Source organism: Mobula hypostoma, chromosome 4 (genome assembly GCF_963921235.1).
Source record: "Mobula hypostoma chromosome 4, sMobHyp1.1, whole genome shotgun sequence".
NCBI lineage: Eukaryota > Metazoa > Chordata > Chondrichthyes > Myliobatiformes > Myliobatidae > Mobula > Mobula hypostoma.
Genome location: NC_086100.1, coordinates 173,207,749 through 173,351,927, shown reverse-complemented (window position 1 = coordinate 173,351,927; position 144,179 = coordinate 173,207,749). Strand labels below are relative to the sequence as shown.

General features: G+C 42.9%; 1 long non-coding RNA gene across 1 annotated transcript; it reads right to left on the bottom strand.

Annotated features, from left to right (window-relative positions):
* Positions 1–27,207: 27,207 nt before the first annotated feature.
* LOC134344978 (uncharacterized) lies at positions 27,208–83,670 on the bottom strand. Its single transcript, XR_010017577.1, has 4 exons — positions 83,479–83,670; positions 31,297–31,401; positions 30,037–30,336; positions 27,208–27,669 (listed from the first exon to the last, which is right to left on the bottom strand). It is a non-coding gene; the product is annotated as an uncharacterized LOC134344978 (long non-coding RNA).
* Between the last annotated feature and the right edge of the window lie 60,509 nt (positions 83,671–144,179).

Here is a 144,179-nt window from a genome sequence, read left to right as displayed (position 1 = left end):
ATTTGGTTCAAACACTAGTACCAATACTAAAAAGCATTACCTTTCAGATTGTCACCATTTCAGGCCTTACAGAATTATGGAAAGATCACAGCTAAGAAGGTTTTAAGTACTTGACTGTATAGCTCAATACAGGGATGTTAAATAAGTTTGAAACCAAATGGTGACTAGGGAAAAAGAAAACACTGTTGCTTTAACAACCTGATGCTAACCTCTCAAGGTTCAGAGAGGTATTTGCAATCATGGCTTCAGGGCCGATAGCGTGAGTCTAGTTGTGAATTAGACAGTGAAATGAATGCCAATATTTCCATTGACTCATATACCACTAAGGGATTGCAGTTGGATAATGTATCACGAAAGCAACTGTACTATAGCATGACCCTGCAAAAAAAAGACATCATCCACAAATAGATATCGTCTAAAATGTCAAAGGTCTGTCCAATTAAACAAAGATTTTAAGGTGGACTTCATTGTGGAGTGTATTTGTTCTTACTATTTCCTGGGGTAAATCATGCTGTTGGCTTTGGCTGAAGAGGAACTTATTATTCATATAAACAGACATTTCAAAGTTAAACTCTGCTGCATATTACACAAGAATAACAATGTCTATTTATGCAGAGCCTTAATCATAAGAAAAATGAGCCAAACTGAGTCACAGTGGTGTTATCATGAAGGGATGTGGTCAGAACTGGAATTGGGAGCAGGGGTACAGTACTGTTAGGCACATAGACTGCATATGGCTAGGGTGCCTAAGACCCTGTAGAAGCATGCAAAAGTCTCAGGGACCCTAGCTATATATACGCACCGCAGACTTTTGCAGAGCACTGTAGGTGTATGGATGAAGCCAAAGACCAAGAGTGGGGCTGTGTAGGCAGCCAAACTCGAGAGATGGACTCTGAAGCATAGCTGAGGGCATGAGTGGAAAGGAGGTGTGAGGGGTGAAAAGTGAGGAGAGAATCAGTAGCGTGTGTGTGTGTGTGTGTGTGTGTGTGTGTGTGTGTGTGTGTGTACTTTATACTTATGCTAAATGACATCACCAGGGCTGAGCATTTATTATTTCTACCTGGACAGAGCCACTTCAAGTTTCCCTTTGTATGTAGATGAGTGGTAAAATCCAGAGACAATGATTGAGTACATGGGAAAATTAAGAAAAAGCAATGGATTAGTGTGAATGGGTGTCAGATGGTCACCACAGACTCAATGGTATATTTTCATATGAATCGATGACTCTAATTCTTCTGTATAAATGAATCTCTCACATACACTCCACAGGGCAGATAGAAATGTCATGTAACAATCTGAGAGGCTCAACGAAGTCAGTACTGGTAGCAGGGCAGTCTTTTCACTGGTTGTGGACTCTGGAATTTAGCTACACATTTCATAGAAACATAGAAAACCTACAGCACAATACAGGCCCTTCAGCCCACAAGCTATGCCGAACATGTCCTTACCTGAGAAATTACCTAGGGTTACCCATAGCCCTTTATTTTCTGAGCTCCATATACCTGTCCAGGAGTCGCTTAAAAGACCCTATCATATCCACTTCCACTACCGTCACCGGCAGCCTATTCCACGCATTCACCACTCCCTACATAAAAAATTTACCCCTGACATCTCCTCTGTACCTACTACCAAACACCTTAAAACTGTGCCCTCTCATGCTAGCCATTTCAGCCCTGGGAAAAAGCCTCTGACTATCCACACAATCAATGCTCCTCATCATCTTATACACCTCTCTCAGGTTATCTCTCATCCTCCGTTGCTCCAAGGAAAAAAGGCCGAGTTCACTCAACCTATTCTCATAAGGCATGCTCCCCAATCCAGGCAACATCCTTGTAAATCTCCTCTTCACCCTCTCTATGGTTTCCACATCCTTCCTATAGTGAGGCAACCAGAACTGAGCACAGTACTCCAAGTGTGGTCTGACCAGGGTCCTTTATAGCTGCAACATTACCTCTCAGCTCCTAAACTCAATTGATGAAGGCCAATGCACCGTATGCTTTCTTAACCACAGAATCAACCTGCACAGCAGCTTTGAGTGTCCTATGGACTCAGACCCCAAGATCCCTCTGATCCTCCACACTTCCAAGAGTCTTACCATTAGTACTATATTCTGTCATCATATTTGACCTACCAAAATGAACCACCTCACACTTATCTAGGTTGAACTATATCTGCAACTTCTCAGCCCAGTTTTGCATGCTATCAATGTCCCACTGTAACCTCTGACAGCCCTCCATGCTATCCATAACACCTCCAACCTTTGTGCCATCAGCAAATTTACTAACCCATCCCTCCACTTCTTCATCCAGGTCATTTTAAAAATCACAAAAAGTAGGGATCCCAGAACAGATCACTGAGGCACACCACAGGTGACTGACCTCCATGCAGAATATGACCCGTCTACAACCACCCTTTGCCTTTTGTGGGCAAGCCAGTTCTGGATTCACAAAGCAATGTCCCCTTGGATCCCATGCCTCCTTACTTTCTCAATAAGCCTTGCATGGGGTACCTTATCAAATGCCTTGCTGTAATCCATATACACTACATCTACTGCTCTACCAGCATTAATGTGATTAGTCGCATCCTCAAAAAATTTAATCAGACTCGTAAGGCATGACCTGCCTTTCACAAAGTCATGCTGACTATTCCTAATCATATTATGCCTCTACAGATGTTCATAATTCCTGCATCTCAGGATCTTCTCCATCAACTTACCAACCACTGAAGTAAGAGTCACTGGTCTATAATTTCCTGGGCTATCTCTACACACTTTCTTGAATAATGGAACAACATCCGCAACCCTCCAATCCTCCAGAACCTCTCCCGTCCCCATTGATGATGCAAAGATCATCACCAGAGGCTCAGCAATCTCCTCCCTCATCTCCCACAGTAGACTGGGGTACATCTCGTCTGGTCCCAGTGACTTATCCAACTTGATGCTTCCCAAAAGCTCCAGTACGTCCTCTTTCTTAATATCTATATGCTCAATCGTTTCAGTCCACTGTAAGTCATCCCAACAATTGCCAAGATCCTTTTCCCTAGTGAATACTGAGGCAAAGTACACATTAAGTACCTCTGCTATCTCCTCCGGTTCCATACGCACTTTTCCACTGTCACACTTGATTAGTCCTATTCTCTCACGTCTTATCTTCTTGCTCTTCACATACTTGTAGAACGCCTTGGGGTTTTCTCTTCATCCTGTCCTCCAAGGCCTTCTCCTGGCCCTGTCTGGCTCTCCTAATTTCTTTCTTGAGCTCCTTCCTGCTCGCCTTATAATCTCTGAGCTCGCTATCACTACCTAGCTTTTTAAACCTTTCGTAAGCTCTTCTTTTCCTCTTGACTAGATTTACAACAACCTTTGTCCACCACGGTTCCTGTACCCTGCCATCCTTTCCCTGTCTCATTGGAACGTATCTATGCAGAGATCCGCGCAAATATCCCCTGAACACTTGCCACGTTTCTTCTGTAAAGGAGATAGGTTGGAACTGGGCCTTTAGTCATTGAGCTGCAAAAGGTGAATTCACTTCCTCTATCATGCATGGCTACAACGTGTCCCCTCTATAAAATCCACTGTCATTACACAAGTAGGATGCTCTGTCAACATCTTCAAGATGGCACGATACCGTGGCTGTTAGCTCAATCGCTTTCCGGAGCCAGCTGTCACAGATCAGGATTCAATTCCTTCTGCTGTCTGTAAAGAGTTTGTATGTTCTCCCCATGGCTGCATGGGTTTCCTTTGAGTGCTCCAGTTACCTCCCACATTCCAAGGATGTACAGGTTAACATTAGTGAGTTGTAAGCCATGTTATGTTGGCACTGAAAGCGTGGCAACACTTGTAGGATGCCCCCTCGCTGATTTGATTTGATGCAAACAATGCATTTCACTATATGTATCAATGTACGTATGACAAATAAAGATAATCTTAAAAGACTCATAACTTCTAGTCCATGGAAGATTCCATTTTGAAGTCACATATCAGGCTAACCTGAAGCGACCTTGGGACTTGTTCACTGTCTTTGGATCCACGAGGCATTCTCAGCTCTGGATTCTGCCTGTTGCTACCCATAAAGAGATTCGGAGTCTAAAAATAGTTCTTTGATGCCTGGTCCTTTAAACAGCAGCAAGCGTTGCAACCCTGCAGAGGACTCTCATTTGCACTTGAAAATAGATGTAGATAGGAGGTGTTCTTACGATAGGCCACTTATTTTCATTTTCGAAATTAGTATAGCCCCATCAGTGCCCATGATGTTTACTAGGCCTAACCTAATTCAAGCAAAGATTACCCGTTATGACAAACAAGGGGCCATGAGGGCTGTCAGCTCTTCTGTGAAGCCCATTCTGTGTTCTTGTCTCCTGCAACACTATACAACCGCTACACTTGAGTTAAAGAAAGTAAAGATAGCTTTACAGTACCATAAACAACAAAGTTACGGACTGCAGATGCTGGAATCTGGAACAACGCACAAAGTGCTAGAGGAACTCAACAGGTTGGGCAGCACCTATGGACGGAAAACAACAGTTGATATTTTGGGTCGAAACCCCTTCATCTGAACATATGAAGGTTTCAGCAATAAAAGGTCAGTGCGGATAAAGGGTTTCAACCCAAAATGTCAACTGTCCATTTCTTTCCACAGATGTTGCCTAAGCTGCCAAGTTCCTCCAGCAGGTTATGGACTGAAGAGGGCAAGGTAGGTTTTGTCTCAGTGTAAACCAAGAGCTGTCAAGGAGCTTATGGGCCTAATAGCTTTTTTTTTCACTGTGATGCCTTTTTCTTTGCTTCAATGAAAACTTGAATCTGTATTGATTTTTCAAACGATTCAGCTTGTCCTAAAGTAGCTTTGAGTCAATGGAAAACTTCTGCAGAGTTGTCTCCATATTAGCTATGTTAGAGACAGCTTCAGGCTACAAATAGTAGATTGCTGATTAGGCATTAAACTCAACAAGAACAAAAATGGCATAATCAGCACCAAGAGCTATTAACATGCTACTAATCACATTTGTAAAGGGCCAAGCGTTAAAACAATGTCAAAGGAGTGCTAATAAATTATTTCCTGGCAAGATACTAGCAAGTTATACTTTCAAATAAAAATTGAAGACACTATGGAAACACTCAGCAGGACAGGCAGCATCTGCTGAAAGAGGAACAGAGTTAAAAGTGTCGAGTTAAGTCATCTGAGTTTATTGTCATGTGAGTAAGTATGGTGAGGTACAAGTACAATGACAAACTTGCTCACAGCAGCATCACAGCCGTAGGCTTCAATGAAGAAAAAAAAGACTTTGCAAAACAAGGCACGAGAGCAAAAAACAACAATAATCAGAGAGAATTTCACAGTAATGTTGCTCTCTGCACAGATATTGTCCAAATTACTGAGAGCTTCAATCATTTTCTGTTTTTTTCCTTCAGGTTTCTGCAGGTTTTGAGTTTCACCTATTGGCATTTTACCCTTGGGTTCTTACCCTTTTCTGCCAATGCCAATAGCAGCCAAAAGTGATTGTCAGTAGCACTGTGGTAACTTACCCACAATACCTCACACCTCCTCATGCGTGAGCACTTATAGAGAGTAGGAGTGACTGGCTCTTTTCCAGGGTTGCAAATGTTTACTATTGGGATTGCCACAGGGGCCAGTGTTTGAGTCCCAGCTATTCGCAATGACTTGGATGAGATCACCGAATGTTATAAATCGATGGCTGTTAATGACTTGAAATTAGGTGGGATTGTGATTCATCTGAGGCCTCCATCAGTCAGAATTGACCATGAATATTGCGTCCTAGCTGTCTAGATATGCAAGTCAGTGCTGGAGAATATGGAGAGCAAGCTGTTGCCCATGTAGCAAGCTCCCCCTCTCCACTCATCTGATGAACCCAAAGGAATGGCAGAGATTGATACAGTTTGGCACCAGCACCATTGCAGAAGTTGCCAGTCAGTGTTGAACTGTTCCTACACTCTGGAGGGGAACCAGAATATAGGAACAGATGTAGGGAAGAAGGAAGAAAAAGAAAATAGTAAAGTTGATTGCACCGTTAGTGATAAGCAGAGAGTAAGAGGTGGAAAATTTCTTAAATGTATTTATTTTAATGCTTGGAGCATTATAATAAAGGTGGATAAGCTTAAAACATGGATTGATACCTGGAAGTATGATGTGGTAGCTATTAGTGAAACGTGGTTACAGGAGGGGTGTGATTGGCAACTAAATATTCCTGGATTTAATTGCTTCAGGTGTGATAGAATCGGAGGGACAAAAGGGGGAGGTGTTGCATTGTTTGTCAGAGAAAATATTACAGCGGTGCTCTGGCAGGATAGATTAGAGGGCTCGTCTAGGGAGGCTACTTGGGTGGAATTGAGGAATGGGAAAGGTGTAGTAACACTTATGGGGGTGTATTATAGACCACCAAATGGGGAGCGAGAATTGGAGGAGCAAATTTGTAAGGAGATAGCAGATATTTGTAGTAAGCACAAGGTTGCGATTGTGGGAGATTTTAATTTTCCACGCATAGAATGGGAAGCCCATACCGTAAAAGGGCTGGATGGTTTGGAGTTTATAAAATGTGTGCAGGATAGTTTTTTGCAGCAATACATAGAGGTACCAACTAGAGAAGGGACAGTGTTGGATCTCCGTTAGGGAATGAGATAGGTCAGGTGACGGAGGTTTGAGTTGGGGAGCACTTCGGGTCCAGTGATCACAATGCTATTAGTTTCAATATAATTATGGAGAAGGATAGGTCTGGACCCAGGGTTGATATTTTTGGTTGGAGAAAGGCTAACTTTGAAGAGATGCGAAAGGATTTAGAAGGAGTGGATAGGGACAATTTGTTTTACGGGAAGAATGTAACAGAGAAATGGAGATCATTTAAAGGTGAAATTTTCAGAGTACAGAATCTTTATATTCCTGTTAGGTTGAAAGGAAAGGTTAAAAGTTTGAGAGAGCCGTGGTTTTCAAGGGATATTGGAAACTTGGTTCGGAAAAAGAGAGATATCTACAATAAATATAGGCAGCATGGAGTAAATGAGGTGCTCGAGGAATATAAAGAATGTAAAAAGAATCTTAAGAAAGAAATTAGAAAAGCTAAAAGAAGATATGAGATTGCTTTGGCAAGTAAGATGAAAATAAATCCCAAGGTTTTCTACCATTATATTAATAGCAAAAGGATAGTGAGGGATAAAATTGGTCTCTTAGAGAATCAGAGTGGACAGCTATGTGTGGAGCCAAAAGAGATGGGGGAGATTCTGAACAATTTCTTTTCTTCAGTATTCACTAAGGAGAAGGATATTGAATTGTGGAAGGTAAAGGAAACAAGGAGGGTAGTTATGGAAAGTATAAAGAGGAAATACTGGCGCTTTTAAGGAATATAAAAGTGGATAAGTCTCCAGATCCAGACAAGATATTCCCTAGGACCTTGAGGGAAGTTAGTGTGGAAATAGCAGGGGCTGTGACAGAAATATTTCAAATGTCATTAGAAACAGGGATGGTGCCAGAGGATTGGTGTATTGCTCATGTGGTTCCATTGTTTAAAAAGGGTTCTAAGAGTAAACCTAGTAATTATCAGCCTGTGAGTTTGACGTCAGTGGTGGGTAAATTGATGGGAAGTATTCTTAGAAATGGTATATATAATTGTCTGGATAGACAGGGTCTGATTAGGAACAGTCAACATGGATTTGTGCGTGGAAGGTCATGTTTGACAAATCTTATTGAAGTTTTTGATGAGGTTACCAGGAAAGTTGACGAGGGTAAAGCGGTGGATGTTGTCCATATGGACTTCAGTAAGGCCTTTGACAAGGTTCCATATTGAAGGTTAGTTAGGAAGGTTCAATCATTAGGCATTAATATTGAAGTAGTAAAATGGATTCAGCAGTGGCTGAATGAGAGACACCAGAGAGTAGTGGTGGATTAACTGTGTGTCAGATTGGAGGACAGTGTGTAGCAGTGTGCCTCAGGGATCTGTACTGGGTCCAATGTTGTTTGTCATATATATTAATAATCTGGATGATGGGGTAGTAAATTGGATTAGTAAGTATGCAGATGATACTAAGATAGGTGGCATTGTGGATAATGAAGTAGGTTTTCAAAGCTTGCAGAGAGATTTAGGCCAGTTAGAAGAACAGGTTGAAAGATGGTAGATGGAGTTTAATGCTGAAAAATGTGAGGTGCTACATTTTGGTAGGACTAATCAAAATAGGACATACATGGTAGGGCATTGAAGAATGCAGTAGAACAGAGAGATCTGGGAATAATGGTGCATAGTTCCCTGAAGGTGGAATCTCATGTGGATAGGGTGGTGAAGAAAGCTTTTGGTATGCTGGCCTTTATTAATCAGAGCATTGAGTATAGGAGTTGGGATGTAATGTTGAAATTGTATAAGGCATTGGTAAGGCCAAATTTGGAGTATTGTGTACCGTTCTGGTCACCGAATTATAGGATAGATGTTAATAAAATTGAGAGAGTACAGAGGAGATTTACTAAAATGTTGCCTGGGTTTCATCTCTTAAGTTACAGAGAAAGGTTGAACAAGTTAGGTCTTTATTCTTTGGAGGGTAGAAGGTCAAAGGGGGACTTGATAGAGGTGTTTAAAATTATGAGGAGGATTGATAGAGTTGAGATGGATAGGCTTTTTCCATTGAGAATGGGGGAGATTCAAACAAGAGGACATCAGTTGAGAGTTAAAGAGCAAAAGTTTAGGGTAACATGAGGGGGAACTTCTTTACTCAGAGAGTGGTAGCTGTGTGGAACGAGCTTCCAGCAGAAGTGGTTGAGGCAGGTTCAATGTTGTCGTTCAAAGTTAAATTGGATAGCTATATGGACAGGAAAGGAATGGAGGGTTATGGGCCGAGTGCAGGTCGGTGGGACTAGGTGAGAGTAAGAGTTCGGCATGGACTAGAAGGGCCAAGATGGCCTGTTTCCGTGCTGTAATTGTTATATGGTTATATAGCTCCATGTAGGACTGCCTTAGGGACTCTAGCTTTGGATTTTTCTCTCGGGGTTTATTCCCGAAGCCTTCCCCATGGGAACAGAGGTTTGAGATCAGAGTTCTCCTTCTCCTAGATGAGCTGCTAACTGTGGTTGACGAGCCCCATCTGCCGGAGGCATCTGATTTTAAGGTGCCATTAATCCACCATTGCCCCTTCTCCTGTAAGCAGAAACAGTTCCGGTAGGCTTAGTAGCTAAGCCACAAATGAAGGCCAGGAGCTGGACTTGGTTGTCACAAGCTATTTGAGGCGCGCACCATTGGGATTATTTAATAGGTTTCTTTTATTGCTCTTTTCTGTGCCTTGTGGCGCATCAGGGCAGCAACCTTGCCGGTTTTTTTTTTGCATTTTGTCTGTTGTTTGCAAGAACGAGTTGCTAGCTCAATGCTCAACTGAGCATGGATGGAAAGCGTGTAAGGAGCCAGCTGGTTCAAAGCCGGGACCATTCACCTCAAAGTCCGGTGAGGATGCCACCACACTACGGGCCATAGGCAGTGGGAGCTTATTCCCATCAGCACTTCTGGCAATAACAATTTAAAGAACCATTCATAAGGAGGTCGCAAAGAGGCACCAAGGCAGGTGCAGCACATGGTTAAAAAGCAAACGGGATATTGGAACAACATAAGAAGTACTGGAGGAACTCAATGGGTCAGGCAACACCGATGGAGCAAAATGGACAGTTAACGTTTCAGACCAAGATCTTTCGTCTGGACTGGAAAGAGAGGGGGGAGGACATTTTGCTGCTCTGTTTTGCTGTTCCACTGTAAAGTCTATTCAAGATATGCCTCCACTGAAGAAGTTTTGCTCCTCTCTTCAGGGGGAGTTCTATAAGACTCACTCTAACTGCTCCCCCTCAATGACCTCTGCTGCTATTCTGATCTTTAACCTCTCCTGTGTCTCCAGATTTAGTTTATTTTATTTAGAGATACAGCACGGAATAGGCCCTTCCGGCCCTTCAAGCCACACCACCCAGCAACCTCCAGCAGCCCCAATTTTAAACCTAACTTAATCATGGGACAACTTACAATGACCAATGAACCTACCCAGTATGTCTTTGGACTGTGGGAGGAAAGCAGAGGAGCTGGAGAAAACCTATGCATTCACAGGGAAGGCGTACAGAGACGCCTTGCAGAGGATGCTGGGATTGAACTCTGAACTCCAGTGCCCTGAGCTACAGTGGCATTGCATGAACCACTACGCTACCCTGGTGCCCCAAATGGGTTATAGGCCTTCCTTACAACGGGAAGTGAGTACAGGAGCAATAAAGTCTTGCTACGATTATTTAGGCTGTTCACAAGACCATGCTAAGGTATAGAATATGGTTTAGGACTATATATAAGGATCCATCTGTCATGGAGGGAGTTCCACAAGGTTTCACCACACTAATTCCACAGGAAAAAGTCATCACCCTGACACAGTGGTGTCAAGAAAATAACATCTCCCTCAGTGTCGCAAAAACAAAGGAGCTGGTTGTAGACTAAAGGAGGAATGGAGCAGGCTAACCCCTATTGACATCAATGAATCTGGGGTTGAGAGGGTAAACAGCTTTAAGTTCCTCAGCATACACATCACCCAGGATCTCACGTGGTCTGTACATACCAGCTGTGTGGTGAAAAAAGCACAACAGCACCTCTTTCACCTCAGACGGTTGAAGAAGTTTGGTATGAGTCACCAGATCCTAAGGACTTTCTACAGGGGCACAACTGAGAGCATCCTGACTGGCTGTATCACTGCCTAGTATGGGAACTGTACTTCCTTCAATCGCAGGACTCTGCAGAGAGTGGTGTGGACACCCCAGCACATCTGTAGATGTGAACTTCCCACTATTTAGGACAGGTGTGTAAAAAGGGCCTGAAGGATCATTGGGGACCCAAGTCACCCCAAACACAAACTGTTCCAGTTGCTACCATCCAGGAAACAATACCGCAGCATAAAAGCCAGGACCAACGGGCTCCGGGAAAACTTCTTTCACCAAGCCATCAGACTGATTAATTCGCGCGAATACAATTGTATTTCTATGCTATATTGACTGTTGTGTTGTACATACTATTTATTACAAATTATTATAAATTGCACATTGCACATTTAGACGGAGACGTAACGTAGAGATTTTTACTCCCCGTGTATGTGAAGGATGTTAGAAATAAAGTCAATTCATTCAATTCATTCATTAGACTGTCTGGGTCTGAGTTTAGAAGAATGAAAAGAGATCTCACTGAAACATACAAAATGCTGACAAACTGACTGCAGGGAACTTGACTGGGGTGGGTAGACGAGTGGGCGGTGTTGGTGGTGTAAGGGTGCTCTAAAACAAAGGGTCACCATCTCAGTATATAGGGTTATGACACTTTGGGCTCGGATGAAGAGAAATCTTTCATCCAGAGGGTGGGAAACCTGAGGACTTGTCTACCACTGATGGCAGTGAAGAACAAGACATTTGGTATATTCATGAAGGAAGGAGACAGATCTCCAGACACTAAAAGCATCAAAGGACATTGGGAGTGAGTGGGAATATGGTATTAAAATAAAGGATCAGTCATGATCATATTGAATGGCAGAGCAAGTTCAAGGGCCAAAAGACCTATTCCAGCTCTAATTATGCTGTGCTTTTATGAGTCTCGTTATGCCTGTCACCACAGAGGTGGGAGTACAGGTGTCAATTCTGTCCCCAGGCTCAAGGCTTTTGATGCTACTAGTCATCTGTAGTCTGTGTCACTAAATGTGTTATATGCTAGCATTAGTGATCTCTGCTCTGTGAAATTCACTCCATTAATATCAGCACACTGATGCTACTAAACATGTATATCTAATTCTATCAAACAGGGACAAATTCCAAAGCAATGCATTTGCCAATATGGGCCCTTGTTAGAGATCAGGATTGGAACTTCTGCTCAAAAGCATTGAGGAAGGTGGTTCCGCTCCCCGCCTGTCATACAGTAATTCAACACAGACAAAGGGTTGACCTTGGGATCTTCAGCTCTGCACTGATCAGTCCTAAGCTGCAAATGCCTTCATCTGAAGTTGGATATGTATGTCATATATGGGAAACTTTTTCACATGGTTATCATGGTTATCATACAAGTCTGTTCAATGAGTTACAATCTACCATGGAGAAGTGATTTGCTACAGCCTGCAGCCACTTCACAGAATTCCCCACAAGGGCTTTTGTGCGGAGAACAAGAGACAGATGAGGAGGTCACAAAACAAAGCTGCAGCACAAAGCTAAAGGGGATTGGAAGGTATCATCAACTCTTAAAAACAAAGCAGCTCACAGTCACCAGAGCCCCCAGACAGTGACACTGTCCAAAACACACTCCTACGCAGCTTTTGTTTTGTTCCATCAGGGAGATTTCCCATGCAGATTTTGCCATTCAAGTGTTTGCACTGTGTCACCACTCTATTTTCTCATTAACACAGTTGCTGCAGTCGGCAAGTTCATGACTTCAATAAAATGCCAGGAAGGTGGGGGGGGGGGCAGAATTAAATCTGTGACACTGAAACATGACAGTATACCCAGTTTGTCTTAAAATGCGAAGACTGGCATTTTACCAGGAAATCTGATACCCTGCATTTATTTGCTAGAAATTAGGCAGAATCACATTCATGGTTAAATGAAAGACAAAGTGGTTGACCTTTGATGTGGGTGGATGCAGCTGTTTCTCTGGTGTTCATACTCATAGTAAACATTTGTCCGTTACCATGCACTCCCCTGAACCTTGAGATACAACCCTGGGTGAACCATAATTAGATATTTGAAATCAGCACCATTTCAGGCAAATGCATAATGCCATGCTGACTTCAAACTGGAAGTCTCCAAATGTTTGCATTTTGGGTGTAAGTCTATCACCTTGAAAGGGAGATCTGGAAATTGCTCAGATCATTACTGGTGTTTAAATATTATTGCAGTTAACCTAATGGTAAGTTCAAAAGTTGCACAAAGAACAAAATAGTGGCCAGCTGGATGCAGGAAGCAAGGCAGTGTGCATTGGAGATAATCAGCAGGTTGGAAACCATTTTAGAAGCAAGAAAAAGATTTGATTTTTCTGGTCAGTGGCCCTCCATTACTATCATGTGAATGAATTCTGATTCCAATCTCTTAACTTAACTTATGTGGTGTCCAAGTGCTGATTTTCTGCAGGACACTCTGTTGGTGATGCCACTCGGCACAAGAGGCCTTTGAAAATAAATCAGTTTTTCAATGCATTACCTCATTCTGCGAGCTATATCTGCCAGTGTCCATAATTTTAGTTCAATAAGGGGGCAGGAGTTGATAGTTGTAGTGGAACAGTATTAATAATTGATACTAGTTCCAGAAGTCACAGAAAACTACTCCAAACCTTAAATAAAGTGGCCAATTATGTTTTGACATTTTTGCAAATTTTGTCCCACTCTTTTGTCTCAAAAGTCACGCTCAGGTCTTTTTCCCATGCTCTTTTAAGACCCAACAGAACTTTGTCCCCGGAGATTTGTGTTAAAGCTGAATAATAAGTTGAAGCTTCGGGACCTTTACCATATGCAGCGAGTACAGTAGATAATATCGTAGTAACTTGTGGAGGTTGCTGTGTAGAACCAAAAGTTGTATGTAGCAAATGACGCAGTTGAAGATATCTCCAAAATAGTGACCTAGAAATATCATACTGTTGGATGAATTGATTAAAAGATTTTAAACTATCACCATTATAAAGGTCTCCCAATTTAATTATGCCTTTCCCTTGCCATTCCCTCTAGAAGAAAGGGGACATCAATACACGACTTTGGATTCATCCAGATACTCGAGGCTTCATTCAAATATGGATAAATTTAAACAATCTGGCTAGCTTATTCCAGAACAAATGCATATGTGATATAATTGGGTGAGACCTTGCCTCAGGAGGTAACTTGATAGACAAACATTGTAATGGAGGGTTGGGAGGAAGAGCAGAACATTCAATACAATACCAAGGAGGCACTCTCTCCGGAGGGAGAGACCAATGTGCTGAATGCTTAAGAGTAAAGACATAGTAATAATATATTACTCAAGGGTTCAGGGTTAAAAATTTTTCTAGAAATAAATTTTGAAAAAAAATAAAGATAAAGTGGCTAATACGTCTCCAATCAGAAAACATGTTTGCAAGGCATAAATAGGCAAGAAGGAGCTTTCAGCTTCAGGTGTTGGCACAAACCCAGAAAATGGTGCTATGTTTGGAGAAACCCGCCAGATGGATCAAGCCAGTCATCATCACAAAGGAAAGTGTACTCAACTGAAGCGGACAGAGGGAAACTGGGTGAGACTTCATGATCATTCCACGTCACTCATCAGACTGCATGACACTCCAAGGGATAACAGAAGTTATGGCACTGTTGAGCCCTTTGATCCTATGCCAGCAAAAACCCAAAGTTATTTGCACTCTAAATTGGAGTGAAAAATCACAAGCCTATAAAACGAACCAAATTCACAAGCACACAAAAGGTGCTAGAAATTCTGAACAGCACAGAACTCTGTGAGTCAGGCAGCATCTATAGAGGGAAATAAACAGTCGCTGTTTCAGGCCGAGACTCTTAAGCAGCAAATCAGCAACACAAGAGATTCTCCAGATAGCTGAGATGTCGCCTGTTTATTCCCACCACCCCCCCCCCGCCCCACACCATTGACATTGCCTGGCTTGCTGAGTTCCTCCTGCATTTTGCGTGTGTTGCTCAACTTAACGAGCAAGTACCATTTAAAATGATCATATCAGTAATGTTGTTCATACTGCTCGCAAACAATGGATGCATGGCTGCTCACCGGTGACTCATCTTAGAATGCAGTGGTGTGAAAACAATCCTGGAGGCATCATCACTTCACGTTACCCTGGATAGTTTGGCACCACCCCGTATCCTGCTCACAGTTGCTCATTTTAAGATTATTTCCAGAATATTGTGCCATTCCAAACAATGACTGACGTCAATGAGGAAACTTTGTTCCTCAGATAAAGATATAGCATAGATTCACACAGTCATTCATCAAAATTGTTTCTTCCGGTTTGAAACAAAATCTCAGAGGTATGAAGAGGCTATCATTTTTTGAACAGTAATATGAAGTCAACCTGACTGACCTGGTGGAAATATTGTGACAGTGCTCTGCAACTACAAACATTTGAGAAGGTTAAGTGCATCCCAACAGGCTTGAAAGAAGAGGAAGGTTTCAAAGACTTATCAAGGCTGTTTTCATCTAGGGTTTTCCTCTCTCCAGTTTCCCATTCTGCTCTGACCCTCTGCCTTTTAGTACATTAAACTCAGATTTTATCATGAGGTTGAATTTCTAAAAAAATATGCACTTACTGGAAGTCCAAAGATTTAGAAAAATTAAACAGAAAATACTGGAAATACTCATCAGGTTAGGCTACATTTGTGGAAAGAGAAAGTGAATCAAGAGTTCACGTCAAAGACCTGTCACCAGATCTAAGAAAGAGAGAAAAGAAGTTCACAGTTCAAAGTACATTTATTATCAAAATATGTATATATTATACAATCTTGAGATTTGTCCTCTTAAAGGCAGCCACAAAACCCTAAAGAACCCATTAAAAAAGACCATCAAACACCCAATGTGCAGAAAGAATAAAAGAAAATTCATGCAAATGGTAAAAGCAAGCAAATAGCATTCAGAACTCAAGTCCATGAGGGACAAACCATCCGCAGATCCACTTTTCAGTGCGGAGCCTAAGTCACAGGGCAGCAAGCTGAACCGGCCCATTTCCTCGCCTCAGGCCCCGACACCCTGCCCTTTTCAATCTGGCCTGACAATAGGAGATGGAGGTGGAGACCATTACTTACTTATAGAGTGAGACCATTCAAGATTCAGGCAACAGGAGGTAAGTTGAAAGGAGAGGTACTTCACACAGAGAGTGGGGGGTGTCTGGAAGAGCTGCCAGGGTGGTGATGGAGTAAACTCTATAGATAATTTCAGGAAGCTCTCAGATAGTTACATGGATGTGCAGAAAACAGTGGGATGTAGAAATTGTCTAGACAGAAGTGAATAATTTAGTTAGGTAACATACATCAAAGTTGCTGGTGAACGCAGCAGGCCAAGCAGCATCTATAGGAAGAGGTGCAGTCGACGTTTCAGGCCGAGACCCTTCGTCAGGACTAACTGAAGGAAGAGTGAGTAAGGGATTTGAAAGCTGGAGGGGGAGAGGGAGATGCAAAATGATAGGAGAAGACAGGAGGGGGAGGGATAGAGCTGAGAGCTGGACAGGTGATAGGCAAAAGGGGATACGAGAGGATCATGGGACAGGAGGTCCGGGAAGAAAGACAAGGGGGGGGGTGACCCAGAGGATGGGCAAGAGGTATATTCAGAGGGACAGAGGGAGAAAAAGGAGAGTGAGAGAAAGAATGTGTGCATAAAAATGAGTAACAGATGGGGTACGAGGGGGAGGTGGGGCCTTAGCGGAAGTTAGAGAAGTCGATGTTCATGCCATCAGGTTGGAGGCTACCCATACGGAATATAAGGTGTTGTTCCTCCAACCTGAGTGTGGCTTCATCTTTACAGTAGAGGAGGCCGTGGATAGACATGTCAGAATGGGAATGGGATGTGGAATTAAAATGTGTGGCCACTGGGAGATCCTGCTTTCTCTGGCGGACAGAGCATAGATGTTCAGCAAAGCGGTCTCCCAGTCTGCGTCGGGTCTCACCAATATATAAAAGGCCACATCGGGAGCACCGGACGCAGTATATCACCCCAGTCGACTCACAGGTGAAGTGATGCCTCACCTGGAAGGACTGTTTGGGGCCCTGAATGGTGGTAAGGGAGGAAGTGTAAGGGCATGTGTAGCACTTGTTCCGCTTACACGGATAAGTGCCAGGAGGGAGATCAGTGGGGAGGGATGGGGGGGACAAATGGACAAGGGAGTTGTGTAGGGAGCGATTCCTGCGGAATGCAGAGAGAGGGGCGCAGGGAAAGATGTGCTTAGTGGTGGGAATTACTAGTTTAATTAGGTCGGCAAAACTTCATGGGCTAAAAGTCCTGTTCCTGCACCATGTTCTATGCCCATTTGTCTATATCTTTTCTCTATGTCCTCAGTCTCTAACTGCTCCAATTCAATAATAACCAGATAACCTTGACTACAGCATATACCCATCATCTCTCAGTTTTATCCATGGAACAGTAAGGACAGTGACAACTAAGGTATTTGTACCTTTCAACATATCTAAAACTTACCTACATACTTCCATCGAAAGCCATGGTAGCGTAGTGATTGGCACGGCGCTATTACAGCTCGGGGCATTCGGGAGTTCAGAGTTCAACTCCAGTGCCGCTCTATAAGGATTCTCAGTACCCCCTCCCTGTGGAATGCAGGGGACTTATCCAGGTCCTCCAGTTTCCTCCCACAGTCGAAAGACATACTGGGTAGGTTAATTGTAAATTGTCCTGCGACTAGGTTAGGGTTCATCGGGTTTTCTTGGCGGGGGGGAGACGGTTGATAGGGCTGCACGGCTCGAAGGGCCAGAAGGGCCTACTACTGCGTTGTATCGCTAAGTAAATAGATATAAAGCCTAAATCCTCTGAGAGGCCCCCAGAAGTGGTCTGGATTGAAAGCCTTCCTGCACAAGCATTGTGCTGCATTGTGTTACAACGTTGACCTGTGAGAACAGTGGGAAACTGCAGCTCAGGACTGCAGGGATGAGAAATATGAAGACAGTGATGGACACAAACTGAAGTGATTAGAGGGGTGGGGATTGGTGATCAATGCAATTCGGGGCAGAATAAATCTAAAGATTTATTACTCTAAGTAACATCATTTTTGGAGAGCTCTTTGATTCATCCAATGCTGAACTTCAGCAAGCTTCTCTTCCTTTACCTTATCATTGGTCACTATTCCCTCCAGCCTTTGGGACGTCAGTTCTGAAGCTCCCTCTCCACCTTTCCCAGCTACTCTACTCCTTTTACATGCATGTCTCATTAAATCTACCTCTTCAACCACAATTCTGCATTCTTTGGGGCTGTTTTGTTTTTTCACCAGCAGAGTATCAGGCTGTTTCAGTATCTGGTAGTGTTGTGATAGTTTCCAGTCTAAAGGAGTGGCATAACTGAATATTTCTGTTGCTCGTACCATTTGACTGATAATACTTGCATCCCTCTCTCTAACCCAAATCATATGTCCATCTACACAGTGCCGTCAGTCCAGTAAGCTGAAGAAGCCACATCTCTACCTATCTTCAAAATCTGTCACTGATAACATTAAAATAATTAGTTAAAACATTTAATATTATACTGACACTTTTATACCTGTGGATATTTTTTCTCAATACCATGCAGGATTTCTTCTGCTTGCTTCCAATGCAATTCTATGGATTTGAAATAACATTCAAATGTTCCAAGACCACTTTTTAGCCCAGATCCCTTCCTCTTAGATTGTAAGATCATACGACATTAGAGAAGAATTAGGCCATTTGGCCCATCAAGTGCGTTCTACATTTCCATCATGGCTGATTGATTATCCCTCACAAACTTATTTATATATTTATTTATTGAGATATAGCACAGAATAGGCCCTTCCAGCCCTTCACTAACCCGATTTAATCCTGGCCTAATCATAGGGCAATTTACATTGACCAATTAATCTACAAACCAATAAGTCTTTGGACTGTGGGAGGAAACTGGAGCACCCGGAGGAAACCCACACGGTCACGGAAAGAATGTCACAAACTCCTTACAGGCAGAAGCAGGAATTGAACCTGGGTCGCCTATGTTGTAATGCACTGTGCTGACCACCCCCCTCCTGCCTTCTATCTATAACCTTTGACACTCCAACTAAGCAAGAACATATCAACCTCCACTTTAAGTATAACAAATAATTTGGCATCCACAGTTGCCTGTGGCAATGAACTTCACACCACCCTCTGGTAAAGAAATTCCTCTTCCTCTGTGTTCTAAAAGGACATCCCTCTATTCTGAGGATGTGGCCTCTGGTCCTAGGCTCCCCCACTGTAGGAGACGTGTTCTATTAGGGCTGGGCATTGTCTGAGGTGCTCCAAGACCAGAAAGTAAGTAGATATACAAGCATTCATGTATGATTGCTGTAAATCACACATTTCCAAGCTGTAGGAGCGGGGGACGGGCCACACCTGCGTCAAGTACAGCAGCTCTGAGAGCACCGCACACCTGATGACCAGGTTCTTGCCCGTTATCGATAGGGAGCACCCTCCCCACAGTCCCAGTTTCTGTTTCACCTTGACAGTCCGCTCCTGCCAGTTCTTGTTGGAGTAGTGGACCGCACGACCCAATTTACATTGGTGGTGCGCAAGTGGAACAGGTCAAAAGCTTTAAGTTCCTCAGGGGCAATATCACAAATGACCTGAGTTGGTCCAACCAAGCAGAGTGCACTGCCAAGAAGGCCCACCAGCGCCTTTACTTCCTGAGAAAACTAAAGAAATTTGGCCTGTCCCCTAAAACCCTCACTAATTTTTATAGATGCACCGTAGAAAGCATTCTTCTAGGGTGCATCACAACCTGGTATGGAAGTTGTCCTGTCCAAGACCGGAAGAAGCTGCAGAAGATCGTGAACATGGTGCAGCACATCACACAAACCAATCTTCCGTCCATGGACTCACTTTACACCGCACGATGTCGGAGCAGTGCTGCCAGGATAATCAAGGACACGGCCCACTCAGCCAACAGACTTTTTGTCCCTCTTCCCTCTGAGAGAAGACTCAGGAGTTTGAAGACTCATACAGCCAGATTTGGGAAGATATTTGGGAAGATTTATAATTTAATTTTTTAATATTTACTAATTTTAACTATTTTAAATATTTTTAATATTTAATATCTGTAATCCAGGGAGCGAGAAGCGCAGAATCAAATATCGCTGTGATGATTGTACGTTCTAATATCAATTATTTGGTGACAATAAAGTATAAAGTATAAATGCAGGTCAGAGCAAGAGAGCCTGGGTCTGGCTGCAAACCTTTCAAAGCAAACTAGCCCAAACTGAAACTAGGGCACCTGATACCTCCAGTATACTTAGCAATCCGGTTTCACAACTGCTCTGCATGTAAAGTGATAATCAGGCAAGATAAATTACCCACTGATCTAAAAGATAGGATCCCTGGCCCTGCATACCATGCTAACAGGGCCTGCACATACCCACACACCTCAGAGATTGCTGTATCATCGTGGGATTTTGTGGTTTGGAGTGACCTATTTAAGCCTTTTTCAAAATTAATCACTTGAAGGCAAAAAGCTGACTATTACAGAACAAGAATCATATGAAACTGAGGTATTGAACCTGATTGGCAAAGGCACATACCTGCTGAACAGCAGGAACTGAAACATCAGCACATGAAAGTGTCGAGGGACTGATCAATTCTTCTACAAGACCGCTTGACTTACAGATTTACATCCACTGCTCTGAGTTACTGGGTCAATGCAGGAGGTCATTTTCTGGCGGTTAAGCAAAGTCAGAATAAACTCAGAGTCAGTATTTTAATTGAGTGATTAGTATCAAATTACATTTTTATTGCTTAAGATGGAGTCTTTTTTAGTAATGACCAAAACTGCATAATGAAAGAAATAATGTTTTCATTTATATAGCAACTCCATCTCTTGAGGTATTTTACAACCAATCAAATTTTCCTCTACCAAAGGATGTATCTCTCTATTTTAAAGACTAATAACAACTAGTTATTGCTAGAGGGGAAGACATATTTCAGAGAATTGAGGGTTATAGGAGAGAAGTTGAGATTTGATGCAGAGCAACCATGATCATATGATCATATTTAATGGTAGGCCAGGCTTCAGTTTCCTGCTCTGATTTCCATTATGTACTTTATGAAGTTTAGTCACTACCGTAGATAGAAAATGTAGTTGGCAACGTGCACATGGAAGTCAGTGTAATAAAGGCGTGTGAGTCTGATCTGGTGATCAAATCACAAACAAGAGAAAATCTGCAGATGCTGGAAATCCAAGCAACATGCGCGCAAAATGCTGGAGGAAATCAGCAGGCCAGGCAGCATCACTGGAAAAAAAGTACAGTTGATGTTTCGGGCCTGATCTAGTGACTGCCTGAAAGACAGTTCCAAATTGCCTAGAAACCAGAGAGAATTTTCCTGCACTTGCTCATCCCATGGCACTTTTATGGCCACCTGAAAGAGCAGGTGGAGCCTTGTGCATTACCTGGAAGACCCACGTCAGACAGTTCAGCGCAGTCTCAGTTCTGCACTGAGGTATAAGTTTAGTTTCAGATAGACAAACTACTGGAGTGGGACTTGGAACCTTCAATCCTGGAGATGAGGATGTTACAAACTGAGACACCACTGAACTAACATTTAATGACAATTACAAAGGAGAAGACAGTGGGAAGAAATATGATCCAAATCAAAGCAAATAAGTAACACAGTTTAGAACTTGTTCAGCTCCTGTTAAATAGGCAGTGTCCAGTAAGTCAGGGAATGTTGCTCTCAAGGGAACACGGTTGCAAATTTCTGTTGTGGATGAAGCCTTTGACTTCATGTAATAGAATGTGTCTGACTTACTTAACACATTCAAGGTCATGCCATAATAGGGTGTGAGCAGAGGAAACAAACCCTTAGGTTTGAGTTGAAAATATCAAACGGAGCTCTCAGATGTTAAGTATAAATTCTTTATCTCGCAGTCTATCTTGTTGTTGCCCTTGCAATTTGCTTTCCCCCACATCACAGTTTCTCTGTAGCTGCTGTACTGTATTCTGCATTCTTTAACTCTCTCAGTGCAGTGGTTCCTCATTTCTTTTGCCGTTTTTGAGTGGTTTGACTGGAGTGATCGATGTGGACTGTAGTACTTTAGCAAAGAAAGCCCTGCAGCTGGGCTAGCGGCATGGCACTGTACTGAACTAAACTGAATACTCACAAGAGAAAACCTACAGATGCCAGAAATCCAAGCAATGCACTGATGAAGGATCTCAGCCTGAAACATCGACTGTTTGCACTTTTCCATAGATGCCGCCTGGCCTGCTGAGTTCCTCCAGCATTTTGTATGTAAACTAAATTCTACTGGACTCCTGGTTTGAAGTTTGATATTCTATGTGTTGTTCACTCATGTTTTACTGTTTTCACAATCTGTTCTTTTTTTTTCCACATGTTGAGTGTTTGATCTTTTCTTGAAGGGGTTCAGTTGTGTTTTGTTGGTTCTTGGCTGACTGCGGGAGGATGAAACTCAGAGCTGTATTCTGTACACAAACTTTGATAATAAATGTACTTTGAATCTTTGAATCTTTGTCCTTATGCATGGCATAATCTGCCTGCATGACATACAAACAAAAAAGTTCCTCAGTACACATGACAATAATAAACAAATAATAATAAAAGAGACGGAGCCTGTATGGTGGTCTATCACGGTGGCCAGAGGGTAGGCCTCTGCATTTGTGGTGTCTGTCTCTTTCGCTCTCTCTCTCTCTCTCTCAATGAGGTTGGAGGATGTTACCGAGGTTCTGTGTTATGGATTGGACTATGGACTGTGGACTTTTTCAATTTTATGATTTTTATATTCTGTGTCTTTGACCATTCTTTCTTGTTGTTCTTTTGTGCGAGGGGTGGGGTTTGGGGTCAATATTCCTGTGCATTTTGTTTGTTTTTTTGTGTGGGGGAGTGGAGTTTGGGGGTTGATGACTGTGTTGCCATTCTTTTTTTGTGTGGGGAGGGGCTTGAAATTTCTCTTTGAACATCTTCCATGGTTTTCATTGTTTCGTGGCTATCTGGAGAAGATGAATCTCAGAGCTGTATACTGCATACATAATGAACCTTTGAATCATTGAGTAAAACAGGAGTTGGAAACCAGAAAAGAGAGAGAACCTAAAGAGCCTCAGAGGGGAGAACATACCCAGCACCTCTCAAGCATTGCATCAAAGTATGGGAACAGGATTATAGCCGGCTGTCATGAGGATGTCAGTGTCACATCCAGTTCAGTAACACATTTATTATGGAAGAGCAAATCTTGATCAGGAGCTGCAGTGAAGGGTAAGTTTTTTAACTTAAAATGGAACTGACTGAGGTAAATCCTACCTATCAAAGCATTTCTTTAAAGGCCCCACATACAGTACACATGAATGAAAACCATTGCGGTGGCATACAGGTATGAGTTGCATACCTCTGTGTTCCTCTGTGCATTAGTTTGACAGTTATTTGAAGGTAAGTCCCAATTATGCCATGCAGTTGATTTGCCTTAAGAAACCTATTGTTGAATACACCAAAGATCATCTAGGCATTTGGGTTCTCCAACTGCAACTATGCAACTGATCAATTGATTGATGAGCCATATGGCGTAAGCCAGGTTGTATTGGAGTCCGAGGAGGGGTAGCATCTCTAGTGAAGGGGCTTGTTGTGGGGCAGCTCACTCACATTTGGTCCCCAGTTGACTCTCAGTTCTCACCTGTGATTACAAGTAGCTGTTTGCATGAGATAGCGGCCTTACCCTGGTACATTGCGGGCTAAACCGAGTGAGGGTAGCTAGCGGGCATCATACCCCAGAGAGGTGGAGACATGCCTGTCTAGCATGTGAAGTCAGCTACGGCAGACTGAGCGGATGAGATCCAATGGCTAGGGAGGCAATTCTGCAACATTTCATGGAGAGGGAACAGCATAACAAAGCACAGTAGAAGTCATGGTCATCCTCTACAACCAAGGAAGACCTCATTTGTGAAGACTATTCATACCACTGGAACCAGCCTTTCGAGGTTGAGAGAGTAAAACAGCTTTTCTATTTTGAAAGCTCTCCCGCACAGGTTTCTTCAAGTAGTTCTTACACAAACTGAAGAACTGAAGAATTGGAGATCATTGGATATGACAGACAATCACTAACAGTGTAAAAGCCATGCCAGCCAGGAGGCTCAAGTTCAATGTCATTCTGTGCTAAGTTTGGTAATTAAACTGGGTCTCATACTGAATTGAGACAATTTGACTTTATGACTCTGAGTCAGGAAGGGGAAATAAGCCAAGGATACCAAGCCTAATTACAATGCAATGATCTCCATTGGGAAGTGCATATTTAAGGATCCAATATCAACACAGGATACATTCTCTGACTGAATGCATTTGTCAGTTATACAAGATAGCAGAGGGAAGCTGGCATTTGCTAATCAGTAACCCAGGACAAATCAGTACTGAAAGAAGTGGATGAAAGTGAAAAAACAGAAGGTTAGAAGTGAGAGAAGAAATTTGAGCTGCAGCCTGAAGATAGAGAAAAGGCAAAGAATTCAGACACGCAGTGTCACACTGCTGTCTCACTCAGCAGTGAGTCGTGAGTACTGGTTCAACTCTAACATGAAGGATGAGCCCTTGTTTATCAACATTTGGGTGAAACTCATGCTTTTAACTGGATTTTCCTTTCTTCCTGTTCAAATTTTAGCCCTCTCTCCGCTGAAAACACAACGTTGAACAGGAAGAATGTAAAAAATATTCTTGCTAAACATTGTCAGTGAAGCATTGAGATAAGTTACATTGAATGGAACTATTCATTTTGCTAACATTTAATTTGTTTCACTCAATATGGACAGGTATGTTTAGTGTCAACCAATACCTCTGGTGGGAAGTAACATCCTTAACGCTACAGTTCTAACACAAACCATGCAGAAACTATCTGGAAACCTGCTATAAATATATTCAGAAAAATTACACATTGCTTTCAGGAGAGGATGGGAAATAACTGGGGGTGCGATCCCTATTTTGTATACAGTATTATACATATTTAAATTTTAAAATGGTATTTCCAACTCAGAATTTGTTTCCAGTGAGATTATTTATTAATGTATGCATTTTTGAACCAGCTCCTGACATGAGAAGCCTTAAAGTTAGGAGATTTTTTTTCAATGAAAGAGGGCAAAGATCTTGAAATCTTTGAACTCTGAGCTGGAATTACCTGCTGTGTCTTGGGGAAAAAAAAGCAGATGGCAAAATTGCTGGATCCAACACTCAATCGCCATTGCGTGACCCTAAGATGCATTTATTCCATCTGTCTAGGCTGGACCTGAACCCTGAACCTGGAGGTTAAAGGAGACTGCACCGGCATAAAGACGCACATTGGTTCCATTAGACCTTCCTGACAAAAAAGTCATAAATATCGGCAACGCACAGATCAGATTGAGCCCTGTTGTTTCCTAGACTCTGATGGATTTGTGGGAATTTTTTTTTTGCCATTGCAATAATTAGTCAATTGGTAACTTAACAGCATTATTCTCTGGGAAATGGTGCTATGTGGAGAGGAGAAAACATTAACTTTGCCTCCTACCCAAGGCAGGAGAATTTTGCCCAAATTTTGGGGGCAATATTAAGCATCAAACAATGTTCATCAGAACCTCAGTTGTAGCCAGCCTGTCAAACAGGTCAGAGGCTAAATTTATCCAATGATATTTAGACTAAATTTAGAAGATAATTCCTTTCATGCAATCAGTGTTGTGCCCTCAGCATTAACAGTCATAGAGTAATGAAGCGTAGAAATAGGCCCTTCTGCCTAACAAATCCATGCTGACCAAGTAGCCTATCTAAGTAACTAGTTCTATTTCCTTGTATTTGATCTACATCCATCTAAACCTTTTTTATCGTATTTTCCGAATATGTTTAAACATAGCAATTGTATGTTCATCCACTGCTTCCTCTTGCAGCTTGTTCTATCTGCTCACTATGCTCCGTGTGAAAAAAATTGCCGATAAGTCTTCATCCGCCTAAATCTATGCCCTCTAGTTTAAACTCACCTATCTTGGGACCATTCAACTTTCCTATGCTGCTCGTGATGTTGTATACCTCTTTAAGATCAACCCTCAGCCACCTGAGCATCAGGAAAAACAGCCCCACCTGTCCAGTCTTTCCTTTTAACTCAAACCATCTGGCCCCAACAACATCCTTGAGGATCTTTTCTGCATTTTTTCCAGCTTAGTGACATCCTTTTTACAGATATGCAATTGGAATTATGCGCAGTATTCCAAGTGTGGTCTCACCGTCAACTTGTACAACTGTAACACGATGTCACACAACTCCTACAATCAGTTCCCCATCCAATGAAGGCAAGCATACCATACACTTTTTTCACCACGCTGTCTACCATTGTCACTACCTTCAGGGAACTACATACATGTACTCACAGGATGTTCTGTTCTACAACATTATCCGGGACCCTAGTGCTTGCCTGGTCTAACTTAACTTCCCAAGGTGTAACAATTTGCACTTGTCCAAGTTAAATTTCATCTGCCATTTTCTCAGTTTCTCAGTTATCTAGATCATGTGATAATCTTAAACAAGCTTCTTTACTGTCCACTATTCCACAAATTTTTGTGTCACCCTGGAGGAAGGAATAAGCTGGCTTCACAGCCTGTGTTGACCAGATCTTCATGCTGTTTAACATCACAGAGCAGAGCACAGAGTGAAAAAGTCAACTGTATGTAAATTTTGGTGAACGCAGCAGGCCAGGCAGCATCTCTAGGAAGAAGTACAGTCGATGTTTCAGACCAGCAACTTTGATGTGTGTTGCTTGAATTTCCAGCATCTGCAGAATTTCTGTTGTATGTAAATTTTGTGGATTTTGTAAAGGCTTTTGATTGCATCCACAGGGACAGCCTCTGGCAAATTCTCAGATCACATGGGATCCCTTCCAAAATTGTCCAGCGTATCCAGAGCTTCCATGCTAACTTCACCTGCACAGTTGTGGACTGCAGTTTGAGCTTTGAAGTCAAGACAGGAGTCAAGCAAGGCTGTGTGATGTGGGCAATGTTGCTTAACCTGGTGATTGACTGGGCTTTGGGACAAAAGGCAAAAGATAAGCGGAGAGGTATTAGTTGGACTCATTCTCTTCTCTAGAAGACTTTGACTTTGTGGATGATCTTGCATTATTGTCACATACACATCAGCATATGTAGAGCCTGTGTACCTTTGGTGGAAAGGTTGGGTTCAGAGTCACCCAGAGGAAGACTGAAACCATGACCCTCTGTGTAGAATCTCTACTTCCCATCAAGACAAATGGAGTTGACTTACCCAGCCCAGCACCAACAGATTCACCTACCGGGGCAACAGCATTCGGCAGAGTGGTGGGACCAAGTATGACATGCAGTGCAAACTCATCAAGTCTAGAAACACCTTCAGATGAATGAACAACATATTCAAAGGTTTCAAAGGTACATTTAATGTCAGAGAAATGTATAAAATATGCATCCTGAAATTCCCTTTCTTCACAACTATCCACGAAAGCAGAGGACTTCTCCAAAGAATGAATGACAGTTAAATGTCAGAACCCCAAAGTCCCCCCCAGCTCCCCCCCATGCATGCTCAGCAGCAAAGCAACAATCCGCCCTCCGCCACCAGCAAAAAATAGCATCAGCGCCCCCTCCCATCAAACACTCAAGCGTGCAGCAAAGCATCAATAATGACACAGACTTGCAGTACCCCAAAGTCTACTTGTTCCCCTGGTAGTCAAGCTACCACGGGCTCTCTCTCTCTCCCTAATAAGGGAAAAAGAGATGTCTCCATTTCACAGTGAGAGGGGAGACATAACAAACAGCTCACAGATTTACAATGTTAAGAGTCTGTTGCGTCGCCTTTTCTGAACTCAGGTCTCTGGGCACACAGCCAGAGACCTTCCGTCTCCCATGACACACCAATTTCCTGCAGAGGCACTGACCTCGACAGCCACAAAATCTCGAAACTCCAAAGGCGAGCTAATCTTCTAGGCCGTGTCCTTAACAGCCAGTTGTGAGACCCCGCAAAGAACCGAAGTCAGCATCTTCAACAGAACCCTGAAAGGGAAAGATGGAGATATTAAAGATGGAAATAGAGCTGTTTCCGAAGATACAAGCAAAGGAGTTGCCGTTAGGCGCCATTATCTCTCCCAAGCTCTGCATATGGGGATTAACCAAGTACAGCATCCACATCAAGGTGAATCTGTATAGCATCACACAGCCTTGCCAAGAGAATCCACTCTCTTGTACAGATCAGGATGCTAGCACATGACAGAGAATGACCTTGCCAAGCTGCCATCATTCTACACCATGAGCCTCCGGAAGATCCTCCATATCTTCTGGCCAAGAAAGATCTTCAACCACGCCCTACTCCTACTCGTACAGTGTCACCAAGAGCACATGGCCGCAGACATCATGTAGAAATGTTCAAGATGGATTGGGCACAGGATGAGAAGAGAGGCCATCTCCACCATCAAGGCCACACTTCTTTGGACCCCTGAAGAGCAGAGGAAACATGGGAGACCAAAGACAACTTGGCACCATACTGTAGAGGCAGAAACGAGGATATTGAATCACACTTGGGGCACCATAGAGATGATGGCCAAGGACAAACAGAGATGGAGGACCTTCAGTGCTGCCCTAAATGCTAGCAATAGGTAGTAAGTAAGAATAAACTTACTGATCCTAACCCTTACTAACCCTAACCCTAACCCTACGTATCTTTTAAACACAATAATTAAACTCGCCTCTGTTGCTTCCTCTTGTAGCTCATTTCATACACCCATTATCCTCTGTGTGAGAAATTTTCCCCTCGGGTCCCCTTTAAAAAGTTCCCCTCTCACCTCCAGCTTATGCCCTCTAGCTTGACACTCCCCTGCCCTGGAAAAAGACTGTTACCATTCAACTTATACATCCCCTCATCCACATTATTAATATAAATGACAAACAACAGCAGACTCAGCACTGATCCCCAAGACATACCACTGTCATAGGTCTCCATTCTGAAAAAAAATTTCCTGGACAGCCATTCTCTGACTTCTACTACAAAATCAATTTTTTAAATCTAATTAGCTAGCTCACCCAGCTTCTAACCTTCTGGGACCAGCCTACCATATAAGGGTTTGACAGAGGCCTTGCAAAATTTCAGCCAGATTATGTCTACTGTACTGCCCCTATCAATCATCGGTTTAAAAACCTCAATCAAATTCATGAGACGTGATTTCCCATGCACAAAGCCAGTGCTGCATATTCCTGATCAATTCTTGCCTTTCCAAATGCAGATAGATCCTGATTCTCAGAATGTCCTCCCGTAATTTTATCATCACTGACATTAGACTCCCTGGCATGTCCTTGCAACACAACTTAAATAAAGGTACAAAATTAGCTGCCTGCCACTCTTCTGTACCTCAGTGTTGACTAAAAATATCTCTGACAAAGATCCAAATATGTTTTCCCTAGCTTCCCACAATGTCCTAATTATCTAGATCTTGTTATAATCTCAAGCAACCTTCATAACTGTCCACTATTGGCCAGGCCCTCTGATTTAAGACTGCCAGCCACTCTGTAATGCAATATATTTGAAAACAGCCTCAGCTCATCATCACAACCTATGGGCTCACTTTCAAGGACTCTACAACCCTCATGTTCTCAGCATCATTTACTTACTTTTTATATTCTTTACATGATTTGTCTTATTTTACACATCGGTTGTAAGTTAGCCTTTGTTATTTATAGCTTTGTATAAATTCTATTGTATTTCTTTATTTTCCTGTAAATGTCTGCAACAAAATGAATTTCAAGGTAGTATATGGTGACATATAGGTACACTGAAAATAAATTTTCTTTGAACTTTGAACTTTGTACTTTCTTCCCTGAATTCCCTGCCTAGCATCTGTTAATGTAGAAACATGACCAAGGTACAATGCCTATGTTAATGCTATCTTTGGACTATAACAGAACCTACAGATTTGGACCAATGTGAGCATAAACATGGTGGAATATCTTTGTCCAGGATCTGTTCCCGGAAAAAAAATATATTTTTTGTGGAAACAGTTGACATCCTCTCATTTAAATTTAGTTTCTAGGGTAAATTCTGCAGGAGCCTTTTAGCTGCATCCCAAATTTAGTTTATTGATCGGTTTCACCAATGAAATTTAGTTTGAGATATTTCCATACTGGTCTGGTTCAAAATCCAATTCTTGGGAGAGTGCTTTACTCTCGTACCCATGCAAGAATGTCACTGACATTTTGACCAGGGTTTGTCATTCATCAGTTAGGGAAGACAATCTCCATTCTACCTTATCCTTTGAACTGCGTCCACTTTACAACTTCAGAATGCATCTGTTCCTTTTGCATTTTATCCTAAGAATGTAGGAAGCACAATCAGCTAAGCATAAAGAAAGCAGAATGCGAGATGACACCGACCTTTCACCTCCAGATAGATCTGTGGCTCTTCTCTCTGTCGGACATGATGTAGCTTTGTGCGAGATTTAGTGCCGGTCCACCTTTGAACAAGTTGCCACGGCAACACAAAGGTTCCTTCCCTTCAGCTGATCACTTAGAAATTGCCACCAACAAACCATAGCTGATCAAAGTCAGCAGAAAGCTTATCTCTCTCGGAGCTCTGCAGATGAGACTGATAAGATGAGGCCAGACTTGTCCAAGAGACCTGGGCTTGAATTGTGCCACGGCACTGGAGAATTTAATCTCAAACAATTCAATAACCTGGATTGAAAAAAAAACTTGTATCAAGAAGGTTGACAGTGGTAACTGAGAAATTACCAGTTTGTAGTTAAAAACCTAAATGATACACCAATGCCTTTAAGGGTCAGAAATCTTTACCGTGTCTGTTACTGACCAGACCCATAGCAGTATGGTTGACGACTACTGTTTTCTGAAATATTCTTAGCAAACCATTCAATTCAGGAGCAAGTAGGATGCAAGATAATGACAGCAATATAGAATATTTAAAAATGAAATTAACTATTAATTTGAAATAAAAATTGAAAAATCTGAAAGCACTTGCCGGAGGTGCTGTGTGCCGAGAGCATTCAGCATTTTCTGCTTTTATTTCAGAATTCCAACATCTGCTGTTTCTTTGATTTTAGGATTAGTTTGCTAAACACTGGTAGATGTTTGAAACGCTTGGGGCGGCAGGGTAGCGAGGTGGTTAACGTAACGCTATACAGTGCCAACGACCCGGGTTCATTTCTCGATGCTGTCTGTAGGGAGTTTGTATGTTCTCCCTGTGACTGCATGAATTTCCTCCAGATGCTCCAGTTTCCTCCCACGTTCCAAAGTCAAACTAGTTAATTGGTCACGTGGCTGTAACTGGGCGGCACAGGCTTGCTGGTCCAGAAGACCCTGTAACTGTGTTGTATCTCTAAATCAGGGGTACCCATCCTTCTTAATGCCATGGCCTCTTACCATTACCCAAAGCGTCCATGGACCCCAAGTTGGGAACCCCTGCTCTAAATTAAATGACATTTGAACGTTTTTATGTTATTTTATTTGGAGAGTTTCCCTTCCTGGTTTTGACCAGGAGAGTGTTGCCTTCAGCAGAGCTTCTGCCTCGCTTGGCTTTGGGCATTGTCTGTGTGGCTTTGCATCCTGTGACTGCTTGAGTTTCCTCCGTGTGTCCCACTTTCCTCCCATGCCCTAAAGTCATGAAGTTTGGCAGGTTACCTGATCACTGTAAGTTGCACCTGGGTGGGAGGTGATTGGTGGAACTTAGGGACGGGCGGAGTGGAGACCAGGCTGATGCTGATACATCCTGAGAGCGACCATTTTCTTGGAGGCATTACAGGAAAATAAAGAAATACAACAGGATTTATGAAAAATTATAAATAACAAATACTGACAAACAACCAACGTCCAAAAAAAGACAAATTGAGTAAGTAATAAAAAAAGTAAATAAATAATACTGAGAACATGAGTTGTAGAGTCCTTGAAAATGAGTCGATAGGTTGTGGAATCAGTTCAGTGCTGAGGTGGGTGACATTATCCACACTGGTTCAGGAGTCTGATAGTTGTAAGGTAATGAATGTTGGGTAATAACATTAGCTCACTGGTGTGAGGTAATGGGAATGCGGGGAGAACAAAATAGAATCAATATATATATGATTAGTCTAAGTGAGTGCATGATAGGTTTCTGAAGGCTGTCAGATGTGTTTCTGCGCTGAAGGTCTTTATGACTCCAAAAGAGGAACTTGAAAGGAAAATGTTACAATTACCATCAATAGATTATTTGATTGCACTTGGCTGTATACTTTTTCAGAGTGCAAGTGATGTTCAAATGCATCATCATTTCGAGTAGCCATCATTCAACTTGCAGAGAGATGTCACAGAGGCATGGCTGCCACTGGCATTGCAACATTCCTGGTGAGACCTCTCTTAAAAAGTTACTAATCACATACCTTTCAGGTCAGTTGCATAAGGTCATATGTGTTTGTGGCTGGATGTGGGGGATGCCTTCAGAATTCAAAAGACTGCCTCCTAGAAGTGTGAAATAGGCGCAACTGAAGCCAATAGCTTCCACATAAGTTGAGCAATGAACCAGTAGGTGCTCTGATCTAAAGTCCACTCCTGATGTGGGAACTTACTGCCCTGCTTGGCCTGTTCATTGAATATTTATGAAGGCACTTTCTACAGGACTGACTGCAGATGAGTAAAGTAAGTTTGCAGGATGAAATTAAATCAATGCTTTCCATTCACATGCAGTCTTACTTAGGCCAAGATTTAAAGCGACAGGAATAGATGAGATAGTGCTCTTCAAAAGATCCTCTCTTCCGCTAAACATAAAATGCATGGGATTTTCTTTGATCTTGTCATTGACTGATATTTCATATTCCTTCCTTGCCTTTCATGATGTCTATACTCCTGAGGGGCTTCCCCAGTATTTAGCTGTCTGTAACTGCCGTATGACTAACTTTAATTACCTGCCTTTAATTTTTCTAACCTTTGGTATCCAACTTTATGCAGGGTTTCTTGGATTTGTTGTCCTTATCATTCACTGTTAAAGAAAAACCCAATGACTTGGCCTCCACAGCCATCTGTGGCAATGAATTCCACAGATTTACCTTCCTCTGACTGAAGGAATTCCTCATTTCTGTTCTAAAGGGACGACCTTCTATTCTGAGGTTGTCCCCTCTGATCCTACACTCCCCCACTACAGGAAACATCCACTCCATGTCCACTCCATCTGGGCCTTTCAATATTCAGTAGCTTTCAATGAGATCTTCTAAACTCAAGCAAGTACAGGCCCAGAGCCCTCAAGCATTTGATGCCTAAATTCATCAGGGTGAATAACTAAAGTAGCTGATTATTAGGGGAATGTAGAATGTGGCCATTTATTGCATTGCAAAAGAAAATGTTTATGGACAATTGCATAATTTTGAAAGGTGTTTAAAGAAGCTCTCCACAAAATCAATTATTTGTCCCAATGTACAATATCATTATTTATTTGCTATTGAGACTGACATATTGCAAAGTACCTCTTACAATGATTGCTACCCTCTTGAATACCTACTTAATGCCAAATGCCACTTTAATGGAATAGTTCCCAAAAGGCCATGGTGTCATAAAGTAACTTATCGGAGGAGCAGATCTATTTCAGAAGCAATGTATGGGGGTGGTTATGTAGCTTATTTTAAGTCAAATTCCAAATAAAATTGATTGCCTCCCACTCATTTACACCAAATCTAGCACAGCATGCTTTCACAAAGTCTGTCTCAAAATAGAAACATACTGCAACACAAGAGTGGAGTTAGGGAACATAACAGGTGGCTTGAGTTGAAGAGAGGACTCAGTAACAAACCGTTTACCAATGAAGGAGACAATAGGATGATGTCACATATTGTTATTATTATTGATTATTGGCTTATTATTGTCTCCTGTACCAAGATGCAATGAAGAGCTTGTCTTGCATATTGTTTTTACAGATCAAATCATCGCACCGTGCATTGAGCTAGAGTAAGGGAAAACGATAACAATGCAGAATAAAGTGTAAAAGTTACTGAAAAAGGTACAGGAAAATGATAAAGTGGAAGATCATAACAAGGTATATTATGAGGCTGAGAGTCACAGTCTAATAACAGTGGCATAAAAACAGATGGTACGTGCTTTCATGCTTTTTAACTTCTGCCCAATGGGAGAGGGAAGAAGACAGAAATACTGTATACGTCATGTAAAATGGGCATAACCAGTCTATGCTGCTGTTTATACTTTATTTCAGCCTCTCCCAAATTTTACGCTCAAACCCTTAATTCCCTCCTTGACTTCCATCCATCTCTTATGCTCCAGAATGTGTTGATACAATTTGGTTCAACCACTCCTAATCACGTTCTGGTAACATAAGAATAATTAGCCTTTTGGTAAATTAGTCTACTTTTTCACTCTCCATGAAGTTCAAAGTAAGTTTATTATCAAAGTACATATACATATGTCAACATATGCTTGCTTGAGATTCAATTTCTTGCAGGCATTCACAGTAGAACAAAAAATATAATAGAATCAATGAAGAACTACTCAAATGACTGACAAACAACCAATGCGCAAGAAGAAATCAAACTGTGTAGATAAATAAATAAATAAATAATACTGAAAGCATATGTTGAAGAGACCTTGAATATGAGTCCATAGGTTGTGGAATCAGTTCAGAGTGAGTGAAGTTATCCACTCTGGTTCAGAAGCCTGATGGTTGAAGAGTGATAACCTGGTGGTGTGGGATTTAAGACTCCTCTGTACCTCCGTCCTGATGGTGAGAAGAGTGTATGGCCTGGATGGTGGGGGTCCTTGATGATGGATGCTGCTTTCTTGTGGCTGCACTCCTTGTAGATGCCCTCAGTAGTGGGGAGGGCTTTGCCTGTGATGGACTGGGCTGAATCAGCCACTCCTTGTTGGTTTTTCCATTCCATTCCCATCAAATTTGCCAATCAATAGAAAAGCAAAAAAAAACCTGCAGATGTTGGAAATCTGAAATAAAGAAAATGCACCTGATGAAAGGTTTCAGCTGAAATGTTAGCTCTGTTTCTCTGGCTTGAGTGCTGTCTGTTTTTAGAACACAGAACAGTACAGCACGATACAGGCCTTATGTCCTACTGTGCTGTGCCAAACCTTTAAACTTTTCTTTCTATGTCTGCCTCAATTGGTCTCTTTGTAGAGTTCCATAGTCAATTATCCTTCGGTGAAGATAAAATTGTCTCTAAGACCAGCACTGACAATGGGTCTTTCACTTCTAACATTACCTCTGGTTATTTTTTACAGAAACTGCTTGGCCTGCTTTCTATTTTTATTTTAGATTTCCTATATTTGCAGTTTTGATGTGATTTTGTACCTCCGATGCAAGATAAATGTGCTGGGTTAGATAAAGATTGCATTGGAAATTGGTTAAGAGGTGAGATGCAATCTCAGTGGCTCTCCATGTAGCTTTAGACCACCTGGACAACACAAACACCTGTGCCAGGATGCTGTTCGTAAGGTATAAGAGCAGAAGTAGGCTATTCGGCCCATCCAAGTCTGCTCCGTCATTCAATCATGGGATGATCCAGTTCTTCCAGTCATCCCCACTTCCCTGTCTTTTCCCCATTCCCTTTGATGCCCTGGCTAATCAAGAACCTATTTATCTCTGCCTTAAATGCACCCAATGACTTGGCTACCACAGTTGCTCGTCGCAACAAATTCCACTGATTTACCACCCTCTGACTAAAGTAATTTCTCTGCATCTCTGTTCTAAATGGACGTCCTTCAATCCAGAAGTCATGCCCTATAGCATTGACTATAACTCAGCACTTAATACCATCATTCCCATAATCCTGATTGAGAAGCTGCAGAACCTGGGCCTCTGTACCTCCCTCTGTAATTAGATCCTCGACTTACTAACTGGAAGACCACAATCTATGCGGATTGGTGATAACACCTCCTCCTCACTGATGATCAACACTGGTGCACCTCAGGGGTGTGTGCTTAGCCCACTGCTCTATTCTGTCTATACCCATGACTGTGTAGCTAGGCATAGCTCGAATACCATCTATAAATTTGCTGACGATACAACTATTGTTGGTAGAATCTCAGGTGGTGACGAGACGGTGTACAGGGGTGAGATATGCCAACTAGTGGAATGGTGCCACAGCAACAACCTGGCACTCAACATCAGTAAGACAAAAGAGCTGATCGTGGACTTCCAGAAGGGTAAGACAAAGGAACACATACCAATCCTCTTAGAGGGATCAGAAGTGGAGAGAGTGAGCAGTTTCAAGTTCCTTTGAGATCTCTGAGGATCTAACCTGGTTCCAATATATTGATGCAGTTACAAAGAAGGCAAGACAGTGGCTATACTTTATTAGGAGTTTGAAGAGATTTGCTATGCCAACAAATACACTCAAAAACTTCTGTAGATGTTCCAAGGAGAGCATTCTGACAGGCTGCATCACTGTCTGGTATGGAGGGGCTACTGAACAGGACCAAAAGAAGCTGCAGAGAGTTGTAAATTTAGTCAGCTCCATCTTGGATACTAGCCTACAAAGTACCCAGGACATCTTCAAGGAGTGGTGTCTCAAAAAGGTAGCGTCCATTATTCAGGACTTCCAGCCCCAGGGCATGTCCTTTTCTCACTGTTACCATCAGGTAGGAGGTACAGAAGCCTGAAGGCACACACTCAGCGATTCAGGAACAGCTTCTTCCCCTCTGCCATCTGATTCCTAAATGGACATTGAACTCTTGGACACTACCTCACTTTTTCTTAATATATAGTATTTCTGTTTTTTGTACGATTTTTAATCTATTCAGTATACATATACTGTATAAAGTATACTGAATAAGATTTACTGATTCATTTATTATCATTATTATTCTATATTATGTATTGCATTGAACTGCTGCTACTAAGTTAACAAATTTCACGTCACATGCCGGTGATAATAAACCTGATTTTGATTCAATTCTGATCAATACAAACTGGGCATTGGGGCATTGGGACAACATGGATTTGGGGAAGGGGTAAGAGATTTCTAAGTCAAAGTCGAAGTAAATTTATTAACAATTGGTTCAGGAGCCTCATGGATGTACGGTGCTAACTGTTCCTGAACCTGGTGTGGGATTTAAGGTTTCTGAATCTCCTGTCCGAAGCAGGTAGCAGGCAAATTAAGGTGAATCTTTTTCACCCAGGGATTAGTGAATATCTGGAATAATGTGCCTGAGAGGGTGGTGGAAGCAGAGTCACCAATTGCATTTATGAAGTGCCTAGAGAAGTACTTGAATCACTTACCATAGATGGTTACAGGCCACGAACTGGAAAATAGGATTAAGTCCATAAGACCATAAGGCATAGGGGCAGAGTTAGGCCATCTGGCCCATCGTGTCTGCTCCGCCATTCAATCATGGCTGATCCCTTTTCTTTTAATCTCCTGCTCAACTCCAGTTCCCATAAGACCCATACCGGTCTTATTCTGCTATATTTCACTGTTTCTAACAATGGTAGTGCCATAATTGTGGTATTAAACGTGAATGGGAATACCCGCAGGTTTTGGAAGACTTCTGCGATAGCGAATGCCGTTCCAGGTGATAGCCCGATCAGGAATGTGGTGTTATTGCCTGGGAGCTTCCATACCTTCAAGAATTTGTTGGGTGCCATCGGAACTTTGATGGATGGCAGTGGACTTAAGGAGATCCTGGAGACGGTGTACGGTGAAAATGCCATTGTACACATGATGAGTGGAAAGGCAGTGCAACGAGTGTTTCCTGGGCACCTGCTGGTGGATCAGTGTCTTATACGTCAGATTGTTGCTAAAAACATGGAGGATGACCCTGGATTTCAAGACGAAGTGGAGGAACTTGAGAGACTGTGCCGCTGGCCATCCGAATTATCTGAAGTCAGTCCGTCTCTACCTCCAGAAGATGCATGCATTGGAGGATGACAACCCTGAGGTTCATCAGAAGTTCCAGTCTGGGTTCCATGTAATCAGACGCAGCAGCCAGTACTGGCCTTGGCTTTGATCTTGTGATAGAGCAGACACTAACACGCTCACTAAAAAGTCAAGGCGGCCTAACGTGAGGAAGTGGGATGTCAGAGCACCAGAGAGCAGTTTGGACTATGTCTTCCACTGTGTCATCCTCTTACAACTTTGCCATGCAAGAGCTGACCGCGAGTAGTTACACAACAGATGAACAACAGAAGGAGTTGTCCACCTCCAGAGTGAGTAGAGATGAGGCTGACCTTGAAAACGTCACAGCAAAATTGGACTGTTCCACGCCATTTTCAGATGATAAATCATTGCACAACATCATCACAGGGGTTTATGCAAATGAGGATGTCAATGTACATGACCTGTTCGCAATAGGAAATGACATAGTTAAGAAGATGGACAGACACTCTGTTTTCTCGTATTCGCACAAAAGGAGTTCGAAGGTCAAGACACTGACATCCAGCAGGGCAGTCAAAGTTGCTGAAGACTGTACCATAGATCCAGCGTTGTTATTCCAGAGGTTCCTAGTTGTGTCACAGACAGGTGATCTCCGGCTAGACGAAGTGATGAACTATGAACTCTGTCCATATCCGAAGTCTCTGTCTGAAGCAAAGAACATCTTGTGCCAGCTGGATAAGCCACAACTGGTAGAAACGATAAAGAACAATGTCACTTCCAAGTCGGACAATGCTGTCACACAGACGGTCTCAGTGACAGATCACTATGTTCTAGATGGGGGATCACTTCTGCACCGCTTAAAATGGACGGAGGGGTGCACCTACAGTTCAATTGCATATGACTACACCTCATTCACTGTCAAACACTATGCCAGAGCCACTGTAGTGTTTGATGGGGTTGGGCCAAGCATAAAGGACTGTACTCATCAGCGTCAAAGTAGAAATTTGAAAGCGAACAAGGTAAACATTACATTACAGGGGCGACAAAATTTGTTGGAAGAAAGGAGGACTTCTAGTCAAATGAGGCAAGGGAGGGAAGGGGAGGGAACGTCGACTCAGACCATGAGTGGCCTGCGTCGGGCATTTTCATGCCTGGCAAGGCGCCGATTGGAAGTCTGTGTGAGGTGCCACTCCTCACACAGACACTGGAGCAATGTGTGGGTAAGTGCCTTGTTCAAGGATACAAACACACTGCCACAGCTGAGGCTCGAACTAGCGACCTTCAGATCACTAGACGAACCTCTTAACCACTTGGCCACGTGCCCAACAAGCAGGTAATTATCCAGCTCATCATGGAACGTTTGCGACAGAGAGGCTGCGAAGTGATTCAAGCTGAAGGAGATGCCGACATTGAGATCGCAGAAGCAGCCATCACTATGTCTGCTTGCAAATCTACCACCCTCGTTGGAGAAGACACAGATCTCCTTGTACTCTTGCTCTACCATGTAGTGGTAACAAACTGCACTGAACTCTATTTCCGCTCAGAGAAGGCAAAATCAAATGCCTATAATATCAAGGTCCTTAAGCAGATACTTGGAGAAGCAGCTTGTAATGATCTACTGTTTCTCCACGCCTTTACCAGATGCAACTCAACGTCCAGAGAATTTGGGATCGGAAAGAAGTCAGGGTTCCAAAGAATCATCAAGAAACAATAAGGAATCAGAGACTGCTCGAAAGTGTTCTGTTCACCAAAGCAAAGTCAGGATGTTGTGGAAACCACTGGCTGTAGGATAATGGTGGCATTGTTCAATGAAAATCAGAACGACTCCCTGGCATCTATCAGATATAATATGCTCTGCAAGGAAGTTATGAGAGCTAAGACTTTCATCACGCCTGAAAGACTGCCACCAACCACTTCAGCCTGTAAGTTTCACCCCCGGCAGACTTACTACCAGGTTATGGAGTGGATGGGCTGTAGTGATGAAACGGAGCCGTCTGAGTGGGGATGGAGGGTAGAAGGGGAAAAACTCATTCCAGACAAAAGGCCTGCTCCGGAGGTACTTATTCAGATGATTCACTGCAACTGTTCAGGAGGGTGCAATACGCTAAAGTGTACCTGCAGAAAGCATGAGCTGGAATGAACCAGTGCATGTGGGCACTGCCAAGATGGCAACTGTGACAATATGACAAATGAGCCAGTGATAGAAGAGGATGATGAACAAGACTGCATCTGAGAAGCTATAAGGTAGCATATTATGTGTCATGACATCAGTCATACTAGAGTTGTCCCTTAATTACGTCATTGATGATGTCATGATGTCAGTACAAATGCAACTTTCATTCCAGGAACTACTGTTATTTGAAAAATATTAGTGAAAAGAGAATCCATTAAAACATCAGGTTTAAAAAACTTGCAATTTGATGGATATCAGTCAGATTTTTGACGTTTTTCTGCTGGCAGCCATCTTGTTTTTTGATGTCATTTTTGGAGACTTTCCCGTGCGTCAAAATTGTCCAACTTTTGATATGTTGTTCTCCACATCGAATAGTACAATAAACAAATATAAAATGTTTTTTGCAATTTTTTGGGGTTAGGTGGTATATTGACCCACCTATATGCTTTTATACATTATATATCTCAAGATTCGGGGGGGGTAGATTTAGGACGGAGATGAGGAGAAACTGCTTTTCCCAGAGAGTGGTGAATCTGTGGAATTCTTTGTCCAATGAAGCAGTAGATGCTACCTCAGTAGATATATTTAAAAAGAAGGTTGGGTAGACAATTGCATAGTAGGGGAATTAAGGGTTATGGGGAAAAAGCAGGTAGATGGAGATGAGTCCATGGCCAGATCAGCCATGCTCTCACCGAATGTTGGAGCAGGCTCGATTGGCCAGATGGCCTAGTTCGCTCCTATTTCTTATATTCTTCTGTTTAACAAGGAAGTTGGAGGCCATTCAGTCCAGTAGGCCTATACAAGCAGAAGTTTTGCTATACCCTTGAAACTTTTTCTTTTCACATAGTCCATCAACTCACTTGCTGATGCATTTTTTTTGTCATTGATCACTAACTGGATCCAGGATTTCAGGAGTAATTATGGGAAGAAACAGGAATGCATTGAATCCATCCTTGAGCATGTAATAGGTGCAAAATATTTCCAATACTTCAGTGAGACTGCCTGTACCCAATATGCTAAATTCATAAGGCCTTTCATTGACATTTCATTTCCAACTGGCATTATGCCCTATAGGTATGTAAATTAACAGCCTGACACCCATTGTGTGTCACATAATAAATTTGTAGGTGCTGAGCAGGGTTTAATGTGAGACTGTCTCATTCAGAATTCTTCAAAAAACATCCACCTGCCAATGAGAGATAGAGGACTTTAATTGTCCTGGTAGTCTAAGAGGCCATTCGTTTCACAAGTGTCCCCAACCCTAAACGGATTGTGTGTTCTCTAATTCCTCCACCTAGACTGGACTCTTCGCCCTGAGGATCATATTGATGGAAGGAGTTTCTATCGATGTTCAGACTATTTGAATCTCAGCTAGAAGATCATTCTTGAATAAAACTATTTCATGCCGTGGTATAACTGATGTCTGTGATACCTCTGACAGGCTGGGAGTGATATCCATTTTCAACCCATGACATATGGTGACCATATTAAGCAATGTTTTCTTCAACAAATGACAAAATAATTTAATGCAGAGGTTGTCCCAAAATTCTGCAAAATATTTTCAGAAATCCTGACATGAAAGATGTATGATTGTAAGTTAATAATTATGAGGTCATTGCGCAGTGGCACCGTTGTAAAGTTGCTGTCACACAGCAACCTGAGTTTAGTCTTGCTCTCCGTACTCTCTGTATAGAGCTTCCTATGTAACTGCCTGGGTTTCCTCTGGGAGCTTCATTTTTCTCTCACATCTCAAAGTCCATAAGACCACAAGATATAGGAACAGAATTAGGCCATTTGGCCCATCGAGCCTGTTCCACCGTTTCATCATGGCTGATCCATTTCCCTCTCAGCCCCAATATCCTGCCTTCACCTCATTACCTTTCATGCCCTGATTAATCAAGAATCTATCAATCTCTGCCTTAAATATATTCAATGACTTGGCCTTCACAGCTGCCTGTGGTTAAAGAAACTCCCCCTCATCTCTGTTCTAATTGGACGTCCCTCTGTTATGAGGTTGTGTCCTCTGGTCTTAGACTCCCCACCATGGGAAACATCTTCTCCACCTCCACAAGATATGAGGGTAGGTACATTAATTTGTCACTGTCAAATAGCCAGAAGGTGGCTGGCAGAATCCAGGGAAGTTGAGGGAAATGTGGGGAGAATAAAATGTAATTAATCCAAAAGGGTTGTCACAGACTTGATGGGCTGAAAGGCCTTTTTTTTCTATTTGCATGTTATCTCATTAATATGAATGATAGCCTGAGACCTGACCTGTTTCTAACATTTTTGGTGGCATGACAGAGTCCACTCCACAAATAATAAAAGGATAATTATCAGAGATGAGATGTAAGCTCGAGCATTGCAAAGTTATATTGCTATAAAAGATTCAATGAAATTAATCACACTTAAATTAATTGGGAAAGGTGACTACACATTAACAACTTTTAAGGCAGTTTAAGAGACCATGATTTATCGAGCATGAACTGAATGTAAGAATGTGAAAAGATGTAACTTTCTATTAAAGTCCCACAACAGGCTTTGCGGTTTTATGCTTCATGTAGTCCAGGTTCCTTCCTATATTTCTATATGGCTTTCACTCTGAAGAACTCTCTTCTTAGAAAAAGAGGAAATTTGGGCTAGTGGTCCCCTATATTGCGATGTGTAAGGATTTGCACAGTCCTTACCCTATCAGCACCCTTGCCATCATATACTGGAGACCTCATAGAAAACGCAGAAAAGGATTGCAGGCAGTTTGGTGCTACTTGTTCATTCTACGATTGCAGCATCCATCCAGGGTTAACTGAGTTCATCAGGGGGAAGCCAGAAAATTAAGTGATTGGCTCCACATCAAACTAGCCTGGAGCTCCTGTGAGGCAGGTGGACTGTGGACTGGAGCAGGTGCAGGTGCAGGCAGGTGTTCTGCAGGTGAACCTGAACTAGTAAACAATGGATACTGTGCCACAGAACATAGTACATAGAAGGATACCTCACAGTATAGTCTCTCCAGCCTGTGATGTTCTGCTGACTTTTAAGCTACTCTAAGATCAATCTAACTCTTTCTTTCTACATTCTATCACCTATGCGCCTAAGAATTTCCTAAACATCCCTAATGTTCCACGTACCCACCACTCGCTGTGTTGAAAAGAGCTTTTTTCTGACATCCCCTTCCATACTTTCCTCCAATCATCTTAAAATTATACAGGTTAGAATTGTCTACTAGGCCATCTTTTACACCTTTATCAAGTCACCTTCGCTCCAGAGAGAAAAGTCCCAGCTCAGTTCAATTACATCACAAATGTAGACCTGAAAAATGAGTGCATTGCAAGAAACATGAATTGGTGACAGGAAAATCTATGGAAAGGCTGCATCCAGTTGTGGCACGGTAGCATTGGGCTTAGTATAGTGTATGGGGTGTCAGGGAGGGGTAGCACCTCTGGTGGGGGAACATGTCGCATCCTTTTCAGGGCGGTTTGTCCACCTTTGGTCCCCACCTGTCACTCAGCTCTCACCTGTGGCTCCCTGTAGCTGTTTGTATGTGACAGCGGCCACACCCCAGGTAACGGCTTTGACAAGCCAGCTAAACCAGGTGAGGGTAGCTGACGGGACTCAAACCCTCAGTGAGATAGGGAGTTGTCTATCCCAGCATGTGAAGACAGACTCCGGCGGATTGAGTGGACGAGACCAATGGAAGGTCCAACGGTCAAGAAGGCGGTCTCTGCAAGTGTCGTGGAACGTGTAGAGCAGGACAAGACACAGAAGACGTCCTGGTCATCCACTGTGCCTAGTCCCATCTCTAGTTGTCTCTACTCTGTCTTGCCACTGGATCCAGATGGGAATTGGGAAGAGAGAGCAAGGCTGATGCTGCACAACTCCCCCTCACTTTAATCCAAATCACGCGCTAGTCCCGACACCATCATAATGGTGTGAGGTCCTCATCGACGTCAACGATGGATGAGCACAATAGTGCTTTACATCGTCAGCAACCTAGGTTCAATCCCCACCACTTTAAGGAGTTTGCACGTTCTCCCTGTGACCACGTGGGTTTCATGCAGGTCTCTGATTCCCACGCACCCCCCTGCCAAATTCCAAAGGCGTACTCTCAGGATTAGTAAACATTGGGCATGGTATGTTGCCACTGGAAACATGGCAACACTCGTGGGATGCCCCAGCATATCCCTGGATGGTGTTGGTCTTTGACACAAAGGACGCATTTCACCTCTATGTTTTGATGTACATGTGACAAATAAAGCTAATCTTTAAGGAGTCACAGGTACAGTAGATCTGCTGTACAGACTTTATAAAACAAAGTACTGAGTACAGGAAGCAGAATGTTATGTTGAAATTGTATAAGACGTTAGTGAGGCCTAATTTGGAGTATTGTGTGAAGTTCTGGTCATCTACCTACAGGAAAGATAATAATAAGATTAAAAGAGTGCAGAGAAAATTTACAAGGATGTTGCCGGGATGGGAGTACCTGAGTTATAGGGAAAGGTTGAACTGGTTAGGATTTTATTTCCTAGAGCGTAGGATAATAAGAGGGGATTTGACAGAGGTATACAAAATTGTGAGAGGTATAGACAGAGTAAATGCAAACAGGTTTTTTTCCACTGAGTTTGGGTGAGACTCGAACGAGAGGTCATGGGTTAAGGGTGAACAGTGAAAAGTTTAAAGGGAACATGAGGGGGAACTTCTAGACTCAGACTCAGATGGTGGTGCAAGTGTGGACTGAGCTGCAGTGGAAATGGTAGATATAGATTTAATTTCAATATTTAAGAGAGTTTGGGTAGGCACTTGATTGGGTGAGGTATGGAGGACTATGGTCCATGTGGAGGTCGATTGGACAAGGCAGAATAAGTTTGGCACAGATTAGATGGGCTGAAGAGCTTGTTTCTGTGCTGTAATGTTCTAAACTCTATGACTCCACGACTCCATTTTGTATGAACCTGGAGCATTCTGAAACCATCTTAACACAGGGCTTAGTGTAGCACCTGGAGCCTATTCTTCAGAGGCCATGTATGGCAGCCAGCTAAATGGCGCAGCATCTGATGAGTGCGGTCACAACTGTGCTGAATTACGAGCTCCCATTGCTCAGAGCTCGGAAGCTACAGTAGAACTGCAGACTGCTGCCATGCAAGATCTAGTTGCTGTCATCATGATAGTGAATTAGAGAGTGCAGCAACCAGCGGATTGTAACAAAGGGTAGACAAAGGTGTACCGGAAGCAGGAAGAAAATTAACACAGAAGGTGATAAGCTTGGAATCATCTTCTTATCAGCAGTTTGGATGTGAATTTAGTGTGTTTGAGAAGGTGACAGTGGCCCTTCAGGAATCTCCTCAATTCTTCTAGTAGGAGAGAGGTTGTGGATTTGTGAGGTGCTGGTCAGGTAACCTGTCTGAGTATTTGCAGGGCATTTTTCAGGTGTATTTCAGAGACGGAGAGAGCCAACGTTTAAGGTAGGAAATGGGGTTTCAGTCAAGCTCTTGATGATGCCAAGATTACCCACGGTAGCATTGCAGTTAGCACAATACAATTACAGCTCCGGGAGTTCTGGAGATCAGAGTTCAATTCTGGCGCCATCTATAAGGAGATTGTACATTCTCCCCATGAACAGTGGGGGTTTCCTCCAGGTGCTCCTCGCACATTGCAAGGACGTATGGGTTAGGTTTAGTGAGCTGTGGGCACGCTATGTCGGCGTTGAAAGGATGGCAGTGCTTGAGCATTGCTCAGCACGATCCTCATTGATTTGACTTGACGCAAATGACACATTTCACTGTATGTTTCGATGTACATGTGTCAGATAAAGCTAATTTTTAAATCTTTTCAGTTGCCCCTTGCAAGTTCTGCTCAGGTATAGTTTTTTGCTGAGAAACCTTCTCCCTACATCCTCTCTCAGTTTGTCGTACTCTCTGTGCCTTCTCATATTCCTTTAGACATGCTTAAGAAAGGCGGGAGCAACTGGTTTGTATTAAAGCACCGCAGTTAGCCAAAAATAATGCTTAGCATATGACTCCCTTCAAACTTTTGCAACCATAGAAATCTCCAAACGCTTGAAGAATTGTGGTAACAACCAAAAGAATTTCCTGCATCCATTTTGCAGGTGGTGATATGTACTGTTAGGCTTTGTGAGGATAAGAGACCAAATTAGCAGCAGTATTAATCTCCAAAATGGAGTCAAATAAGCATTGCCCATTGACTGAGGTGATGAGTTGCCTGCTTTACTGCGTCATTCTAACTAACAGAAATCTGTGGCAGTTCTCCCTCTAGATGTCTATGCATACGTGGAGGCCACTTTGAGGCCCAATGAATCTCATAAAGTCAAAAAAATATGCATTACGCGTTCAAATTTAACACGACTTAGGTGGTTTCTCTTCAGACACCACACTTACTGGACTAGACTCGGATGTGATAATGATAAGTTATCAGCTGCAAACTATATTGATCGGCCTATGTATCTTGTGATTTGAAAGGGCTGCTTTTCTTGTTTGTAGTTTCCTCCATTATATTCCACCAGTTTATTGTCAGCATGTCTGCTGAAATATTTGCAACAATCGTGGCCATGCTGTAATGAGTTTACTCCTTCCAGGAGGATTTTTTAAAAATATGCTAGACATAAGCCTCCTTGAGGCAAGCGAGCCAGCAAGGGAAAATAAATTATTTTCCAGACTGTCTTCTGCAAACTGGGTGACAAATAGCTCTGCGAGCCGGTCAGCTTCCAGCTAAGCTGATGTTACAGAATATTGCCAGAAGGGAATGGCCATCTCTTTCCTGTGAGAAGGGAACTATGATTCCATGGATATAATTTCTTCAGAACTCAAACTGGCATTGATTGCAGCCCACAAGAAAGTGAAAGCCAGCTGTTACAATATTTTCACCTTTCTGACAAGGGACAAAAAAAATTCAGAGAGGAAGCTAGAAATTAAAAAAAAGAAAGCGACAGCATCACGCTGGGAGAAGCAGCAGCTGGTGCATTGTGTGCGACTAAACTCTATTACCGCAGTGACAACACAATCATCTCGGCAGCAGTTTGCTGCGGGTGTGAATGGAACAAAGTACAAAAGCGCGATGGATGTCACGGCGATATCATCATTTCTGATTATGAGGCTGAATGAATATTGATAGGCCTGGCACCTAAGTAGCTGAGAGATCCTTTCAATTCGAGCCTCAGTACAAATGTACACCGCATTTAACAAACGAAATTCGAAGCAGTTAATCCAATAAGGAATAACACAATGCAATAAAAGGGCTAATTTGTGATATGAAACCCTGCACCATATATAGAATAATGGATACCTTGAAGGGAGATCTGCAGCTCTAACACAATCAGGAGGACCAGGTGATGTCATGCATTGTGAGAATAGGCCCCTAATCATTTAGGACCATTACTAGGCCCGCATGCAGACATTTTGTGACAGGGTTTTTGTCCCCTTTTCTCAGCATGAAGAAAATGGCACGCCAAGCTTGAGGACACATTCTAAAAATACTGGTATCACTTTTCTCTGTGCTTCCTTTTTACACCAACGCTGAAAAAGAGCAATCGTTGGCACACTTTTTGAGGTCAGAACTGCATTAGGCTGCAGGGCGCAAATGTGATGCAGGCAGAGCTATTGTTATCCAGTGGAAGAACAGTAAAACCTGACAGGTCTTTGAGATCTTAGCACCATTGTTAAACATTATTGAATTTACAGATCTTCAGTGGAATTTACAGATCTTCAATTTACAGACCTTCAATAATACTGGGATTTTTAGTCCCAGTATTAATGTAGAAAGTAATGTCTCCTGATGTGCCGTGTTAGTGCCAGAATGTGTGGACACACTTGTGGGCTGCCTTCCCCCCAGCACACCCTTGGGTGTGTTGATTGTTAATGCGAACGACGCATTTTAATGCACACGTGATAAATAACCTTCAATCTTGAATCTTGATGCAGACACAGTGAATTTACCAACAGTAACCACATCAGTGCATAGACCTAGAGCTGCCACAGCAAGTAGTCAGACACTTTCACACCCTCAACTCTGTGAACTATTGGTGACAATAATGTCCGCTTTTCTGTGAACCATCTCCAACTTGCTGGATCTTTGCAAGCTGCTATGCAGAAGCTCAGCCATCCGAAACACACAGCACAGCAGCAGCTGTTCAGAGTAAGAAGTAAAATATCACACTGGCATATTTTCTTCTACATGCATTTTCATAGATCTGGATGAGTTTTAGCTCTTAAAATCCAACGGTGCATTTTCAGCCTTTCGGCTCCTGTGATACTGGAATTAGCCATCAAACCAGCCTATCAGCTTCTGGGTTCCTGGGCTGCACTGCCAACCTGTTGGTCCCTTTTGCACACGGAACAGTGACGGATCATGTTCCTTTTACAAATTGAGGTGGCCTGCGTTCCATAATACAAACACAAACGTAAAACAGTCTTTGCTTTACACACGGCTTGGCGATGGACTGTGTTCTATCTACACACAGAACAGAGAAGAACCATAATCCCTTTAAATAATAGACTGAAGTTCTATTAACACACATGATGGATAGCATTATTCACACAGTTATGTGATGCATTGCATACTTTTTTCACATTAAGAAGAAACCATCATTGTGTTGTGTAAAAATACAGATGGACCTTATCAATAAGACCATAAGATCTAGGAGCAGAATTAGGCCATTTAGCCCATTGAGTCTGCTCTGCCATTTCATCATGGTTGATCATTTTCCTTCTCAGCCCCACGTGTGGCAACAAATTCCACAGATTCACTCTTCTACGGCTGAAGAAATTCCTCCTCATCTCTGTTCTAAAAGGAAGCATCTCTATTCTGAGGCTATGTCCTCTGGTCTTAGACTCCCCCACCATATGAAATATCTTCTTCACATCCACTCTATTGAAGCCTTCCAGCATTTGATAGGTTTCAATGAGGTCACCCTTCATTCTTCTGAATTCCAGTCAGTAGGGGCCTAGAGCCATCAGACACTGCTCTTATGACAAGCCTTTTTACACAGAGCACAGTTATGGACTCTTCATTTTACACAAAGCACAGGGATCAAATGTAAAACATCAGAAGTAAATAAAATGTATATTGAGCTCTCAAAAGAAACAAGAAAGGAAACAGTATATAGTTCTCAAATTCCCTTCAGCAAAGAACATGGTGCTGGAGTGCTGGGAGTCTGCCAATGTGCTAATGTTGTTTAAAAAAGGGAGACTGGGCAGATAGAGTAACTACAGGCCAGTGGACCTCAATTTATTGGGAACATTTTTTGAAGGACTCAATAAATCAGCAGTTAGGGAGGCAGAGGTTAATCAAGAACTATCACCTTAGATTTCTTCAGGGAAAATTGTGTCTGATGAAGATAACAGAGCTTTCTGAGGAAGCATCAGGGCGTAGCAGTGAGGATAGAACATTGAACACCATGTATTTAGATGTCAGACAAGTGTTTCACCACTTCTAAGATGGCAAATTAATCAAAAAAACATAAACCCATAGGACCTGAGGAAAAGTATCAGATTAAAAATTGGCCCAGTGATAGAACACCGAAGGTAACAACATCAAGAGTGAGGAAGTTGAGCTGTGCCACAGTTCTATGGAGCTTCAAAGCGATATAAATAGATTAAGCAAGTGGGCTAGGATCTAGCAAATAGGGTATATGGTGAAATTGTTCAATTTGGCAGGAAAGATCCAGAGGAAGGTTATTATATAAACAGTGAGAGATTGTAGTTCCCTAGTGTGGCCATATAGACCTTCTTAGATAATGGCACAATGTTAGTCATGCTCAGTTCCCTGTTAAGGTAGATACAAAAATCTCCGCCGGGGTCCCTACAATTTCTTCCCTTGATTCCCACAATGTTCTTGCATACACTTGGTCAGATCCTGGGGATTTATCCACCTTCATATGCCTCAAAACCACCAATGCCTCTTCGTTTTAAATGTTGTTATATTTCAGGACATCACAGTTCTCTTCCCTATCTTCCCCAAATTGCATAACCTTCTCCATGGTTAAATATAGACAAGTAGTATTCATTTAAGAACTACCCATCTCCTTTGCCTCCAGACTTCAGTAGCCATACTGACTCTTAAGGACACCTATTCTCTTTTTATGTTCTTATTAAGACCATGAGAGATAGGAGCAGAATTAGGCCATTTGGCCCATCGAGTCTGTGCTGCCATTTCATCATGGCTGATCCATTTTTCCTCTCACCCCTAATCTCCTGCCTTCTCCCCTTATCCCTTCATGCCTTGAGCAATCAAGATTCTATCAACCCCTGTCTTAAATAATATAATTTTAGAATTTGTTAAAATTCTCCTTTACCTTATCTGCCAAGGATATCTCAGGTCCCTTTTTAGCCCCCTGTTGTCCTTAAATGTACTTCTATATCCCTTAAGCTCCTCAAGGGATTCATTGGATTCTTGTTGTCTATACCTGTCGTTTGTTGCTATTTTGTTCGTGATCTGACTCTCAATACCTCTTGTCATCTAGCGTTCCTTTATCCAGCCAGGTTGGCCTTTCATTCTAACAGCAACATATTAGCCCAGAACTCTCACTATCTCATGTCTCAAAGTCTCCCAGTTGTCAGATGTCCCTTTACATGCTAGAGACATTTTCAAGTTCTTGTCTCATGTCATTAAAACTAGGCTAGGTGTCGGACAGTAACTTGAGGACCAGTTCAATCTTGTCCCATTACTGTTCTAAATCTAATACAATAATGGTCACTGGTCACGAACTGCTCCCCCACTGACATTTAGCTACTTGCCCTGCTTCATTTTCCAACAGAAGGTCATGTGTTGTCCCCTGTTGAATACCACCCTCATACTGCATTGGGAAACTTAGCTGGATGCACTTAACAAACTCTGTCCCACCTAATCCCTTATCGCTATGGTGGCCCCAATCAATATTAGGAAAGTGAAAATTACCTCCATTTACAACCCTATTTATTCCTTCAGCTATCCGTGATCTCCCTATATATTTGCCCCTCTAATTCCTGCTGACTACTAGGGAGCCTATAGTACAATCCCAAGAAAGTGATCACCCCTTCTTATTTCTATGTTCTAACTATACAGCCTCACTAGTGTCCTCCCTGAACTAGCCTCTCTAAGTACGTCCATGATGTTCTCCCTTATCAAAAGCATAACTCCATGTCTTACCTTCACCCGCATCACATCTGTATGCCACAACATCCAGCTGCCAGTACTGCCCATCCCTTAACCATGTTTCTGCAACAGCTATAATATCACAAACAGGTGCCTATCCACACCATGAGGTCACCTGTTTTATCTGTTAAGCTTCTTGCATTAAAGTAAATGCAGTTTAGCCTTTTTGACGTTCCTTGCTCCCTGTCAAACCCATCTGTCCTGCTGACTGGACTTCCTCACTCGAACTCCTCTCTTTGACTCAACTATCTCATCTGCTGCACCATGACTTTGCATCCTAGACCCCTGTCAGGCAAGTTTACAGCCTTCAGTGTAGTTCTTGCCCATCTCTCCACCAATATATTAGCCCTCCTCCAGTTCAGATGTTGCAGGAAAGCGTCTAGATTGATTTCTGGTAGTAATGAGCAAAATAGATTGATGCCTACTGGGGTTCAAGAAAGTGAGAGTCGATCTCATGAAATTATATTAAATTTTCAAGAGGCTTGATGTCAGTACTGCAAGGGCACTTTTTCTTGTGAGCCTGAGATTGGGAAGCGTTGTCCTAGAATAACAGAGCAGCCACTTCAGACAGATTGGGGAACTCTTCCTTGAGTGAGTTTTAAATTTTTAGAATGCTGTAATCTAGAGAGCTGCGTAGGCTGAGTGGTTGGATATATCTAGGGCTAAGATAGACAGACTTCTTGAAATTAGCAGAATTGGGATCATTGGAATTGGCCAAGAATTGGAGCCCTGGCCAATGTTTAGATCAGCTATGATCCTTTACACTGACAGCACTGGCTGAAGGAGTCACGAGACCAGCCACTAGTCCTTCTTATTACATTTGTCACATTGCAAGAAACTAAATTTCATCCTTTTTTTAACTTTCAGGAGGAGTTAACTCTGCTCAAAAAAGCACCGAAAGTTGCCTGTTCAGCACTTAATATATAATGAAATCACCAAGTTTATCCAGTACAAGAGAAAATTGGCAGATGCTGATAATCTAGGTAATGTACATAAAATACTGAAGGAATTCAGCAGGCTAGGCAGCATCAATGGAAAAGAGTACAGCTGACACTTCAGACTGAAACCTTTCTTGAATCCTGTTTCATGTCAGGCATTACTATCATAGAGTCATAGAGCACTACAGCACAGAAACAGACACTTTGGCCCATATAGACCATGCAGAACTATTACTATGCTATTTCCATTGACCTGCGCCTGGACCATAACCTTCCCTATCCCTCCCTCCCATACAAACTTCTCTTCAGTATTGAAACCCCATCCGCATCCAGCACCTTGTGCAATTGGATCACGGATTTCCTCATTTGCAGAATCCAATGAATTCGGATTGGCAAAAATGTCTCCTCCACAATCTCCATCAACACAAGTGCACCACAGGGTTATGTGCTTAGCCCCCTGCTCTACTCGCTTTTCACCTATGTGTGGCTAAGTACAGCTCCCACAGCATAAACAAGTCCTTTGATATTAACACACTTCTGTTGTGGGCTGTATCACAAGGGTGATGAGTCAGCACACAGGAGGGAGACTGAGCATTTGGCTGAGTGGTGTCATAACAACAGCCTCTCACTGTCAGCAAGACCAAAGGATTGAATGTAGACGTCAGGAGAGGGAAACCAGAGGTCCATGAGCCAGTAATCATTGGAGGATCAGAGGTGGAGGGGGTCAGTAACTTTAAATTCCTGGGTGTCACATTCTCACAGGACCTGTCCTGGGCACATCATATAAATGTAAATGCAATGAACACATCAACATGAAATGATGCCATAAAAAGCAGCATCCATCATCAAAGATCCTCACCACCCAAGCCATGCTCTTTTCTCACTGCTGCCATCAAGTAGAAGGTACAAGAGCCTTAGGACTCGCACCACCAGGTTCAAGAACAGTTCATACCCTCAACCATCAGGCTCTTGAACAAAGAAGGCTAATTACACTCATTGTATTTCTGGTGTTCCCACAATCAACGATCTCACTTTAAGGGCTATTTATCTTTTTTTTGATGAGTATGCCACAGGAAAAGAAATCTCAGGGTTGTAGGCGGTGACATGTATGTACACTGATAATAAATTTTACTTTGAACTTTGAACTTTCTGTTGGCAGCTCATTACACACTCTCACCTCTGAGTGAAGAAGCTCCCCCTTTTGTTCCCCTTAAACACCTTTCACCCTTAACCACGACGAGTCTCACTCACATCAGTGGCAAAAGCCTACTTGCATCTACCCTATCTATACCTCTCATAATTTTGTATACCTCTATCAAATCTTCCCTCATTCCCCTAGGCTCCAGGGAATAAAGTCCAAATCTATTCAACTTCCCTATGACTCAGGTTCTCAAGTCCCAGCAACATCCTTGTAAAATTTCTCTGTACTCTTTCAATCTTATTGACAGCTTTCATGTACATAGATGACCAGAACTGCACAATACTCCAAATTAGGCCTTATACAATTACAGCATAATATCCCAATTCAAAGTTCAAAGTAAATTTATAATAAAGTAGATATACATCACTATATACAACCCTGACATTCACTTTCTTGCTGCCAATCACAGGAAATATAAGAAACACAATATAGTCAATGAAAGACCACACTTCAGAGGGCGGACAACCAGCGTGAGAAAGAAAACTGTGCAAATACTAAAAGAAAGAGAAAAATGAAATAGCAATAATAATAATGAATAAGCAATAAATATTAAGAGTATAAAATGAAGAATCTTTGAAGGTGAGTCCATAGGTGGTGGGAACAATTCAGTGATGAGATGAGTGAAGGTATTCACTCTAGTTCAAGAGCCTAATGGTTGAGGGGTAATACATGTTCCTGGACCTGGAGGTCCGAGTCCTGGGGCTCAGTTTTCGTTTATTGTCATTTAGAAATGCGTGCATTAAAAAATGATACAACGTTCCTCTAGAATGATATCATAAGAAAACACAGGACAAACCAGGACTAAAACTGACAAAACCACATAATTATAACATATAGTTACATCATCGTCGTCGTGGCTATCCCTTGAGGTCGAGGATGATGGTCTTCGTTCTGAAGAAGTGGCCCACAGAGCGAAGACACCTGTGCGTGTATTTGTTTAACGTGTACTTGATGTTGCACTCCAAGAAGCACACGATACTTCACAAATCAACCAACTGATTCCAATGGCATGGAAACCATGACGATTGGAGCTAATGGATATCATCAGGCTCCTGATATAGTTACAACAGTGCAAAGCAATGCCATAATTTGATAAAGAGCAGATCATGGGCACAGTAAAAAATCCTCTCAAAGTCCCTATAGACTCATTATCCCACGCAGGCGGCAGAAGGGAGAAACTCTCCCCGCCATGAACCTCCAAGCGCCGCCAACTCGCCGATGCAGCACCATTGGAAGCACCCGACCACAGCAGACTCTGAGTCCGTCCAAAAACTTGAAGCCTCCGCCCAGCCCCTCCAATACAGCCTCTCCGAGCACCATCCTCTGCCAAGCGCTTCGACCCCGCCCCGGCCGCTGAGCAACAAGCAAAGCCGAGGACTCGGGGCATTCTCCTCTGGAGATTCTGGACCACACAGTAGCAGCAGCAGCGAAGTAGGCATTTCAGAAGTTTCACCAGATGTTCTTCCGTGCTCTCACGTCCGTCTCCATCAAATCAGGATTGTGCACAGCACCCTACTTGACAAATAACAGACATCACCACCGGAGTGGCCGCTGTGAGCTGCGTCGCGCCGCCATCTTCCATCTGTACCCTTTTCCTGATGGCAGCAAGAAGAGAGTATGGCCTGGATGGTGGAGGGCGCTGATGATGGATGCTGATTTCCTGCGACAGCACTCCGTGAAGATGTACTCAGTGGTGGAGAGGACTTTACCTGTGATGGACTGGGGAATACCCAATACTTTTTGCAAGATTTTTCATTCAAGGGCATTGGAGTTTCCATACCAGGCCATGATGCAACCAGTCAATATACTCTCCACCACAAATCCATAGAAGTTTGTCAAAGCTTTAGATGTCATGTTGAATCTTCGCAAACTCCTAAGGAAGTAGAGCCACTGCCGTGCTTTCTTCATAATTGCCCTTATGTGCTGGGCCCAGGACAGGTCCTCCAAAATGATGACACTGAGGAATTTAATGGTGCTGACCCTCTCCACCTCTGATCCCCAGATGAGGATGGGCTCATGGACCTCTGGTTTCCTCCTCCTGAAGTCAGTAATCATCTCCTTGGTCTCTCTGACCTTGAGTGAGAGGTTGTTTTTGTGGCACCATTCAATCAGATTTTCAGTCTCCCTGATTAGTCACCACAACAATGGTGTCATCAACAAACTTAAATATGGCATTGGACCTATGCTTAGCCTCACAGTCATAAGCATAAAGTGAGTAGAGCAGGGGGCTAAGCACGCTGCCTTGTTGTGCTTCTGTGCTGATGGAGATTGTGGAGGAGATGTTGTTGCCAATCCAAGGTGACTGGGGTCTGCAAGTGGGGAAATCAACAATCCAATTGCACAAGGAGGCATTGAAGCCTAGGACTTGAAGCATATTGATTAGTTTTGAGGAGATGATATTATTGAATGTCGAACTGTAGTCAACGAAGAACATTCCAATATATGAATCTTCACAGTCCAAGTGTTCTCCTTTGCTCAATACTTTGATTTAAGAAGGCCAATGTACCAAAAGCTCTCCTTGCAGCCCTATCTACTTGTAATGCTACTCTCAAAGTATTATGGACCTGTATTCCCAGGTCGCTCTGTTCTACTGCACTCCACAATCCCCTTTTAAATCCAAGGAGATCAGCAGTTTCTGAGATTCTCAAATCATTGTCTGGCACCAACAATCATTCCATTGTCGAAGTCATTTAGATCACATTCGTTCCCCATTCTAATGTTTGGTCTGAACAACAACTGAACCTCCTGAGCACGTCTAGGCAAGTTGTTAGACGGTGACACTTTCATATTGGTATAAAATACCCTGAGGAACAATGGCCATGGATTATTACTGGCCTCACAGTATTCTCCATCTGCCAAGCGCCCACATACAGGGCCCACTGGAAAATTAATCCATTCACCACAAAGCATAATATAAACTTGCCACAATAGTGCTATCAAGCATTTTCTTATTTAGCAACTTGGCAAGTAAATACCTATTTAATGAGGAAGAATGAAAGGGCAAGTTTCAAGACAAGATAAAAGTAGTTTAACAGGAAAGATGTTGGCTTTAACAATGTAACAGCAGTCACTGGAGAAAATGATATTCAGACATCAATCACTGACATCCACCTACACTGATAGCATTTCTGCAGTACCCTACCTGTTCTGTGTGCTTACAGATCAATCTCTGTCAATGTTTCACCATAGAAGTATATAGTTAGCAGGCAATAATGCACTGTATTTATGGTGTTTGGCAGTAAGATGATCAGATAGATTTCAGTATATTTGTATCACTAACATAGTACACCCAATGGCCTCTTCATTAATTACCTGTACACCTGCTCAATAATGCAAAAATCAGTCAACTCCATGCATAAAAGCACGTAGACATGGTCAGGAGGTTCAGTTATTGTTTAGACCAAACAACAGATTGGGGAAGAAGTGTGTTCTAAATGACCTTGACCGTGGAATGAATGTTGGTGTCAGATAAGGTGAGTTGAGTATCTCAGAGTCTGCTGGGATTTTTCACACACAACCATCTCCAGAGTTTACAGAGAATGGTGTGAAAAACCAAAAAAAAAAAGCATCCAGTGAGCAGCAGGTCTGTGGGCAAAACTGCCTTGTTAAAGAGAAAGGTCACAGGAGAATGACCAGACTGGTTCAAGCTGACAGGAAAACCCAAATAACTACATGTTACAACATTTGAAACTTGAAGAGGATGAGGTACAGCAGCAGAAGACCATGAACATATGAGAGGTACCTAACAAAGTGAGCACTGAGTGCATAATGCTTACAGCCCATAAATGGGCATTTAATCCTTGAATAAGGTGCAGGGTGACCTCTCCTCACTGCACATAAATGGCTCCTCTTAAGAGAGTTAGTAGCACCGATTTTCTGGTAGTGCACTTTAAAGGATTGTCTCATCTGGTACCTCAGCACTACCCCTTTGCTCAAAATAGCAGAGCAGCGTCTCAACTTCCTGAGGAGATTACGGCAAGAGAGATTCCCTCACCCCCTATTGTAATCAATTTTTACAGGAGCATCATCGAGAGTGTCCTGACCTGCAGCATCACCAGCTGGTACAGGAATTGCAAGGCATCTGACCACAAGGCCCTACAACGTAGTGTGAGGACTGCTGAGAGGATCATCAGGGTCTTTCTTCCACCCATCCGAGATATTTATCTGGAGCACTGAGTAGATAGGGCCATAGCATTGTCAATGATCCCTCCCATCGTCCAACTATCTTTATCACCTCTACCACAAGACACAAGGTACCATAGCATTAGGACAAGAATTGTTAGAATGGGAGATAGTTTCCTCACACAGACAGCAAGACTACTAAACTCCCTGCCACAGTATAGGAATCTCAACATACAGTCTCATCATGTATGAAGCACCAGCTGCGTTGTACAGGTTACTTTTTAACTTGTATTGTATATGCACCTTATTACTTGTTAACTTACTTGTGGTAATTTTACTTTATTTCTTATGTGTGTGAGCTATAAGTACCGTGCTGTGCACTTTAGTCTGGAGGAATATTGTTTCTTTTGCTGGGATACGTGTATACAGTTGAATGACAATAAACTGAACTTGAACTTGAATGGACGTGTGTGAACTGTTGTGCTCTTCACAACTCTCTTCTCATCCTCCTTTAAACTCTTCCAATATAATCCTCTCTACTCTTTAGCCTTGTGCAGTTATCAAGATTCTCCTTCAATGTTTTCTTGTCAGTCACCTCAACAATTCAAATATAAGACTGAGAAAACAAGTAGGGGCGGAAGTAGGCCACTCAGCCCTTTAAGTCTACCCTGTCATTCAATATAATCGTGGCTGACCTACGCTTGCCTCAACTCCTCTTCTACACCGATGATGATGATGATGATGATGACGTCGACTGAGACCTGAGAGGCCAGCGTCGGGCACTTTCATGGCACAGTTCGAAAGGCTGTGTGGGGTGCCACTCCTCGCACAGAAATTTTGCAGTATTATTTTACAAGGCCGAGTTGCGAGCTCGACATCAACCCAGCACAGATGGAGAGCGCGCACGGTAGCGGTCTGTCACTAGATCGAACTCGGGAACCTCCGTTCTCGAGCCCGGCGCTGATCTGACTGTGCCACCAGCCGACCAATTCTACACCAGTTCCCCATAACCGTCAATTCATCAAACTTGCAAATACTTATCTACTTCCATTTTAAATATACCTATTCATTTGGCCTCCACCATCTCCAGGGCAGAGAATTTGAGAGAATTATCGTCCTTTGAGGGAAGAAGTTTCTATGCACCTCAGTTTAAATGACTAGTCTCTTATTTTGTAGCTGTGTCTCCTTATGTATGACACTTCCACTAATGGCAACATCTCAACATCCAGCCAGTCAAACCCCCTCAAGTGTTTATGTTTTAGTAAGGTGACCTCTCTATTGTTCTAAACTCCAAGGAATACAAATCAAAACTCTCTCACCTACTTCATTCTGATTGTGAGAATTCATTATTGGATTATATTAGTAATTATCATATTCATCATATTTTGCCCATTTTCTACATGTGGATGGAAACGCTCATCAAATCCTTCCAGAATTTTAAACCCCTATCAGATCAACAATCAGCTTGATCTTTATAGTGGAAAAGAGGCCCAGATTATTCAATCCTTAGAACATAGAAAAGTACAGCATATGATAGGCCCTTCATTCCACAATATTGTGCCTTCTGAAAAGGCAAAAGCTCTCAGTTCTGGTACCGACTTAATGAACATTTCTCGCATCTGAAACATTTCAGTTGAAGACCAGAACTCTGCAGCAATGTCATAAGGAAAAATTGGAATTCCATACAGAAATGGTGTCACTTCTCAGAATTTTGATTCTTTCAGAATGAAAACCAGAATGTTTTTTCAGCATGTTTAAATAGTTCCTTTGTTGATGGGGTGGACAATCAGCAGGTTTATGCATGGTCTGTAACCTCTGCTAGGAGGTACACAAAGTAGGATATAGAAATGTCACCTTATTTCTTCATTGCCTAATGGTCTAATTCCTGTAACTTCCTTCCCAGCACATAGGCATGAGTACCTATTGAAGGACTGCAATGCTTCAATCACCCCCCTATAAAAGCAATTAAAAATGGAGAATGGATGTATCTGTAGTATCTAGGCCATCTTCAAGGAGTGATTCCTCAAAAAGGCAACATCTATCATTAAGGACCCACTATCAATCAGGATCTGCCCTCTTCTCATTGCTGCCATCAGGAAAGAGGTACAGAAGCCTGAAGACACACACTCAAAAGATTCAGGTACAGCGTCTTCCCCTCTGCCATCCAATTTCCGAATGGACATCAAACCCATGAATACTACCTCATTACTTCTTTTTCAAATTTCTATTTTTGCTCTACTTATTTTAATTGTTTAATATATATATTTATACTGTAATTCACAGTTTTTCCTCTATTATGATGTATTGCAATGTACTGCCGCCGTAAAGTTGACAAATTACACAGCGTGCCGGTGATATTCAACCTGATTCTGATTCTATGCATTCCACCTCATACATGAGCAAAATAAAATGAACTGGATAAAATAACGACAGCCCTGGAAAGAAATAACCCTTTCCTCTTAACACACGTCTCAAGGGTCAATTTTATTCACCATATAAATTTAAAAATATTATGAATTTGGAGCAACATTTTTCTTACGTCCAATTGATAGCTTAACAGAAGGTTTGAAGAAAAAGGTTTCACCCACATATAGTGATGTCCGAATGTTCAAAGCCTTTTAAAGTACCTGGATAAACCAGTGATATATAAGCCTATCCAACCTCTCTCAAGGAAGAGATCTCTTTGCATCCTCAGATCCATACTAAATGCTGTGCACTGGATCTTTCATTTTTATGACTTCTCTCTGCAACAACACTGATTCGTTTGATCTCAACACTGTCGTGTTCCACAATCCACTTTACTCTTCCCTGCATTGGGTACTGCAATAGAGGACTTTTCTCCTTCCTTTCGGATGTCAACTGCAAAATCTCTTGCACTCCAAAAAAAAGGAAGAAACGTCCTCTAACATTGGATCTCTTTCTCTTCCCACAGATGCAGCCTGATCTGCTGATAATTTCCAGTGCCTTTCATTTTTATTGCACCTTTAATGAGTTACTAGAGCTTGTTAGAGTTTAACAAGTGTAAAGCCTTTCACCAATGCAAAACCAGGTGACCCTCTGGAGTTCTCCTCTCCAGAAAGTTGTAGAGGCATTTAAAAAAGAAGTAGGTAAAATTTTAACTAGTTGTTGAACTGTGGGCCATACAGAATTGGCACAGAAGATCGCTTAAGAAATATAGAACATCAGCCATAGGAACATAGAAGACTTACAGCACAATACAAGCCCGTCAGCCCACAATGCTGTGCCAAACATGTACCTATTCTAGAAATTATCTAGGGTTACCCATGCAGCCCATGATCATATTGACTGGTGGGGCACTAGGTGGCCTCTTCTGGTTCCTTTTTCTATATGTTCTAATGTTGATTAGTGGCTTTGCATATAGGTTTTGGCCATTCCAAGCAAAATATATACTGAATAGACAAGTGACAGAAAGAATGGGACACAGCAGGAAGTACTTTACAGCAAGAAATATTAGTGTTCTCACACTTGCCCTCCAGGCTTCTGTACCTTCCTGATGCCTAGACTTTTACATCTGCAGTGACAGTAGAACATCAGCAATGATAAATCCAGCAAACTGCTCGCAGGGGATTCTGGTAAAAGCTACCAAAAATCATTTCAGAGGACCTGTCCTGGGCAATTATAAAGAAAGCACAACAGTGCCTCTACTTCCTTAGGAGTCTGTGAAGATTCGGCATGACATCTAAAACTCTGGCAAACCTCAGTAGATGTGTGGTGGAGAGTATATTAACTGGCTGCATCACAGCCTGGTATGGAAACAACAATGCCCTGAACAGAAAATCCTACAAAAATTGTGGTTCTGGTTTGGTCCATCACGGGTAAAGCTTCCCTCACCATTGAGCAAATCTACACGAATCGTTGTCACAGGAAAGCAGCATCCATCATCAGTGATCCCCACCACCCAGGTCAGGCTCTCTTCTCACTGCTGCCATCAGGAAGAAGGTACTGGAGCTTCAGGACTCTCACCATCAGGTTCAAAACAGTTATTACTCCTCAACCATCAGGCTCTTGAATCAAAGGAGATATCTTCACTCAACTTCACTTGTCCCATCATTGAAATGTTCCCATGATCAATGGACTCACTCTCAAGGATGCTTTATCTCATGTATCTGTTGTTTATTTATTTATTATTATTATTATTTCTTTTTTGTATTTGGACAGTTTGTTGTCTCTTAAATATTAGTTGAACTCTCAAGTTGGTGTAGTCTCTCACTGATTCTATTATGGATTTATTGAGCATGGCCAAAAGATAATAAATTTACTTTGAACTTTGAATTCAAGTCCTCTATTGATCTGAATGATTTAGGTCATGATAACTGATGGAACATTTGACACCTGAAAGTATCCAGTCAAGCAGTGTTGGGGTTTTGGGGTTCTAATGTTAAAGTACTTTTGTTGTTACCACAATGCCCCTGCAGGTCTATTGTGCAGACAGATGGAGGGACAAGTGAGAAGGCATGGAATGTTGGGTAAAATCCATTGTCCACACCACCACCTTCTTATCTTAATGTAGGCATTGGTTCTACAGTCTCTGGAGGTTTTTTGAGAAGATAAACATCTTTCGAGACAGCGAGTACCATGCGCCTGGGTGTCTCCCACTGGATAGATTATTCAGTCATTCTACCTACCACTGTATAAACAGTATGAAAGGCAAGCTTTTCACTCTATCTTGAAACATGTGACAATAAACCAATACATTACCTTACACCCACCAATTCCCTAATACCTTTTTTTTCTCAGATGCATAATTGTATTTTTATCACAGTTAACACGAGACCAATAAGCAATATGTTGTTGTTAGTCTAATATAATATTAGATCGTGAATGTGAAAATCTGATGCCCACACACTCTGTAAGGCATTTTTAAGCATTTGCAAGTGATTCCACTGCAAAGTTTGGATATGAACATGACCATTGAGGGTGAATATCCAGTTCTAATGCATGATCATTTGTACTTTCACTTCACCGCTGCCAACAGCTAGTGTATACCTGTAGCGTATCCTTAAGCAGTCTATTGGATTCAATGAACGGTACCTGATACCACAAAGGCAATGTCCCATCAGGAACTTCCCTCAGCAAATTCAGTAAACAAGGATGAATCTCTGAGGTACAAGTAACATTGAATGCAGTCACTAATGATGCTCAGTCTAGCTATATTTTAAAGTTGAGTTGCAGAGCATAAATTGAACATTACACCCACTCTGGGACCCATGGAAAAGAACATGAAGAGCATAAAAATTATTAGGCCAACAACTCTGTCTCAATTTTGACTGTTTGATACCAATGGCAATCCTTTTTGTATTGTTGTCAATTTTTGTGTCATTACATCTTGTGGCAGAAGGCATCTGTGTCATGTTTAGGGTGATAAATATGTGCAAGTTATTGGTCTAACATACAAGATTCTCTCAGTGACTTCCCTAAAGCTTGCAAGGAGAAAATTTAGATTAGATTTCTTTGTCACATGTATATTGAAACAAATAAAACAAAGAAATGCATTGTTTGTGTCAAGTCAATTCAGTGAGGATTGTGCTGGGGCCAGCCGGCAAGTGCTGGCACAGTTCTGGCACCAACATAGCAGTGCCCACAACTCATGAGCACTAACCGTAAACCTTTGGAATATGGGAGGAAATCGGAGCATCCGAAGGAAACCATTCCCAAACTCCTTGGGAATTGAACCCTGATCGGTGATCGCCGGCACTGTAAAGAGATAGTGCTAAACCTTACGCCACCCAAATGCTGTTAATTTGTAGACAGGATAGAATGACTATCGACCTGTAGCTCTGACATCAATTGCTATGAAGTGCTTCGAGCGATTGGTTATGGCACACATCAACCACAGTCTACCAGTCAACCTTGATGCTTTGCAATTCACTTACTGGAGCAACAGGTCAACAGCAGATGCCATCTCTCTGGCCCTATATTCCTCCTTACAACACCTGGAGAATAAAGATGCATACATAAGGCTCCTTTTCATTGACTACAGCTCTGCGTTTAATACCATCATTCCAAATAAACTGATTCCTAAGCTCCGGAACCTGGACCTTAGCACTCAGATCTGCAGCTGGGTCTTCAGCTTCCTCACAGACTGGACCCAGGCTGTAAAAATAGGGGACAAGCTCTCCTCTACAATCACTCTGAGAACCGGTGCCCCACAAGGCTATGTACTTAGCCCCCTGTTGTACTCACTGTACACCCATGATTGTGTAGCCAAGTTTCCATCAAATTCAATATATATAAGTTTGCTGATGACACCACAATTGTAGGCCGTATCTCGGGTAATGATGAGTTTGAATACAAAGAGGAAATTAAGAACCTGGTGGCATGGTGCGAAGACAGTAACCTATCCCTCAACGTCAGCAAGACGAAGAAATTGGTTATTGACTTCAGAAGGAATAGCAAACCGTACGACCTCATTTACATCGGTGGTGCGCAAGTGGAACAGGTCAAAAGCTTTAAGTTCCTCAGGGTCAATATCACAAATGACCTGACTTGGTCCAGCCAAGCAGAGTCCACTGCCAAGAAGGCCTACCAGCGCCTTTACCTCCTGAGAAAGCTAAAGAAATTTGGCCTGTCCCCTAAAACCCTCACTAATTTTTACACATGCACCATAGAAAGCATTCTTCTAGGGTGCATCACAACCTGGTATGGAAGTTGTCCTGTCCAAGACCGGAAGAAGCTACAGAAGATCGTGAACACAGCTCAGCACATCACACAAACCAATCTTCTGTCCTTGGACTCACATTACACCGCACGATGTCGGAGCAGTGATGCCAGGATAATCAAGGACACGACCCACCCAGCCAACACACTTTTCGTCCCTCTTCCCTCCGGGAGAAGACTCAGGAGCTTGAAGACTCATATGGCCAGAATTGGGAACAGCTTCTTTCCAACTGTGATAAGACTGCTGAACGGATCCTGACCCGGAACTGGGCCGTACCCTCCAAATATCCGGACCTGCCTCTCGGTTTTTTTTTGCACCACCTTACTTTCCCTTTTCTATTTATGATTTATAATTTAAATTTTTAATATTTACTATTGATTTGTACTCCAGGGAGCGCGAAGCGCAGAATCAAATATCACTGTGGTGATTGTACGTTCTAGTATCAATTGTTTGGCGACAATAAAGTATAAAGTAAAGTAAAGTAAACCACCAATATCAGAGTCAGGTTATTATCACTGGCATTTGCTGTGAAATTTGTGTACAGTGTAAGATACATAAATGACTATAAGTTACAAAGACAAATAAATAGTTCAAAGAATGAATAATGAGCAGTGTTCATCGATCATTCAGAAATCTAATGGTGGAGGGAAGAATCTGTTCCTAACCCACTGAGTGTGGGCCTTCATGCTCATGTACCTCCTCCCCAATGGTAGTAATGTGAAGAGGGCATGTCCCTAACGGGAGGGTTCTTAATGACGGATGCTGCCTTCTTCAGGCATACCAAATCCTCTCAAACTCCTAATGAATTAGAGCCATGTGTGCACCTTCTTCATGATTGCATCAATGAGCTGGTCCCACAATAGATCCTCAGAGATATTGGCATCCATAAACTTGATGCTGTTCACCCTTTCCACCACTGACCCCTAAATGAAGACTGGTGTGTTCTCCTGACTTCTCCTTCCTGAATATTACAGTCAATTCATTGGTTGTGCTGATGCTGAGTGCCAGGCTGTTGTTATGACACCACTTAACCAGCCAATCTATCTCACTTTTGTGTGCCTCCTCATCACCATCTAAGATTCTGCTAACAATGGTGACATGAGCAAATGTATAAGTTGTTGCTAATAAATGTGTCCATTTGAAACCCACAATTTTGAAGGCACTAGATGATCATTATAATCTGATTTGGCTGAAGACTAAATAAGGTAAATCAGTAAATTGGACTATTATTGTCACGGTGCTGAGACGCAGTGGATACCATTCATACAGATCAATTCAATAGTACAGTACATCAAGATAGTACAAAGTAAAACAGTAACAGAGTGCAGAATAATGTGTTAGAGTTACAGAGAAAATGAAGTTCAGGTAGACGATAAGTGCAAGTTCATAATGAGGTATGTGGTACATCTGGGTAGGATGCTCTCCGTGGTGAACCGATAAAAATTGGTGAGGATCAAAAGGGACCTGCCATATTTCTCTAGCCTCCTGAGGATGTAGAAGTGCTGGCAAGTTTTCTTGGCAGTGGCATCTATATGGTTAGACATGGACAGCTATTGGTGGTATTCACTCCAAGGAACTTAAAGCTCTCAACCCTTTTGGTCTCGGCACTGTGAATGTAAACAGGAGCATGAGCACAGGTCTTGCCTTAACTGCATCCCCCAATACTTCCTGAATTTAATGAGCAGCTCTTTTCTTTTGCTGATATTGAGGCAATAGTTGTTATTATGACACCATGTCACTTGTCTCTCTATCTTCTTCCCACACTGTGACTCGTTGTTTGAGATAACAGCCCACCACAGTTGTATCATCTGCCATCTTGTAGATGGAATTGGAGCAGACTCTGACCACACAGTCAGAAGCGTACAGGGAGTAGCACAGGGGGACTGAGGACACAGACACCAGTTTTGAGAATAATCTTGGCAGTGGTGTTGCTGCCTATCCTTACTGATTGTGGCCTGTTCATCAGGAAGTCAAGGATCCAGTTGCAAAGGAAGGCACTGAGTCCCAGATCTAACAGTTTGGAGATGAGTTTGCTTGGAATTACAGTATACTGCAGTACTGAAGGAAGAGTTGTAATCAATAAGCACTCTTTGTGTCCCGATACTCAGAGATGAGTTTATGGCCAGGGAGGTGGCATCTGCAAGGTTGCAGGGAGGCTGAAGCTAATGCGTGCCATATCCAGCCTCTCAAAGAACTTCATGATGGTGGACGTCACAGCCACTAGCCAGTAGTCGTTAAAGCACATTACTGAACTAACACTCAAACTTTGAAGAGACTTAAGCAGTTTTAGTGGAGCTGTGCACAGAGGTTTCTCCTTTAATACCGGGCAGGAGCTTGGCTCCATCCAGAGGAAAATCTCACGAGTCGTTGGCAAGGAAGGCAAATGCAATGTTAGTATCCATTTCGAGAAGACTTGAATATAAGAGCAAGGATGTAATGCTGAGGCTTTATAAGGCACTGGCAAGGCCTCACAAGAAGTATTGTGAGCAGTTTTGGGCCCCTTATTTAAGAAAGGATGTATTGACTTTGGAGAGGGTTCAGAGAAAGTTCACAAGAATGATTCCAGGAATGAAAGGTTTATCATATGAAGAGCAATTGATGGCTTTGGGCCTTTACTCGCAGGAATTTCGAAGAATGAGGGGTGATTTCATTGAAATCTATCGAATGTTGAAAGGCCCAGTGGATGTCAAGAGGCGCCTAGGACCAGACAGCATAACCTTAGAACAGAGGAACGTCCACTAAGAAAGAAGATGAGGAGGAATTTCTTTAGCCAGAGAGTGGTGTGTCAATGGAATTTGTTGCCACAGGTGGCAGTGGAGGCTTGGTATATTTAAGGCAGAGGTTGATAGGTTCTTGATTGTCAGTGAATGAAAGCAGGAGATTGGGGCTGAGAAGGAAATAGATCCGCCATGATGAAATGGTGGAGCAGACTCAATGGGCTAAATGGTCTAATTCTGCTCTGTCTTTTGGTCTTATGGTTTGGGCCAAAGTGGAAGATGGACCGGTTCTGGGATATAATACTGAAGGACCTGATGGAGGAACTCCCTCTACAATGTTTTACATTTTGACTGGCACCTCTGAGCACTCTCTCTACTCGGTATTAATTAGTTACTGGTTCTTCAAGACATTCAGTCAAAGGTAAAACCATGCCTCTGGCACTTCTGCATGCTCACTCTATAAAGTGTGACATCACCACGGGCAATTCCAACCACTCACTCTGCATTATGCTACATTGTCCATGACATTCTTGGCCATACACTCCACCAAATCCAGGAATACTGAAGGAACACCTTGTTCCCTTGTTGGCCATAGGTCATGCCAGCTAAAAGTTTTATAGTTACCACTTTCCTAGCAGTGGTGATGAAGTAAGTATCCCTTCATCCTAGCAACTTCCAGTGGGTTGATAACAAAAAGGCCAGGTCACCTGCGGCTTTTGAAGAATGCCACATCATTCAGCCCTGCCGGTTTGTAAGAAAGGATCCCCACCTGTGTCACAGAGTCTGATCATGGAAAGAAAAGCAGAGTGAACTGACCAGAGCAGGTGCTGCCCCCAAATTCCAGGAAACCCCCAACCCATCCTTCATTTTAGAGGCATTTAGACAGGAGAAGTCAGGGAAATGAGGGGTAGAGACAGAAGTGCAGTTAAAATTGGTATCATGGTCAGCCCAGACATTGTGGGCCGAAGGGCCTGTTTCTGTGCTGTACTGTTTTATGCTTTATGTTCTATGTATTGCTTGATAACATTTTCACAGAACCAAAGGGCTTGAAGATCACGTGTTCTTCATTGTGTGAGAAAGTTCTTTCCTTCCCCCAGATCCATGGTTCTCATTGAGTCTAAGCATATAAACATCTGTTCTCCTTTTGCGATCATTGCTGATGTTAAAATCACAGATCTAATGTTTCCTGGTCATTTAGTGATTCTAAGATTATGGAATGACTCCAACTTCAAAATTATTTATGTTTGCTATGAAATCCTGTCTAGTTCTGAATAACTTGGACATTAGAGTTCAAAGATTGTTTGGAATCTCTGGCTGGATGTTCTTTTAAAGTGCCCTAGACCATACTCATTGAGACGTGGGGCAGTAAATTTGTGTGATGATCCCCAAAATAGGTAAATTTGAACTATTAAAATGCTGATAATATGAATACTGTAGTAATCAATCAGCTTTGACAAATGCACCATCCAGACTTTTTTTTGCATTGTGATCTCTCTGACCACCTTCACCCTGTCTCCATCCCATCCACCAGCCTCCCCATCTGCCCGTCACCCAAACACACCTTCTTACTGGTTACCCTTCTCCCACAGTGTCTCTCTATCCTACCCACCTCGCTCTCTTTAGTCCATGCTCCACCTTCCTCTCCTATCAGATTCCAATACCTTCAGCCCTTTGTCACTTCCACCTATCACCTCCCAGCTTCTCACAGTAGTCCCATTCTCCCCTCCTCCATCTGGCTATGAAGCCCCTTCACCTGGATCCACCTATCACCAGCCAGCTCTTGCTCCACACCAATTCTTTATTCTGCTGTCTCCCTCTACCTATCAGCAGGAAACCATTGACCATCTGCTCACTCTTCCAACTCTGTGTCCCAACACAGCAACCCCATGCCAGTCAAGCACTGCCATCTGAGCTCCAGATTCCAGCGCCCACACACTTTGCCGGATGCCCAACCCAATGCCACAACTTCCTGTCCCAGTGCACCTTACACTTCGAGCCTGTATTCACAGGCCAAACCAAAACTGCCTTCCTCATCTCTCTCATGACTGGGCGAGCCCTGACCTGGGCCGCCACTAACTGGGACAATAACACCATTTGCAACAAGTATGAGAATTTCACCACTGAAATGTCCTGGGTTTCAACCATCCGGAAAGTGGAAGAGAGGCAGCTGATCACATACTTCACCTGCATCAAGGCCCACGCTTGGTGTTGGATTACATGGTGGAATCCAGGACCCTCACACTCAGTGCTGGATTACACGGTGGAATTCAGGACCCTCACGCCTGGTGCTGGATTACACGGTGGAATTCAGGACCCCCGTGTCCGGTGTTGGATTACACGGTGGAATTCAGGACCCTCACGTTCGGATCTGGATTACACGTTGGAATTCAGGACCCTCACACTCGGTGTTGGACTACACGGTGGAATTCAGGACCCTCACACTCAGTGCTGGATTACACGGTGGAATTCTGGACCTTCCTGGCAGAGTGCGGATGGAATGTGGAAGTACTGCTGACCCATTACCATCGCGACCTCTCAGAGCGCTTGAAAGATGAGTTGTCAACCTGGAAGATGCCACCGACCTCAAAAGCCTCATCACTCTGGCTTTCCGCATGGACAGGCATCTTACGGAATAACCCTACAGATCATCAGCCATCCTAATTTCCATTCGCAGAAACAATTCAGGCTGCAGGGCCCTCATCATCAAAGCCTCCAGAACCCATACAGTTAGGGAGAGCTCCCTAAATCTGCAAACCCTCCCCCCCCCCATATGAGCGTTGTTGGAGAAATGACTTGTGATCTTACTGAGCAGCAGCTGATCACCCACACATCAAGTGTCCACTATGTGCAGGAAAACGGCACCACTGAGTAGAGACGAGTGACCTTCTATCTGGTAAGATCCCCTCTGCCTCTCATTCCAGCACCATAGCCCAACTCACTCTCTCTATCCTCGTCCACACCCTGATGGGTCTACAAGCACAGGAAGTTCAGGTGGATTCTGGCAACTTTCTGGACTGGACTCTGTGTGTGCAGTTTGGAATCTTGATCGAGCCTATAGTATCTCTCACCCCTTCTACGTCACAGCCATTGACAGGTGTCGATTAGGTTCTGGATGATCATAGAGCACACACAGCCTGTGCATATGAGTGTCAGAGAGCACCACAAGTCCATCCAATTCCTCCTGATCAATTCACCCAACACTCCTCTCATCTTGGGTTACCTCTGGCTTTCCGCTCACGAACCTCACTTCACCTGGCCATCCAGCTGACTGCGGAGTTGAGGACACATCTGCCAAACCATGTGCTTACAACTTCAATTGACTGCACCCCACAAACCAGTGGATATGGACGAAACCCTCAACCTCACCGTACGGCCAGAGGAATACTACAACTTAACTGTGGCCGTCAATAATGACAAAGCTAGCACCCCACCACCACCACACAGACCACGTGTCTGCGAGATCGACCTCCTCCTGGGTACCAATCCTCCCCGAGGCCGTCTTTACTCCCTCCCTCCTCCTGAGACCCAAGTCATGAATAACTACATCACAAAAGTGCCACAGCATGGCTTCACTCACTCATCCCAATCCCCAGCGGGCGCAGGATTCTTCTTTGTCGAAAAGGAAGATGGGTGACTTCATCCCTGGATTGACTACCCCGGACTGTACAAAATCACAATTAAAAACTTCTACCTTCTCCCCTTGGTGGAGAGCTCCATAGCAAAGAAAGCCCAGCAGTGTCTCTACTTTCTGCGAAGGCTGAGGAAAGTCCATCTCCCACCCCCCATCCTCACCACATTCTATAGAGGTTGTATCAAGAGCATCCTGAGCAGCTGCATCACTGCCTGGTTCAGAAATTGCACCATCTCGGATCACAAGACCCTGCAGTGGATAGTGAGGTCAGCTGAGAAGATCATCGGGGTCTCTCTTCCCGCCATTACAGACATTTGCACCACAGGCTGCATCCCTAAAGCAAACAGCATTATGAAGAACCCCACACACCCCTCATACAAACTCTTCTCCCTCCTGCCATCTGGCAAAAGGAACCGAAGCATTCAGGCTCTCACAACCAGACTATGTAACAGTTTCTTCCCCCAGGCCATCAGACTCCTCAATACCCAGAGCCTGGACTGACACCAACCTACTGCCCTCTACTGTGCCTATTGTCTTGTTTATTATTTATTGTAATGCCTGCACTGTTTTGTGCACTTTATGCAATGTTGGGGAGGTCTGTAGTCTAGTGTAGTTTTTGTGTTGTTTTACGTAGTTCAGTGTAGTTTTTGTATTGTTTCATGTAGCACCATGGTCCTGAAAAATGTTGTCTCGTTTTTACTGTGTACTGTACTAGCAGTTATGGTAGAAATGACAATAAAAAGTGACTTGACTTGACCTGACTTGATAGTGCATTTGAAACGCTCTGCAGGGCCCAGATCTATGGAGTAGTACAGACTAATATGCATCCGCAATGGGGATGAGTGGAAGACAGCGTTTATAATGTCCACTCACCACTATGAATACTTGGTGATGCCTTTCAGACTTTCCAACAGTCCAGCCGTTTTCCAAGCCTGTGGACACCCCAGTAGTTAGTATGGCACTATTACAGCTTGGGGTATCGGATTTCTTAGTTCAATCCTGATGTTCTCTGTAAGGAGTTTGTAGGTTCACCCCGTGGAATGAGTGGGTTTCCTCTGAGTGTTCCAGTTTCCCAGACATACTGGTTAGTAGGTTAATTGGTCGTTGTAAGTTGTTCCTGGATTAAGATAGAGTTAACTTGGAGGTGCAGGGGGGAGGGATGGGGGATTGCTGGCAGCCGTGGCTCAAAGGGCAAGGAGGGCTTATTCTACACTGCGTCTCTAAAAAAAATTAACAAGATTCTCCGAGACATGCTACACATGTATGTGTTCATCCACCTTGACATCATCCTCCTCTTCTCCAAGGACCTCCGAGATTGCACCTGTCACTTTTGTTCAGTTCTTCAGTGTCTCTTCAAAATCTACTGTATTGCAAGTTAGAAAAATGTCAATTCCACACCCCAGTCATTTCCTGCCTGTGTTACGGCCTTTCACCCTAAGGCATAACTATGGCCCCAGAGAAAGTGCACACCATCATTGAATGATCCCCGACCACACTCCCCCAAACAGCTACAGTGGTTCTTGGGCTTCTCTCAACTTCCACCACAGTTTCATCAGAAACCACAGTTAAATTGCTGTTCCTCTCACCTCCCTCACCAAGATACCCATCTCACAGATAGCCGGGTCTGCTGCCACAGAACATGCTTTTGAGGAGCTCAAAAGATGCTTCACCAAAGCTCCCGTTCTCCACCATCTGAAACTCTCTGGACCTTTTCTGGTAGAGGTCGACGCATCTGAAGTAACTGCTCTGGGCTGAGCTGCCCACAATCTACACACCTCTGCCACGGGTTTGTCGCTCTTTGAAGTGCTTCATGCTATCAACCCCCATTGTTCCCCACAGAGGAGCCAACAGTGGAAGCCCTGTCTTGTTCACTGTTGCCAGAATGCTTGGAAGAGGGCACGAAGGGCCATCCGAGCTGCCAATCACACCTACTGATGCCAGGATAACTGCCATCAGTGCCCAGCCAGACTACTCCAGGCTGGGAACCACATCTGGCTGTCCACACGAGATCAGCCGCTGTGCACTGACTCCAGCAAGCTCTCGACCCAGTTACCTGGTCCATTCAAGATTACCCATTACATCAATCCAGTCACTTACCATCTCCAGCTGCCACTGTCCCTCCGGATCGCAGCTGCCTTCCACATGTCCTGCTTCAAGCCCGTTGTCTATGGACCACTCAACCCATTTGAACCTGTTCTTCCAGAACCTAGGATGGTGGAAGGTGGTCCAGTGTACATGGTTCACTGGTTGATGGATTCACATCATTGTGGATGGGCTATGCTGTACCTGGTCATTCTGGACAACTGGGAAGTGTACGGCATGGGGCGGAGGCCTTGGGTGCCATCCAGCTGCATCTCGGATCCATTGCTCATCGAGCAGTTGCACAGGACCCATCAGTACCATTCTGGGTCATCAGGGTCAAGCCATAGGTGAGAGGATCTGTCAGGACATTCAGATATCTCCCTGTTTCCATCCAGCTAATAGGAGTCACCTGCCGCTCATTTCTAACTCATCAGTCTATTTAACCTCAGTCCTCAGCCGCTGTTCTTGTTCAATCATCAGATCAACCAGTTGTTCCTAGCCTTCAGTTACCTGTAGGTGAGTTTAGTATATGTTCCTTATAGATTTGTGACCATGCATGGCTTGTTATTTTACAGTCTTTTATTAGAATTACCACTCCCCACTGAATGAACTCTGCTGCTCTGCTTTTGGTTCAAGCCTCCTCTACATTCCTTGACATTTATGGGAATTCTTATTCCCTATTTATTGCAAAGAAACCTGATCCCATATACATGGGAATTTCTGATTACTTATCATGGTTTATTTGCCAAAAACCAAAAAGGTTTTAAACACGGATTCACCTGAGTAAGACAGCATCTTTTAGCGATCATTCCCACCAAATTTCCCACACAAAATTCACATACACCTGCTCCAATGTAGTATACAGCATCAGTGCTCACCAAGTGGCCTTCTCTAAACTGGTGAGACCAAACACTCCATCCAGATCTGCAAGCTTCCGGTTGCATATCATTACAACTCCCTTCCTCATTCCCATATTGGTTTCTTTCTTTTTCATCTTCAATACTGCCATAGAGAGGTTGAATGTAAACTAAAGAACAACACTTTATATTCCATTTGGGTAGCCTACAGCCTAATGGATACAGAATAATTGATTTTCCAATTTCAAATAATGCATTCCCACTTTGTCTCTTTCTCAGTCCTACTGCCCCACCCAGATTTTCTTTTCCTTTGTTCACCTGTTCCATTCCTCCCTCCTCCCCAGCCTTGCTACATTTGTCCACCATTACCCTCTCATCTGATTGCACCTTTCACTTTACCAGCTCCTGTCCTCCCATTCCTCCACACTTCTATATAATGGCCATCTTTCCTCTCCCCTCCTCAGTCCTGATATAAGGTCTCGACCCAAAACATTAACACATCCCTTTTGCCTCAATGAGATGAATGAATGATATGCTGACAACATGCTGGAGGAACTCAGAATGTCGGGCAGCATCTGCAGAACTGCTTTTGTCCACAGTTTACTTTTTGCCCCCAAATGAAGTCCAGGTGCATCTTATCCATTGCAACTGCTTGTAGCTTGCTTAGGAGGGTCTTCTAAATGATCTGCCTTCTTTTCAGAATTAGAATAAGGTTTATTATCTTCGTGTTAAGTTGTAAAATTTGTTGTTTTGCAGCACCAGTACAGTGCAAAAACATAAAATTACTATAAATTATCAAGCTAATAGAAATAATGAGGCAGTCCTCATGGCTTCATGTTCTAATGACAGAGGGGAAGAAATTGTGCCTAAGCCATTGAATGTGAGTCTTCAAGCTCCTGTACCTCCTCCCTCATGGTAGTAACAAAAAGAGGGTATGTCTCAGATGGTGAGGGTCCTTATTGATGGATGCTGCCTTCTTGAGCCACCGTCTTTTGCGATGTCCTCAATGGTGGGGAACCTTGTATCTGTTATCAAGCAGGCAGACTCTGCAGGCCTCTGCAGCCCGTTGAGATCCTATGTATTAGACCCTTTATACCAGGCAGTGATGCAACCTGTCAGAATGTTCCCCGCTGTACATCCATAGAAATCTTCAAGAGTCTCTAGCAATGTATCAAATCTTCTCAAACTTCCAAAGAAGTAGAGCCACTGTTGTGCCTTCTTCTTGATTGCATCAGTGTGCTGGACCCCAGCCAAGTCCTCCAAGATTCTGATACACTACTCCCCTTCTCACCACTGACACTAAATGAGGACTAGTATGTGTTCTCCCAAGTTCCCCTCATGAAGTCCACAATAAATTCCTTGGCCTTGCTGATGTTGAGTGCAAGATTGTTATTATGACACCACTCAGTGAGGGCCTCTGTCGGTCAGAGCTGACAGTGGATATTGTGCCCTAGCTGTCTAGCTATGCAAGCCTGGGCAGTGTGATATGGAGAGCAAGCTGTTGCCCGTGTAGCAAGCTCCCCCTCTCCAAGCATCTGATGAACCCAAAGGTGCCAGAGACCGACACAATTTGGTGCCAGCAGTGTCACAGGAGGTGTCAGTCAGCACTGAACTCAATGTAGGACTGCCTAAGGGACTCTGCTGGCCCACGACTGTAGCACTATGGTCCTGAAAAACGATGTCTCGTTTTTTCTGTGTACTGTACCAGCAGTTATGGTCGAAATGACCATAACTGACCTGACTTGACTAGTGCAACATGAACCTCCAGTATGAGTCACCCCTGTCCCAGAAGAGGCTCCAATCATCCAAGAACATGAAACCCACCACCCCCTGCCCCAGTTCCTCAGCCGCTCATTCATCTGTACTATCATCCAATTCCTGCCCTGACCAGCACATGGCATCGGGACTAATCCAGAGATTATTACTTTGGAGTTCCGGCTCTTCCGCCTCTTTCCTAACTCCCTGTACTCTCTGTGTAGCACCTCTTCCCCAGTTCGACCAGCATCATTGGTGCCAATCTCTGGCTGCTCACCCTCCCCTTTGAGAATTTTCTGCTCTTGCAGTAAGACGTCCAGGACCCAGCACATTGAAGGCAACACACTATCCTGGTGTCTCTTTCACGGTGACAGAACCTCCTGTCAGTCCCCCTAACTATCGAGTCTCCTATCACTACCGCTCTGCCTGACCCTACCCTACCCTGCTGAGCCTGGCCTGGCTGCTGCTGCTGTGCCCTTGGGTCACAAGGTACAGCAGTATGCAAAGGGGTGTACGTGTTGCTGAGGGGAATAGCCACAGGGGGACCTTGCACTGACTGCTGACTGCCCTTGTATCTCCAGGGTGGTCACTGATCTACTACCTAAAGCTTAAACTCTGAGTGTGACCACCTCAGTTATAGTTTAATCTTGGAGTCCATCCAGTTCCAGCTGCATTTCCTTGACCTTCTCAGTCAGGAGCTGGTGTTGGGTGTACTTCCTACAGATATAGTCATCAGGGAGACTGTAAAGTACTCTGAAATCTCCCAGGAGGAGCATTCCATTCTATTAACCATCCTGCCTACACTGAACCAAGCTGTAAGGATTTACAGACAATAAAAACAAGCTTATCTGTTCTTACCCATGCCTTCACTCCCACCTAGCTCACTTACTCAGCCACTTTTCCCTGAGCTTGTTATATCTTTGGCTCCAACTTCTTGAGCCCAAGTTCCACAATCAAAATCAGATGATAACAAATGGCTCAGCACCTTCAGCTTCCTCCTGTTCTCGCTGCAACCTGTTGAGGCAAAGGACCACTCTAACACTCTAACTAGTGGTGTAACAGTGACTGAGTGCGTTGGCTCCTCTCCTTCCACAGGTGACAGGCACATGCTGGTGGTAGTTTGTCAGAGACCTCTTCACGCTGGCCTGAAGTGTGGAGTTGAGTGATAGAGTCTGAGGGGAGCTGATGAGAAGGCAAAGTAAAAGTAAATTTGGATAATCTAGGATTAGGATAAATGGAGACTTGGAGAGCCAAAGGCCTGGTTCTGCACTGCATCACTCTGACTCTAATTTGACTAGTAAATGCTTCTGTGTGTTTTTTAATCACTCTCAGATGATGAATGTAGCACACACACACACATCAATGTTGGTTCATCAGCATTTGCAAGAAACCCATTTTAAGCTGCATTGGTTAACCAACAGCAGGTTACCATTTTAAAATACCTCATCGCTGCAAAATGGAGATAGATACGAATCTAATCTATTAGAAAAACTAAAGATTCTTTGATAACACAAATAGTTTTTAGAGAGGTAAATCTATCACTTTGAAAAACTTGGGCAATCATCAGTATATATATTCAGCCAAGTTGTCATTAGAACCCAAAACAGAAACCAAGTCTCTATAATGTTTATCTTCCAGCCAATAACCCAGCTGGAATCCAACCTCAGTCACCGATATAGTCCCACTATTGTTGGTATGTAGAATCTACACTTCAATAGGATACAGATTTAACTGATCAGTTCTCTGCCAAACAAAGCACACCAGAATAGATTTCTTTAGAAAAGTTCATTTCAAATATAGAAAAAAAAACATCCAGCCCCTTGTGACAGAATAGCAAGCCCTCAGAGAAAGGAAAAAAAAACCTTGCTGTTTGGCATTTGATTTATTGATCCTCAGTCCAGGCTGATGATGAGCTGGAGAGCACATTAAAGGTTAACGTGCATGGAGAAAGCTGCTCCCAATATATCTGAAAAACAGACATTGCTCCTGAAGGGCCCATTAATCCATCCCATTTTAGTTGCTCCAACTTGTTTTCTTTTGCTCAGAAAAAGCAGTAACAGGAGCATGAAAACCTTTGAATGGATGTTAAGCATACATCTTAAAAAGAAAATAACTATTAAGTTAAGAAATCCCTGTAGTGAGAATTGTTTTAAAGCAAACATTGCCAGAGTAATGAGTTTTTTAAAGGCTGATTCTAGAAACTGGGAACTGTCCAGCGAGGAAATTGTCCCGCAGAGCGAGCTCAAACCTCAGGAAAACAGATGTTTGTCGATCTTACTGTCACAGCTTTGCTGCATGCCCTGAGTTCATCGAGCAATCAGAGGACACAGGTGGAGCTGAGATTAAAGGAACACTATAACTCAAAGGCCAAGCTGCACAATGGCAGAAATTGCAATGAACATTGAAATACATGCAAATCTTACTTTAGGTTTTTCACAGACATGTTGATCTGCAGGGATCACACATGTAATTCCTATGATTCTCGGGCTATTAGATGCAATTATCACGTGCATTTCCAGGAGTCATAAACGTAGAACAAACTTTCCTAAGCAATGGGAGATCTGAAAGAGGTCTTTCTCATCAATAGTGCGGATAAGGTCTGTTCCTTGAAAGAGCTCTCAAGTGGCTTATTTCTGCCTACGTTCCAGCTTGAGACCAATGCTGTTCCTTTGTTCTGAACTGCTGTTCCAGCTTGCAGTTGAACTGTTAAACATGGGTTCGAGTAAGAACAACATTACTGTCTAGCTACATAACTATGTGCCCAACCCTGCAGCTAAAAGTCTGGTCTGTGCCATTGTTACCTCCTAACTAGTCCATTCCACATCATCACACACTTTCCTAGCTGATTTCCCACCTTCCATAAACTACAAGTCATCCAAATTTCTTCTGCCTGTTCTCATTCACAATCACTCACTGTGCTCTTCTACCTACAGTGGAGAGGAGGAAAGTTAGCGAAGCATTTGAAAACTAGGAAAAGAAGTTCAAAGTTGAGTTAAGCACCTTTGAACTTCTTTTCCTAGTTTTCAAATGCTGCACTAACCTTTCCCCTTTCCACCCTTACAACTTGACAATCCTGATCAAATAAAAACCAATCAAAACCAAGCTGATAATCCTCCAGGATATCTACATTATTCTAGATCTTACTACTTGAACTTGCGTGGCGGGGTGGAGATATGTCTCTACCAAAGGAGGTGTAAGGAGCTCCATCCCTGCGCTAGCCTGCAGGTCAACCTTGGGCAAGGTGTGGCACCTGCTTAGCCCCCCCGATCGGGGTTACAGGAAACCATGGAAGCAGATGGTGGTTGGTTATATGAAGAGTACTGATAATGGCTGAGTTCACTTGTCTTGTAAAGATGGCAAAGGCAAACCACTTCTGTAGAAAAATTTGCCATGGTAAGACCATGATCACCCACGTCATACAACATGGCACCTCATGAATGAACAATCTACTTGAGTAGTAGTAGTAGGCAGTCGTCAGTCCCAGGGGATCATGAGTTTGTGCCTCTGGTGGATTGTGTCCTCTCTCCAGGGTCAAGCCTGGGAAGGAAGATTTGAAGAACTGGCTGTTGGCCATGCAGTGGGTTTCCCCTCTCCACATCACTGATCTAGTCCAAGGGAAGGGCAAGTGCCGATACAGCTTAGCACCAGTGTCATGTTAGAAGTTGTAAACAATGTCAAACTGCCTTAGGTACCCTGGCTCTGGGTTTCTTCCTCAAGGTTTACTCCTGAAGCCTTTCCCATGGGTGGGTATGGCCACAAAGCAGCGGAGGTATAAAATCAGTTTTCCTCCTCCTAGGCGGGTTGTTGTCTAAGGCTGACGAGCCCCAGCTGCCTGAAGCAACTGGTTTTGAGGCAGCAGTGGTCTGCCTTTGCCCCTTCTCTTGTCAGCAGAAACAGTTCCGCCGGGCCTAGTAGCTAAGCCACACATGAAGGCCAAGAGTTGGACTTGATTGTCAGAGGCTGTTAGAGTCACATGCCATTTGGAGCACTTTATAGGTAGTGGGAGCTTATCACCACTACCACTCCAGCTATGACAACCTTAGGAACCGATCTACTTGATCATCACTGATATTAAACCCATCACTACTAGGTAGGGTAGGTATGTATTACTGCTAGTATATCTGTTACTTTGCACCACCAGTAGCCTATGTTCAGTTCTGACCTCAACTGCTGTCTGCATGGTTTGCATGTTCTCCCATTACCATGTGAGTTTCCTCCAAACACTCAATTTCAATTGGTCACTGTAAATTTCCCTTGGTATGTAGGTAAGTGGTATATCTTATCAGTTGATGGGAACATGGGGTGAATTAAATGGGATTATTGAAAAATGGGGTGCTTGCAGGTCAGCAAGGACTTGATAGATCAAAGTGCCTGATCTTCTGTAAAACTCTTTGATTTTAAGACTGCAAGTACTGTGCTTTCAACAGCCAAGACCTTCTCTTGTCAGTAGAAACAGTTCCACTGGGCCTAGTAGCTAAGCCACACATGAAGGCCAAGAGTTGGACTTGATTGTCAGAGGCTGTTAGAGTCACATGCCATGTGGAGCACTTTATAGGTAGTGGGACCCTAGGTTCTGGAATTCACTCCCTAAGCTTCCCCAAATAAGATTCAAGTTTGTTAAGTAGTTCCATACAATCCTGCGACGAAGCCTTTCCTAATGTCTCCTTTGGAAAATGCTCTGGTGAAATGCCCTCTAATAGTTCATGACACTGAAAGCACTAAACCAAATATCAAAGTACATATATGTCACCATAAACTATCCTAAGGTTCACTTTCCTGCAGACATTCACAGTAATTACAAAGAAACTCAGTAGAATCAATGAAGAACTGCACGAAAAGATGGACAAACAACCAATGTGCCAAAAACAACAAATTATGCAAATATTTAAAGAAAGTAAATAAATAAATAAATATTGAGAACATGAGCTGTAGAGTCCTTGAAAGTGAGTCCATAGGTAGTTGAATCAGTTCAATGTTGGGATGAATGAAGTTATCCCCTCTGGTTCAGGAGCCTGATGGTTGAGGGGTAATAAATGTTCCTGAGCCTGGTGGTGTGGGACCTAAAGCTGCTTGTACCTCCTTCCTGATGGCAGCAGCAAGAAGAGAGCATGGCCGATGGTGGGGATCCACAATGTTGGATACTGCCTTCCTGTAGACGTATTTAATGGTGGGCAGGTCTTTTGTATATTACGTTGTTTGTTTCACTATTGTCTTAATCCAGAGTTGGCGGTAGTTTGCAGACAAAGCTATGATTATCTTGTTCTAACATTAATGTAGTTGGTCAGTGTCTGTCAGATCAAGTAAGAAGCAGACCACTGTTGCAAACTTCCTCAAAACATTTCCCCTGTGAGCAATTAGAGGGAATTTAGGCAAAGTAGAAGATTCTAGAAGAAAACTCACAGAAAATTGTAGAGCTAGGTAAATGATAAATTCCAGTGTTGAATCATAATGTGTGAAATTACTGCTGAAGCACTTTCCACATGTGCACAGACTCACAACTGAAGTTGACTTAAATAGTACAGTCAGATTTTCATTCCCCTTGCTATTTTGATGAGTTTGGTAGAGACCTGTAGGAGGAAAAGTTTTGATTTGATGCCTTTCTGAAGGCAGAGGACAGAGCCACAATATGGGGGAGCTTTCTTTTTGTGAGACTGAGAACCAATTAATTGGCCACAACAAAGAGTTAAGGTCTATAATAGTTTTCTCTCAGTCAAGACAGTATTACAAACTTCCGTCAAATGTTACATGGTGACCCAGAATCATTCTCACTCAGAGTCACAGCATTGCATGCAGTGTTAAGGCAATTGCATCCATGAACTTATTTACCACAAGCACCTAGCAGACAGTGACTAATTAAACAGCCATCTGAAACAGCCAAAAATATCTAATTCCATCCAGGAGGTCACATATTTTATCCTAACTCACACAATCTGACTTGCTGACCATCCAAAAATAAGTTGACTAATAAAATGTCATTGCCAGCAAACAGATGTAGGCAGAGGTTAAAGACATCAATTGCATTGTGATTTTTAACTATACTGCTGTTACAACACAGGTTGTGTACAGTGTCAAAAGTCATCTTTTTTGGCCACCTTCGGTCACCTCAACCGACTTCAGTTTAGTCTAACTTTGCTTGTTAGACATTGACCATCTTGGATGTCTGATGTACTTCTTCAGATTTAATTTGGTCTTTGCTTCTGAGATCAGAAAATCCCTTCTATTCTTTCAACAATGTAATGCAGCCTAAGTGAAATGTTGAGACACAAAATGAAATAGAAATAGGCCATGCCATAAATTCTGAAGACTGAGTAATTAACAATATAATTAGCTGTCAGTCGTGACTCACTGGATAGCTCCCCATGTTAGAATACTGGTTCAACACCACTCCAAAGAAAAGAGCTCCTTATTTAGACTGACATTCCAGTGAAGCACAGAGAGAGCATATTGCCTTGCCAGATATCTTCTGGATGAGGTTTTATACAGACATCCTCGCTGCTCTCAGGTGCATGTAAAGAAAAACCATGGCAACTTCTGAAGAAGATTCATAAAGAGACGAAGTTTTCCTTGGTGCCCAAAGCTATATTTTACTGTCAAACAACATTAATGAAAGGGAATTGTCTAGACAGTCATCCTTGATCAGTGGTGCTAAGCATGCTATATAGTTGCAACAATTCATTGTAATCTGTCCAAAAGGTTCATACCTTTGACACCAGAATATCATGCTTCAATGTCATAATGTAGTACATTTACTACTGCCAACCAGGAGTGAATTTCCTGTTAACAGTTTCTATTGCACTTTGTGGAAGACTGCTGCATTCAAATTGACCTGCATTTTCTACATTACAATTTTGTCTCCATTTTAGAAATACTATATCTGCTCTAAGGTGTTTGAGAGCATCTCACGATTGTGACAAAAGATATGACCACAAATGTCAATTCAGCATCACCTGCAGTGAGGGCAGAAAGGAATCTCCTAGCAAGGTCAGTTCAGTTTCAACAAAACCTGGTACAGTTCATTTTAAATAATAGAGTTAATGTAGATCATTTTCAACTAATTAATCTCCCTCTGAATTGATTCCCTTTAGCTACATAATCTTTCCGATGCTTTAAAGCAAGGATTCCCAACCTGGGGTTCACAGACCCCTCGATTAAAGGTAGGGGGCCATGGTATTAAAAAGGTTGGGAAGGAAGGGTCCTGGAAGAAAGTCACACAAGTTGATGCACTTTGACTGTGGCTTTGTTGGAGCCAGACAGGGTGGTTTCAGTATCTCAGAAAGTGCTGATCTCCTGGGATTTTCATGCACAACAGTTGTTAAAGTTTACAGAGTCAAGTACATTTATTATCAAAATATGTATACATTATACAACCTTGAGGTTTATCTCCTAACAGGCAGCCACAAAACAAAGAAACCCAATAGAACCCATTAAAAAGACCGTCAAGCACCCAATGTGCAGAGAAAAATAAACAAATCATGTGAACAATAAACACAGTCAAATAGCTCTCTGAACTGAAGTACACAAAGAGAGACTGAGACCCATAGTTCAGCGCAGAGCTGAGTAAACGTCGCAGAGCAGTGAACTGAACCGGCTTAACCCTCACTTCGGGCCCTGACACCCTGACCTTTCAATCTGGCCTGGCACCTAAATCCTAATCCAAACATTGGGTTCAGTTGCTTCAATACACCTTGAGGTGTGGACACGGCCGCCTCAATTTGGCCTGTGCTGACCTTTCTGATTCGGCCCGGCATTTGAATTGATTGAACCCTGGGTTAACCTCGCTCTCGGTAACTGGCCTGCTGCCTCGTCTCACCTCTTTTCTGCCATATCGAATTGCCCCCAAGTCCAAGGGGAAGTTACAGGCTACAGGTACAGATGTACCATGGAGAGCATTCTGACAGACTGGTATGGGGGGAGCTGATGCACAGGATCGAAAGAAGCTACAGGAAGTTGTAAGCAAGCACACACACACACACACACACACACACACACACACACACACACACACACACACACACACAATGCTGGAGGAACTCAGCAGGCCAAGTAGCATCTATGGAAAAAAAAGTGCAGTTGACGTTTCGGGCCGAGACCCGTCATGTTGAAGGGTCTCAGCCCAAAACATTGACTGTACTTTTTTTCCATAGTTGTTGCCTGAGTCTTGGCCTGAAACACACGACTGTACTCTTTTCCATTGATGCTGCCTGGACTGCTGAGCTCCTCCAGCATGTTGTGTGTATTGCTTGTTTTCTCTTGTTTGTGACAGGAAGTTGTAAAATTAGTCAGCTCCATTGTGGGTACTAGTCTCTGTAGTATCCAAGGCATCTTCAAGGAGCAGTGCCTTAGAAAGGCAGTGTACATTATTAAGGACCCCATCGCCTAAGACATGCCCTCTTCTCATTGTTACCATCAGGAAGGAGATACAGAAGCCTGAAGACACACACTCAGCAATTCAGGAATAGCTTCTTCCCCTCTGCCATCGGATTCCTAAATGGACATTGATCCCCTGAACACTACCTCACTTTTATTAATTCTGTTTTTGCATTATTTTTAATTTAACTATTTAATATACATGTATAAACTTACTACAATTGATTTACTTAATTTTTCTATATTACTATGCATTGCATTGTTCTGCTGCTGCTAAGTTAACAGATCTCATGACATACACCAGTGATAATAAACCTGATTCCGATTCTATTGTTTGTGATGATCATTTACCAGAAAAAGTGATTAGCAAGTATTCAGTTGTTTTTCTTGATTCTTGTTCTTCGTCGGCCACCAGCCAGAAATCACTGAGATTCTTCAGCGTCATCTTAAACCGGAATGGTGTGAAAAACAAAAAAGCATCAGTGAGTGACAGTTCTGTGGCCGAAAATGCCTTGTTAATGAGAGAGATCTGCGAGAATGGCCAGACTGGCTCAAACTGACAGGAAGGCGACAGGAACACAAATAACCACACATTACAACAGTGGCATGCAGAAAAACATTTTAGAATGTCAAACATGTCCAACATCGAAGTGGATGGGCTACAGCAGCAAAAGACCTCAAACATACACTCAGTGGCCACTTTATTAGGTACAGGAGGTACCTAATACATAGCCACGGAGTGCAGGATATATTGGTGGAGTGGCAAGATAGTAAATAGAGATTTTTTAAAAATCCACCATGATCTTACAGAAGAACACACTAGTGGGAGCCCTCTTTATCTTTTTTTTTCATATTCCCTCTTTCATCAATAGTTATACCAGGGGTTTGTTCAGATTCTTGAGCTTAACGTCTTATGGGGTTGTAGACAATAACAGTGTGAGTGGGTCTCTTGGAAGGAGCCTGAACTAGTTTTTGGTCTTTGTAATTCTGTGAACATGAATATGGAAATTTTACATTTTAACATTTTGGCAAAGTTACAAGGGGAGATAATAATTAATCGTACTTGGTTTCAGAAATAAATTAAAAGCTAAAAGATGACTTGTGAGGGAATATTGGGTGAAAGTAATGTGTTGATTGTACAGCAATAGGGAGCCTGCGGAAAAAGGTGGATAAACCAGATGGGGCACATGTAGTTAGGAAATGAAACCAACATCTGGATGCCACATAATCAGGGAAGCACATTGGGCTTTCATGGCATTCTTGAATGCTTAGTACGTTCAGAGAGGAAATGACCTTTAAGCAGGAAAATTGTGACAGAGGAGACTGATTTTTTCCACAGTTGTTTCCAATGATGCTGAGGCTAAAGTGCTGAGTCCACTTCCCCAAGTTATCGGGAATCTGTCACGTGGAGTGAGTCGAGTCAGGCCAGTCAGGGGTCATAGCCCACCTGGCTTGTCCCAACCCATCCAGCCCAATTATTTCTCTTACCTTCTGCCTCTAGTACCTCTCATCTCTGCTGAACACCAGCCTACAGCTGGTTAAGTTCTAACTCAGGCATCCATCTTAAACCTCTACAATTCTCTACCTACAAAGTACAAGTAAATTTATTATCAAAGTATGTTACCATATACAACCCTGAAATTTGTCGCTTAAATCCAAGAAGCATAATAGAATCGATGAAATGCCACGTCCAACAGGACAGACAAACAACTAATGTGCAAAAGACAATAAATTGTGCAAATACAAAAAAAATAAAAATAACGATAAATAATTAAGCAATAAATATCAAGAACATGAGATGAAGAGTCCTTGAAAGTGAGCCCATAGGTTATGGGAACAGTTCAGTGATGGGGCGTGAAGTTGAGTGGCGTTATCCCCTTTGGTTCAAGAGATTGATGGTTGAGGGATAACAACTGTTTCTGAAGCTGGTGGTGTGATTCCTGAGACTCCTGTACCACCTTCCTCACGGCAGCAGTGAGGAGAGAGCATGTCCTAGGTGGTAGGGGCCCTTAGAAATGGATTCTGTTTTTCTGCAACAGCGTTCCATGAAGATGTGCCTATTGGTGGGAAGGGCTTTACCTGTGATGAAACTGGCCATATTCATAACCATTTGTAGGATTTTCTATTCCAGGACCATGATTCCACTGGTCAATATGCTCTGCACCACACATCTATAGAAGTTTGTCAAAGTTTTAGGTGTCATATGAAATCTTCACAAACTTCTAAGGAAGTAGAAGCACTGTTGTGCTTTCTTTGTAATGGCACTTGTGAACTTGGCTCAGGACAGATCCTCTGAAATTATAACATTGAGGAATTTAAATTTACTGACCCTCTCCAACTCTGATCCTCCATCGAGGAATGGCTCATGGACCTCCGGCTTAACTCTTCCTAAGGTCAATAATCAGCTCCGTGGACTTGCTGACATTGAGTGAGAGTTTGTTGTAGTAGCATCACTCAGCCAGATTTTTAATGGCTCTCTAACGCTGATTCATCACCACCTTTGATTCAGCCTGCGACAGTGCTGTCAGCAAACTTGAATATGGCATTGGAGCTGTGCTCAGCCACACAGTCATAAGGGAGCAGCAGCTAAGCACACAGCCTTGTGGTGCACCTGTGCTGATGAAGATTGTGGAGAGATGTTGTTGCCAATTCAAACCAACTGGGGTCTGCAATGAGGAAACTGAAGATCCAATTGCACTTGGGTGTACTGAGGCCAAGGTCTTGAAGCTTATTAATTAGTTTTGAGGGGATGATGATATTGAATGCCGAGCTGTAGTCAATAAAGAACATTATGTTGGGTGCACCTTTTCTGTCTAGATGTTCCAGAATTAAGCGAGGAGCCAATGAAATGGCCTCTGCTGTGTGCCTTTTGTGTCAGTAGGCAATCTGGAGCAGATGCAAGTCACTTCTCAGGCAGGAGTTAATATGCTTCATCACCAACTTCTCAAAGGCCTTCATCACAGTGGATGTAAGTGCGACTGGACTACAGTCATTCAGGCAGGTTATCACGTTCTTCTAAGGCACTGGTGTAATTGAAATCTGCTTGAAACAGGTGGGTACCTCAGACTGCCGAAGTGAGAAGTTAACTGTCCTCATTTTCAAGATCTTTCATAAATGCCCTTCTTTGACAATCTATTCCAATGCAACATCATTTCAAGATTCAAGATTATTTAATGTCATTTCCAGTACACAAGTGTAAGGACAGCAAAATAATTGTTACTCTGGATCCGGTGCAGCCCAAAAAAAATCACAAAAGATAAAGAACACAATCATAATAAAGAGGCACACAATAAATATAAATACATAAGATCGCTTGTATACATAGATTATGTCCATAAAGTGACACTAGGCTATACATCAGGTGACTGGTGAGAAATAATAAAGTAGTGGTGGAGTTAGTGGGTGGAGGTGTTGATCAGCCTTGCTGCTTGGGGAAAGTAACTGTTTCTGAGTCTGATGGACCTGGCATGGATGCTACATAGCCTCTTTGCTGATGGGACTGGGACAAACAGTCCATGAGCAGGGTGTGTGGGATTATTTATAATGTTACTGGCCCTTTTCCGGCATCTTTCTGTATATATGTCTTTGCTGGTGGGTAGGCTGGTGCTTGTGATGCGTTGGGCAGTTTTGAATACCCGTTGTAGAGCCTTCCTGTCTGCCGCAGTGCAGTTTCCATACCGTGCAGTGACGCAGCTTGTTCGGATGCTCTCTACTGTGCGTCTGTAGAATGACACGAGTATAGATGTGCAAAAGTCCAGCTCTCTTCTGCCTTGTCAGAAAGGAGAGGCATTGGTGAGCTTTCTTGACTGTGTAGGATGTGTTCTGGGACCACAAAAGTTTGTGTGAGATGTGCACTCCCAGGAATTAGTGATTGCAGTTTCCACTGCTCTGCCACTGATGTAAAGATGGGTGTGAATGGTGCCAGTCAAGCTGAAGTCGATAACCATCTCCTTTGTTTTGTTGACATTGAAAAAGAGATTGGTTGCCTGACACCAGGCCTCAAGCTCTTCCACCTCCTCTCAGTAGGCCATCTCATCATAGTTGGTGAAGAGCCCCTCGAATGTCATGTCATCGGCAAACTTGACGATGTGATTGCTCAGGTGTTTGGCCATGTAGTCGTGTGTGAACAGAGTGTACAGCACTGAGCTCAGCACACGACCTTGGGGAGCACTCATGTCAAGGGTGAAGGGGAGGAAGAAGCAGTTGCGTATCCCGACTCTCTGTAGGAGTAGGAATCTGTGAAACATTAATGTTGAATGCCAAAGTGAAGATGTCAGTGAGCTGGTGTGTCTGCTCCCTGTGCAATGTTTTAGATACAACAATTCAATTACACAAGGCTGGAGTATGTCCTCAGGTTCACTCAAATTCATTTTGCACAAGAGCATTCAGCATGAAAATGCTTTTTATATGGTGTTGGATATGGATCAGTTGGCAACAATTATACCTCTGAGTCACAACACCAGATACAGAGATAGCACGTAACTCAGCCAGCTCCTTCTGTGCAGTATTGAAAGGTCCAGACAGAGTGGACGGGGAGAGGATACTTCCTATAGCGCAGGGGTCTACCATGAGAAGGCACAGCTTCAGAATAAAAATATGTCCCTTTAGAACCGAGATGAGGAGGAATTTCTTTAGCCAGAAGGTAGTGAGTCTGTGGAATTCGTTGCCACAGATGGCTGTGGAGGCCATCATTATTTTTATTGATTTTTATTATTTAGAGATGCAATGCGAAACAGTCTCTTCCAGCCCAACGAGCCACACAGCTCAGCAAACCACTTAGTAAACGCTTGCCTACTTGCAGGACAATTTACAATAACCAATTTACCTACCAACCAATATGTCTTTGGACTGTGGGAGGAAACCGGAGCCCCCAGAGGAAACCTACACAGCAACAGGGAGAACGTGCAAACCCCTTATAGGCAGTGCCTAAATTAAACTCTGAACTCCAATGCCCTGAACTGTAATAGCATTTTGCTAACTGCTACAGGATGCTCAGGTTGCACCTGCTGTAGATACTACCAGTGCCTATACAGCAATACATTGTTATTGCAGATATTACAAAACCCATACAGACAATGCCAATCCAGCACCCTTACCTTCATCAGCTTGGGCACAGAGCATAAAAGTTGGCGTACCAAGTTGCAAAATGGAGCTACAAGAGCCTGCAGAAGGTGGAATTTTGAGGAACAAACAACAAGCTGAAGGAACTCATACAGCATCTGTGGGAGCAATCAGTCAATCAATGATCTTACTCAGGGTCCTTCACTATGTCTAGATGAAGAGTTTTAAAAATTCCTTTAAGGCACTATCTGTTTTCAGCCTTTCATTCTGCTCGATCTGTACTCACCATGATACTGAATTACTACTTGTAATGACTTATCTAGATAAAAATGGATGGGTGACAGAATTTACAATTGATGTATCAAACTAGGAACAAATCTTGACAGCAGAAAACTTTAAACATCCATCGAATAATGATAATAATATCATCCATCGAGGAGCAGTGATCATTATCGTCCCCTGAGATCATTACAGAACATTATGTTGCACTGCTGAAATCCTCTTTGGAAACATAATGGCTTGACTACTTTTCTAAATGATGTTAATCTGATTTAACCGTCCACAGTCGCATTATGTCACTTGGCAATGGCAATAATGGTGATGAACCCATGACTTTGACAGTACAGAAATGTGCTCCTTTGAAAATAGGGCTCATAGAGAGGCAGAGGGTCTGGCTACTTGCATGCATGTTCAAAAATGCCATTTTGCTGAGGCCACAGCTTTCAGATCTCAAGACATCAATAGATATTTATCCCTGGCGATCTTTCTGCACAGTGGCAGCATTCATTCAGTTCCCGATATCTAAAAGTCAGGACAGATTTTTAAACAGTGATGTACTGTTTAAGAGTTTCCCTCAAAAAAAAAACTAACATTGTATGGTTTTGGAACTGGAACTGTATTTTCAACAAAGTGCATGGGATAATTGTGCTCTTTATAATGAAGCAAAATAAATTGGCTCAAATGCAAAAGTAGCAGTAATGCTCTTCAAATAACTTCAGAAATATTCAGTGCTACCTTATAATTGGCATTTTATGGCAGTGTAGATATGTAGCAGGCATCTTCGAGGCATAATAGGGTTAGAAATTCGGGTTGCATTTTTGGTATAGGTTGAGGCTCACTGCTACCTCTCCCCTCCATGCCACCCGGGAGAAAACTCTTCATCCAACAGGATGCTGATCATTGGTCTTGACTGATATCTTAACCAGAAGCTGTGGACAACTGATATCCCTCCATTGGGTCACCGATGATCTTGGCTACCAGACTGCTGTCACTGAGGTAAACCTCAAGGGGGAGCGGGATGGAGGGGGCCATGGGAGAAGCTGCTGGGACAGAGAAAGTGGGGAAAGTGGGTCACCATCACCATCTGCAGAAGCACCACTGTTCCTCCTGACACCATCAATTAGTGTGCGGAGAATTCTTGGCAGGGCAGAATGGACACCATTCTGTTCACATATTTTCCAGAGCCTGAATTAACACGCTCAGTCGGTCTAACGCTCAGCTGAGATACCTAAAATATGGGCCTGATATGTTTAACAGCATTCCAAATGCATGTGTAGATTGAGCATAAGCCATTGCGCTGCTGTTTGTCAGGGTTGTGTCAAATTAATGCCCGTTGCTCAGAAATACTTCATTACTTATAAAGCACTTCAAATGTCCTGACATCATGAAAGATTCAATATAAATGGAAGTTTCTTCATCTTTTTTTTCCAGGAATAGTTGGCTACGTATATTAATTTGATCACCAAAATGGCAATGATGTGCATTTCAGTCGTTTATTTAATCAGTGCTGACAGGATTAGACAGAATATACTCTTTAAAAAAAAGTCTGGACAAACCCGACTTGCTTTCTCCAGAGCTACGAGCCTGGTGGAAGCTTATAAAATTGTGTAAGGTATAGACAGAGTAGACAGCTGGGAGTGTGGGTAGAAATGTCCATTACAGGAGGGTATTCATTTAAGGTGAGGGGGGACGGTCAAAGGAGATGTGTGAGGCTAGTTTTCACAGAGTTTTGGGTGCCTGGAATGTGCTGCCAGAGGTGGTGTTGAAGGCAGATGTGACAGAGGCTTTTAAGAAGATAATAGACAGGCACCTGGAAGTGCAGAGAATGTAGACCATGTGCTGGCAGAAGGGATTCGGTGTTATTAGCTTATTTAGCTTGTAAACAAATTGAGTTGTAACCTCAGCTAGCTCCATCATGGGCACTAGCCCCTCCACCATCAAGGACAACTTCAGAAGGCCCAGCATCCAGGATATGCTCCCTTCTCATTGCTGCCACCAGAGAGGAGGTACAGGAACCTGAAGACACACACTCAATGCTTTAGGAACAGCTTCTTCCCCTCCACCATCAGATTTCTGACTGGGCAATGAACTGGTGCTCAGCATTTTCACACTCTGCTCTTCTTATTTAATTTGATTTTTATATACATTTTCAACTTTCATTATAATTTATAGTATGTTTTTAGGTATTGCACAGTATTAGAAACATAGAAAACCTACAGCACAATACAGGCCCTTCGGCCCACAAAGCTGTGCTGAATATGGCCTTACCTTAGAAATTACCTAGGGTTACTCATAGCCCTCTATTTTCCTAAGCTTCATGTACCTATCCAGGAGTCCCTTAAAAGACCCTATCGTTTCCGCCTCCACCACCGTCACCAGCAACCCATTCCACACACCCACCACTCTCTGTGTAAAAAAACTTACCCCTGACATCTCCTCTGTACCTTCTTCCAAGCACCTTAAAACTGTGCCCTCTCGTGCTGGCCATTTCAGCCCTGGGGAAAAGCCTCTGACTATCCACACGATCAATGCCTCTCATTATCTTGTACACTTCTATCAGGTCACCTCTCATCCTCTGTCGCTCCATGGAGAAAAGGCCGAGTTCACTCAACCTATTCTCATAAGGCACGCTCCCCAATCCAGGCAACATCCTTGTAAATCTCCTCTGCACCCTTTCTATGGTTTCCACATCCTTCCTATAGTGAGGCGACCAGAACTGAGCACAGTACTCCAAGTGGGGTCTGACCAGGGTCCTATATAGCTGCAACATTACCTCTCAGCTCCTAAACTCAATCCCACGATTGATGAAGGCCAATGCACCATATGCCTTCTTAACCACAGAGTCAACCTGTGCAGCAGCTTTCAGTGTCCTATGGACTCGGACCCCAAGATCCCACTGATCCTCCACACTATCAAAAGAGTCTTACCATTAATACTATGTTCTGCCATCATATTTGACCTACCAAAATGAACCACCTCACACTTATTTGGGTTGAACTCCATCTGCCACTTCTCAGCCCAGTTTTGCATCCTATCAATGTCCCGCTGTAACCTCTGACAGCCCTCCACATTATCCACAACACCCCCAACCTTTGTGTTATCAGCAAATTTACTAACCCATCCCTCCACTTCCTCATCCAGGTCATTTATAAATATCACAAAGAATAGGGGTCCCAGAACAGATCCCTGATTCACACCACTGGTCACGACCGCCAGGCAGAATATGACCCACCTACAACCACTCTTTGCCTTTTGTGGGCAAGCCAGTTCTGGATTCATAAAGCAATGTCCCCTTGGATCCCATGCCTCCTTACTTTCTCAATAAGCCTTGCATAAGGTACCTTATCAAATGCCTTGCTGAAAGTATTGCTGCCAAAAAAACACATTTCACAATTTACATAAGTCAGTGATAACAACCTGATTCTAATTCAAAGGTTCTACCTTCTAGTAATGAAACTATGTAGATTAAGAAGCATTATTAATGTTCAATATAATAAATTTTATGACATGTGGACTGTTAGCCAGACTAGCATTTGTTGCCCATCATGAATTGCACCTGAATAGTGTGGTAATGAGCAGCCAACTTGTGTCTTTCACTGGAGCCCTCTCTGGTGATGTAGGGAAGGAAGTTCAAGTTCATTTATGGTCATTCAACTGTATACATGTGTACTGCCAACTGAAACAACAATCCTAAGGTGCAGAACACAGTACATACAACTCACACTCAAAGCACAAAGTAATATTACCACAAATAAATTAACAAATAATAAAATATATTCCAGAAGATTGACATTTAACATAAAGTGCATTTATGAAACAAGTTGAAAAGTACACAGTTAAAAAGCCTACCGACACAAGTTTAAAAAGCTACTGGTGCTTCATACGTGATGAGACCTGAGTGGCGTTCGGTAGGTTCACAGGCTGAGGGAAGAAGCAGTTTCCCGTCCTAACAGCCCTTATTCTACTGCTACGGTACTTCCTGCCTGATAGTATTTGTAGTTGTATTTGTATTTATTTTATTTCATGCATCCAAGAGAGTAAAAATGTTTATGTTGCGCCTCCGTCACGATGTACAAACAATAAAGAGGGTAAATGTGGGAGGATATTGCCCAAACGCTAGGACTGTACACGTAAACAACAGGAATGCTGCAGATGCTGGAAATTCAAGCAACACACATCAAAGTTGCTGGTGAACGCAGCAGGCCAGGCAGCATCTGTAGGAAGAGGTGCAGTCGACGTTTCAGGCCAAGACCCTTCATCAGGACTAACTAAAGGAAGAGCTAGTAAGGGATTTGAAAGTTGAAGGGGGAGGGGGAGATCCAAAATGATAGGAGAAGACAGGAGGGGGAGGGATGGAGCTAAGAGCTGGACAGGTGATAGGCAAAAGGGGATACGAGAGGATCATGGGACAGGAGGTCCGGGAAGAAAGACGAGTGAGAGAAAGAATGTGTGTATAAAAATAAGTAACAGCTGGGGTACGAGAGGGACGTGGGGCATTAGCGGAAGTTAGAGAGGTCGATGTTCATGCCATCAGGTTGGAGGCTACCCAGACGGAATATAAGGTGTTGTTTCTCCAACCTGAGTGTGGCTTCATCTTTACTGTAGAGGAGGCCATGGATAGACATGTCAGAATGGGGATGGGATGTGGAAGTAAAATGTGTGGCCACTGGGAGATCCTGCTTTCTCTGGCGGACAGAGCGTAGGTGTTCAGCAAAGCGGTCTCCCAGTCTGCGTCGGGTCTCGCCAATATATAAAAGGCCACATCGGGAGCACCGGACGCAGTATATCACCCCAGCCGACTCACAGGTGAAGTGTTGCCTCACCTGGAAGGACTGTTTGGGGCCCTGAATGGTGGTAAGGGAGGAAGTGTAAGGGCATGTGTAGCACTTGTTCCGCTTACACGGATAAGTGCCAGGAGGGAGATCAGTGGGGAGGGATGGGGGGGACGAATGAACAAGGGAGTCACGTAGGGAGCGATTCCTGCGGAATGCAGGGGGGGGGGAGGGAAAGATGTGCTTAGTGGTGGGATCCCGTTGGAGGTGGCAGAAGTTACGGAGAATAATATGTTGGACCTGGAGGCTGGTGGGGTGGTAGGTGAGGACCAGGGGAACCCTATTCCTAGTGGGGTGGCTGGAGGCTAGAGTGAGAGCAGATGTACGTGAAATTGTACACGTAAGTGTTTTGTCAGATATGCAATCAGATCAATGTGTATTGATAAATCTGATAGCCTGGTGAAATAAACTGTCCCGGAGCCTGATGGTCCCGGCCTTCATGCTGCAGTACCATTGGCAGATGGAAGCAGCTGTAACAGTTTGTGGTCGGGGTGGCTGGAGTCCCTGATGAACCTCTGGGCCCTTTTTACGCACCTGCTGCTGTAAATGTCCTGAACAGAGGAAAGTTCACATCCACAGATGCGTTGGGCTGCCCACACCACTCCCTGCAGTGCCCTGCGATTGAGGGTAATACAGTTCCCATACCAGGTGATGACACAGACAGTCCGGATGCTCTGGATGATACCCCCGTAGAAAGTCCTGAGGATCTGGGGACTCATGCCAAACTTCTTCAGCCGTCTGAGGTGAAAGAGACGCTGTTATGCTTTCTTCACACAGCCGGTACGTACAGTCCAGGTGAGATCCTCGGTGATGTGTACACTGGGGAACTTGAAACTACTCACCCTCTCAACTACAGTCCTATAGATGTCAACTGGGGCTAGCCTGTCTCCGTTCCTCCTGTAATCCATGATCAGCTCCTTAGTTTTTTCGACATTGAGGGAGAGGTTGTTTTCTTAACACTAATATTTCAGGGCGTTGCCTCCTCCTCTCATCGTTGTTGGAAATAAGGTCTATCAATGAGCTGTGTCATCTGCAAATTTGATCAACAGATTGGAGCTGTGTGTGGCAATGCTGGCGTGTGTGTATAGGGAGTAGAGGAGGGGGCTTAGAACACAGCCCTGGGGGGCTTCTGTGTTGAGGGGCAGAGGTGATGGAGCCCATCCTTACCACCTGCCGGCGATCCAACAGGAAGTCCAGGATCCAGCTGCACAAGGCTGAGGTCTTTGAGCTTCTCGTCGAGCCCATGGGGAATTATGGTGTTGAATGCTGAACTGTAGTCCACGAACAGAATTCTAACGTAGGCATCGCTCTTCCCCAGGTGAGTGAGGATGGTGTGTAGTGCTGTGGCTAAGGCATCGTCTGTTGATCGGTTGTGTTGGTAGACAAATTGCAGGGGGTCCAGTGTGGGTGGTAGCAAGCTGCAGATGTAGTCCTTGACCAGCCTCTCAAAGCATTTGCTTATTATTGAGGTGAGTACGACAGGACGCCAATCATTCAGACATGTTACCTTGGCTTTCTTTGGTACAGGGACAATGGTGGATGTTTTGAAGCAAGAGGGCACTCCACACTGGGAGAGGGAAAGATTTAAAATGTCTGTAAACACACTTTGAGTACACGCCCTGGGATGCCATCTGGCCCCACTGCCTTGTGGCTGTTGACGTGCTGAAATGACCTACGTACCTCATCCTTGGAGGTGCAGGTCACGTCAGCAGCCCTCCTCAGGGGTTCAGTGTTAACGACTTTGAAACAAGCGTAAAAAAGACAGCTCATTCTGGAGAGAGGCAGTGATGTAGCAGGGGGTCAAAGAGACTGTTGGATGGATGGGAGAGATCCTTGACAATGCTAAGGGCCCTGCGTATGCAGCACTTCCGATTAATATCTCAGATGGGTGAAAGAGAAACCCCAATGATCTTCTCAGTAGTCCTCACAATCCTTGCAGCCAGACGCTGTGCAATTCTCATACCAGACAATGACGCAGCTGGTCAGGACTCTCTCAATGGTGCTCCTGCAAAGATTGGTTAGAATAGGTGAGGAGCATCATCTGCCTCAGTCTCCGTAGAAATCTCCTTAGAAGCTGGGTTTTCTTGACTAAAGAGGTGGTGTTGAGGGACCAGGTGAGATAGTCCATTGTGCGCACTCCCAGAAACCTGGTGCTCCTAACTCTTTCCACGGGCGAGCCATTCATATGCAGTAAGGAGTGATCAGCCTGCACCTTCCCAAAGCTCACAGTCATCTCTTCAGTGCTGTCCGTGTTGAGACTCAAGTTGTTGTATTTATACCATTCAGTCAGCCACTCTACCTCCTCTCTGTACACCAGCTCGTCACCGCTGTTGATGAGGCCAACCACTGTTGCGTCATCAGCGAACTCGATGTTCGGTTTGAACTGGATCTAGCAGTACGGTCATGCATCAGCAGCGTGGTCAGTGGGTAGCTGAGCACGCGGCACTGGAGGGGTGCCGGTCCTCAGTGTAATAGAGCTAAAGATGTCACTGCTGACACAGACTGACTGTCATCTTTCTGTCAAGAAGTCCGGGGTCCAATTACAGAAATAAGTTTTGAGACCCTATAAGGACAGTTTACCTACCAGCTTCTGAGAGATAAGCATATTAAATGCCAAGCTGAGGCTGATAGAGAGCATCCTAGCACATGAAGCATCATTTTCCAGATGGCATAGGATGGAGTGGAGCGCAGAGGTTATGGCATCATCAGTGGACCAACTTGAGCCATAAGCAAACTGGAAAGGTTTCAATGTAGTCAGGAGAAATGTGACCCATAACCAGCTGTTCAAAGCACTTCATTATTATTGAGGACAGTGCTACTGGACAGCAATTGTTAAGGCCGGTTATCATTGCCCTCATGGGCACTGCGATGATGATGGCTGCCTTGAAGACTGCAAGGACAGTGGACTGTTTCAGGGAGATGTTGAAGATGTCTGTTAGAACCTCTGTTAACTGGGCTGCACAGTCCTTCAGTGCTTGATAACATACCTCAGGCATGTTATAAGGCCCCACCACTTCACATGGGTCGAACTGGCTTGGGTCTTCCTCACATGAGCTGCAGCCAGACAGAGTGCTTGCTCCTCAGCTGGTGGGAGGGTGTCCTTTCTTGCCAGCACATTGCTCATGCATCAAACCATGTGTAAAAGACATTCAGCCTATCGGGAAGAGAGGTGTCACTATCGTTGTGGCACAAGATGGACTTGTAGTCCACTATGGTCTGAATACACTGCCACAGATGCCTTGTGTTTTTGGTGTCACAGAAATGGCTGTATATTCTCTGTGAATAATCCTGTTTTGCATTCCTCACGGCACTTGAAAGTGCAGCCCTTGCTGCCCTGAGAGCTGTTTTATTCCATGAGATGAGGGCAACATCCCGACCTCCCAGGAGCGCCCGGACCTCTGCTGTCAAACATGGCTTCTGACTTGCCCCCACAGAAATGTGTTTAATAAAAGTGATGTCCTCAATGCACTTCTCTATATAGACAGGCATAGATCCCGCATACTCATCAATGCTACTGTTATAGTTGTAGATTGCTGCTTCCCTGAACATTTTGCCGTCTGTGTTTTAAAAACTGTCCTGCAATGTTGCAGTTGCTCCTTCAAACCTTTGACCTGGCTTGATTCTTTTAATCAGTGTTCTGTTTGCAGGAATTAGACAAATGATCAGAGTATCAAAGATGGGTTGGGGGGAAGCACCAGGGATGTCAGAATCACATGGACAGTAGTCACAACTGAAACGGCTGTGTCATGAAACAAAGTTTGAAGATGAACTCTGAAGGAAACACCTTAACAAAACATCTGGGCTTCAAGCTTCAAAACCAGGGCCTCCATATTTCCCTCTGCAACTGATTCTTGACTTCTTCATCGGGAGACCGCAGTCAGAACAGAACAGAAATAATATCTCCTCCTCTTGTTCTAGGGTCACTGTTCTACTCTTTCTACATTCATGACTGTGTGGCCGAGCACAGCTCAAATTCTTCAAATTCATCATTGTCGTCATCAAATTCATCAACAATACCACTGTTGTTGGCAGAATCTCAGATAGCAGCGAGGCGAACAGAAACAAAATAAATCGGCTGGTCAAGTAGAGTCACAGTGCCAACCTTGCACCCCAAAGACAGCAAGACTTCACGACCATTAAGTTGGGAGAACACGCACCAATTCCCATTAAGAGGTCAGCAGCGGAAAGGGTAAGCTAGTCCTACGGAAGGGTTTCGGCCCAAAACATCAACTGTACTTTTTCCCATAGATGCTGGCCAGGCCTGCTGAGTTCCTCCGGCATCCTGTGTGTGTTGCGAGCAGTTTCGTGTTCCTGGGAGTCAACATCTCAGGGGATCACCCCTGGACCTATTGTATTGATGCAATCATTATGAAGGCACGACAGTGGCTATACTTCATTAGGAGTGTGAGGAGATTTGGTATGTCACCTAATTTCTATAGATAACTTGTTCCTTCACCAGCTGGTTTGGTGGCAGCAATGCACAAGATCACAAGAGGCTTCAGAGATTTATGGATTCAGCTAGCTCCATTACAGGCACACCCCTCTCACCATTGTGGAGATCTTCCAAAGGCAGTGCCTTTAGAATGTGGCTCCCATGATCCTCACCATTCACAACATGTCCTTTTCTCAGTACTATCATCATGGAGGAGGTATGGGAGCCAGAGGACCTGCATTCAATGTTTTAGGAACAGCTCTTTGCCCTCTGCCATCAGATTTATGAATGGTCCATGAACCCATGTCCACTTTTTCACTGTTGCACTATCTATTTATTGCTTTACTGTAACTTACGGTAGTTTGTTATACCTGCATTATACTGCTGCCCCAGAACAACAAATTTCACTACTGTCTGTGACAATAAAGCTGATTCTGATTCGAATTCTTAAAACTCTTCATTGAGAAATAAATGGGAGACAACTCAAGGAAAGACTTCAAGCTCTCACTATCTAAGAATGGAGTTAGTTTTTGACAGGGGCACATGCAAGAATTTGCCTTTTGCCGGACTTCAGAGGGAAGGCCGCCTTCTTAATGTTATGTGCCAAACTGCTCGCATGTACAATCTCGTGACAAGTTCAGCTGATTATTAGGAAAAGTAACAGTACCCCTGCTTGCCTGCCTCCCTACCAACTCCAGTGCACACCCCTGCTGGAATGCTTATCGTGCAATCACAGACCCATAGGCAATTGAAAGCAGTCCATAAAAATGATGGGCACTAATCCATACAGTGACATGGAGTTTTATTTCTCAGGAGTGAGGTTAAATGACGTTATAAACATCTCTTTGCTATTAGCACTGGTTTTATAGGGGTAGAAACGGTATCTGTCTCCATTGGAAGACTGATCCATTGTCGAGCAGCAGTCCAACTAAATTGAATCTGATCCCATTTCGGCAACCAGAGTTTCAGGATTTATACTAACTGTGCAGAATGAAATTATATTGCTTTGTGGTATTCAGTTGTCATTTGAACTGCACAGCTGAGGTAATGTTTCACTTCCACAAGCCAAATATATCTGACGAGATTATACTTAATAGTCTTACCAGACGAATAGTCTTTCATGTCATGGTGGTTTAACTTGTATTCCATCTTTAATCAGTGTTGTCCAAAAACTATGACTAGAAATGCAATAAATGAATGTTGGTTGTTATCCCGCAAGCAGATATAAAGCACTGGCTTACTCTCATGAAGGTGGCAGAGCAGAGTCTAATCCGATCTTCTTACGTCTATCTTCAGCAGAAGGATGGATTCGACCTGGTGTTTCAATTCAGAGAACGAGGCAGTGGCATACAGAATACTGCACTAGCCTCCGCGCCCAGCACATAATTCACATAGTCCAGTAAGCTTTTTACTCAGAGAGTGGTGAGTGCATGGAATGGGCGCTGGCAACAGTAGTGGAGGTAGATACGATAGGGTCTTTTAAGAGACTTTTAGTTAGGTACATGGAGCTTAATAAAATAGAGGTCTATAGGTAAACCTAGTAATTTCTAAGGTAGGGACATGTTCGGTACAACTCTGTGGGCCGAAGGGCCTGTATTGTGCTGTAGGTTTTCTATGTTTCTAACGTCTGCCATCTCCAACCGGACACCACCACCAAGCACATCTTTCCCTCCCCACCCCACCTCCCACACTTTCTGCTTTCCACAGGGATCGCTCCCTACACAACTCCCTGTCCACTCATCTCTCCCCACTGATCTCCCTCCACGTACTTATCCTCACAAGCGGAACAAGTACCACACCTGCCCCTACACCTCCTCACTCACTATCATTCAGGGCCCCAAACTGTCCTTCAGGTGAGGTGACAGATCCCTATGAGTCTTCTGGGGTCATCTGCTGTATCCAGTGTTCCTGGTGTGGCCTCCTGTATATCAGTGAGACCCGACATAGATTGGGAAATCGCTTCGCCAGGCACCAGAAAAAAACGGGATCCCCAGGAGGCCACGCATTTTAATTCTGCTTCCCACTCCCATTCTGACATGTCAGTCCCTGGTCTCCTCTACTGCCGTGATGAGGCCACACTCAGGTTGGAGCAGCAACACCTTATATTCCGTCTGGGTAGTCTCCAATCTGATGGCATGAATGTCAATTTCTCGAACTTCTGGCAATTGCCCACCCCCACCCTCTCCTTCACCATTCCCCATTCCTATTTCCCTCTCTCATCTTATCTCCTTACCTGCTCATCACCTCCCTCAGGTGCTCCTCCCCCTCCCCCTGTTTCACCTATCACCTACTACCCTGGACTTCTTCCTCCCCCACCCCCCACCCACCTTCTTATTCCGACTTCTCCCCTTCCTTTCCGGTCTTGATGAAGGGTCTCAGCAATACTCCAGCAACCTAGATGGGAACATTATTTTAACGCTGATCCAAAAATCGTCAACTCAACGGATTCCGAAGGATCCAGAAACCCAGAGCAACACACACAAAATTCTGGAGGAGTTCAGGCTTCTATGGAGGGGAATAAACAGTGGAAATTTTTGGGCTGAGACCCTCATCAGGACTGGAAAGGAAGTGGGAAGAAGGCAGCGACTGTCCATGGATCCTGGTTGGCCTGCTGAGCTCCTCCCACAGTTTGTGTGTGCTGCTCCGTCATGCTTCACTGAACACCACAACAGTCACAAGCCTACCAAATGGGCCGCACTGTAGCGTTGTGGTTGGTATAACGCTCTTTCAGTGCCAGTGACCTAGGGTCAGTTCCTGCCGCTGTCTGTAAGGAGTCTGTATGTTCTCCCATGACCATGTGGGTTTCCTCTAGGTGCTCTAGTTTCCTCCCACAATCCAAAGACATATAACCATATAACAATTACAGCACGGAAACAGGCCATCTCGGCCCTTCTAGTCCGTGCCAAACTCTTACTCCCACCTGGTCCCACCGACCTGCACTCAGCCCAGAACCCTCCATTCCTTTCCTGTCCATACAGCCATCCAATTTAATTTTAAGTGACAGCATCAAACCTGCCTCAACCTCTTCTGCTGGAAGCTCATTCCACACAGCTACCACTCTCTGAGTAAAGAAGTTCCCCCTCACGTTACCCCTAAACTTTTGCTCTTTAACTCTCAACTCATGTCCTCTTGTTTGAATCTCCCCCACTCTCAATGGAAAAAGCCTATCCACGTCAACTCTATCTATCCCCCTCATAATTTTAAATACCTCTATCAAGTCCCCCCTCAACCTTCTACGCTCCAAAGAATAAAGACCTAACTTGTTCAACCTTTCTCTGTAACTTAGGAGATGAAACTCGGGCAACATTCTAGTAAATCTCCTCTGTACTCTCTCAACTTTATTGACATCTTTCCTGTAATTCGGTGTCCAGAACTGTACACAATACTCCACATTTGGCCTCACCAATGTCTTATACAATTTCAACATTACATCCCAACTCCTATACTCAATGCTCTGATTTATAAAGGCCAGCATACCAAAAGCCGGTTAGCAGGTTAATTGGTCACGTGCGTAGTTGGGTTGCACAGGCTCTTTGGAAAAGAATGGCCAGTTACCATGCTGTGGCTTGAAATAAAATAAAATAAATTTAAAAAAAATATCTGCTCTCTAAGGTAGAGATCAGCTACGAATAACAGATCAGAACAGAGGGGCTGAATGGTCCTTCCACAATGCAGGAGTACAATAAACCAATAAAAAGTTATTGAGCTTTTTCAAATTAATGTCAGGAGGCAAAAGGTTGCACAGTCCATTGACTCTGCAGCCAGATAGTCTCTACAGATCACAAGCAAAGCACCATGTGGGGAAACAGCAATTTCCATATAAATGGATTGTATCCATGCTCATTCCAGTGCCGATGATTCCCATTCATATCTCTATCCACGGTTCATGTTTCACAGGAGCATTTATATAGACTATTCAGTCTCTCGAGGTTTTGAGCAAATGAACGCCGATGTGTTCAGTTGAAGGGGTGTTAGAAGTCAAGGGCAAAAAGTGCTGGGGAGTGTGGTGGCAGGCTGCCATTTTAATGTGATACATTTTTCAGAACGTATCACATTAAGGTGGCAACCTGCTCTAAATAGAAAGCTTAGAATTAAATAAAATTGTTCCTTAAGGTTGTTATAGATGTGGTGGTAGTGGGAATAAGCTCCCACTACCTATTAAATGCTCCCAATGACTTGCATCTCAAATAGCCTCTGACAACCAGGTCCTGTTCTTGGCCTTCCTGTGTGGCTTAGCAACTAAGCCTGGTAGAACCGTTTCTACTGACAGGGGGCAAAGGCAGGTCACTGGTATCTAAAAACCAGTTGCCTAGGGCAGATGGGACTTGTTAGCCACGGTTGGCAACTCATCTAGGGGGAAGAAAATTCTAATCTCAAACCTCCGCTGCCTTGTAGCTATACCTCCACATGGGGGAGGCTTCAGGAGTAAACCCCAAGGGAAAAATCCAGAGCTGGAATCCCTAAGGCAGTAGCACATTGAGTTCAACAGTGACTGGCAACCTCTTCAACACTGCTGGTGCCAAACTGTATTGGCCCCTGCTGTTCTTTTGGATTCATAAGCTGTGTGAAGAATGGGAGCTCTGCATATCGTACTGCCCTGGTTTGCATGTCACATAGACAGCCGGAACACAACATCCACTTTTGGCTCCAACCAACCGAAGGCCCCCTCTAATTAGCAAGAAAGCCAGCGCAACACTTTGATTATACCCCTTAAAGCTTACTTACACAGATTTTCCTTAATAACAGCAAATACTATGACTTTAGTATCCTTAATCACTAATCCAATTCAGAGCTTTTGTCAGCAGTTAACTCTCCAGTCCATATTCCTCAGTATTAGTTCAATCCCTAACTCTGAGTCTTTATTTAGAGTTATTGTAGTCCCCTAAAACAAGAGCCAATTTATTGCATCAAAGTCCTTTCTAGAAGCACTGTCCAAGAAATCACCTCTCTACAGGTTATGCTCAATAGGAATCATCCCATGTCACAGTGTGGGGTTTGCGTTCCTAACACGATCCCTGATCTTTACCACATCTGTATCTTCTCCAGGACTCAGATATTTTTCAGCACGTTGTTTGTTGGTCACATTTATTTACATTCCAGCAAATCGCTGCCTGGGATCGGGGACAGTATACAGCATAAACTTACAGATACACCGTGGAGAAAACACACTGACTGCCTGCATCATAGCCTGGTATAGAAACACCAATGCCCACGAATGGATGAGGCTTCAAAAAGTCGTGGATACAGCTCAGTGCATCACAGGAAATACCCTCCCCACCACTGAGTACATGGAACATAGAATAGTATAGCAAATTACAGGCTCTTTGGCCCACAATGTTGTGCCGACCTTCAAACCCTGCCTCTCATATAACCCCCCACCTTAAATTCCTCCATATACCTGTCTAGTAGTCTCTTAAACTTCACTAGTGTATCGGCCTCCACCACTGACTCAGGCAGTGCATTCCATGCACCAGCCGCTCTCTGAGTAAAAAACCTTCCTCTAATATCCCCCTTGAACTTCCCACACCTTATCTTAAAGCCATGTCCTCTTGTATTGAGCAGTGGTGCCCTGGGGAAGAGGCGCTGGCTATCCACTCTATCTATTCCTCTTAATATCTTGTACACCTCTATCATATCTCCTCTCATCCTCCTCCTCTCCAAAGAGTAAAGCCCTAGCTCCCTTAATCTCTGATCATAATCCATACTCTCTAAACCAGGCAGCATCCTGGTAAATCTCCTCTGTACCCTTTCCAATGCTTCCACATCCTTCCTATAGTGAGGTGAACAGAACTGGACACAGTACTCCAAATGTGGCCTAACCAGAGTTTTATAGAGCTGTATCATTACATCGTGACTCTTAAACTATATCCCTTGACTTACTAAAGCTAACACCCCATAAGCTTTCTTAACTACCCTATCTACCTGTGAAGCAACTTTCAGTGGTCTGTGGACACGTACCCCCAGATCCCTCTGCTCCTCCACACTACCAAGTATCCTGCCATTTACTTTGTACTCTGCCTTGGAGTTTGTCCTTCCAAAGTGTACCACCTCACACTTCTCTGGGTTGAACTCCATCTGCCACTTCTCAGCCCACTTCTGCATCCTATCACGTCCATGAGGAGTGCTGTCACAAGAAAGCAGCATTATTCATCAAGTATCCCCCAACATCCAGACCATTTTCTCATTTCCATCATAACCATCAGGAAGGAGGTACAGGAACCTGAGATCTTACACCACCAGGTTCAGGAACAGTTATTACTCTTCAACCATCCCGCTCCAGGATAACATCACTTACTTTGACACTGAACTGATTCCACAACCTATGGACTCAATTTCAAGGATTCTGAACTCACGTTCTTAATATTATTTATTTATTAATTATTTGGGGGTGGGGGGGGGTTGTATTTAGACAAATTGTATTTTGCACATTGGCTGTTTATCTGCCGGTCTGTGTATAGTTTTTCATTGATTCTATTGTATTTCTTTGTATCTACTGTGAATGCCTGCAAGAAAATGAATCTCGGGGTAATATATGGTGACATATATGTACTTTGATAGTAAATTTGAACTTTGAACCCATGGTATTACAAGAAAGATCCTAGCACGGATAAAGCAGTGGCTGATTGGCAGGAGGCAAAGAGTGGGAATAAAGGGAGCCTTTTCTGGCTGGCTGCCGGTGACTAGTGGTGGTCCACAGGGATCTGTGTTCAGACCAATTCTTTTTACATTATACGTCAATATTCTGGATGATGGAATTGATGGCTTTGTAACAACATTTGCAGACAATATAAAGGTACGTGGAGAGGCAGGTAGTTTTGAGGAAGTAGAGAGGCTACAGAAGGACTTAGACAGATTAGGAGAATGGGCAAAGAAATGGCAGATGGAATATAGTGTCAGGAAGTGTATGGTCATGCACTTTGGTACAAGAAGTGAAAGGGTTGACTATTTTCTAAATGGAGAGAAAATACAAAAAACTGAGGTGCAAAGGGACTTGAGAGTCCTTGTGCAGGATTCCCTAAAGGTTAATTTACAGGTTGAGTCTGTGATGAGGAAGGCAAATGCAATGTTAGCATTCATTTCAAGAGGACTAGAATATAAAAGCAAGGTTGTAACGTTGAGACTTGATGGTACATTGTTAAGGGCTCACTTGGAGGATTGTGAGCAGTTTTTGGCCCCTTATCTTGGAAAGGATGTGCTGAAACTGGAGAGGGTTTAAAGGAGGTTCACGAAAATGATTCCAGGATTGAATGGTCTGTCGTATGAAGAGCATTTGATGGCTCTGGCCTGAATTCACTAGAATTCAGAAAAAAATCTCATTGAAACCTATCGAATGGTGAAAGGCCTTGATAGAGTGAATGTAGAGAGGATGTTTCCTGTTATGGGATAGTCTAAGACCAGAAGACATAGCCTTAGAATAGAGGAGTGTCCTTTTAGAACAGAGATGAGGAGGAATTTCTTCAGCCAGAGAGAAATGAATATGTGGAATTCTTTGCCACAGGCAGCTGTAGAAGTCTAGTGTTTATGTATATTTAAGGCAGAGGTTGATTGATTCTTGATTGATTAGGGCATAAGGAATACGGGGAGGAGGTAGGAGATTGGGACCAAGAGGGAAATTGGATCAGCCATGATAAAATGGCGGAGCAGACTTGATGGGCCAAATAGCCTAATTCTACTCCTATATCTTATGGTCTTTTAATAGGTAAATAACACTAGTAGATTCAGCTAAGAGAATATTGAGCAAGAACAAGATTTTTCCCAAATTAACGAAACAAACTTAAGGTGATGTCAGGTGCCTAGGTGCCAAACAATCAATACCCAGCCTTAGCCCTGATTTTCGTAAATTGTTGGTGTTTTATTCTACGTGACTTGTAGCCTTTCAGCAATTATTCTGCTCAGCAGGACATTCATTAGCTGACGTACGCTTTGAACCTCCCAGTAACTGGAAGTACCAGATTCTCAGTATGCACCCTTTCTATCCTCAGTGCCCATGACCAGCTTGTTTTAGAGTACAACAACATAAATAACTTTTCTCCCCTCTCTAAAGCTGCTTAATAGGTGTTGCTGCTGATATCTCTGTGGGATATATTTCCTGAGATGGATGCTCAAAACATTCCGACCTTGAAGTCTTGCCGAGCAGCTGTTGTATTAAAGCATTTGGACATTAACCATGGAAAATTTAGATTAAGGGCATTTATGTGATGGGCAGTTCAGGACAAGGTGTTGAAGGATGAAGCTCAGGAAGTCTACTTTTCCGTACAGTCCCACCCCACCCCCTTGCTTCCTCACACTCAGTGGATTTTGCCAGAGTTGTTTTGAACATTTTGATGCAGATTTTCACCTGCATTCTCTTTGTGACGTGCTGGCAGCACACATCCACGCGGGAACAATGAAATATGGTGTGCTACACAATTAACCCCAAAAGTACTTTACCTAGCAAAGGCCGAACTGCCGCCAACAGCCAGTAGTGCATAGGTAGGCAAGATCCAGCTGTTCTGCGTTAGTTCACAACTGTAGCCCATGTTAATATTATGGTAGTTAATTGTGTCTGCTCAAACTGTGCACATTGCTCAACAACCTGGTGATCAATCGTAGTTATAGTAGAACATGTTGCCAGTAAAAAGACAAGGAAATATGGAAGTTTTTAATTTAGTATATGAAAATACATATTCCATATACTCACTGACCCTTAATGCAGGTTTCCTGCCTGTTAACACGTGTACTATTTGACATCTGATTTGACAGTATGCAAAACCAGAGTAAAGCAACAGGTTTTAAGGGATAGTTTGAAAGAGGAGAGAGTGAGAGACTGCGGCACAGAATTACACATCTTCGAACTTCATCAACGTGAACCAATTAAAATTTGACTAAACAATCATGGATGGGGTTGTACAGAACTAGGATGGAGGGAGAGAAGACAGAGAATGATTAGAAAATAAAAGTTCTAAGTTGAAAATTCTTCCTTTTTTCTTCCTGACCTATGGCTTTCCACCCCTCTCCCTTAATATTAACAAAGCCTTTGACTATTTCTTTCCCATGCTTCTGCTCTCAATCTCTCTCCTCTGGGACAGAACAAGGATAGAGTTGCCTGGTCCTCATCTTCCATCCCACCAGCCTTTGTGTTCAACAGATCATTCTCTGCAATTTATGCCATCTTCAAAGAGTATCAAAGTTCAAAGTTCATCATTTAAAGTAAATTTATTATCAAGGTACCGTATACTACCCTAAGATTCATTTTCTTGTAGGCAGTAGAACAAAGAAATACAATAAGATCAATGGAAAAACTTCACAGAAAGACTGGCAATCAACAATGTGCAAAGAAAGACAAACTGTGCAAACACAATTTTAAAAATAATAATAAATATTAAGTAGATAATACCGAGAACATAAGTTGTAGAATCTTGAAAGTGAGTCCATAGGTTGTGGAATCAGTTCAGTGTCAAGGTGAGTGAAGTTTTCCATGCAGATTCAGGAGCCTGATGATTGAAAGGTAATAACTGCTCCTGAACCTGCTGCTGTGAGACCCTAGGCTCTGGTAGCTCCTTCCTGAATGAGAGCAGCAAGAAAAGGACATGGCCAGGATGGTGGGGGTCCTTGATGATGGATTTCCACCACCAGACACCCTCCTCCACTTTCAGCATTTTGCAGCAATTCCAGCATTTCAGCATCTTGCAAGAACTGTTGTCCTTGTGACGTCCCTGATCCACTCTTCTGATCCTCTTCCAACAGCACTTTCCCTTGCGGTCGCAGGTGATGTAACACTTGTCCTTTCAACTCTTTCCCGCCCCTCCCATTCCTCAATCTAGGATTCAAACAGCCTTCCCAGATGAAGCATCGTGCAGTTCTTCCAATCTAGTGAACTCCATTAGGCTTTTACAATGTGGTCTTCTTGACAATGAAGAAACCAAACGTAGATTGGATAAGCACTTTGCAGAGTACGTATGTTCAGTCCACAGGGATGATGCTGAATTTCCCATTGTCTAGCACTTTAAATCGCCATCCAAATTCCACTTGGACCTATTAGTCTATAACTTCCTGCACGGTCAGACTGAGGCCCAACGCAAGACTGAGGAACATCATTTCATTTTCCTCTAGGCACGTTGTGGTCTTCCATAATAAATTCTAAAACTTTAAGTAACCTCATTTCTCAGTCTGCATCAGTTATCCTCCATGATCAGCTCAGCTTTTATTTTAGTAACACACTCAAAATGCTGGTGGAACTCAGCAGGTCAGGCAACATCAGTAGAGGGGAATAAACAGTCAAGGTTTAGGACCGAGACCCTTCACCGAGACTGGACTTGCAGGATCTCTTGTATTTATGATCAGCTTGTTCGGTTTTTTTTTGGCCTTATTTTGTTTTTCTCTTTCTGGGGCTTGAAGACATCGCCAGCCTGACCTACCAGGCACGTCCCCCCGCACCCCCCGTCAGCATTTCACTACTTCCACTATCTTTTGTCTATGATCTTTTGGAGGGGAATGCCAGAAGTGGGTTGTTTTACACGGAGAGATGTGGTTGCCTGGAGTGCTCTGGCAGGGGTGGTGGTAGAGGCAGATACATTAGGGGTATTTAAGAAACTCTTAGGTAGGCACATGGATGATAGAGAAATGGAGGGCTGTGTGGGAGGGAAGGGTTAGATTGATCTTACAGATAGTGTGGGTCAAAGGACCACACTCTGTAATGTTCTAATGTTCTATGATCGCTGGTTATTTCTAAAGCAATAATGGAGTTGTCAACAAAAAATAGCCGTGCCTCTGCCAGATGCATTCTTACCACGATTACCAGCTCAACTAACACAAGGATACAAACTCCAATCTGAGTGCCAGCTTTTGTTACTATTGCTCATGGCTGGATTGGGACAAGCCATGCATCCTTCTTCCTGCTGATCTGTCTATACATTACCATGTAAAACCCTAAGGGAGTCTGGCAGCATAAACTGTAAATTATTATGCAGGAATCCATGAAACCAGCATAAAAACACTGAAGGCCTACAGCAGTGTATTGCTTTGGAAGGAGTCTTTCAAGTATTGTTTTCAGAGTTTACTATCAGTCTGTGAGGATCTATGAGTGTCAGATGTTAAGCAGAAAAAGATATTCTTGCACATAAAAGGTTGCCTCAAATCTTGGGAGCAAGTCAATGTTGCAACCACAAAGTTTAGTCCATCCCAGGGAACTAGGTAACCGAGCAGTGAATCCTACGCACAAAACTTGAAAGACAAGCCAGAATCCGACATATTTTAGTCCCTCTGCCTTTATGTGTCTTCCTTCAACATGCAATTTATGATGAACTATGCTCAGACAACCCATGATGAATAGGGAGCCACTGTACTACAAACAGAAACACAATTCATGCCTTCGCAAATGCCAGGCATTAAAGCCAAGCCACCTTGTTAAGAGTGAATGTGATTATGGGTTTGACAAATGGTTGCCTAGTGTCACACTGATGGAGAGATGACCTGTAACCCCTACATCCTCTATTCTGAACAGTTCAAGGTGTCAGTGGATGCCTGAACTATTGTAACTTTGTCCCTGCTGAGCCACAGTCTCAGCCAAGGCTTAAAAAGCATTGGAGAAATGCTGTATTCACAAGGGTTCTCTCCTTTGGTTGATACATTAAACCAAGGCCGGTCAACCTGTCTATTGAGTTATATCAATGTATAATCTGCTCAGACTGTGTGCCACTCTGCCAAAAACCTGGGTACTAGAGCAAAAGACAATCTGTTGGAGGAACTCAGTGGTGAAACAGTAAATGTTATACTTTATACTTTATTGTCATCAAACAATTGATACTAGAGTGTACAATCATCACAGCAATATTTGATTCTGCGCTTCGCGCTCCCTGGAGTACAAACCGATAGTAAATATTAAAAATTTAAATTATAAATCATAAATAGAAAATAGAAAAGGGAAAGTAAGGTAGTGAAAAAAAACCGAGAGGCAGGTCCGGATATTTGGAGGGTATGGCCCAGTTCCGGGTCAGGATCCGTTCAGCAGTCTTATCACAGCTGGAAAGAAGCTGTTCCCAAATCTGGCCGTATGAGTCTTCAAGCTCCTGAGCCTTCTCCTGGAGGGAAGAGGGACGAAAAGTGTGTTGGCTGGGTGGGTCGTGTCCTTGATTATCCTGGCATCACTGCTCCGACAGCGTGCGGTGTAAAGTGATTCCAAGGACGGAAGATTGGTTTGTGTGATGTGCTGGGCTGTGTTCACGATCTTCTGCAGCTTCTTTCGGTCTTAGACAGGACAACTTCCATACCAGGTTGTGATGCACCGTAGAAGAATGCTTTCTACGGTGCATCTATAAAAATTAGTGAGGGTTTTAGGGGACAGGCCAAATTTCTTTAGCTTTCTCAGGAAGTAAAGGTGCTGGTGGGCCTTCTTGTTCACCACCCTCTGTGTGAAAAGGTCCCTTTTACCCCTCAGGTCCCATTTAAAATTTTTCCACTCACACACTAAAACTGTGCCCCTAGATTTGGATTCAACCTACCCTGGGGAAAAGACTGCTACCTTCTACCTCATCTATGCCTTGCATAATTTTAAACATTTCTAGAAGACCACCCCTCATTCTCCCACATTCCTAAGACTAAAAACTGAGCCTGGCCGCCCTCTCCCTATAACCCAGTTCCTCTAATCTTGGCAATATCCTCATACAATGCCTAAAAAAAGTATTCGCTCTTTCCTGCCCCCCCCCGGGAAGTTTTATTGTTTTACAACATTGAATCACGGTAGATTTAATTTGGCTTTTTTGGGGTTTTGGCACTGATCAACAGAAAAATACTCTTTCGTGTCAAAGTGAAAACCACTGTTGAAAATTGAGCTTTTTGGCCATTAGACTAAACACTATCTTTGGCATCAGGCAATCACCACACATCATCAAGAACAGAACATCCCTACTATGAAACATGGTGGTGGAAACATGCTGTGGAGATACTTCACTGCAGCTGGGCCTGGAAGCCTTGTGAAGGTACTTTATTGTTGCCAAACAATTGATACTAGAACGTACATTCATCACAGCGATATTTGATTCTGCGCTTCCCACTCCCTGGATTACAAATATTAAGTATTAAAAATACTAAAAAATAGAAAAATTAGTAAATATTAAAAACTTAAATTATAAATCATAAATTGAAAAAAGAAAAATGGAAAGTGAGGTAGTGCAAAAAATACCGAGAGGTAGGTCCGGATATTTGGAGGGTACGGCCCAGATCTGGGTCGGGATCCGTTCAGCAGTCTTATCACAGTTGGAAAGAAGCTGTTCCCAAATCTGGCTGTATGAGTCTTCAAGCTCCTGAGCATTCTCCCAGAGGGAAGAGGGATGAAAAGTGTGTTGGCTGGGTGGGTCGTGTCCTTGATTATCCCGGCAGCACTGCTCCGACAGCGTGCAGTGTAAAGTGAGTCCAAGGACGGAAGATTGGTTTGTGTGATGTGCTGTGCCATGTTCATGATCTTCTGCAGCTTCTTTCAGTCTTGGACAGGACAACTTCCATACCAGATTGTGATGCACCCTAGAAGAATGCTTTCTACAGTGCATCTATAAAAATTAGTGAGGGTTTTAGGAGACAGACCAAATTTCTTTAGTTTTCTCAGAAAGTAAAGGTGCTGGTGGGCCTTCTTGGCAGTGGACTCTGCTTGGTTGGACCAAGTCAGGTCATTTGTGATATTGACCCCAAGGAACTTAAAGCTTTTGACCTGTTCCCCTTGCGCACCACCGATGTAAATTGGGTCGTGCGGTCCGCTACTCCTTCTGAAGTCAACAACCAATTCCTTCGCCTTGCTGACGTTGAGGGATAGGTTATTGTCTTCACACCATGTCACCAGGTTCTTAATTTCCTCTCTGTACTCAAACTCATCATTACCCGAGAAACAGCCTACAATTGTTGTTGTGTCATCAGCAAACCTGTATATTGAGTTTGATGGAAACTTGGCTACACAATCATGGGTGTACAGTGAGTACAGCAGGGGGCTGAGTACACAGCCTTGTGGGGCACCGGTGCTCAGAGTGATTGTAGAGGAGAGCTTGTTCCCTATTTTTACAGCCTGGGTCCTGTCTGTGAGGAAGTTGAAGATCCAGCTGCAGATCTGAATGCTAAGGCCCAGGTTCTGGAGCTTAGGAATCAGTTTATTTGGAATGATGATATTAAAGGCAGAGCAGTATTCAAGCCTTACATATGCTTCTTTATTATCCAGGTGTTCTAAGGAGGAATGTAAGGCCAGAGAGATGGCATCTGCCGTTGACCTGTTGCTCTGGTAGGCGAATTGCAAAGCGACCAGTAGGCTGTGCTTGAAGTGTGCCATAACCAATCTCTTGAAGCATGTCATAGCAATTGATGTCAGAGCCACAGGTCGATAGTCATTTAGGCATGCCACCTTGCTCTTCTTCGGCACTGGGATTATCGTTGCCTTCTTAAAACATGAGGGGATCTTAGACTGAAGCAAGGAGCAGTTGAAGATGTCAGCAAGCACTCCAGCAACTCGCTTGCACAGGCCCGGAGAACCCGTCTTGGGACGCCATCTGGGCCCGTCGCCTTCCTTGGATTTATCTTCAGGAAGGCCCTTCTAACGTCCTCCTCAGTGACGATGAATCTCGATGCCACCAGGTCCAGTTCATCCAGAGGGAGTGGGACGCTCCTCTTCTGATCGAATCTTGCGTAGAATATGTTAAGTTCGTCAGGAAGAGAAGCGCCACAGTTATTGATATTCCCAGCCTTTTCTTTGCGCCCAGTGATCTCATTTAGACCCTGCCATAGTCTACTGGCATCCCTCTGGTTAGCCTGGGCTTCCAACTTGGCTTGATATTGCCTCTTGGCACCATTAATGGCTTTCCGGAGTTCACGCCTGGGTTCCATGTAGCGACTGGTATTCCCAGACCTAAAAGCCGCAGCTCTAGCCTTTAAAAGACACTTGACCTCATAATTCATCCAAGGTTTCCAGTTAGGGAATACCCGGATCGTCTTGTGAGACACACAGTCCTCCGTGCATTTCCAAATAAAGTCCGTGGCAGCTGAGGCATACTCATCGAGGTTAGCTGCCGAGTCCTTGAATACTAACCAGTCCACCGATTCAAAGCAGTCATGGAGGACCTCATCTGTTTCATCCGTCGAACGCGACACTACTTTTGACACCGTGACATCCTGCTTCAGTTTCTGTTTGTAAGCAGGGAGGAGGAGTGCGGCCTGATGGTCCGATTTTCCAAAGTGAGGTCGTGGGACGGAACGGTAGGCATCCTTGACTGCTGTGTAGCAGTGGTCTAGTATATTCGGGCCTCTAGTGGGGCAGGAGACATGTTGGTATAACTTTGGCAGCACCTTTCTGAGGTTGGCCTGGTTAAAGTTCCCGGCTGTAATAAGCAAAGCCTCCGGATACCTGGTCTCTAGTTCACTGGTGTTGGCATACAGTATGTTCAGAGCACACTCCATGTCCGCCTGGGGGGGAATGTAGACCGCTGTCAGTATGACCGAGGTGAATTCTCGTGGCAGATAGTAGGGATGACACTTCACTGACAGGTGTTCCAGGTCCGGGCTGCAGGAGCTTGTCAGTACCACTGTGTCCGAGCACCACGCAGTGCTGATCAGCAGGCAGACACCACCTCCCCTCGTCTTGCCCGAAGACGCCATGCAGTCCATCCGATGGATTGAAAATCCCTCCGGTCGGATGGCACAGTCGGGGGTGGCAGGGGAGAGCCAGATCTCAGTGAAACAGAATAAACGGCAGTTCTGCATCTCCCTGCAGTAGGTGAGTCTCCCTTTAAGATCATCCACCTTGTTCTCTATGGCTTGAACATCAGCTAGTAGGATGGTAGGCATAGGGACCCTGAAGCCCCTCAGCTTCAATCTGACCAGCAGCCCAGATCTTTTCCCCACACTTCCTCAGTAAATAGTGCATCTTTCCAGGTTTCCATTGATGCAGTGTGATGTTGTCAGCTCTTTGCAGTGGGTGAACACATCCCGCGGGAATCGATCGGCGGGTCACATCGTCAGATGCTCCAGGTTGGGCCGAGTAACGGGGGAGGCTCTGCTGCCACTTCCAGCTGCCGGGGGCCCGGGCTGTCGATTGGGTCGGGCCCCGAAGCCGACACTAAATCCCGGATGGCCGGGCTCCTGGCTGAAGCAAGTCCTTAAGCGGAGTCACGGTTGCGGAGGCCTCCGCTCCAGCCGAGCCTCGGGCTTGATTTCCGAGGTTGGCGGCGGAGGCCTCACTTCCGGCAGCTGTGGATGGCCACCAACGGGGCTTTACGGTGGTCACTCCAGGGAAGCGTCTGGGGCACCTTGAGGTCTCCGCCATCACTTCTGTGTGGTCGTCTGCTCCGGAGAAGTGCTGGTCGGAATGAGCCGTGTCTCCAAGCACACCAGCATGGTAGCAGACCGCGGGTCTCCGGGAACGTGGTGGACCTCGCTGGTCGGGTCCAGGTGTGGTCCGGTGTTTAAGAAGCAGTTCTGGTGTGGTGGTCTCCAGCTGGGTCAGTAGCTTCACCAGGGTGTTGTTGATCTTGATCTTGCTAGATCGGAGGTTTAGAAGGGTTTCTCGGGTATAGGATAGTGGAGAGGGCAGTTTGCTCGGGAGAGCGCGTGCAAAGTCGCTAGTTACCAGCGCCATCTTTAACGGAAAACTGAGGTAGAGGGTAAAATGAATGCAGCAAAATACAGAGAAATCCTGGAGGAAATGTTGATGCAGTCTGCAAAAGAACTGCTACTTGGGAGAAGATTTGTTTTTCAGCAAAGACAATGACTGCAGTATAAAGCCAAAGCTACGCAGGAATGTCTTAAAAACAACAAAGTTAATGTCCAAGGGTGGCCAAGTCAGAGTCCAGACCTCAAATCAGTTGAAAATTTGTGGCTGGACTTGAAAAGGGCTTTTCTCTCATGATCCCGATGCACTCTGACAGAGCTTGAGTAATTGAGTAAAGAATATGGGAAAATTGCAGTGTCCAGATGTGCAATGCTGACAGAGCCCTAATCAAACACATTCTAGGTTGTAATTGTTCCAAAGTGCATCTACTAAATACTGTCATGAATGGGTTAATACTTATGCAATCAATTACTTTGTATTTTACATTTAATTTAGATCACTTTGTAGAGATCTGTTTTCACTTTGACTCAAATTATTTTCTGTTGACCTGTATAAAAATAAAGCCAAATTAAATCCACTCTGATTCAATGAATACCATTCTCACCGCCCTGACTTTTCGTGACACTGCTTTCAACAAACTCTGCACTTGGATTCCAAGGTCCCTCTGTTCCATTACACTCCCTAGTGCCCTATTATAGTATAAGTCCTCCACTATATAAGTCATATAGTATGAGTTTGACGTTCCAAAATCCATTTGCCACTCCTTCGTCCACTATCACTGCAGAATGACTTGAAACAGGTTCAGAGATGATAGTTGAAAATAAAATAATTATGAGTTTTCCTGCATTTGATTCCACAAAACCCAGAGCATCCACTCAAGAAATTAGGTCATTCCACAAGGTTTTCACCCTGGAATTCAGCTAATAGGATCGGAATGGAAAAGAAGATATCTTGGCATGTTATTTCTATATGAAAAACTTACCCTGAAAGTTTCCTGGAAGCAATACTGTTCAATAAGGACTTGGACAACTACCTGAACAGTAGATCATAAAATCAAGGCACAAAGTGGCACAGATAGTAGAGCTGCTTCCTCACTGTTCTAGCAGTCCAGGTTCGATCTTCACCTGCAATGCTGCCCGCGTGGAGTTTATATGCTCTCTCTGTGACTGGGGATCCTCCAGGTGCTCTGGTTTCATCCCATGTCCCAAAACTCCACAGGTTAGTAAGTTACTTGGCCACTATAAATTGCTCTTAGGGTGCAGACAAGCAATAGAATCGGGGATAATTGAGGGGAATATTGGGCAAATCAAATAGGTTAGCTTAGGATCAATGTTATAGTGGATGCTTAATCGTCAGTGTGGACTCAGTGGGCAAAAATCCTGTTTCTCTCTTTCTCATTTTCTCTGAAGGACATTGGTGAAAGACCAGAGCAGTGTTACTGTTCGGAAAGATTTTTCAGGGTATCGGTACCAAAATGTCCTTCTGCGCTGTACGTGAAAGAAACAATTGACCTACAGTATTACGAATTATGCATGGAGCAACTTAATGACTTCCAAAATCTGATATAAGCAGCCAGGCAAATATTATAATAATCTGCCCTTTGTTTAACAGTTTAGCACAGATCAATTTAGCAACAGGGTACACTTGCCATCTATGTAGCCCTTATGTTTTGCTAACATGTGGGGATATGTGATGCGTCGGTTTGCTCAAGACAAAAAAAAACAGTAAATGTGACCCAAAAATAAAAATGAGGAAGTTTTGTCAGCTTTGTCAGTAACCTATACAGTAGCATTCCAGTTAGTGCAGCTCTCAGGTAACTGAGTCCAGAAGTGAATTAACAAGAGCACTATTCAAGTCACATACAGCATCACTGTCCTCCAAGAGCACTTCGGAAAATGTTGTGTTCCTTTCTCCTTTGATCACATACTTGCACTTTCTCAGATTTGCCTGGTCCGATGTTAGTTATTTAGTATTGCATGGTGCAACAATTCCAATATTATTGATAGTTTTTTCTTCTGAATTATATTATATAACATGACAAAGTTGCTTTTCCAAGATTACCCACCACTTAAAGCTATTTAAAATGCATCAGCTATTGCATCAAAGCAAAGGATAATGAGCCCCTATAGCTATGACTCATAACAGATTTGTATTTATGCAAAAATAAGTTTCTAAGCTTCAGTATAAGGTGATAGGGTATTAACCTTGCTTCCAATTTGACTGAGATTTCATCTTGCTGGAGTATGAAAAGTAAAATGCGAACAGCCTGTCTTTTTTTTTTGCCTAACCAGTCCCTTATTTAATTCACATACTTGAGCTTTAATTAATTTGCACTTTTGAAATAGAGGTTTCCAATTCAACATGCAGAAAATTAAGCAGCAACAATAATTAATGCCAATCAAGATTTTGCACCCTTTCCAGTAAATATACAGTCATACTCTTATGGACAACCCAAACTCATGGGTAATTCATCTCTACTCTTTACTATGACACATTTGATTTATATACAGAACATTGTCCACATTAATGCAATGTGAAACTTTTAATTACTGACGTTATTTGTGGTAACCCCCTGCCTTCAATGTATCCAGTTCTTTTAAAGGAGAATGGAAAGGTGGGGTTAATAGGCAGTGAACTCTATCCAAAAGTTCAAAATAATTAAGGCCATGTTACAATTGATGAAAAAAATCACATTTTCAAAATGGAATAAAGGACATTTCAGGTGACAATTCAGTTTCCAAAACTGGGCCTCTGTACCTCCCTCTGCAACTGAATCCTTGACTTCCTCATCAGGAGACCACAGTCAAAATAAATCAGAAATAACATCTCCTCCTCACTGACAATCAACACTGCCGTACCTCAAGGATGCATGCTAGCCCACTGCTCTACTCTCTCTACACCCACAACTGTGTGGCAAGGCACAGATCGAATGCCGTCCGTAAATTTGCTGATGACACAACTATGGCTGGCAGAATTTCAGATGGTGACAAGGAGGAGTACAGGAGTGAGATCGGTCAGCTGGTTGAGTGGTGTCACAGCAACAACTCTGCAATCAATGTCCGTAAGACCAAGGGACTTTTTTGAGGACTTTAGGAAGGGGAAGTGGAGGGAACACACACCATCGAGGGGTCAGCAGTGGAAAGGATAAGCAAGCCCAAGTTGCTGGGCGTCAACATATCTCTAAAGATCGGTCCTAGGCCCAACATATTGATGCAATTACATAGAAGATTCAACAGTGGTTGCATTTCATCAGAAATTTGAGGAGTCTTTGTGTGACATCAAAGACTGTTGTAAATTTCTACAGATGTATCATGGAGAACATTCCAACTAGTTGTATCACCATCTGGTATCGTGGGGGGTGGGGTGGGGGGAGCAGAAAACGTACAGGATTGGAAAAAGCTTCAGAGGATTGTAAACTCTGCCATCTCCATCATGGGCACTAGCCTCCCCAGCATCAAGGGCATCTTCAAAAGGTGATCCCTCAAAAGGAGGACCTCCGTCACCCAGGACATGGCCCATTCTCATTGTTACCATCAAGGAGTAGGTACAGGAGCCTGAAAAAACACACTCAGTGCCTTAGGAACAACATCTTCCCTCCGCCATCGGATTTCTGAATGGGTAACAAACCTCAATATATGTCTTACTCTCTTTTTGAACTAATTATTTTAGTTTTTTTTTAAATATATTTCCTATTGTCATTTATAGCTTTTTTCATTATTATGTATTGCAATGTCCGGGTGGCGGGGTGGAGATACGAGTCTACCAAAGGAGATGTAAAGCGGTCCTTCTCTCTGCTGGCCTGCAGGTCACACTTGGCCAAAGAATAGCACTCATTTAGCCCCCCGCCCCCCCCCACAGTCGATGTTCGGTGAAACCATGGAAGCAGGTGGTGCAGATCACAAGTCCTTGTTATGCGACCACTGACACCAGGCAGGCAATCTCTGAAGAGTATTGGTTATGGCTGGGGTCACCCCACCTGGTAAAGGCAATAGTAAACTACTTCTGCAGAAATAATTGCCAAGAACAATCATGATCAATAGACCATGACCACCCACATCATACAACATTCTACATAATGTACTGCTGCCGTAAAACAACAAATTTCACAACCTATGCCAGTGGTATTAAACCTGATTTTGCTTCTGATTTATTTTTATATTTTATTTCTAATATGATCATAATTGGTTAAACTGATAATTTGCTCCTCTCTATTTATCCCTGAAATGGTAAGAGTGGACAACTGGATTGGTAAGAAGTACAAATCACAGATCAACGTTATTGAAATACATAAGTGCATTTTTTGCAGTAATCAGGTAGTTTCCTGGCTTCCATTTCTAATATTACCTCTTTATTACGTATTACAGCTCTATGCAAAAGTGTTAGGCACACATATAGCCAGGGTGCCTAAGACTTTTGCAGAGTACTGTAGAAATTTTATGTATTGCACTGTACTGCTGCCATAAAACAAAAAGAAATTTCATGACATATGTGAGTGGTGATAAACCTGATTCTGATATGGGTCTCTGTTGTGGACTGAGAGTGGGAAGAGGTCAGGGAGAGGGGAGGCAGCAGGAAACACCAGAAAGACATTCTGTTATGATTAATAAAGCAATTGTTTGGAAACAAATGACCTTGCCTGGTGTCTCAGAGTTGGGTATGTCTCCGCCTGTGTCAGCATTCCACTCCACCGCCACCCCCCCCCACTGACACTCCTTCTCTGCCACACCGCTCCTGGGGTACACCTCCCTCACTCTCTGTTCCATATTGTGCAAATGTTTTAGGCACCTTAGCTATATATATATAGTACTACACATATTTATCTCTTCATATCATGTATGATTCAAATGTCATGAATCGGAGTCAGTGATCACTAGCATCGTGTATTAATCACTCCACAGCCGTGACCCAATAATACTGCAGATGACATTTCAAGTCAATCAAAAAAAAACATGCTGATTGCAATTTTAGAGCTTCACATAAAATTTGTGTGGCTTCTGAAATTCCTTTCCAGATATTTTGTTTCCTTTCATGTCCATTTGGCCCTGGTACAACACAATTTAATAGCAGGATAAGTCCTCACACATGAAATCAGAGTGCACGTTGGCTTATGGAAATAATTTTGCTGATCAGTGCCCAAAAACCTGTCTCCCATTCCTTCTGTACTCCCATAAACCAGCGGAATCTTTTCTTTGAGTCATTCATTGTAACTCATTGAGTGTTTGTAATTGAACTGAACTGAGTAAGTGCTGGCGTTGAATTTGACAGCCAGAAAGCCTTCCAGTCCAATATCTTCTCCATCTCTGAGGTTAGTTCAGCAGACCCTCAATTTTAAAACTTTCATCATTGTTTTCAAAGTGCCCTGTGGCCTCTTTACTACCAGTCATTCAAGTCTGTGTGCTCTAATTTTGTCTTCTGGCACACCCTCTGTTTTAATTGTTCCAGTAGTCCTTCAGCTGTTATGCTGTTAGCATTGGAATTTCCTCTCTAAATCTCTCAGCTTCTCCACTTATTCCATTTCTTTGAGCCATTAGTTAAAACTTATCCTTTTATCTAAACTTCTTTTATCTGGCCTACTGCCTCTTTTGTGCAACATACATCAAAGTTGCTGGTGAACGCAGCAGGCCAAGCAGCATCTATAGGAAGAGGCGCAGTCGACGTTTCAGGCCGAGACCCTTCGTCAGGACTAACTGAAGGAAGAGTGAGTAAGGGATTTGAAAGTTGGAGGGGGAGGGGGAGATGCAAAATGATAGGAGAAGACAGGAGGGGGAGGGATGGAGCCGAGAGCTGGACAGGTGATAGGCAAAAGGGGATACGAGAGGATCATGGGACAGGAGGCCCAGGAAGAAAGACGGGGGGGGGTGACCCAGAGGATGGGCAAGAGGTATATTCAGAGGGACAGAGGGAGAAAAAGGAGAGTGAGAGAAAGAATGTGTGCATAAAAATGAGTAACAGCTGGGGTACGAGGGGGAGGTGAGGCCTAGCGGAAGTTAGAGAAGTCAATGTTCATGCCATCAGGTTGGAGGCTACCCAGATAGTATATAAGGTGTTGTTCCTCCAACCTGAGTGTGGCTTCATCTTTACAGTAGAGGAGGCCGTGGATAGACATGTCAGAATGGGAATGGGATGTGGAATTAAAATGTGTGGCCACTGGGAGATCCTGCTTTCTCTGGCGGACAGAGCGTAGATGTTCAGCAAAGCGGTCTCCCAGTGGCTCTTTTTTGGCTCAATTTCTAATACTATTTAAGAGTATACTTTTTCTCTGCCTGTGTACAACGCTTCTTTGGTCAACATCTTTTGGAGAGATCATGAAACCATCTTTTTCACTTCTTTAATGTCTGCCACATTTGTTTCTTATCTTGAATGTGATTCTGGAACTGTTGGAGCCTGTATTTTGTTGTCTGGAGATCATTTAGGTGCTTCAGCAGTCTGCAGTCTCTGAGAGGACTCCGGGCTTGCTCCAATTTCTTCTTTTTTTGTGCAGGGAGGGGGATTTGGGGGAGACAATGTGCCTGATCCATTTTCGTCAGATTTTTTTGAGCAGGAGGAGAGATTTGGGTGGGGGGGGGGTCAATTTTTTTTTTGGTTCTTCTATCTCTAACCATATCCTATTATTGAGTTGCTTCATAAGCTAAACTAAAGCAATTCTGTGTGGTGAAATTACTATAGTAAACAGAAGAGTCAAGGCAAAAGTTCTGATGCTCTGTATTATAGAGAATGCCTGAATAATGCTCAGCTTAACCAAGACCTTCAATTATGCATGGAAATGGAGGTTAATATGGCCATCTGCCAGTCAAAAAAAAACTGTTCAGAGGATCGTAAGAATTTTAGCCGGACTTAAATTCTTGAAATTATTTTTACCTTTTTTTTTGTCTTCAATCCATTGATAATGCGTCAATGAGTTTTTAAAGGGCAAATGCCTAACCTATCTTGCATCCATTGCATTTACCATTATCTCGTTGAGATAAGGGCATAGGTTATGACATACATAAAAACCTCATAAGGCACATTCCACCAGTTGATGATTCTCCTGATTACAGCTTCATGGAGACAGAATTGGTAATACTCAACCACTTTACACCTCACATGACTGATGTTCCACATACCTATATTATTGTTATTCATATCAAAATTACAACATACATCAAACTACAGAGACGTACTTAGCTTGACCTCAGTGGTCGGGAAGATGTTGGAGTCAATTGTTAAGGATGAGGTTATGGAGTACTTGGTGAAACAGGACAAGATAGGAGAAAGTCAGCATGGTTTCCTTAGGGGAAAATCTTCCCTGACGAACCTGTTGAAATTCTTTGAGAAGATTACAAGTAGGATAGATAAAGGGGATGTACTAGACGTTGTATTTTTGGACTTTCAGAAGGCCTTTGACGAGGTGCCACACATGAGGCTGCTTACCAAGTTAAGAGGCCACGGTATTATAGGAAAGTCACTGGCATGGTTGGAACATTGGTTGGTAGGAGGCAGTGAGTCCAGACAAGACGATCCTTGTCTGGTTGGCTGCCGGTGACTAGTGGTATTCGCAAGGCTCAGTGCTGGGACAACTTCATTTTATGTTGTATATCAATGATTTAGATGATGGAATAGATGGCTTTGTTGCCAAGTTTGCAGATGATACGAAGATTGGTGGAGGGGCAGGCAGTGTTGAGGAAACAGGAAGGCTGCAGAAGCACTTAGACAGATTAGGAGAATGGGCAAATGAAATACAATGTTGGAAAATGCATGGTCGTGCACTTTGGTAGTAGAAATAAATGTGTGGACTATTTTCTAATCGGGGAGAAAATCCAAAAATCTGAGATACAAAGGGACTTGGGTGTCCTTGCGCAGATTACCCTAAAGATTAACTTGCAAGTTGAGTCGATGGTGAGGAAGGCAAAGACAATGTTAGCATTCATTTCAAGAGGTCTAGAATACAAGAGCAAGGATGTAATGCTGAGGCTTTATAAGGTACTGGTGAGGCCTCACCTTGAGTATTGTGTACAGTTTTAGACTCCTCATCTTAGAAGAGCATTGAAGAGTTCACAAAGATGATTCCAGGAATGAAAGGGTTATCATACGAGAAATGTTTGATGGCGCTGTGTACTCGCTGGAACTTAGAAAGATGAGGGGGGGACCTCTTTGAAATATTTCAAATGTTGAATGGACTAGAGAGAGTAGATATGGAAAGGATGTTTGCCATGGTGGGGGAGTCTAGGACAAGAGGCACTGCCTCAGGATAGGAGAAATGTGGAGAAATTTATTTAGCCAGTGGTTGGCTAAATTGTGGAATTTGTTACCACAGGCAGCTGTGGAGGCCAGGTTGTTTGGTGTACTTAAGGCAGAGCTTGATAGGTTCTTGATTTGACATGGCATGAAAGGTTACGGGGAGAAGGCCAGGCAGCGGGGTTGAGGAGGGAGAAAAAGGATCAGCTTTGACTGAATGGCTGAGCAGACTCAATGAGCCAGATGGCCTAATTCTGTTCATATGTCTTACGGTCTTAAGGTCTAAGGCTTCTTCTGCCCAAAAACTGGCCATTCAGGCGAGGCTACTTTCATTGCCAAGCTGCAGGTTTTCAAAAAAGGGAGCAAAGTGTTTTCTATTGATTTCCCATAATGCTCAAGTGATTGTAATTCCATAATGCTGCTGGTTTAGAAAATTGATGGCACTAAGAAGGTAAACTGTGTCCAGGTCAGTGTGGAGAATGGAAAGCTAAACTTAGAAGTGGCAATACGCCAATGAAATTTTGGCTTTTTATTTCTATCACAGGGTTTGGATGATGAATTCAGCTACGGGGAGACCAGTTAAGTAGGCTAATATTGAACATCCTGAATATTGCTGTCGATAACCACATTGAGGGAGGTGCAGAGTATTCCATCACCATCCTGTCTTGAGCTTTGCAAGCTATGGAGATGCAGCTGGGAGAAATGAGCCATGCTCCAGAGATCCCAACATCTACCCCTTTCTTCCAGCCACAACAGGATCAGAATCAGAAGTTTATTATCACGGACATACAGGATATTGAAAAAAAAAGTTGTTTTGTGGCAGCAGTGCAGCACAATACATAAAAATGGCCTTAAATTACTAAAAAATTACAAAAAGAGAGCAAAGTACTGAGGTAATAATGTTCATGGATTCATGGACCATTCAGAAATGTGATGATGGAGGGGAAGAAGCTAGAACATTAAGTGTGCATCTTCAGGTTCCTGTGCCTCCTTACTGATGGTAGTAAGGAGAACAGGACATTTCCGAGATGGTGATGGTCCTTCATGATGGATACTGCACTCCTGAGGCATTGACATTGAAGATGTCCTTGATGATGGGGTAGCTAGTGCCATGATGCAGCTGTCTGTGTTTACAACTCTGCTCGTCCTTTTCTGGTCCTATGCATTGAAGGCTCCAAACCAGATAGTGAGGCAACCAGTCAGAATGCTCTCCGTACATCCGTAGAAATTTGCTGGAGTCTTCAGTGACATAACAAATATCCTCAAACACCGAATAAAATGTAACCGTTGGCATGCCTTCTTTGTAATTGCATCAATATGTTGGACCTAGAGTAGATCTTCAGAGATGATGTGCTTCCAGTCAGTGACCTTACATGTGTATTGTAGGGAATTTCGTTATGGTGGTACAGCTTGAAAGGCCACTTAGCTTTATAATAAATAAAAACAGTTAATGCTAGACTGTTTAGCATGCACCTGTGCAGAAAGAAACATGATTAACTTTTCAGGGCTGTTTGACAGAATATCATAATTATTTTAATTTTACATTAGAACTGTGCATTGAAGTTACATCTTGGAAGACAGCATTGGAAAAATACGGAAGTTATATTAAACCTGTATCAAAAGCTTCGGTCACACTTGAAGGACTGCTTACAGCTCTGGTCACCATATTGTCAAAAAGATTGGGGAGCAAAGGTAAGAGATCAGAAATGTGGCAGTACAGTATCAGAATGGATGAACAAACTTGGTCTCTCCAGTCAGAAAGGACTGTAATGTGACCTAACAGACATCTTTAAAGTTATGAAAGGTTTTGACAGAGTGCATGGTGTGTTTTCATTTGTGATGAACATAACTACAGGCCAAAACAAGGGAGTGACTGTGATAGGATAAGTTGAAATGGCTTAATATGAGCAGTTATCAGCACATTAAGGTAAAATGCCTACTATGTGGATTACACTGCCTGAGTCAGTGGTGGAGGCAGATACACTAGTGAAATTTAAGAGACTACTAGACAGGTATATGAAGGAATTTAAATTGGGGGGTTATATGGGAGGCAGAGTTTGAGGGTCGGCACAACAATGTGGGCCGAAGGGCCTGTACTGTGCTGTACTATTCTATGTTCTACGTATGTAATTTTTTTAATGGTACGGTGGCAAGATTTGTCTGGGAAGGTGGGACCTGTACAGAAGGGACGATTTACACCTGAACTGGAAGGTGACTAATATTCTAGTGGGAAGGTTTGCTAATGTTGCGTGGTGGGATTTAAAATAGAGTTACAGGGGGATGGGAACCGGAGCGCCAGAACAGTTGGTGGAGAGGTTGTGGGAGACAGATGTTGGTAAGACCTCAGACAAAGTCAGGAATCAAAAGATTGTGCATGGTGTGACTGGTATCTTGAGTTGCATATATTTCAATGCAGGAAGTATCATAAGAAAGGTGGATGAGCTCAGGGTATGGATGAACAACTGGAATTATGATATTGTAACCTTTAGTGAGACTTGGTTGCAGGAGGGGCAGGTACAGTAGCTCAATATTCCAGAGTTCTGTTGTTTTAGATGCAACAGAGCAGGAGGGACTAAAGGAGGAGGGTTGTATTCCTAATCAGGAAAAATATCACAGCAGTGCTCCGTCACAACAGATTGGAGAATTCATCTCATAAGGGATTATGGGTGGAACCAGAAAATAAGTAAGGTATGCCCAGATTAATGAAGCTATATTACAGACCACTCAACAGTTCTAGGGATTTAGAGGAACAAATTTGTAAAGAGATCACAGACTGTTGCAAGAAACACAAGGTTGTTATAGTAGATGATTTTAACTTTCCACATATTGACTGGGAATCCCTTACTGTAAAAGGACTAGACGAGATAGAGTTTGTCAAATGTATTCAGAAAAGTTTCCTTCATCAGTATGTGTAAGCCCCAATGACAGAGCGTGCGATACTGGATCTGCTTAAGGGAATGAGATAAGGCAGGTGACAGAAGTTTGTGTAGGGGAACACTTCTCATTTAGTGACCACAATGCCATTAGTTTCAAAGTAAATATGCAAAAAGATAGGTCTGGTCCACAGGCTGAGATTCTAAATTGGAGTAAGGCCAATTTCAATATCAGAAAAGATCTAGTAAGTGTGGATTGGGACAGACTGTTTTTTGGCAAAGGTGTACTTGCTAAGTGGGAGTCATTCAAAAGTGAAATTTTGAGAGTACAAAGCTTGTATGTGACTGTCAGAATAAAAGGAAAAGATAACAAGTGTAGTGAACCATAATTTTCAAGAGATATTGGGGGACTGGTTAGGAGAGAAAAAGGAGGAGCACAGCAGGTATAGACAGGTAGGAACAAATGAGGTGCTTATGGAGTATAAGATATGCAAGAGAACACTTAAGAAAGAAATCAGGAGGGATAAAAGAAGGCATGAAGTTGCTCTAAAAGACATGGTGAAGGAGACTCCTAAGGGATTCTACAGATATATTAAGCGCAAAAGGATTGCAAAGGACAAAATTGGTCTGCTGGAAGAACAGAATGGTAATCGATGGGTGGAGTCAAAACAGATGGGAATGATTAATGGAAGTTAGGATGGAGATGAAAAAAAATCTTTTTTTTTTGCGTTGGATTTACTCAGGAGATGGACACAGAGTCATTGGAATGGGGAAAAATGGCATCAACTTCATTGACCCCGTACAGATTCCATAGGAGAAGGTGTTTGATATTCTGAGTCAAGTTATTTTGCATAAATTCCCAGGGCCTGACAAGGTGTTCCCTCAGACCCTACGGGAGGCAAATGCAGGCAGTCCCAAGGCCCTAGCTGTGATATTTAAACCTTCATTAGAGATAGGAGAGGTACCAGAAGATTGGAGGATATCCAATTTTGTTCTGCTGTTTAAAAAAAGTTCTAAACAAAAACCAAGAAATTATAGGCTGGTGAGTCTGACATCTGTTGAGGGAAAGTTATTGGAATGTATTCTAAGGGACCAGACATATAAGTATTAGGATAGACATGGATCAATTAAGGATAGTCAGCATGGTTTTGTGCATGGTAGATCATGTTTAACCAATCTTTTAGACTATTTCAAGGAAGTTACCAGGAAAGTGTATGAAGACAAGGCAATGGATGTTGTCCACATGGACCTTAGTAAGGCAATTGACAAGGTCTTACATGGAAGGTTTGTCAAGAAGATTCAGTTGCTTGGCATTCAAGATGAGGTAGTAAATTGGATTAGTCATTGGCTTTGGGGGAGAAATCAGAGCGTGGTAGTAGAGGGTTGCCTCTCAGACTGGAACCTTGTGACTAGTGGTGTGCCGCAGGGTTCGGTGCTGGGTCCTTTGTTGTTCATCATCTGTATCAATGATCTGGATGATAATGTGGTCAACTGGATCAGCAAATTTGCAGTCGACACCAAGATTGGAAATGTAGTGGACAGTGAGGAAGGCTAGCATGGCTTGCAGATGATCTGCATCAGCTGGAAAAATGGGCTGAAAATGGCAGATAGATTTTAATGCAGACAAATGCGAGGTTTTGCAATTCGATAGGACCAATCAGGGTAGGTCCTACAAAGTGAATGGGATTGGTAGGGCACTGAAGAGTGTGAAATCTAGGAATATACATCCATCATTGGTTGAAAGTGGTTTCATAGGTAGATAGGATCGTAAAGAAAGCTTTTTGCACATTGGCCTTCATAAATCAATGTATTGAGTACAGGAGATGGGATGTTATGTTGAAATTGTATAAGTCATTGGGTGAGGCCTAATTCAGAGTATTGTGTGTAGTTTTGGTCACCTACCTACAGGAAAGATGTAAACAAAGTTGAAAGAGTACAGCGCAAATTTACAAGGATGTTGTCGGGTCTGGAGGACCTGAGTTATAAGAAAAAATTGAACAGGTTAGGACTGTATTCATTAGAATATAGAAGATTGAGAGGAGATTTGATAGAGGTATACAAAATTATGAGGGTTAATGCAAGGAGGCTTTTTTCTACTGAAGTTGGGTGGGACTACAATGAGAGATCATGGATGAAGGGTGAAAGGTGAAAAGTTTAAGGGAAACATGAGGAAGAGGAAACTTCTTCATTCAGAGGGTTGGGAGAGTGTGGAATGAGCACAAATATTGCATGTAAGCTCAATTTCAATGTTTAAGAGAAGTTTTGATAGATATATGGATGGCAGTGATTTGGAGGGCTATGGTCCCGGTGCAGGTCGATGGGAGTAGGTAGTTTAAATGGTTTTGGCATACACTAGATGGGCCAAAGGGTCTGTTTCTGTGCTGTACTTCTCAATGACTCTCTAATGAGGCAACCAGAACTGAACACAATATTCCAAGTGTGATCAGGCCAAGGTTTTATAGAGCTGCAACATTAAATCACGGCTCTTGGACACAATCCTCTGGCTAATGAAGGCCAGCACACCTTTATCCTTCTTAACTTTCCTATCAATTTGTGCGGCATCTTTGTGGGATCTATGGACATGGATCCCAAGAACCTTCTGTTCCTCTACACTGCCAAGAATCCTGCCATTAAGACTGTACTCTGCCTTCAAGTTAGACCTTCCAAAATGAATCACTTGACACTTTTGAACTCCATCTGCCACTTCTCAGCCCAGCTCTGCATCCTGTCAATGCAACATCCCTTCTCACAACTCCTCCCATCTCCAAGAATAAATGAAGAAAGTGGAAAATATGCAGAAAGGGTGATCTTATAGATGTGTGCAAACTGTTTCCAGCTCACTTCATTATGTAAATCTCATATAGCAGTCTATGCTAAGAAGCCAGTCCTGGGTAGATGACCAGGTTTATTCTATTAACTTATCACTAATGACATCAGTTGGTGGAGCGCTGTTTCCCAGCTAGAGATACAATATACTATTGCAATAATAGCTGAAAATGTCATCACAGCCAATGGAAAAATGCTGCATTGAGTCATTCAGCTGTTTTCGGTTTTTAAGACCTGTGGTTCTTCCAATATTTTTCTCTCAGAAAAAGTAAACCCAGTCCTCTTTTTCAATAATTTGCATAATAATGGAAAAATGGTGCATTCTTTACAGTTTATTGAAATCTTTGTTATATTTACTTCACAGCCAGTCGAATCTTTCTTCCCCTAATTCTAGCAACCAGTTAACATCTTGCATGCAAGCACAAAATGAATCATGCTCCAACATGCCCTGCGCCTGTTATCTGGAGTTCCTTCAGTAGTTTGATTTCCCGGCATGCAGAGGCAATAATTGTCCGATAACAGTTAATTTGATTTTAAAATGTTGCACAGTGTGAAGCATCAGACTATGTTCCCACTGCAATGGCTTGTCATTCCCAAAGGTTCCAGTTTGAAAATGTACTATTGGATGCTTCACTGAACAGAAGAGCCAAAAGAGTTCAATTTGTGGCCTCTTCCGGAATAAATGACTTCACCGGCTAATTTGCTACAAATCAACCCTGTCATACCTGACCTTTAACAGGAAAGGTTCACCAGAGACTGTTCCCAACTGTTGAAACCTATTGGCTCCTTGAAGGAAGAATTCACATGTGAAGAGAAAGCTCCATTTTGAAGCCCTCACTGTTACATGAACACTCACTTGAGCCAATACAGCTTTAAAAGAGGTGAGAAGGGAAAAAGATTGAAAAGAAATTATTAAACTCAATCTTAACCACATAATAGATATGTGGGGGGGGGTCAAAGGTTAAAATCAAACTTTGATAAAACAGAACCAGAATCAGGTTTATTATCACTGTTGTGGAATGTTTTACTTCATAGCAGCAGCACAATGCGAAAAGTAAAAATTACTCTAATTTAAAAAATGGTGCAAAAGACAGATAGCGAGATAGTACTCATTGGTTCATAAACCATCCAGAAAACCAGTGGTGGAAGGAAGCAAGTTGTTCCTCAAACATCGAGCATGGGTTGAACCAAACCACCCGGATGCTTCCTATTGTTAAAGGGAGCAGGATGAAGGCCAACCAATCCTCTCACTTGAAACATCTTATTCAATTAAACATCTCACCTCAGAATCACAACTTGATTACTGTAATCCAGGACCAATAACCTCTCAAAGAGGTTTCACGAGGCTGTTCGGAGGGTTTAAATGAGCTTGATTCGGGAAGAACATCAGGAGGTGAAAGTGAGAAATGCAGAAGGTGAAAAAAAAATAGTCAGAGGAAACAAAGGTGAGAGGTAAATGGGGTCAAAATATGGAAAATTTTTCAACAGCGAGATTCACCTGGCATTCACAACAAGATAAATGAATGATGAATTAATTGCCATTTTGAAAAAATGGCTGCAAGGGGACCAAAGCTGGATGTTCAAGAGTATTCAACATTTAGGAAGGATATGCAAGAAAGAAAAGGAAGTTAGACAGCTTTATTAATGAGGAGTGAGATCAATACAATGGTGAGAAATAATCTTAATTTGGCAGATCATGACAGAACAAGAATCAGTTTAGAATGAAGAAGGAGTTAAGAAATAGCAAAGGACATGGTACACACAGTAAATAACTGTGAGAAGAATGCACAGAGGCTTCAGAGGAATGTAGATAAACAAAGTGGGTGAGTAGTGAGAAAATTGCAGATAAAATATAATGTGGAAATAGGTGATGTCATCAATTTTGGCCAACAACATAGCTGAGCAATGTATTTGTTAAGTGGTGAGAGATTAGGTAATGCTGATTTTCAAAGGAGCTTGGTGTGTTGCCTTTTATTGTGAGAGAATTCAAATACAGAAATGGAGACATTTCACCACAATTATTCAGGGCCTTGGTGAGATTATTACAGATGTGTTATGTATATTTTCTTTCTCCTTACCTAAAAACAAAATGCTTGATGCAGAGTGAGTTCAGTGATGATGCACTGGATAGCTTCCCAGGTTGACAGGTTTGCCATATGAGGAAATATTAAGCAAGCTATTCCCACAAGTTTAGAAAAATCAGAGATAATCTCTTTGAAACTTACAAAATTCTTATGAGGACTCCAAAGATGAATGTTTACTCTGGCTGCAGTAGTTTAGAATCAGAGCTCACAGCCTCATGATAATATGTGTACAAGTTAAGATTAAAATTAGAAAAAAATTCATCTCAGTCCTAAATGTGAATATTTAAACCCTATACTGTATCTCAGAGAGTTGAGGAAGACTGGTCATGATGTTGATTAACAAATAGTAATCAGTGGAGTTCTGGATCAAAGGATCCAGGTATAGTGCAGGAAAATGGAAGAGGAGACAGGAGATCAGTGTGATATTGATGAATGGTGGGCCAGGCTCAAAGGGCCTAATGGCCTATCCCAGCTCCTAATCATGTTTTATGTTAATTTTGTTTCCTTATCTCAATCTATGAACATATTCCCTCTTCCCACTAAGTGTGCCTATTCATGACAATGATAGCAAGTTCCTCACTCCCACCATCCCTGAGTAAAAGAACGCCCTCCTAAATTTCCTGTTTCTTATCAGTTTTGATGATAGAACAACAACCTGAAAAGCAACTTTTTTCCCTCTCTACGTTGTGTTAACAGACCTGTGGACCCTTTATCATATATATCTTATTTAATTTACTGCTTCATTTCTTGGATACCTCCAATTTCTCTCACTTTGTATCTACACTATTGTGTCCGTTCTATTAAATCACCTCTCAGCCCTCTCAATTCAAAAAGAAAGAAAACCCATTCATCCATCCCTGATAAGTAAACCTCAGAATCCTGGTTTCATTCTTATGAAACATCTTTACCTCTTCACCGTTGCCTCTATATGCCTTTATTAACATACCACCCGTGAATCTAAACAATGCATGAAAATGGGTGAAATAATAAATTACGAAGAAGGTTGCAAAAGCATGTAAAGGGTTATAGATCAGTTGGAAAGTTGGGCAGGGCGATGGCAGATGGAATTTAATCCTGGCAAGTGCGAGCTAATTCATTTTGAGATGTCAAACACCGAAGTGTAAATGGCAAGGATCTCAGAAACACTGATGTACAGAAGGATCTTCTGTCTCCTCATACCAAATACCATATACCAGAGACCTTATTTACTGTTTATTAAACGGAGTTTTGTCAATGGCTTTCAGCATGTAAATAAATTACATCGACCACATTACTTTGTCCACCCTGGTGTGTGCAGTCTTTCATTGATTCCATTGTGTTTTCTTTGCTTTTACTGTAAATACCAGCAAGGGAATAAGTCTCAGGGTTGTACGTATATGGAGGCGTTTATATACTTTGATAATAAAATTACCTTGAACTATGAACTTTGTCCACACTTCTTTTCCCCTGTTCAAAAAGCTCAACAATGTTGATCAAGCAATGCTTTCCATTTTGAAGTTCATCTCATGCAATAGTAACTCGGTAGGACTACGTTATTCATGTGGTACCCAGCAAAGGTCTTCTTTATTGTATATGTGAACTTGATTTTATGGGTGGTGGGGTGGAGTACGTCTCTACCAAAGGAGATGTAAGGCATTCCTTCCCTCCGCTAGTCTACAGGATACCCTTGGGCAAGATGCAGCTGCTGCTTAGCCCCCTGATCAGTGTCACATGAAGCCATGGGTGGCAGTGATAGATGGTCATATGAGCAGCTGGTGTATATCACAATTCCTGGTTACATGACCACCGACACCACGCAGACAATCTCTGAAGAGTATTGATAATGGCTGGGGTCACCTAGATGAAGACAATGGCAAACCACTTCTGTTGAAAAATTTATCAAGAACAATCACAGAAATGGAAATACCATGATCGCCCATGTCATATGGATGTTGGTGATGAGTGGTGTTCTGCAGGGATCTGTTCTGGGACCCCTCCTCTTTGTGATTTTTATAAATGATCTGGATGAGGAAGTAGAAGAGTGGGTTAGTAATTTTGCTGATGACACAAAGGTCAGGGGTGTTGTGGCTAGTCTGGAGGGTTGTCAAAGGTTACAGTGTGACATCAATAGGATGCAGAACTGGGCTGAGAAGTGACAGATGGACTTCAACCCTGATAAGTGCGAAGGGATTCATTTTGGAAGGGCAAATTTGAAAACAGAATATAGTATTAATGGTAAGGCTCTTGGCAGTGTGGAGGATCAGAGAGATCTTGGAGTCTGTGTCCATAGGATAGTCAAAGCTGCTGTGCAGGTTGACTTTGTGGTTAAGAAGGTGTATCGTGTGTTGACATTCATCAACCATGGGATTGATTTCAAGAGCCGTGAGGTAATGTTACAGCTGTATAAGACCTTGGTCAGACTCCACTTGGAGGACTGTGTTCATTTCTGGTCACCTCACTACAGGAAGGATGTGGATACTGTAGAAAGAGTGCAGAGAAGATTTACAAGGATGTTGCCTGGATTGGGGAGCATGCCTTATGAGAATAGGTTGAGTGAACTCGGCCTTTTCTCCTTGGGGCAACGGAGGATGAGAGGTGACCTGATAGAGGTGTATAAGATGATGAAAGGCATTGATCGTGTGGATAGCCAGAGGCTTTTTCCCAGGGCTGAAATGACTAACACAAGGGGGCAAAGTTTTAAGGTGCTTGGAAGTAGGTACAAGAGGTATGTCAGAGGTAAGTTTTTCACACAGAGAATGGTGGGTGCGTGGAATGCACTGCCATTGCTGCTGGTAAAGGGGGATAAATTAGGGTCTCTTAAGAGACTCTTAGATAGGTATATGGGGCTTAGAAAATAGAGGACTATGCAGTAGGGTAATTCTAGAGCAGGTTACATGGTCGGGACAACATTGTGGGCCGAGTGGCCTGTAATGTGCTATAAATTTGTATGTTCTTTGTTCTATGACATGGTACATAAGGAATGATGAACAATAGAACTTGATTTATTGCTTGAAAATGAGCAGAATCATGTTGCTGACTGGGCAATGTTGAGTAAACGGTGGGGCGGGGGGGCACGGTTAAGTGCATCCCTGACTTCAGTATGTGTGAATTGTAACTCAGCAGTTCACTGGAAACCACTACATATGAACTCCTACGCCACCACTTCCAAAGCAGATCTCTGTTACACTGAGATGAGGGGTCAGAAGCAATGGTATGTGGGATAATTTGAACAGGGAAATAGGTTTGCCTTGAATTTTGTCATTTCACGCAACCTTATTTTTATCCATACCTTTTAAAAATTATTTACATTTCAAATTAGGATATAGGTTCAAGGTGTGTGGGTAAAGATTTAAAGAGAACCTCACACAAAAGGTAATGGATATATGGAAACAGATGATGGAAGTAGGTACAAATACTGTGTTTATAAGACTCATAGATAGAAGAGGTTTAGTGGGACATGGACCAATTGCAGGCAAATGGGATTAGCTCAGGTAGGCAGCCTGGTCGGCATTAGCATCTTGGGCCGAATGGCCTATTTCTATGCTACGTAGCTCCATGATTCTATTACTCCAAATACACAGAATAGCTCAGGGGCTTGAACACAGGCAGTGAGTCAGATCGAACATAATCTAGTCCATTGTGCTTAAATTATTTTGGGAAATCTTGGACTTGCAGAGATTACCCTTTGTATTGGATTACAGCAATGGAAACATAGCTTTTAGCAGCAGCCTTACTGTAACCTTATCTTGTAGAGAAAGATGCAGCTATTTATCATGATCTAAATTTGTGTTTCTATGTCTCAGAGTCTCCCCATGACCCGATCCTTCTCAGCATTTTGTTTAAACTCAATATTTGCTACTACATAACTGGAACGTTTGTAGAAAAATAAAAACTTCTTATAAAATCATATTCATTGTCAAATGTCTGTGGCCCTGTTAATCAGGGAAGCCATCTGTAGTTTTCTGAGTGTCTGTTAAAAAGACCTACCTTGATGCAGAGAAAACTAGAAATAATAATGTGAGTTACAACAGCCAACAGATTCCTCGTTTATATTGGTGGAGTGTTCAGTTCTGTCCTGGGTCCTTTTACCTTGTCTCAAGATGTTCCCTATCACATTACATTACACACCTTCTCAATCTGCTCAACACATAAGTTCTGTGTTTGGAATGCTATTACATCTTTGTGGTTTTTCACCTTCTGCCAATTCTCCCTAAACAAAAAGGTCACCTTATAAATGAACATATAATTTGAAATAAAATTATCTGCTCCAGTGTTTTGTAATGATCTGGGGATCCAGATGCACTGCTATTCACCGGAACAGGGCACACATGCAGGCCCGACAAAGCCATTGGACAAAAGTACCACCACAACCTGTTGCCAATGATGTGAACAAGACAATAATGGATTACAAGAGAGCAATCAACAACGGTAACTTCTAAATTTATTTAACTATAAAACCTACATAATCTTAAACCTACCTCAGCGATGGAACTCTATGAACCACTTCTTGCACTGCCATGAATGTGTGTGTTTTTTTTTACACTAATGTCTTGATTTTGCACTATGGTCTCATGCCCTCTCCTTATTACCACCATCAGGGAGGAAGTACAGGAGCCCGAAGATGCTTTAGGATCTGCTTCTTCCATTCTGCCACCAGATTATGGAATGGTCCATGAACCCAGGAACACTATCTCACTATTTTGCTCTATTTTTAAAAAAATATTTTATTTTATATTTCTTATTGTAACTTATAGTAATTTTTAATATATTGCATTGTACTGCTGCCTTAAACAACAAATTTCATGACATATATGCCAGTGATAATAAAAGTGATACTGATTATTTGTCACAATCACGGATTCAGCAGCGAGCAGATACGACAATTGTGCTTGTGAATATGCACGTCAGCTAATTATTATTTCATTGTGACAGTATTTAATTCCATTCTTTTTGTCGTAGCGCTTGTTGAGACTTGAGCAAAGCACAACAACGTTTTGCTGCCTGCTTGTATTTGGCCTTGACTGAGAAATTGGACTGTCAAGTCATCTGTCTCCGAAGACTAGCGGTATTCGTCTTATATTTAGTTATTCCTTTCAGCAGCAGTGTTGGCTTTGTTCTCCATTTGAGAGTTTTAGTTCACGGCCTGTTTGGCCTAGAGTTTATTGTTTTCTTTTCCCTCTAACTCTGTTTGCATTAAAGCTTGTGAACTATCGGCCTGCTTCTGTGTCTCTCGCTCTGCACTTGGGCCATGTCGAACATAGTGACGTTATGATTCTTTTGTTTCTCTGTGTGGCATAATTTTATGTATAATTTAGTTTTTTTTCATTGCTTATAACTATGTTGCAGTGATGCTAATGCAAGCAAGCTTTTCACAATTGCTGAGATACAGTGAAAAGCTGGACTTGTATACTGTTCATACAGATCAAATCATTACACACTGCATTGAGCTAGAATAAGGTAAAACAATAAAAGTGTAGAATGAAGTCTAAAAGCTACTGAAAAAGTGCAGTACAGGCAAACAATAATGTGCAAGATCATAACATGATAGATTGTGAAGCCAATAGTCCGTCTTATCGTTCAAGAATATGACAACAGTTAGAAGCTTTACTGTATATGTGCATATGGCAACAAACTCAACTTGAGAATATACTGCTTGTGGTGGTATCACGTGTTACGTGTAAGAAAGTGATCGGACAGAGTTCTGATCATGCGCAGAAATGACAGAATGATCGAGAAACTTGTATGTTAAAAACATGGGTGCTGTTGCTGTTGTAAATAAAAGTTCCAGTTTTAATTCTTCCAGAATATGCTTTGTTCTTAGTAACCCACGGTACGTATAAAGAACACAACATGGTGTCAGAAGTCGGTCTGGAAGGATAATACGTTTCGCTAACACAGGAGAAGCAAAAATAATCAAAATAAAAGAGCGCGAACTTTTTAGTTGTTTGCTAGCTGCTTTAAAAATGGAAGTTTTGCAACCCCATCGACACTTCAGCTGACTGAAAAATGTAGCTGAAAACTGGAAAAGATTTAAACAGCATTTTGAAATTTATTTATCGGCGATCGGAGCAGATAATAAAATTGAGAAAACAAAAGCTGCAATTCTACTCCATGTGATAGGGGATGACACAATTGAGGTATATAACCATTTTACTTTTGAAAATGGAGATAATTTGAATCTAAAAGCAATAATGGGCAAATATGACGCATTTTGTATACCAAAGCGCAATGTGACATATGAACAGTACAATTTTTTCAAATGTCGGCAGAGACCTGGTCAAACGATTGATCAATTTGTTATGGAGTTGAGAAACCACAGTAAAAGACGCAAGTTTGCAGAGCTTACCAACTCTCTCATTAAAGACAGAATTGTTTGCAGCATTCTGGATAATGTTCTGAGAGAAAGGCTGTTAGAACAAGATTTGAATTTGGAAAAAGCTGTGGCACTCTGCAAAGCTTCTGAGACCATGATGTCGCAGACTAAAGAGCTTTTTATCGAGAACGGCTGCATAGACGCTGTAACGCGCGAACATATTAGAAAAAATAATGCAGCGACAATGAAACCGACACAGAGCAAGACGTCATCTAAAAGAAAAAAACTTTGTGATCACTGTGGGCAGCAACATCATCTGAAAAAGTATCCAGTGTATTGGAAAATGTGCAACACCTGCGGTAAGAGTAATCATTTTTCACGCTGATGCAGAAGTAGAAAGGAAATAAAAGACGTAAATGCAGTGCTTGAAAGTGAATGCAATGAGTATTATATAGATGTGCTTTGTGAAAACAAACAAAGTAAGAGTGACTGGACTATGCCATTGCAAGTGAACCAAAACATTATTCTGTTTAAATTTGATACTGGAGCACAACTAAATGTCCTTGCAGAATCTCAGTTTAATGCATTAAAGCCAAGACCAAAGTTACATCAGACAAATATAAAAGTGACTGGGTATTCAGGTGCAGACATTCCAGTTAAAGGAACATGTGTAGCAAAAGTATCACACAAAAAAATTGTGCACATGCTTTCAATTGTGGTGCGCCGAAGAATATACAGTCAATACTGGGTCTATCTGCCTGCGAGAGACCAAATTTGGTGAAATGGGTGGAAAGTCTTGGATAGTGACACAGAGTCAGAATACAGTGACTTGATGAAAGAGTATGAGGACTTGTTCAAAGGGCTTGGTTGTCTTCCAGGAGAATACACGATTAAAATTGACAACACAGTGCCACCCATAGTACATCCATGTAGAAAAGTACCTTTTTGCATTACATGATCAACTGAAAACAGAGCTTATCAGAATGGAACAGTTAGGAGTCATACAAAAAATTGATGAACCAACTGAATGGGTCAATTCACTTGTTACTGTTGATAAGAAAAATGGAAAACTGAGGATTTGTTTAGATCCAAGAGACTTGAATTGAGCCATTAAAAGAGAGCATTTCAAATTGCCTACTCGTGAAGAAATTATGTCACAGTTTGTTAATACAAAGTATTTTAGTAAATTAGATGCATCCTCTGGATTCTGGCAATTTAAACTAGATGAACCGAGTTCAAAGTTGTGTACCTTGAACACTTCTTTTGCCAGATACCGTTTTCTTAGGCTTCCGTTTGGGATTGCATCAGCTCCTGGAGTGTATCGTAAAACCACTCACATGCGATATGAGCACATTGAGGGCGTAGATACTTCCATGGACGATATCATTGTTTGGGGATCATCTAAACAAGAGCATGACACCAGACTTAGACAAGTCTTAAGGCTGATTTATACTTCTGCGTCAAATCAACACCATAGGTACGGCATTGCCGCAAACTCTACGCTGAGCCTATGCGGATCCCTACACCGTAGCCTGACGCGCACCTCTCCCAAAATGTAACTACGCATCGCGGCAACGCAGACCGCAACAACTGTGATTGGTCCGTTTGGTGGTATCGCATTTCCTCCTATGCTGCAATAGCTTCCCATTGGGCGACTGAAGGGCAGGGAAGGAACTCTGGCTGCAATGCTTTCCATAAAGCTTTACAGACCTCCGAAATTATGGAGGACACATTTCGCTTTTACGAAAAAAGATGCTCGCTTTAAACTTGTTTACCCCGAGAAAGACTACCATGACCATGAAGCCTTGCATGGGCAGGTGTGTGCACATGCGTGACATGCCCGAATTGCAGAGCGATGCAGACACACCAACGCACAAGTATAAATGTTCACAATGCAGGTTACGGCGTCGATTTGACGCAGAAGTATAAATCAGCCTTTAGAGGCAACACACAAGGCAAACCTAAAGGTGAATAAAGACAATGTCAACTAGGAGTGACTGAACTTACCTTTGTGGGTGATATCATCAGCAAAGAGGGTGTATGTCCTGATCCATTGAAGGTTTCTGCCATTGAGAACATGCCAAAACCGCAATGTAAAAAGGATGTTCAAAGGTTTATGGGAATGGTCAATCTTTCGGAAGGACTTGCTCCACTGAGGCAGCTAACAGAAAAGAAAAACGAATGGAGCTGGAATCATGAACAGGAGAGGGCATGGCAAAATCTCAAGCAAGTGCTCAACAAAGAACCTGTGTTGAAATTCTGCGATGCTGTCAGACCCATCAAAATCTCATCTGATGCATCTCAAGCAGACTTAGGGGCAGTATTACTCCAGAAACATGATCAGGAGTGGTTACCAGTGGCATAAGCATCTCGTGCATTATCTGATCCAGAAACAAGGTATGCCCAAATTGAAAAAGAATTGCTCAGTATTATGTTTGCTTGTGAGAGATTTCACCAGTTTGTGTCAGGGCAATCTATTGATGTCGAAACCAATCATAAGCCTCTGACTGCATTGTTTTGCAAACCTTTAAGCGACTCTCCTTTGCGAATTCAGCAAACGATGATCAAATTGCAAAGATATGCGTTGAATGTGTCATACACACCTGGAAAATTCATGTACACTGCTGACACACTTTCCAGAGCTGTGGATCCAACAACAAAAGACAGTCACAAGAACATTATTGATGTTCAGGCATTTGTTGATATGATCACAGAGACTGTACCTGTTGCTCCCAAAAAGTTGGAACTGCTGTGTCTTGAGACAGAGAAGGACAAAATTCTCAGTCAGGTAATATAAGTGGTGATGGATGGCTGGCCAGATAATAGGCATGACTGTACCTCAGTAGTACAAGATTATTGGAACCACAGATCAGAACGGTCTGTTGTGGATAGGATATTGTACAAAGGTGGTAGAATTGTGATACCTAAAAGTCTCCAAAAAAGAAATGCTTGGGAAAATTCATGAAGGCCACCTCGGTATTGAAAAGTGTAAGAGAAGGGGAAAAGTGTCAGGGGTATGTTTTTTACTCAGAGAGTGGTGAGTGTGTGGAATGGGCTGCCGGCAACGGTGGTGGAGGCGGATACGATAGGGTCTTTCAAGAGACTTTTGGATAAGTACATGGAGCTTAGTAAAATAGGGTAAGCCTAGTAATTTCCAAGGTAGGGACATGTTTGGCACAACTCTGTGGGCCGAAGGGCCTGTATTGTGCCCTTCTATGTTTTCTATGTTTCTATGTTTCTAAGGGCGTGGGAAATGATGTTTTGGCCCAGGGTGAATCAAGAAATTGCAGAGTTGGTGTCTTCCTGTCAAATATGCTTTAAATACCAGCCTAGCAACCCTAAGGGGCCACGGCATCTACGTTCTAGTCCTCAGAGACCTTATCAGAAGGTAGGCATTGATCTTTTTGTAACTGACAACAAAGATTATCTACTAATAACAGATTACTACTCATTGTATCCTGAAGTGTGTGGTTTGAGCAGAACAACAGTAGAGGATGTAAATACATGCATGAAATCAGTTTTTTCCAGACATGGTGTACCTGATGAAGTTTTCACAGACAATGGTCCACAATTCAATTGTGAATGTATGAGACATTTTGCTCATGAATGGGGCTTTGTTCGTACAACATCTAGTCCATTTTTCCCTCAGTCCAATAGATTGGTTGAGAAGTCGGTAGGAATTATCAAGAAACTGATAGACAAAGCAAAAGATAGTGGAGGTGATTTTTATAAAGCTTTGTTTGCCTACCGTAGTACTCCACTTGAATGTGGATTTTCACCTGCTCAGCTCTTGATGGGATGCCGTTTGAGATCCAATCTGCTAATAGATGAGAGCCTTCTGGGAACAGAGGGAGGTGAACAAGTGAAAAGATGGAAAGATGAACACAAAGTGAAGCAGAAAACATACTTTGACAACACACATCAAAGTTGCTGGTGAACGCAGCAGACCAGGCAGCATCTCTAGGAAGAGGTACAGTTGACGTTTCAGGCCGAGAAGTGTCCTGACGAGGGGTCTCAGCCTGAAACGTCGACTGTACCTCTTCCTAGAGATGCTGCCTGGCCTGCTGCTTTCACCAGCAACTTTGATGTGTGTTGCTTGAATTTCCAGCATCTGCAGAATTCCTTGTGTTAACATATTTTGACAGATGTTCTCGTCCATTACCTGAACTGCACCAAGGAGATGAAGTGAGGATACAAGACAAAATGAACACATGGACACAAAAAGCTACAGCACTAGAAGAAGTACAACCCAGATCATACGTGGTCCAAACAGAAGAAGGAGCAGTGTTAAGAAGAAATCAGAAAGACCTCAAGAAAGAGCCAACTTCAGAGTTTCAGTTAATTGATGCAGACCAGACAAAACTTGGAAATAACAATGAAACACAAGAACTGTGTGAACCACTTGGAAGGTCTACTCGTGTTCATAAACCCCAGAGAGACTGATAGAGACATGTTAAATTATGCATTTGGTCTGGTTAACATTGCTAATTGTTTTTACTTTTTAAGGAAAGGAAGATGTGGTGATATCACGTGTCACATGTAAGAACGTGATTGGACAGAGTTCTGAGCATGTGCAGAAATGACAGAGTGATCGAGAAACTTAGATGTTAAAAACGTGGTTGCTGTTGCTGTTGTAAATAAAAGTTCTAGTTTTAATTCTTCCAGGATATGGTTTGTTCTTAGTAACCCATAGTACATATAAAGAACACAACACAGCTAATATGTTTTGTGAAGGCATAAAGCCACAGGAGAAAATAGGTGAAGGAAAAAAAAACATTGAATTAGATTGTCAATAAATAAATAGTAGAATTTAGGAACTGCATTTCAGAATGTGGAGTTTGCTGGCTTAGAGTATGATGACTATGGTCTGTGTTTGTATGCTTGAAGTGGCAGTTGAAGGAACCCTGTAGAGATTACTGCTATTGTAGATTGCAAATCCATGAGAGAATTTCTTGTTATTCAGTCAAGGCTTGTGGGGATCACCCCAAAATGAAAAAAATTGTCCACCCTTGTTTAAGGTGAAGATGAAGCACTTCCTTGAACTGCTGTATGAAAAGCAATTTGGTACAACTGCTCTTTGTAGATCAGCATCATTGATTTATCTGACACGAATTTGATTGTTTTGCAGAAGCAGTACAGTGGTGGTGTAAGACAATAAGACCTAAGATATAGGAGCAGAAGTAGGCCATTCGGTATATCCTTTCTAAAATAAGGAGCCCAAAACTGCACACAGTACTTCAAGTGTGGTCCCATGGGTGCTTTATAGAGCCTCAACATCACATCCCTGCTCTTATATTCTATACCTCTGGAAATAAATGCCAACATTGCATTTGCCTTCTTCACCATCGACTCAACCTGGAGGTTAACCTTTAGGGCACCCTGCACAAGGACTCCCAAGTCCCTTTCCATCTCTGCATTTTGAATTCTCTCCCCATATAAATAACAGTCTGCCTATTTATTTCTTCTACCAAAGTGCATAACCATACACTTTCCAACATTGTATTTCATTTGCCATTTCTTTGCCCATTCTCCTAAACTATCTAAATCTCTCTGCAGTCTCTCTGTTTCCTCAAACTACCCTCTCCTTCACCTATCTTTGTATCATCAGTAAATTTAGCTACAAATCCATTAATCCCATAGTGCAAATCATTGACATACATTGTAAAAGCAGCGGTCCCAACACCGACCCCTGTGGAACTCCACTGGTAACTGGCAGCCAGCCAGAAGAGGCTGCATGCCCATCATGTCCGATGATGACAGGAGACCCGTGCAGGAGAGTTTTAAAGTGGAAAAGCCCTTGTACTAGGGCAGTTCCAGACTCTCGAAGTCTAAAATCTGGATCCAGTGGTATGAACAACCGTCACACACTGGGATCTTCCTTGGTTGCAGTGGATGACCGTGATGTCTACTGTGCCTTGTCATGCCCTCTGCTCTCTGCAGAGTGTTACTGAACCAGCTTTCTGGCTGTTGGATCTCACCGTAGATCCCATCCACCCAGAAAGCTGGAGTTGACTTCACATGCTAGGTCAGGCATGTCACTATCTCACTGGGGTATGAGGCCCATCAGCCTAAGCGGTGTACTGGGGTGTGGCCGCCATCACATGCAGACAGTTAATTGGAGCTACAGGTAGGAACCAAAGGTGCACGAGCTTCCCAGAATGGACACGACAAGACCCTTCACCAGAGGGTACCACTCCCTGGACACGCCAAACACGCAGTACAGTACAACGTCATAAAACGGCAATAATTAACAACAAATAATTCATGCAAAAGAAAGGAATAATGAGGTAATGTCCTTAGATTCGCAGACCATACAGAAATCTGATGGGGCAGTGGAAAAAGCTGTTTCTGATTCATTGAGTATGAGTCTAGTACCTCCTCTGTGATAGCAGTAATGAGAAGAGGGGCATATCCCAGACATCCCAGAAGGCATTATCAGAAAGGATCATCTCTTTAAGATATCCTCGATGGTGGTAGAGGGTTGTGCCTGTGATGGAGCTGGATCTGCAGCCTATCACAATCCAATGCATTGGAGCCTCCACATCACCCTGTGATGCAACCAATCAGAATGCACACCATCTTGCATCTTATACAAATTTGTAAACATGTTGTGAGTATGAAGTCACATATAGACCAGATGAGTTAAACTCATCAGGTTTTCTTCCTTAAAGCATGTGAATGAGATGGTAAAGTAATCCAGTAGTGTAATTACATTAATATATCATACTAGATTTACTTAATTAACTGAATTTTACTTTGGCTGTTGCAAATCAGGATCTGATCTCATATTTCTGAATCATTAACCCAGGCTTCTGTATTAAAAGTCCAGTAATATAACCATAATGTTCCCTTTTCTCCAAAATGGACTAAATCAAAGCAGTATAGTTGGACTGTTGGGACCAATGTGAGAATCAGAGAAAGTGTGAGGGTGACGGTGTGAAATAGGGTACCTTCTTCATGGAGAGAAGCTGAAGAGTGTGGAGTGTCAAATCCAAGAGGCCAGTCAGAAAACACTGGAGTGGTCAGGGTTGAAGGCAACAATCATTTAGTGAGCATTTCAATGAAAGATGGGCTGAAAAGAGGAGCTGCACCAAGATGGTGGAACGAGAAGCCAGTCTTTATGATGGAGAGTACACAAGATCAGAAACCCTGCTTGAAGGTTGCACCAAAGCTGAAGGGTGTGGACAGCTAAATTCAATGTGATCCAGGTGCAGCAGGAGGGTTAACAAAACTTGGCTACTTTGAAAATTTGCCCCAAAAGTATTGGGATTATTGCTAGAAAATCAAAAGCTGAAGTTATGGCAATAGGTTATTTCTAATTATATCTAAATGATTTCCACTCCTAAATTGACTAGAAGAACTACCATGCATGAAAAAAATGCAGTTTTACTAAAGGGAGCAAGTCTACACTGAAGGAATTTCCAACTATAATGCCTATCTAATTAGCAGTTTTTAATTTTATTTAATTATTGACATACAGCGCAGACTAGGTAGGCCATTCTGGCCCTCTGAGCCCTTCAAGCCGCACCACCCAGCAGTCCCCTGATTTTTTACTAGCCTAATTACTGGACAACTTACAATGACCAATTGCCCTACCAGCC